We start from the raw sequence: 144179 nt of genomic DNA on the forward strand, positions 1-144179 counted from the left end.
TGTATTATTATTAAAAAAAAATGCAATATATACAGTATATTATTTTTTTCATGGAGCCCGAGGCCCTGCCTGGCCCAGGCCTACTGACTAGCATACATTTTAGGCCCGGCCCGGTCCTGGTCGGGTTCGGGCAGACTATTTACACTACTGGACCGTTCCTTCTCCTCCCACTATACAACTTCAGGTAGTGTTGATTTTGACAGCAAATTTTGATTTCAGTTTGAGTCTCTTGAATAGTTTAAATTTAGTTTCAGTCACATTTTAGTCACCTGGAATGTTTTAGTTTTAGTCGACTAAATCTACAGTTAATTTAGTCGTATTTTGGCGGACCGTCGTAATGACAAATTTTACACTTGCTGAAAATAGCCGATCTATAAGCTCACGAGTCACAACGTATGTTGGTTTGTTTCATTCACTTTGAGTGAGAAAACAGTGTTGCGTCATCATGAAGCAAATCATTTGTAAAAATAACAGATCTAGGCCTATATGCTTCTGTTATTTTCAAATTGCAGAAGTAAAATAATAATTATTATTATATTTATATTTACATACACTTTGAGAAGCACTGCACTACAACTACAGTAGTTATGGCAATATTGATGATGCCGAAAGGTCATATGGAACCCCCTGACCCGTATGGTTCTGTACGGGTCAATTGCACTCATTTGTATTGTTAAAGAGCGTGCGCGCATGTGTGCGTGTGTGTGTGTGTGTGTGTGTGTGCACGTGTGCGTGTGCCCACGTTCGTACGTAAGTGTGTGTGTGTGTGTGTGTGTGTTGGGGGGGGGGGGGGGGGGGGGGGGGTTGGGTGCGGGTCGGTCGTCAGTTAATTGAATGCCGGTTCGTATTTCACAGATGACCGAGTTTGTACCGGGCTTGATTGCTTTGCATTCATCGTACTTGTGCATACACTACAGTACAGAACAGAACAGTGTGTATACAGTACAGTGTGACCTGCTATGTCATAATGTCACAAGTCATGTACTGTCGTTGTACACTGAACATGAAAGGTCCACAGCACCTCAGGCCGAAGGCTTTGCTCTTTGCTGTGAGATACAAAGGAGGGAGAAGGCCAGTGATGGAACTGAAGTGCTTGCGTGTTTTACTTTACCCATTTAGACACAAGGTCATTTCTACATAATGTCTTCTAAATCATGACCGTTTTGTTTATGTTTCTGTAGCAGTGGTTCTCAAACTGTTTCATGTCAAGGAGCCCCAAAAGTACCGGTATCTGTATTTGGCCGCCGACCCCATTTGAGCTAAAAAAGTTATTTAATATTGATATTATATTATTGTGACATTGCTGAATGAGTTTACTGCACATCAGAACTATGTATTGTATTGAGGGGCATAAAGCTTAGTACCAGATGTGTGATGAATTTCCCCTTAATATGTTAATGTTAAAGCTAATATAATTAATCTGTATTTGCAGTAACAGTACAAAATGGTGGACATGCTGCTTGTTGCAGGACGTTGACAGTGCATAGGAAGGTAGGTTCTGGTTTTACACAATGCCCTGGTAGCTAACAAAGTACAGCTTCAGGCCACGACCTCCCAAAATATTCATCCTTTTAAAATCATATTTAAACTGCATGGGACCCTGTTGTTTTGTGGTATTGAGATATTCATATTCAAGTTCATAGTAGATTTCATAGTAGTAAAAGCTAATTGTAGCCTATAAAATATATATATAAAGTTCATGCATAAGTGTCATTTCATGAACTTTAATGTCATTTGACTCATTTGTCTTGACTAAAGTAGTCACTGTGTTCGATTCCTGCAAGATGTTTTAGTGTGTTAGTGTGTTAGTAGACTAAATATCATAACATTTTAGTCGACTATAGTTGATTTAGTCGACTAAAATGTATTTTGGGCCGGGCCTTGATGCCATGTATATATATTTTGTACTTTCTGAAAATAGCTGATCTACATGCTGCGACGCGACGCGAGCTTGTAGATCTGCTATTTTCAGCATGCAACCAAGTGTAAAATGACATGTATTTTATTTATACTGGATTTCATTTAGTCCCTTCCCTTTTAGTCATCAGAGCTTATTTTTCATTTAGTTTCCATTTAGTTTTCGTCATTGAATAAAGGTAGTCGACGAACATTTTTCGTCTTAGTATTAGTCGACAAAATCACTAGTAGTCTAGTAGTCCAGACTAGTAGTCTGGACTAATTCAGACGTTCTCAACCTTTTCAGGCCACGACCCCACAAAATCATATCTGAACTGGAGCCCCCCCCCCCCCCCCCCCCCCCCTTCCCCCCAAAAATAATGACATTTGAACGGGGAACGCCCCAAAATAAATGTAACTGGGTGGGAACACCCCAAAATAATGATATTTGAACTGGGAACCATTTTGTTTGACTCTGTTTCAATGAAACTAGCCAATCTATAAGCTCGTATACATTATATAGCCGAGTACATATATCATAATTTGTGCTGCTTTCTCATATTATTTGACAATATTAACCCGTTTTTATAGTATAGTGTGTTGATTACTCAAACCACACTGATATGGAAATAGAGGAATGGAAGCGCTGCAGGGATCTGTTAGTGGCTCTTAGATGGGTGCTCTTTGGTGATACAGTTAAACCATATAGACAAAAGGTATCCTTCCTCCAAGTTGTACTGCTTGTCAAGGTGTAAATTGCAGACTTGAAAAGAAAATAATTCAAGGCACTCCGTCTTTGGTGAAAAATGAAATAGTATATTTGATGATGAGCAAGGCAAGACACTGATACTGATATGGACTCATTAATGTGCAACACATAGGCTAGATTACAGAGAGGTAAACAGATTGGATGCGACACAATTAAAAAAAATATTCTTTCACAATATCATGCTTTTTTAATACATTTATTTCACACCTTTTAAAAAAGCTCTGTGGATGTATTATATTTCACATATTCGTCCAAATATATATAAAAAATATAGCAATAGGCCTATTAGACCCTTAATTTAACTTGAGTGTACAAGTAGAACTAAATGGACATGTCTCTAACATTGAGCATTTTACTGCGTAGAGTCCTGTCCAGTGTTGATTTTGTCGACTAATACTATGACAAAACATGTTTGGCGACTACCTTTTTTCACGGACTAAATGGAAACTAATTAAAACTAAGACTAAATATATTGACAATTTGGTCAACAAATAAAAACTAGACTTTTCACAGGATGTTATAGGAAGAGACTAGTGGACAAGAGATCCAGTATAAGTCACTGAAAATAGCAGATCTACAAGCTCATTGTGTGGTGAGCTTGTAGATCAGCTATTTTCAGCAAGTGTATCAGTCATTATGATACCTCCCGTTGTCGATCGCCTCCTGAGTGTTTTGGCTACATCAAGCCAGAGCCATCTAATAGAAGAGTTCTGATACCGAGCGTTCGAGCGCTGTTCATGCAGCCTGAACTGAGACAAGCTGGAGTTGGAAATACATCGTTTTCAACGAGGGCGGCGCAAATGAGAGCTATTTTAAGCATGTGTGCAACATGACAACTGTTTTAAAGTATTGTACAGTAACAACTAAAGTATATTATGTTTTTTTTGCGGCTTTCGCCTTTATTTAATATTTTTTATAGAGGGACAGACAGTAGGCTGACAGGAAATGGGGGCCAACGGCCAAAGTGCCTGGACCCGGGATAGCACCTGGTCCGTCGCTAAATGTGCTCCGCTGCTATAAATCGCTGGGCACTCTGATTTAATGGATTAAATAACCCTGGGCGTTCGGGGTGTTTTAATGTGTATGTCCAGACATTTAGGGCTATCTTGCACTTGACCCATTCTGACCTGAGATCAGATCCATACGAGGTTTTCACTGGACACACACTGGTCTGATTAACCCATTCTGACCTGAGATCAGATTTTAAAAATGTCAGTCGTTCTTCGAATTTTCAAAAATAGCAGACCTACAAGCTCGTATCGCGCCACTTGGTGGCGCGATATGAGCTTGTAGATCTGCTATTTTTAAATAGCTAAAGCATAACATGATGCCAACACCAAAATGGGTTCCCGGTCAGAATGGGTTAAACCTTTTAAAAGAGTTCTAGTTGAACTATTTTCAAATGTTTTTCAAAATAGTAAAAAATGGCAAATAAGTTTAGGGTTAAGGGGTAAGGGAGCTAACTGTGAGCTTGTAGATCTGTTATTATTTTTGGTTAAAGTTTTCCTCAGAATAGGAATGCTAGGATTTAACTGGTTAATGTAAAAACAGTTCCTACCACACAAAAGATTTGGCGCCCCCCCATGTAGTAACTCTGAGGACCCCTACGGGTCCTGGACCCCCTGTTGAAGACCCCTGCTCCGAAACAATCATAAAAATAAATAAATAAAAACTCCAGCACGAATACGTTTTGTCTTTACAGTCACACACATTTGTCCTAATGTAAATAAAAATGATCTAACCTAAGCATGCAGTATATAGCTTGTTGCTTAGCTGAGATTCTAAAATAATATTTTCGTGAATGAACAGCTTCCGTTGTCGGATGTAGGTGTACCGGTAGTTCCAGACTCTATATAGCATTCAAGAGGTGTAGTTCCAGACTCTATAGAACATTCAGGAGGTGTAGTTCCAGATTCTATTCAGCATTTAGGAGGTGTAGTTCCAGAGTATATTGTATAGGCAGCATTCAGGAGGTGTAGTTCCAGATTCTATTCAGCATTCAGGAGGTGTAGTTCCAGACTCTATAGCATTCAAAAGATTGTGGAATAGTTGTCTGGCTATGCGAGACTACCATACATCAGACACCAGTGGCTTCCACCATCATTTTCTCGTCCATTTCGGCGTCGCTCCTGGGCGACTTCTCCCGTCCTTTGAAGACGTTCACGTTACACAAGGTCAGGATGGGTCGGTGTGGCCACGCCTGGCGCAGGTCACTGGATGGAGTGGTCATACCGTTGGGATTCTGAAAGAAAACCCCAGTCCTGTTAAAAGGTAATATTAACAGTTTGACGCTAAACCCGTCTTTTTTCCAATTGGCTTTCCCTGCTAAACCCGCCTTTTGTTTTATATGTTTAATTTGCTGTTTTTTGATAACGTTTAAGACATAAGAGGTTTCTCTCGGACAGAGTGACGAAGATGACGCTTTGGGATGACGTAACCGAATATTGACCTATCACTGGCTTACAGGGGCTTCTGGGAAGTTGAGGCTCAATGCATTCGAACGGGCAAGGGCGGCATGCAGTGGAGCTCTCGTCCTTCGCTCTTTGTTGTTGATCTGCAGTTTAGATTATTTTTCAACACGACGACAAACGATGAGGTGAATTTTCTGTTTTTGAAACGGACGTACGTACATGCGAGACCGGGCGATGCTTCAAAGGTTAGTGTAAATCCCCGCCGTGAACCTTATATCAAGGTAATCAATTCAACGCAGTGAGAGTGAACTCGATGTCTGCCGAGGACTTAATTAACTTATTTTTTATGATCTCCCAGACTGCCAACAACGCCTTTTTTAAAACGCCTTTTTTTGTTTTAAATTTAAAAAAAAAAAAAAAAAAAATTAAAAAATTATAGAAACTGGCGGTCAGGGCCTTTTTTGCGCCCCCTAGTGGCGATGGACACACTCACTCCCCACGAAAATACACTCAAACTATAAATTGAAATTCAGCACTGGGACGGCTACCAGCATATTTTGATGCTTGCTCAGTTGTACATTTGGAGTCCGATGATATCATGCCAAAAGGATGCCCTTTCACGTACTGTATGAGGTTGACGAAGACAGAATCATAACAATGATTCCCACCCAACCTGCACTACTCTCATTTCAGTGTTTTTTAACTTTACCTTTTTTTTTTTTTTTAAGATATTTTTTGCGGCTTACGCCTTTTATTGATTTTTTAAGGGACAGATAGTAGGCTGACAGGAAACGGGAGAGAGATGGGGGGATGACATGCGGTAAAGGCCGTGTCGGGTTCGGGAGTCGAACCCGCGGCACACCGCGACTGGATCACCAGTCCGGTGCCCAGACCGTTACGCTACGGCCTGGGCCAACTTTACCTTTTTAATGGCAACATTGCCTTTTTCTTAACCCATCGAGACCTGAGTCCGATTCTACAAAAATGCCTTCTATATCAAAAAATGGCAGATGTACAGCGTGGCACAAAGTGATGCGCTGCAAGCTTGTACGTCTCCTATTTTTGTACAGCCAACGCTAAAATCTAGATTGATATGCTTTCCCGATTTGAATGGGTTTTACGTTGTGCAGTACCATCCCAAGTAGTAGTGAGGTTCACTCACCCGCACCAGTGCAACAAATATATAGACGGGGATGCACATCAACGGGACGATGATGAGGATGGAGCAGAGCGATGTGGTGAAGACACTGGGGATGTAGTCGTACACCATCAGAGGCTGTTGGACCGACAGGTCGTACATCATGGTCACCTACAGCACAGTGCAGGGAACACAGGACACTCAGAACCGCCCCAAAAGGCCTCTGCCCGGGCTCTGGACAGGGCCCTGCCCAGTGTCCATATTTGGAGCTGGCCTGTTCTGACATCATTCTGACATCTACATACTCCATATTTGGGCATGCCTGACAAAGAACTCCATATATGGGCATAAAAGGGACACAGACATAATATCTGGGTGGGGCATGCATTTCCAACTTGCATCGTTCAAGTACAGCAGTGCCCAACGGGCACCGCTGTAGAGGCTCCAACGGGCACCACTCTAGTTATATATAACAATAATATTTTATTATGTCCCAAACTATTCCCTTTCATTCGAATATATTATAATTATAATGCTTTTCTATGCACTACATACCTACTCAAAGTGCTTTTCAATGGTCCATTCATTCATACATTGGGAGGTGAAGCAGCGAACAGTCAACGGTGGCAACCACTGGAGGCAATGTGGGGTTCTGTTCAGTGTTTTGCCCAAGGACTCTTCGACATGTGGACTGGAGGAGCCGGGATTCGAACTGCCGGCCCATGGATCATTGGATGACCTGCTCTACCTCTTGAGCCACAGCCGCCCCAGATAGCAGATCAACAGGCTCAAAACATATTTGTTCGAGACGTGTTTTGCCAGCCCAGACTGATAACATGGATTCACTCACATGTGTGTGCGTGTGCGTGTGCGTGTGCGTGTGTGTGTGTGTGTGCGTGTGTGTGCCTCACCCCACAGATGAGCGGCGTGACAAACAGCCAGCAGTACTTCAGCACGGGGAACGGCCGGTACCCGATCATGTCCTCGATGTTGTCATAGAAACGGTCCGCGCCTGTGAAGTCACCGTCACAACGTTTAGAGATCACACGGTCAGCCTGTCTATTTTCATAGGGCAGTGGTCTTCAACAGCGGGCCCGGGGACTCTTGAACCCTAGAATCCCTATCCTGGGGGAGCATTCGCGAAAAATAGCAGATCTATGAGCTTGTAGTTCACCTATTTTCGGCAACAGATTTAGAGGTGGGAGAGCAAACCAAGTACACAGTCAACGGTCAAGTTTACTAAGAATTGAGGGTTTAAGTGGTTTAATGTGAAACGCCATTAATTCACACAACACTGATGATACGGCTGTCAAGTCTATGGAGCCATCTATGAAATCTATGAATAGGTTGAATCTGCAACGCAGCTTTATACAATACTATGTACTATAGTAGTGGGGGTCCCTGCTCCGTCTCATTCTCAGCTAAGGGGTCCTTGGCCTGAAAAACATTGAAGTTCCCCTAGTTCATTCTGACCTGAGATCAGATTCTAAAAATGTCTTCTACATCCTGACAGTTTTCATTCTGACCTGAGATCAGATTCTAAAAATGTCTTCTATGTCAGTCGCTCTTCAATTTTTCAAAAATAGCAGATCTACAAGATGGGCAGATGCACTGGGCTGGTGGTACAAAGGTCCTGAATTCTCTCCTGTTGCTGAGACGTGATCTCAGTGACGTGTTGTGAATTGGCAAGGAGCGTTTATCTGTTACAGTACTAATTTCCCTTAAGTGTTTGTTGTCTTGTTGTGAGTAAGTGCATGAGCCTTTTTTTATTACAAGCAAGATAATTCAATTGTGTAGTTTATCTATTTTGTTTTATTGTGACAATTTTCCTGTCATGACGTATCAGTAATAATAATAATAGCTTGAATTTATATAGCGCCTTTCATGAACCCAAGGACGCTTTACATCAAAACAATGAACAACCAAGTCACACGCAAACAAACTAACTGGCTGACTAGGAGAGACCGTCAGACCAATGGTAATTTGGAAAAATGTATGTGGGACTAATGGAATGTTGGCTGACTGACTGAAGAGTACACAAACAAACATTATTAAATTACTGTAGCGCTACTAATTCCTTGAATATTGCTCCATGATACTTAATCCCTTTTGGTATTTCCTTTGGGAATGTAAACCTGAAATTTGAGAGGAAACGGTAATCCTTTTAATACCAAACAGTACTCCTAACTAAACTAGCTCCAGCTTATCCAAGATCCACATCTGGGATCTTGGCCAATCATACTCTCCTCTAAAATGTACATAAAGTGGCTTCAAATCTTAAGAAAAGACAATTGTTTACAACTTTAGATATTTGTTTTGTTTATTATTTGTTGACTTGCCGTAATGTGCCTCTATCCTGGCTCTATATTTACCCATTAAAACTGGGAAAGCATAGCTGTGTCATTTTAAATTTTAGCCTAGTGTTGTTGACTGTTGAAAGATGTACAAGCTCACAGCTCGTCAATTCGTGGCGCGAGCTTGCACATCTGCTATTTTGGAACATTTTAGAACAATCTTGAAAGGGTAAAAAAATCTTTTAAATCATCTCTTCTGGGTACCAATTTGGGGATCCTCGTTGACACTAAAAGGTTTTGAGAACCACTGATTCAGAAGACTGGAGTTAGGTCTTATTGGGTTAAAGGAGTAGTTCACCCTAAAAAATTATATTCAATAATCAATAATCAATAATTTGATGACCGGGTCATCGGTCAATCGGTAAACTCTGAGTCTCCTCCTAACGGAACGTGACAAATAAAAATACAAAAACAAATCCATGAATTCAAGGCTTCATCTGGTGTGTGTACACAGTGATAGAACATTATGTAATTTTACCCCTTTAAAAGTCTCTTTCTAGAACGTATACATGTAGAACTGCTGAGTAACGGAAAGGAATGTCTGTCTGTCTGTCTGTCTGTCTGTCTGTCTGTTTTTTTCCCCCCCATTCTGAAATCCCATGGTAATATTAGCGTTTTCTCATCGTCGGTTAATGCTTCGTATGCATATGAGTCCATTTGTTTATTTTTGGAACACAGTTCTTATACGCCACAGTATTAAACACGTCTGTGGGAATTTAGAATGGGGAAACAAAAGCATGACCCAGGCCAGATAAGAAGACTTTGGTCCTATATTAATAGCCGCCAGTGACAGAACGTACCATACACCCAGGCAATGACGACGGTCTCAAAACAGGCTATGAAGAGCAGGCTGGTTCCACTGGGACCGTAGGTGTCAATCAGTGTGAAGATCAGAGCCCCTCCCTATAACAGACGCACGCACGCACGCGCACACACACACACACACACACACGCACACGCACACGCACACGCACACGCACACGCACACGCACACGCACACGCACACACACACACACACACACACACACACACAGAGGCATAGAACTGAAGGAACAAACCCTGTGTGGGGAATTAACTGTGTTGGTACGTACACATATGGTAGATGGAAAGTGTGGTGTAACAGTCTTAACCACTTGAATCTATTCATTGACCTACTGGGTCCCTAAGCTAACTGCTTAACTTTCAGGCTATTAGGCGTCTTAAATACGTCTAAATGGCCGTCTAAAATGAAAGTTTTTTAGCGGTCTAGGCTTAATTAGACGTTGAAACAATGTTGTTTCAACATACAGTATAGAAGGTCTATATATATGTAGACGTTTAAAAAACAGCTAATCAACGTCTTAGACTGCAACAAAACCTTCATTTTTAGACCAGTTATAACTCATTTTTAGACGGACGTCTAATAGCCGACTATTGTTCATTGGGCAGGGTCCCTTCGGATCCGCTGATTTTTTCTCAACACCCATGGGCTCTATGCACACGCACGCGCACGCACGCGCGCGCACACACACACACACACACACACACACACACACACACACACACACACACACACACACACACACACACACACACACACAGCCAGGTGTTATCGATGATACTAATGAAGGCTCTGTCCCATTCTGGTCAAACAGAGTCAGGGTGCCGTGCTGCTATAGTGCATGTTGGCTCACTGGAAACACTACGCCAGTGGGTCTAAAAGTGACTTGAGTGTATTCCAAATGGCCCTTTGGTTTGAGACTGTCACGACTATGGTCGTGTGTGGTTATGATTAATTATGAGTGTTATGATTTATGAGTGTTATTTTGGATTATAAATATATATATATGTTTATTGCTAATGTTATATATATATTTATATGGTGGTATTGTTATAGTATATATATATGTATGTGGAATTATCTTAGGCCTAGATGTCTTCTAATATATATATATATATATATCTATACCTGCGCAGCAGTTGTTATGAACCTGTATTAGACTAACTCTCCTCCCATGCAGAGTATACTAATGGGTCTTCAGACAGACTGATTGTCAACAGCTGTGTTGTCTGGGTACTCCCGTTGGCCATGACCATGGAGGCCTGATCATCCTCCCTGATTGGCTGACGGTCACGTGAGGGAGCTAACGGCCGTGGCTCTCACACTATATAGCACATTCATTCCCAGACAGGCACTGGGGAAACACTGACTTTCAAGGTCTTTCCCCCATCCGTCGTATCACTGTCGTTCCAACTTTTTTGCCTTATTTTTGTGAAGTTGAACCCTTTTGTTTAGTTTAGTTATTTCCCTTCGGAAAGGAGTAACTTTAGTTTAGTTTTGTGATCCGTTTTGTATTTATTTGCGTTAAGAGCCATTCATTTTGTAAACTATTGTTGATTCTTATAATTTATTCATCATACTCTTGAATAAATTCTTGTATTAAGACCTTGGTTTCATTTCTCCTCCATATATTACATTACCTTTACCCCTAGACATATGGTTTTGTAACATATTTGGGAGCCCGTCCGTTTCAAAAAACAAATTAAGGATTCAGTTGTTCAGTTGGTTATGTTTTTTGTTTTGCTATTATTGCTTTTGGTGGTAGACGGATTGGGGTGTGTTAATGGTGAGTACGTTGCTCGCACCAGTTTGAGTAGGAGAGTTTGTTGCGGTGTTATGGCCTCTGATGACGAGAGTGCTAGAACAGGTGTCTTGTCGCTTGAGGAGCTACAAAATTGCTCATAATGGGAATTGTACGGTATTGCCAAACAATTTAACATTCCTTTACCGCACGGTACCAAAAAGAAAGAGGCGATTTTCGCGGCTGTCTCACGGCAGTTGCTTTCACAGGGAGTCATTACGATGGCTTCAGAGAGTGAGGTCGGGGACCTATCACTCAGTACCACAGAACCGAATACCAGTGGGGCCGAGTCTGACACTACGGGTGTGTTAGGGCAGGACGAGGATCCCGCGGGGGAACCGTCTGCTCAGGTCCCACACAATGACCCACAGGGCACTGGGGGGAGTCCTCAGGACATAGGGGGGGTTCTGCGCCTCCGGGCACTTGAGCTGGAGATAGCGCAAACTACGCTGCGGAGCGAGGAGTGCAAACTAGAGCATCAGAGACGTGAGCTCGAGCTGGCACACCTGCGAGGCCAGGCCTACCCCGACGAGGCGCCCACAGGGGCGCCCGCCTCCCAGCGCCAGCGGCAACAGGAGGGTATGTCATCCCATGGTTCCAGAGGAGTGGCAGCGTTCGATATAAGCAAACAAATCGCATTGGTACCTGCGTTCAAGGAGGGTGAGTTGGATAACTACTTTTGTGCTTTTGAACGAATTGCAGGTGCTGTTAAGTGGCCCAAGGAATTCTGGAGTTTGCTACTCCAATGCAAGTTGACTGGTAGAGCACAGGATATCTGTAGCGCACTCACGGTGGAAGAGAGCCTATGTTATGATGTCGTAAAGGCGGCTATCCTTAGCGGTTTCGAAATGGTGCCTGAACATTATAGGCAAAAATATAGGGCCGCTCAAAAGTCCTCTACTCAAACGTTTGTGGAATTTGGCCGTGAAAAAGCCACATTGTTTAAGAAATGGTCTCTTCCAAATGGCTCTGTACGGGTCTGTAACTCTGAGAATTATGGGGGTCCTTGAAATTAAAAAGTTTGAGAACAACTGTACATGGAGCAGAGCCTTAATTAGTATCATCGGTAACACCTGTGAAGGAAGTACAGGGAAGGGGCCCGGAAGTAGGAAGAGTTATTCTGTGTGCATAAAGCCCATTGTCTTTGCTGAACAAAGCTGATCTACAGATTCACCCTGAATTACATTGTTCATTTATATCACTTCTGGACTACATCAAGGACTATTGAAAGAGGACGGGAAGCGAAGACCATACGGTGGACTCCATGTTGCTCCCTGGAAGGAAAGAATGCGCTATATGCAGCCAACACTTCCGGGTTCAGCTTCCTTGGCCTCAATTGCGCATGTTTCTTTCCTTCCATGGAGTCCACCGTGCGGTCTTCGCTTCCCGTCCTCTTTTAATAGTCCTTGGACTACATGTTGTCTCAGTAAGACAGCCTGTTTCTGGCCATAGGGTGCAAATTTCAAATTGTGCTACTGTTATCTACCACAAATACTATTAACTATTGAGTGACTGCAGTTTCTTCCAGCGGTGAAATGTCTAATTAAGGCACCCTCTTTGAGAAACCCCCTTTCTCCTTCCTCTCCGTCTCTACTAGGTGTATACCTGGCTGACGAGGGGCAGGCCCAGCAGGAAGCAGGACACGGCGATGGCAAGCACCAGGAGCTCCCTGCGGCCACGCAGCGCCCCCGGGAACATGTCTGTGACGGCGGTGGCAACGCTCTCCACGCACACAAACTGGTGGAAGGAAACCAACGGTCAGCGCTCGCGTTGTCCCAAACCACACCAGTAGGGACTCCTTGGGACAAAAGCGTTTTAAGGTCAACCACACCAATGCAACTCATTGAGTTGCAATGAGTTGCATTGGTGTGGTTGACCTTAAAAAACGTTTTGTCCCGACCTGTCCCTTTGGTGTAGTGTGGGCTTTATGCAGCAATAAGCAGTGGTGGGAAAAAGTACTCAAATGTTTTGCTTAAAGGACCACTTCACCACTTTTCAACCTATCTTCATATAATAGGTCCTCACTAATAATCATGAAAAAATGGCGCAATTTTTTTCTACTCTGTTTCTAGTCTGTGTCTCATATAGTGCTGTGGGCAGTTCAGAAACCGTCCTCTAGTGACATCATCGATGGGGAATACAAGCTAATAGAAACTGAAGGCTTTCTTGTCCTGAAAAGTAGCAATGCGAAAATGGAAGCCATCGTTCTCACGATAATGAAAATCTAAACATCTTTGTAAAAAAAACCTTGTTTAAAACAAAATCTGCCTAATGATGATGTCACTGGAGAACAGTTTCTAAACAGCCCACAGCCCTCCTATGAGACACAGACTGAGTAGGAAAAGAATCGTGCCATTTTATCATGATTATTAGTGAGGACATATTATATGAAGATAGATTGAAAAGTATCGATACTGCAACTTCAATGTTTGAGTTTACGCAATGTTTGTGTTTACACAAACACTCAAAGCTTGTCATTCATTGTCAATGGCATTTGGCGTTTGTGTTGGGCCAATGATGTAAAACTAGCCATTCATTATCAATGGCATCTAATGTTTGTGTTAACACAATGTGTGCACAAACCCTCAAAGCTGGACATAGGAGGGGCTAGTGCCCCTCAAAAATAGCAGATCTAAAAGCTCACAATGCGTCGCTTCAATGCGTCACTTCAACATATGTGATTTTTATTTTGTAATTGCACACTGCCTCTGATTCACATTGAAAAAAATGAGGGCCTGTGCCGCAACTGCACTACCGAGACTGAATAAATGTGATGATGTAATCATCATAACATTTCCAGATTTTTTGGGGAAAAACGTCAAGCCGTCAAAACTTCTAAACGTCAAAAGAAAATCAAAAATGTTCAAAGGTTTCAGAATAAAACAATTATAGCAGATCTATACGCTGTGAGCACGCACCTGGCTGTCCAGACCCAGCAGAAAGAGCATGAGGAAGAAGAGAACAGCCCAGAAGTTGGCTCCAGGCAGCATGGACAGAACCCTAGGATAGGAGATGAAGGCCAGCCCGTGACCTAGTGGTCACACAAGACACATTGAACTTGACCGTTGACTCTGTACTTTGTCTGCTCTCTTTCCCGCTCTACACAGCAAACCCCAAACAGTTAACCCATTAAGAACGATTCTACAAATGCCTTCTAAATCACAATGTCACAACCACCAAGATTGTACAGGCTACAAACCTGTGTTGTAGTTTTCACATTTCATGGATTAAATCTGGTGTAAATTAATGAACACATATTAACAAATATATAGGGGTAATGGTGAGAATCACGATGGCTTTCCTTTCAAATAAATAATCACTCAGAGTTAAGGGAGTGGACATACAGTATGTCTGTTCAAACAGACTATATTGACCGCTGCAGCCATTCAGCTCTAGAAAGCAAGTAAGAATATTGTGTCTCTTTAAACTGTATATGAGGTGCCATCTACTGGACATTGGTTGACATAGCAGTTCCACTTATTGTCCATACTGAATGCATGCAAGTAAAGAAAGAAAGAGAGAGGTTAATTTAATTTAGAGCACAGCACAGATGTGCTATTGTGATTCACCAGTGACCTATGAAGCCTTGCATATATCATACCACTGGCAAGTTATAATGCATTAGAAGGCTAGTTTAAAAGGTCATGGAGTCCATTGTTTTATGTACTCTTTTCATTGTAACCTCTGGGTGACGAATTACAGCAGTAAAAGTCAACATCTTGTAACATAAAAGTCTTGTGATGACCCAGGCAGGCCTTTAACCCCCCCCAAATATCACTCACACCCCTTTTAATAAACGAATCATTAAACGGATCCAATAAAAGATGAATGCCACCGACTATGGCTGTGAAAATCATTCCAAAACACAACCTCTTAGGCTCTCATACAGATTTTGACAGCAGATTTAGTTTTAGTGATAGACTTTTGAATAGGATTTCATTATTTATCATCTGAAACGTTTTAGTTTTAGTCTAGTTTCAGTTGACTAAATATAATTTGATATAAATATCATTGAGATTTTAGACGAGAAAATTGATTTCGTCAACAATTTTATTTTGTATTTATTTTTTGTCAGGACTTGATGCCGTCGTAATGACTCTTCTCCATTAGTCCCGCCCTAACATTTTTGTCTAGTTTTTATTTGTTGACAAAATTGTCAATATATTTAGACTTAGTTTTAGTCATCATAGCTTAGTTTTTATTTTGTTTTAAATGTGTTTTAATCTGTGAAAAAAGGGTACCCAACAAACTTTTGCTTTTAGTTTTAGTCAACGAAATTAACACTAGCAGAAACCTATCCCAAACTGTTACTTTGCAGGGTTCAAATTCAAAAGTAGCAAAAGTAAAACACAGCATCCATTAAAAGACACTGTAACACTGGTCTCTTTCAAAATTAAGTTTTAAGGCCAGTCCTTGCAACTGCCATTAGGGATATTGTTTGCAAGCAATTGCAAGTAGTTGCATGTATTCCCCCTTTAACGTCTACCACGTGGCATTTTACATTTCTGACTAGGTGTGCACGATTATGAAATTATGACCGATATCTGATCTCCGATTATTTGCAGGGTCATATCTGCCGATACCGATTCTGACTGATTCCAATATTATACAGAGGACCACAAAGGAAACAAGCCTATAGGCCCTCTAGGGGCTTGGCCAAAAGGTATTCAATCAATAAATATAGCCTACTCTTTTTCCAAGTGAAAGTTTATTTTTACTTACTATTTTAGATCGTATTTGATTTGGCTTTTGTTCTAGACTAGAGATACTAGACACGTCTGCCTTCAAACATCAGAAATACACAAAACAAAAGAGACAGACAGACTGGCTACAAGTACAAATTAAGCCATTGGTCACGGTCACATTATTATTGCGTCATCCCGATCCGATACAGATATGGCATTGTTATGGCCGATATGGCTGATTTTGATATGCTACCGATTATATTGTGCATCACTACTAATAAAGCATTCAACAAAAACAAAAACAGAAGTAAAGAAGGAAAGGAAAGAACTCACCAGATGATGCGACTTCGGAAACATCCACGCCCAGTTCATGAGCCATGTATCCCAGAGCCGAGAACACGGCGAAACCAGCAAAGATACTGGTGGCACTGTTCAGACAGCACAGTGCCACGCAGTCCCTGTGAAACCATCACACAGAACCACTGAGAATCCCATCAGCAAATAACGGAAAAACAGCGGCCCCTAGTTTTCAGTACATGAAAGCCTGGGTATCGAGGCTAGTCTTCAGAGACTATCCTCTCTGTTGTCCAAAATTGTCACTTTTCAAGATTAAAATTCAAAAGTAGCAGATCGACAAGCTACTGTTGATGCTTTTGTGTGTGTGTGACTGTGTGTGTGAGACGCTGTAGTATGATCAAGCAGAGCAGGGCGTTTTCATGAAATGTATGGAAAAAATACGATATACAAATGTACTGTTTCGGTGTGTGTGTGTGTGTGTGTGTGTGTGTGTGTGTGTGTGTGTGTGTGTGTGTGTGTGTGTGTGCGTGCGACCCGTGAGTGTTGCTACTGACCTATAGCAGTTGTTGTTGTATTTGTTGTAACTTCCCAGGGCAGTTAACACTCCCTGACACACCGCATAGGAGAAGAATACCTGGGTTCCTGCATCACGCCATATCTAGAGAGAGAGATGGAGTAAGAAGGGGAGGCAGAGATGGGGAGAGGCCAGGGTGAGGGACAGTTTTGATTCTGACAGCAATCACAGTCTTTAATGTATTCATTTATTTATTTGTTTGGGGGGCTTTTTATGCCTTAATTGATTATGTACACACAGTTACAGGGAAATGGGGAGAGAGATGGGGGGGGGGGGTTGACGTGTGTCAGCAAAGGTCGTCGGGGTCGGGAGTTGAACCCGCGACATGCTGCCAGGCTGGATTACCGTTAATTGGGTATGGCAAGTTATGGCAGCTGCCATATATAGTAGTTCCGGGTGGATTATATTTTTTTTACAAAAATACGAAAATATGCCCAAAAAGAGGCAAATATCTGCAAAAATAGAGGAAAATAGGCACAAAAAAAAGGCAAATAACCGCACATAATGGCGAAAATGTCATACACGTGCGCACAACATCGTGAACTTGCCCTACCTTAGCTTTTACTGAAATGACAGCCTAGTTGCAGCTACGCCAGCTGTCCAGGCCACTCATAGTCTTTTGAATAAACTTCCATTTAGTTTTAGTCACATTTTAGTCATCTGAAATGTTTAAGTGTTAGTCACCCTCAAACCACACCAAGGCCACCTTAAATTGTTTTTTATTTACTTTACCAATGTAAACGTATGTTTTCTCATACCAAAATAAAGCTTGACAATTTGCAAAATTGACAAAAGATAATAAAGGATATAATATAAGGCCATTTTAAGTTTTCAAAGCCACCCGTCCCACACTGGGAGTGTGAAACGTTTCACCCGGTGAGGAAAGATAAGCATGAGCATCTGGTTGCCATTACGTTTTTTCCTTGTAGGGTAATAAAAAGTCATTAGTCTCAGGTCAACAGCACCATTAAATAAAGCCTGCTTCATGCCAATATAAACAATCATCTGTGTACGTGTGTGTGTGTGTGTGTGTGTGTGTGTGTGTGTGTGTGTGTGTGTGTGTGTGTGTGTGTGTGTGTGTGTGTGTGTGTGTGTGTGTGTGTGTGTGTGTGTGCGCACGTGCGTGTGCACGTGTGTGCATGTGTGTGTTCGTTCAATTAATTGTCAATTGGGTAGCATTACTTGTGCGCATATTGTCACAGAATGCTCTTCTGCCCTTGGACTTTGTCTGTGTTTTGGGACTTTTACTTGTATTTGTGTTCTGTACCTTATTTTGTAGTAGTGTTCTGTTGTTTCCTGTCTGCCTTGTTTGCTGTCACCTGCCTTGTCTCACCTCCCTGCATTAGTGAAACTCTAGCCACCTGTGTTCTGTTGCCCGTTAGCCTATACCAGTGTTGATTGTGTATTTCAGTTCACCTGTGTGTAGTTAGTCTTTGTCTATTTATATGCCCCAGTGTGTTCAGTGACAGTCCCTTGTCAGTTTGTCGTCGTATATGATGTGGTCAGCTCCTTGTGTGTATTCCTAGTCCTAGTTATTTCCAAATTCCTTGTGATTTCTTTGAGATTAAAACGTCTTGAACATCTACTTCTTTGCCTGGCCTGGTCGTTCTGCATGACGCTCCGTTACCCATGCAGCTCCCAGAGCCCCTCACTCCCATTCTTATGTGAGGAACACTGGCCTCTCTGACTCATCCATCCATCCATCCATCAATCCATCCAAACAAGGACATTGTACAGACTCTGAGGCAAATTTAAAGCTTTAGATTTTGAACAGAGCTGTCCCAAATCCATCTCCGCGCAGAGCGTGGGCACACACACACGCACCGTATGCACGCGAGCAACAACGGACCCCTTTCAACTGCACTGGAGGGCCACTTCCTCTGAGGAGAGAATAAAGACGCTTGCACTCAGTCAGTCTCATTTGCCTGGGCGTTCGTTGTGTAACCTCGACCCTCTGACCCCCACAGCTGCTTTCACTGTGAACTTTTTCCCCACACGCAAAACAAGGGGGTGGGGGGGGGGGATTCTCACAACTTCCTGACTGACTGACTGTGTGCTCATCTGGCTTCTAATTGCCAGCGGAGCTGTACTCCTCGGCTCGCACAATCGTGGAGTAGGGAAACCACATTCCCAAGATGCTTCGGAGCAGTTCTTCTGACTGCCCCCCTTTGTTCAAAGACACAATGCATCTTTATTGGCTTAAAGACTGCCAGCAGCCAGAATCAATCTTCCACACTAAAATGTAAGAGTCAGATTAACAGATTCCTCTGATATTCCAGTTGAGTTGATTGAGCAGTCGCGTTCCTTGCTCTTATAAACACACAGGGAGTCCGAAAACCTACCCCCGAGGGACCCTCCTCGGGGGTACTCAGAGTTACTACAGGGGGGCCGCAACAGATTGTGTGATTATTACATTAACCACTTGAACCCTATAGCATCCCTATTCTGCGGGGAACGTTAGCCGGAAATGGACGATCAGATTTAAAGCTTTTGATGTTGAACAGAGCTGTCCCAAATCCATCTCCACACACACACACACGCACACGCACACGCACACGCACACGTGCGCTGCGCATACACGCACACGTGTACGCACACACATGTGCACGCCACACGCACACTCACAATGCATGCATGCAGACACAAATACAGACAAATTAAGGCAAGCAGTACTGCAAAATAAACACACGCACACGCACACACACACGTGCGCTGCGCATACATGCACACGTGTACGCACACACATGTGCACGCCACACGCACACACTCACAATGCATGCATGCAGACACAAATACAGACAAATTAAGGCAAGCAGTACTGCAAAATAAACAATCATGCTCATATTATAACACACATTGTTGGACGGCGGTATTTAAAACAGGAAGTGGGTGACAGTGACAGAGAGGAATTGACCCCACCTTCCTGACATTGACCTTGATCTGTGAAGACACACAATGATGTGTCTGCTGTGAGGAGACAGACAGACAGACAGACGGACGGACGGACGCTTCTATTACGGTCCAAAAATATGTTAATGAAGTTTGGGTCATGACCGAAAGAATAAGATTGTGGATACAAGCGGCCAAAATGAGTTTTCTCAGCCTGTTTTTTATTTTTTTCGTCACTCTAAATCCCCATACATGGGGAAAGGCCCCATATATTGTGCCCAGGTCTCGTGACATCACTATGACATCATCAGGGACCCAGCAGCAGAGCCCAGCAGGACCTAAGCGGTTTCCTGGAAGCATGTCACCCATAGTTTCTCCGTAGAGTCTTCTTTTTTTGGTGCAGCCGGCGAAAACTAGAGTTCTCAACAGGCCCGAAAATTAAGGCCCGGCCCTACCTGGGCCCTCATCAAACCCTGTTCACTCAAGACACGCTCCATATATGGCCACTGCCCTTTAGGGCGAGATCGCTTCCCGCCCTCAGGCATCTTACTGGTATTATATACTACTTTAGCTAGTAACTTTAGCTAGTTAAATATTTTAAAAAGCATAAGCTTTTTCACCAATGAAAGTTCAAAGATAGATGAACATTATAAAGTTTGAATGAAATTTCAAAGTGAAAGTATGACTGAGTAATAAGAGCTCAAAAAAGTTAACTGTGAAAAATGGGACCTTTCTTCCATCGACTCTCATTATAAAGAATGTAAAAAAAAGTTAAAAAGTATAAAACTTTGTAAAAATTCAAATGCAAGCATAAATAACTGCAAAGAGCTGAACAGTTTGAAGTTTGAACTAAATTTCTAGCATAAAGTATGTGGAAGTAGTTACGTGACAAAAAAAAGGGCGGAATAAATAAATATAAACTGGCAGTATCAATAGTGTGCTCGCTGTGGCGAGCCCACAAATAGCAGATCTACAAGCTCATAGCGCGCCACCGATCTTGTAGGTCTGCTATTTTTGAAAAATCGTGAAAATGCGGCACAAATCTTTGAACATATATTCTTTCAGAAGACTTTTTATTTTTGGACGTCCGGCCTAAATGGGTTAATAGAGAAGAGATACCCTTTTTGTGAATCGTGAATCATGAGTGAATTATGGTGAATCATGAATCATTATTCACCAGGAGCCTGGATGGCTTGATTCCAGGCTTAAAATAATTAACATAAATAATTTTTGGAAATCTGTATGGGAAAAACAAATTTTCTATCTGTGAAACCACAAAATGAGCGAATCTGTGAATCAACTTTACTCAACTTGACCCCATGTCGTCATGTTGTTTCAGATGTCGTGGAAAAAGCTGTTTTAATTAAGGTTATGGGCTAAGGGCATAGCTGGCTAGCTTCCTTTTATAAACTTTGTTACTGAAAAAGATACATTGGTTTCTTTTTCTTATTAAGACTGCTACCGCACACGAAACCAGCGTTGCCAGATTTTGCAAGAGAAATAAGGTGCCACGTCTATGACAACGAGCCCAAAAGGAAGCGACTATTAGGCCACATGAGCACTTTAAACCATTGTTTTCCTTAGGCTAAGTAAAAGTATCAATACCATCATCTAGCAATACTCTTGTTTCAAGTAAAAGTCCAGTGTTCAAAATGTACTCGAGTAAAAGTGCAGAAGTATTATTGGCATCACAATATATGTAGTATAGTAACTAAAGTAAAAGTACTCATTCTGCAGAATGTTCTGTTTAACAAATTTTTTTAATGCATGAAAATCCTTTGAAAATAGCTGATCTGCAAGTTCAGTCAGTGATGTGACACATTGTGAACTTGTAGATCGGCTATTTTCAAACAGTCAAAGTATATAGGGCTGTGTAATAATAAACTAGTAACTAAAGTTTTCAAATAATTGTAGCACAACATTTGCCTCTGAAATGTAGTGGGGTAGAAGTAAACGTATTGACAATTGAACACACTCCAGTAAAGTAAAAACACCTGGAATGTGTGCTAAAGTACAGTACTTGAGTACATGTATTTTCCACCACTGGTCTGGAGTTGTGCAATCATTTCCACTGGCAGAGTTGTTTACTTGGGTTACAGTTACACAATCAAACTCTCCAACTTTGAAATGGCACCAAAACATATGACTTGCCTATTGTTTATTGTTGTATTGTATATATTATATCTTTACCTCCGATCTAATTCACATTAGTATTACTTACTGAGAAGGGCCTCTTGAAGTTTACCACGCAGAACAAAAAGCAATTTCACTACCATAGGATTTATTTCACCAAATTAAGTACAAATGATCACATGAGCAATTTGTGATAATAACTCAAATAGCTTTTTGTTGATATTCCATATTGTTTGTCTGCAATTGCCTTCCGAAATTAGCGGGAGGGGCCTATTTCTTATTATTCTGTGTGTGATATAGCATGTTGTTAAATGTCATGTATCATGAACGCAAACATCAACATCAACCCCACATTGTAGTAGTTTGTTGAGGGGTCTCTATAGCAGGGGGTATATCCACAAATTATGACTGGGGGGAGTTTAATGGTCATTACATCCTAATGTAATGACCAATATTTTGCTTATGGTGGTTATGGTATTTATATGTACATCTTTTTGGTATGTCCCGTATAGGTCTGTCACATATATTTCTATGTGTATCCTATGGACAATCAAAATCAGCTGGGAATATTGGATTTGGAATCATAAAGTATGGCACGCTGACTATCACAAAAATGGCTCTTCATGTGAAAAAGATTGCACTTTCACTTCTGCTGATAGGGGGCACCGCAGCCAATAGTTGAACTGTATGTCAGAAGCTTCATTCCTCTGGTTCTGATGGCTGCATCGCTCGTCCCAGGTTAGGCTCATAGACTGTAAAAAATATGGACAAAGCGTTCTCCGGGTCTAACATGAACGTAAAATGAAGCCTGAAATCGCTTCATTGTAAATCGCCATCTTTCTAGATCCGTTTGGTACCAGCTGGCCATTGGCTGGCTCCGTTTTGGACCAGCTGGCCATTGGCTGCCCAGACAACGAGGCGGGACTTCCCCCCTTCTTCTCCGTTGGTTTTTATTTTGACTCGAGTGGGAGGGGAATCCCGATCATAGACTGTAACGGTAGCCACGCCCCTCAGAACATACGCGATGGTTTTTTTTCTTTATGGTCATTTTTTTAATTAATGGGACCATACTTTTCCAAAAAGAATATTATGACATTAGAAATGAGACTTTAAACTAGTGACTGGAAGAAGAAAGTATTCATGACCATGTTTATTAAGGTAATACAGTCTAGGTGAAGTTGGGCCAAAATACATGGGCCTCTATGGAGCTATGGGGCTTTTTGGGTCCAGCCCAGCGCCACAACAGGCCATTATATGAACTACCGATTTCAAATGAGGCTTCACGAAATATCTGGCTGACTGCCCCCCTGGTTAGGCTACCTGGCCTGGCAAAGTTCTGCTCTCCGCAGAATGTTCGTTGAATCAGTGTTGATTTTGACAGCTCATTTTGATTTTAGTTTTAGTCATAGTCTTTGGAATAGTTTTCATTATAGTTTTATTCACATTTTAGTCACCTGGAATGTTTTAGTCTTAGTCTAGTTTTAGTCTACTAAATATAAGATTTTAGTCGACTAAATCTACAGTTGATTTAGTCTAAAATGTATTTTGGCAAACCTTGATGGCATCGTAATAGCTGATTTTACCCTTGCTGAAAATAGCCGATCTACAAGCTCACAACGCGTCGCAGCGCAACATATTGTTTGAGCTTGTAGATTGGCTATTGTCAGCATGCACCAATTGTACCAAGTGTTGTCTTTTATTTATACTGGATCTCTTGCCCACTAGTCCCTTCCTAACATTTTAGTCTAGTTTCTATTTGTGGACGAAATTGTCAATACATTTACGTCTTTGTTTTTGTCATTGTAGCTTAGTCTTCATTTAGTTTCCATTTAGTTTTCGTCAGTGAAAAAAAAGGTGACGAACATTTTTCATCTTAGTGTTAGTTGACGAAATCAACACTGCGAGGTCTTACTGTGGGGTCGGCGATCTTGGAGAGGTCAGGCATGAGGTAGTATTTGATGCCCATGGCGGCGCCCGGAAGCGTAACACCACGGACGAACAGGATGAACAGCATGAGGTAAGGGAACGTCGCAGTGAAATACACCACCTAGAAACAAACGCATGCACGCACGCACACACACACACACACACACACACACACACACACACACACACACACACACACACACACACACACACACACACACACACACACACACACACACACACAAGGTTCAAGTTTATTTAGTGTCCCCGAAGGGCAAATTGGGTTGCAGCATAGACAGTACATTAAACAATGAATGAAACAGTACAGACAACAAACAGTTCACATAGCGGATACCAGAGTAAAAGGTGCACACAACCATTAAAGTGCAGGCGTTTAAAGTGCTATGCGATAGGTCATAAAAGTGCGTGTGCATAGACATAGGCACAAAATAATACAGTAAAGTGCTCATCATAAGGTTATATCCTCGATCTACGCACAGCAGCATTCAGTGTGTGAATAGAGACCGGGACAAAGGAATGTTTGTGCCTGTTTTTTGTGGCACAGGGGGCTCGCAAGCGAAGGCTGGGAGAAGGATGTACTCTCCGTATAGTGGGTGAGCAGCATCAGATCGGATACACAGGGCTTTGTTAAGTACCTGTTTCTTAAAGATCTGGTCTAGGCCGTTCATTTGTGAGCCAATGATTTTTGAGGCCACTTTTACAATTCTCCCTAGGGAATTTTTGTCTCTGATGCAGAGATTACCATACCAACAGATAATGGAGAAAGAAATGACGGACTCGATGTAGGCACTGTAAAACAGTTTCATCAGAGTCTTGTCGACATTGAACTTAGCCAATTTCCTTAGGCAGTACAGGCGTTGTTGACCTTTTTTTTGCATCACATCAGTATTTAGGTCGAATTTCAGTTTGTCATCAATAATTGTGCCTAGATACTTGTAGCTGGGCACAATATCTACAGTCTGTCCGTTGACAACACTCTTCTGGGGGGATTGTGGGGAACGTCTAAAATCTATGCATAGCTCTTTTGTTTTTTAAACATTAAGCTGCAAGAAGGCGTTGTCACACCAGGATAGAAAGTCGTCTACCACTTGCCCGTGACAGTTCTCATCATTGTCAAGCAGGCTGACGATGACCGAGTCGTCAGCGTATTTAATGATGAATCTATTTTGGAAATGGCTAACACAATCGTTGGTATAAAGAATGTAAAGAAAGGCAGATAAAACACAACCCTGGGGCGAGCCAGTAGAAGATGTCAGGAAGCTAGACAGTATTTCATTAACCCTTACACGTTGAGATCTGTTGGTTAAGAAGTCAAGAATCCAGCCCACCAGACAGGGATCTACACCAAAGGAGTTAACCAGTTTATCAACCAAGACATGGGGCTGTATGGTATTAAATGCTGAGGAAAAATCAATAAAGAGCAGCCTAGCATGGGTTTTATTACCTTCAAGGTGTTTGTGTAGGAGATTCAATAAGGTGGCAAGTGCATCTTGAACACCCCTTCCAGCCCTATACGCAGACTGGAGGGGGTCCAGTAAGCGCTCAGTTTTTGCCACAAGCTCGGACTTGATTAGTTTTTCAAATTGTTTCATGATCAGGGAAGTTAGAGCAACAGGCCTGAAATCATTGAGCGTTTGGGGCTTATTGCTCTTGGCCACCGGAACTATGGTGGACTGTTTCCAGAGGGATGGCACCTTCTGCTGGAAAAGAGATAGATTCAATATATAATAAAAGATAGGGCCTAGTTGTTCAGCGCAAGTCTTTATCAGGTGACCCCCAATATTGTCTGGGCCGGGACTTTTCCCAGGCTTACAGCCTTTAAAGGACTTGATGACACTCTGTTCATCAAAAAAGGGTTTTAAAGGGGGGGCTGACTGCAGACTGTTCCTTAACACGCAATGGTTACTGCTGAAGTCATGGACATCGAATCTGGTATAGAAATCATTGAGGCTCTGAGCCAATTGACACACACACACACACACACACACACACACACACACACACACACACACACACACACACACACACACACACACACACACACACACAACACACAACACACAACACACAACACACAACACACAACACACAACACACAACACACACACACACACACACACAGAAATTTGCATTCACTGCATGTAGGGTTCTATTGAGTGTCTGTCTGCTGATGCGATTTTACTATGGTAAAGCAACTGACAATGTGAAAAAGTTTTATTTCATAAAAAGATTTATCCCAAGTTCTGTAAGAAGTGTTCTCCAAACACGGACAATATCACAATATCAAATTAAACTCAATATCTTATAAAACAACACATCTCTTGTGTGGTTTGTGTTGAGTCATTGATTGCCAGTTATTCAGTCAGGACAACTCAAGAATGGATGGAACATATATTTATTGAATATAAGAGGAGCAATATATTTATTATGGTTTGGCGATGTATTGGATCTGCTTTCTAGGTACTCAGATCAAGCGCATCAATCCCGACCATAGGGACTCTGAATCTCCGTACCTAAACAGTAGATCCAAAACGACAGGTGGTAGCTGGGGTGGAGGAGGGTGAGCAGCAAGGTTTGCATACAGCAGCGCAGCAGAATCAGCAGCAGCAAGCAAGGAAGCAGGAGGGGGAGTGCAAACCCTTCTAGTCTAAATACCCGGTATGAAGATGGAGTGAGTGTGTGATTGGCTGAGTGAATCATGTGAATGAGAGCGTGATGCTGAGGTGGCCCAATAATGGCCGGCAGCGACGGCACTGAGGTTCCCTGACTGAACTTGCTCTGCGTCTGCGCACAAATGCTCTTTTGTCTTCCATGTTTTGGTACTATGATGCGCGGCGTTTGCACCTGTTTGAATTTAGTTATTTTACTTTGATGTACTTGTTCTGTTTAAGTCATTTTGTAATTTACTCTGATTCTAAAATGTAATGTATATGGATTTGGATTTGGATTGTGTTCTACTTCTATTGTAACTTCGGCTACATTAAGACACAAACAGGGCCTGATTGGCTGTATGAGCAGGTCCTCACCTTGCCTGTGGACTTGATTCCCTTCCAGATACAGAAGTAACATATGACCCATGCTGCGGCCAGACAGAAGGCCAGGTCCCAGTGGATGTGCCCCACAGACATGTCGTCTGACATCCTCAACACACGTAACCTGAAGAAGAGGAGGAGGAGAAGAAAGAAACTTGATAAACACCACCTTATAACACCCCCCTTCCAAATTGTCACACTGTCGGACACCTCTTATCTCCATATTCTACCCTTTTGTGTTTTTCTAACTTTTTGACCAGGACCACATGAACTGCCCTGCAGGACACATTGCTACATGCGTGTGTTGTCACTGCTGTTGTATCCTACTGACTCACCTCCCAGTGAGGAGACCCCACTCTTTACTCTTTTAATCAGAATCTAAAATGGCACCTGCTGCTAACTTTTAACTTTAGTCTGGTGAGTGGTGAGCGGAAATTGCACCGCTGCAGAACGGAAAAGACTGCAGAGAGTGGTGCGAACAGCACAGCGCAACGTGGGAGGGGAGCTTTCCCCACTCCAGGAAATACACGAGAGACGTTGTGTGGCTAAGGCTGAGAGCATTATCAGGGACATCCATCACCCCAGCCATAGCCTGTTCAAACCACTTCCACGCCCACGGCCGGGCAAACGCTACATGAGTATCAAGAGCAGCACCACCAGACTCTTGAACAGTTTCTACTTGTCCACAATTAGACTGCTGAACAAGAGCTAGGACTGGTGACGCCACACAGACTGAACGGATTGGTCTCCTTTAGTAGAGACTACTCTGTATATACACATAGGCTACATCACCTTATTTATTTTTTATATGCATACATATTGTACCATGTAGATTAGTCATGTACTATGCACTTTCTTTCTTTTAACTGCAATGATGAGCCTGCACAAACAAGAATTTCACCCATGTTACCTGTAATGTGATGTGACAATAAAGTTTGATTCTGATTCTGATTCTGGTGAGCCAAGTTCCCAAGCCAAATAATTTAGGTCCCGGTAGAGAAATTATAAAACAATCCTTTGAGTTATGGAGGCTATCAGGCAGTCAGACTATAAAAGACTGTCTGGGTTTGTTATGAAATTGAGTATCATCAGCATAACATGTGGACATTTACATTATGCTGTCTAATGATGTAATGGAAGCATATATATGTGTGTTCCAGATACATGATAGCTCCCTGACTAACAGTGAATTCTGTACAGTTATGTAGGATCTCAAAGTGTACACTTTCACAGTGTGTTTGGGGTGGATGTCAGTGAGTCACGGATACATTTTTATGGTTTGTGACTTGCGAGTAAATACCCACCATTGTGGGTATTTACTGTGGGCGAGGTCGCGTGCACACATCCGCCTCGGTGACGGCAGACTGCTGGGCGCTTTGGCATGGGTGGTCAGATCCACATACAGTATGGAATTAATTCTGTACTGGCCATATATGCAGTGTGTCTTGAAGCCAAGGTACAGGGTTCGATGAGGTCATATGAACATATGGAATGTCAGAACAGTTCAACTCCATATATGGAGATCTAAGGGTGACTGACTGACAGGTTAGGCATGACTGACAGGTTTTGCAGGTTTTCATAGTAAACTGCGACATACAGTCGCAATTATTTCAAAAGATACAAAAATAAATCATCAATTAAAACCCCAACAAATTCAAGTATTTCATAAATCCAATAAAAAATAAAAAATAATAAAAAGTAGTGAAAATAGCTCACAAACTTGTAGATGTTTCACTAGTTTGGGTCCCGGGGCAAACGTCTAATTTCTATTTTGGATGTTGGGCTAAAACGTTAGGGAAACCACTGCTCTACGCCTGTAATGATTTTCCTAAAAAGCTATTATTTTGCAACATACAGCACGGAATATTTCTAACATTCTACCAATTCATCATAGCAGGGCAGCATGGGGCGGGAGGGGGGGGATACATATTCCAAACATTTTCCCCTTTCATTGTGTCCATATGGACTCCCTCCTCAAATGCATAAAGAATCTGGAAACATCTGCAACATAAATACAGATGTTTCGGTCTGCCTACGGGGTTGGCTTTAGCCAGCACACATATTGTTCTGATCTGTACTGGGCAGCGCAGAGCAAAGTTCTCCTCTGATTTCCCAACATCTGAGCCTCAAAAGGAAGCAGGAATTCATTCATCACGTGGCGAGCATGCACCATTGCACCCACGTACGAAACCCTGACATTTTGATCCTTTGATCAAGTTCAAAACCTGTTGGAATTTGCATACCGGTATTATTGTATGTAAACAGAGATGATTGGGGACTCACTCTACTAACAGAACAACAGAATAATTTCCATGTTGTTTTGCAGGGACCGTTCCTGGTCAGTGGTGGGAAAAGGACTCACACGGTTTGCCTAATTAAAAGTATCAATGATACAATGTAGATATACTCTATTGCAAGCGGACTTCAATACAGGACTATAACTTAAGTCCTGTATAAAAAATGTGCCTGAGTAAAAGTACAAAGGTTAAAGTACCAAAAGTAAAAGTACTCATTGTGCAGAATGTTTTTAATCTACAAGCTACAAAGTAACTAGCTTTCATGTTATTGTAGTGTAGTAAAAGTACAATATTTTCGGCAGAAGTAATTATAAAACTTAGTAAGTAAGTATTGAAAACTGAAGAAAGTAGAAAATATGTACTGTTCCTGGTTCATCTCTTTGTGCGTCTGTCTGTCTGGCATGACTCCATCGTGCCAGAGATATATAAACGAGAAGAAACCCATGTTGTTGTGTGGGAAACATTACCGCAGAAGATTGCTTCCATGAACCAATGATCTGGCAGCACCAGAGGATTGAACTAGTGATTCATGAGGGGACTCCCTAAACCCTAACCCAAAATATGCCTAAACCCTAACCTTAAAGATGGAGTGCCGTGATTTTTTTCCACCCGAATCAGGTGTTAATATCATATAAGGAGGAAGACTTTTTTCATAAAGGTGTTGTTAAAATGTTGTTTTTATGTGGACACACCTATCAGTTCATTAAGGTTTGCCTGGTGGTGAGGGTGGTGATCCACCTCCATCTTTAACCCTAACCCGAACAAACACTATGCATAACCCTAACCTTTACCATAACCTCACAGAAACTGCCTAAACCCAACCTCAAAACCACGTCCACCTGGGCAAAACACCGGGAGAAGACTGAATCTAAGCCTTTTGAGAATGCGTGTAACCGTGTGTGCGTATACATGCGCGGGTGGGTGTATGTGTTGTCACTTACATCCAAAACTCCTCCTCGGGCGACTTGATTCCAAACATGGTGGTCCCATTGCTGAAAAATAATTATAATACATTGTTGTCATTATGTTGTCGGACAGAAACCTCTTATCTCCATATTGCAACTTTTAGTGTTCTTTTTGAGTGGTGCAACCACTCCTACAACCAGCAATGTCCGTGCGTATCTATGTAGCCCGTATCTATGTATCAGTGGTCTATCATGAGCACGAGTATGTGACTTATTAGTACCAGTAGGGGGCGCCAGAAACAGAGAGGGATAGTGATGTGCCTGCTGCCTGCTAATGAGAGAGAGAGAGAGAGAGAGAGAGAGAGAGAGAGAGAGAGAGGGGTGTGATTTTGTAAATCAATCTGCACCCTCTGCCGTTTGTTTCCTTTGAATTGCTCAGAATCTGTTCTTGAGAGATTATTCACTCCAATACTCTGACTGACTGTCAATGCCGAACCCTTATGTTTGGTTTGTTGGGCGACGGTGTAGGCAAGCACCCGTCTCTCAGGTTACAGTATTGGGGTTATGGTTTATATCTTTTGCTATACATATTTTCTGTGCAAATAATTCGGTCTATGTTTGTATTTAAACATTGAATGTATTACTGGTATTTTTAATGTGTATAATTTTAGCTTGTAACTTCTCTTGCACAATATCTTTCTTCTGCTTTTGACTTTTTTACGTGCTAATAAATAAAACCTAACCTAAACTTACATGTCACCGTAGTCGTCAGAGTAGTAGGAGGGCGTGGTGTTGTTGCTGAGGAAGGACCAGCTGGAGTCTGTGTTGAACATGTGGGGGTTGGCGTAGACACTCAGGCGGTTGTGACACATCTCTGGACAGAGACAGACAGACAGTCTGTATTTCAAGTATTTCATCTAACCAAAAAAGGTTAACACAAATAGACTAAACTAAACTACGGTGACTGTTAACATACATTTAACCAATGCATTACAAGTGTACACAGGGCTCGAAATTAACTGTTTTACTTGGTAGCGCTTGTGCTACCAATTTCAAAATGAAGGAGCACCAGAAAAGAATTAGGAGCTCCCACCAAAATCTAAGGAGCACCAATATGTAATCGATTTTTTACATTCATAAAAACAATAATATAACGTGTGGTTTACAAATAACATGAAATGACCAAAGTATAAAAATGCATGCCAGAATTTAAAATGTAGTGTCCAGATTTCTGTCCCTCATCCATCCATCTCTTCAAAGAGACTGAGGCATCAAACATCTCCAGATGAGGACCCTCTAGTCTATACTGATTCCGGCCAGTCACATCACCTGTTTTCTTATTCTTTGTTTTGTGTTTTTCACCTTCATAGCCTATTTAGATCATATAATTAGAATTTCTAATATAAAATAATTTTGATGTAAAACATTATATTTATAGCTATGCCTACTCACTTCTAATCAGTGGTGGATAAATTACTCTAATGTTTTACTTAAGTAAAGGTATCAATACTGCTGCTATGTAGAAACACTTACAAGTCTGCTATTCTCTCTCCCTCCCTCTCTCTCTCATTCCCTCTCTCTCTTGCATGCGTGTGCGGATGTGCGCGCACACACGCATGCACACACACACACACACACACACACACACACACAGCCGGTCCGCCTCCGGAGCTAGAGGCTCCGGTCTTTTCTGAATCTGAACGCTTGAAATAATGTACTTTCTGACACATAAGTTGCGAGCCGAGGCGCTCTGGAATGTGAGCGATGCAGCGCTCAACGTTGTCCCGTACCGTTGTGTCAAAGAGTAGAACACTACACACTTCACACGTTGGTTTGTTAGCATAAAATAAAATTCTGGCGCATTTGCGACCAAAATGGTCGCTATTTCGAGCCCTGGTACAACATTATAAGGACCTTTGAAAGAAAGTAAAAAGCCATAACAATATGTAACTTCCTGGTGTAAATCTTCGATAAAGAGAAGAGGATACGTTGTGGTTTACACATCCTACAATCCTGGGGTTTGGTCGGCTAACCGCAGCTTTTATTGCGAACACCAGAGCGGGCTCTTCATGACATGCCTTGTTGTAAATTATGTCACCTTAAATAAAATACAAAACATCTCTATGTTTTTTATTTCAAATGTAAGTTTTTAAATGTATTTTACCGGAGGCTCGAGCGACAGATGCTAAAAACAGTTCACAGGCGGTAAATAAAATACTATTAATCCCAGAGAAACCCGGGAATTTGCATGTGTGGAACATTACAAAAACAAGTAAACATAGTGCAGGGGTGCAGGGGACAGACACATTACAGTGAAATGTGATTAAGTGACACCAGTGACAAATGGAGCTGATAATTACTCATGATTACAAATTTGGTTTGCTTTTTTTAAGCCAACTCCTAAGGTTAAATTTGAAGGTCAAATAGTTGGAGGTCTCTCTTACTTCTATAGGGAGACTGTTCCAGTGATGGGAGGCTCTAACAGAGAAGACTGTTTCACCAAACACAGTACATCTGGATGGCACTTTGCAGTCCCCTCTCGCCCTCTGGTTGTTGCCAACTTGCCCTGGTTACTCCACTGTCCCTTCGATCTATGAACTGTTTCAGTGGTGGAGGTGCAAGTCTGTTTAAAATCTTAGATGTGAAGTTTTTATAGTATAATTTGTTGATTTGATGCAGTAATGGTCTTTTTATTTTATTTTAGAGGGGGGTTTAATGTTTGTTTTTCCTTGAACAAACATTAAAAACGCCATTGACAATGAAGGGACAATTACAAAGTTTTGTCCCTAACACAAACATTAAATGCCATTGACAAAGAGAGTTTAATGTTTGTTTTGTTTTACACCACCATTACATCACCTAATCATAGCAACATGAGTTAGACTTTAATATATTAGCGCCCCTCACTTCACACGGGTGTGATTTCTTTATTAAAGGTCTGTAAATTTACGTTTTATGTCCGTCGTCTCCTGTCTAAACCTGACCTCTAAATGGCTAATCCTACTCCTAAACCCAAACTGAATCTTTCCCTAATTGAACGACTAATTCCACAAACATCTTTCCATAAAACTTTTTTTATTTTATTGTTAGGACCAGGCACATGCGTTCCTCACAATATTCTATTTCTCAATTTCTAACTATTCTTGTGGGAACATTTGGCCTTCACAGGTACAGTAATACAATATGCAATGATACAAAATACAGTATACACTACCAGTGGTTCTCAAAGTGGGGTTTACACTTGTGCTATAAAAAAAGCAGATCTACCTACTGTATATGAGCTTGTCGATCTGCTATTAAAAAAAAGAAATAAAGTGCAAATATTATTCAAAAGTGAAAGTCAATCATTGCTTCTGGAGGTCCCTGGCACGTACACATTAATGTAGGGGTCATTGACCTGAAAACGTTTAAGAAGCACTACACACACACGCACACCCATGCTCGGCGCCCACCCGTGCCGTGCATCTTACCAGTGTTCCAGTAGTTGTCGCAGGAGGACCAGGGCAGAGGGTACTTGAAGGAGTTGTACAGGTAGAAGAGAGCCCAGGCCAGGATCACAATGTAGTAGATGTTCAGGTACATGACGATCACCTGGGAGGCTATCCCGATCCCTGTAGGTCAGGACGCAGACATGCACACATCCATCATGTCTATGTTTACCCTGGTTCACGGACGTTTTTCTCAATGGAGAATAACATGTGGTCATCTTAAAGTCGTCTCATAAAAGAATCGTGGTCCAAAAATAAACAAACTGTCTTGGCGATATTGTCGGGGAGATGTCTCTGAATGGTTTACGACAGTCAGTCACTTATATTTGATACAGTCTTGTTTCTAGCTGAGGTTTTACTAATTCAGCAGCAGGGTTACCTCCTCAATAGCACTAGTGTCACACAAACGTATTTGCGCTGCGCTTCGAGCTTGCAGATCTGCTATTTTTTTATACTTTTGAATTTGAATCCTGAAAAGTAAACGTTTTGGACATATGATGTTTACACCCAACAGAGACGATATAATAACATAAAAACAATATTATATTATAATTGTATAATTACAATATAATAAGTCAACATTTAGAAACAAAACAGTCAAATATAAGATCATGGGCAGAAGCAGAGATTATGATATTAGTTGTGAGTAATGAAATAATAATACATTGCATTTTTATAGCGCTTTTCTATGCACTATGTGCTTACTCAAAGTACTTTACAATGGTCCATTCATTCATACATTGTGAGGTGAAGCACCAGCGTCCTCACTTCCCACATTCACACACCAATGGTGGCAACCATTGGAGGCAAGTTGGGGTTCAGTGTCTTGCCCAAGGACACTTTGACATACTGTATGGACAGGAGGAGCCGGGATTCAAACCGCCGACCCATGGATCATTGGGCGACCTGCCCTACCTCCTGAGCCACAGCCTCCCCATAACCACTTTTATTGAAGAGAATGTTGAATATCCCACTTCAATTATTGTGTACAGTAAATTTTGATTTTAACAGATATAATTTGTGTTGTTGTTTGTTGTTCTGTATTATGTACATTCGTCGTTTCTGGCAAATCAAATCGAGCGTTTCTGATTTCTCATACTGATGTAGCTATTTTAACATGGGGTCATCTCATTTTATAATCGTCTATAAGCATTGTGGTCCAAAAATAAACAAACTGTCTCAAGTCTGTTCCGAGCTAAACTAACTAACTAATTCTGCAGCAGTAATTGAAGATTTGTTTATTTTTACAGTTCTTATATAAGGCGATCCATAATCCCCCTATGGGGATTATAATGCAAATAAAAAAGTACACAAACCCTGGGAAGACTTCGGTGCTCTATTCCTTCCACATTTCGTGATAGATGCCAGATTCAACACGCAAATGCATCCAATAGTTAATTGTATGGGACACAAAAATCACACAGCAAAGTGTTACAGAACAAACATATTATTACAGCGTCACGCTTTAAAACTCTAAGTGATGAAATGTCTTGTGTGTGTGTGTGTGTGTGTGTGTGTGTGTGTGTGTGTGTGTGTGTGTGTGTGTGTGTGCGTGCGTGCATGTGTATGTGTATGTGCATCCGTTCGTCCGTCCATCCATCCGTCCAGAGCTAATTTCGCAAACCACTGTGCCGATCATTGCCAGATTTCTTGTGCACACTGCCAGAAGGCCAAATAAGAACCTCCATGCATTTCCTTCCCACATAAATTATGTTTTACATATTTCTTCACTAACAGTTTACAATGGAAGACATTGGGTTTGTCGGATGTGCTGAAACCTCGGCCAACGATATCACAGATGCGTATTGTGGAGTCTCGCCACAGTACCACCAGAATAATGGGTGCGTTCCTATGACAACCAGACAAACGCCGACCTCGCCGACGCGCTCCGCCCACGGACGTGTCATAGACGCCATCTACTACCCCAGTGCGATCCTACACCAGCTGCGTCTAATGCGGCCACCGCCCGATTAGCAATCAGCGACAGCCGCAACCTGTCAGCCGTAGGGCTGTCGCGGTTACATAATTTAAACCGCGGTGCGATCAATTGGCTCAGAAGCGCGATATGCGATACTGTGCGATATAGTTCTCAAGCCCCCTTTAAAATGAATGAAGAAATACATTATTAATAAACGAAAGTTACACTAAGCTTTACTTTACTATGTTGCTTTATAAATGGCAGAGACGACAATGTTTATTTAAAATGTATCTTCAATTAGTCCTGGTCTTCATTAATTTAATATATTAATTTAATATATTAAATGAATGGTGTAAAACCGAAAGCAGTAATGAAAATGGAACACACCATCAACTGCCTATATAACCCGCAACGGCTTCAGAGAAGAACGCAAATTGATAATTGTTCTGTTTGCTGCTTGTTATTATGATAGTTGCTCCGTGAGTTTGGAAGTAAAGAAGAGCTTGTGAATCAGCAGACCATGAATGATACAGCTTAACACAACTCTTCTTTACTTCCAAACTCACGGAGCAACTATATCAGCCTAATAACAAGCAGCAAACAGAACAGTAACGATATTCCCCGCTTCACGGAAAACTCTCGGATGGTGCACTTATAGCACAAATAGCCTACAGCCCTACACATGTTGCAGGCAATTTTAGAAAGTTGAAGAAATCTAGCCTGGTTTTCACGCCACCAGACGAGGATCATCATTGGTAAATAATTCCTTCTGTAGATAGCGAGTGAGTTTGGTTTCTGCTCGAACTCTCTTGCACTGTTGCTCTTGAGTACATGCACTTCTAGTTACTTTACCTTCAAACATGGGGCAGATCTTCCTCCAGGCCGTCACTCCGCCCTGGCTGGTGTACTGGCCCATCGCCGTCTCCAGGAAGAAGACAGGAATACCACAGCAGAAAAGGAACACAAAGTACGGGATGAAGAAGACCCCTGTTGAACGAACACACACAGACGCACACACACACAGACGCACACATGCATGCACGTACGTACGCACGCATGCACGCACGGTCGCACGCATGCACACACGCACGCACACACACACACACAACACACGCAAAGAAGAGTGAAGGTCTTGTATACCTTCGATTCAAATGTTTTAACGCTTAAACCCCATATCGTTTTCTGTCTGGAAGAAACCTCTCATTTCCATATTCTAACTCTTATTTTTTCTCTGTGCATTTACTTGAGCATCACACAAAAGCAGAGCCGGGTGGTATTATATTTATTATTTATTATAACTACTCCCTTTTTTCTCCTTCTACACAAAATCTCTTCAGAGAATAATTATGGCTGATCTACAAGCTCACAACACATCACGTTGCAATGCATTGTGAGCTTTAGATATTAGTGTTGCGCCTGTCACAGACATGCGCAAAGCAAGTTCAGTCAGGAAACTCAGTGCCGTTGCCGGCGGCCATTCATTGGGCCGCCAAATATATATCAATTTGGGGGGTACCTTGGTACTTCACCCGCCCCTATTGCATATGCATATCCCCCGAGGCAGATAGTGCAGCGCAGTGGTATATTAGTATCGCAACGCGAGGCTAGGTCCTTGGCACGGAATGGTTGAAGGGGTAAGAAGAGTCCCAGAACTTTGAAAGGAAAGCCTTATAATGAAGTGAATACAGAGAGAGCCATTGAGATAGCCTTCTAATTCCTAAAGCCCCGCCCACTGCGTGCAGACATGAGTTACTCTCTTCTAACACTCTTCTCTTTCTCACGATCAATCTCTCGGAATCTCCCTAATCGTTACTTCTCACAAATACCCCCTCACATACATAGATACACACATGAAGCACTATAGGGAATGCACAATAAATAGTTTCAGCATCGAACATACTACACTAATGTGCAACATCTCTTTTGTACATGTAATGTTTTGAATTTGTTGATGTTGATGTGTATTACTGTGTTGATTTTGTATGCTATGTTGATGGATTGAATACATAGGACCACAATGGAAACAAGTCCCCAGGATTTTTCTTTTCTTCTTGTGTGTTATCCTATTTAACATTATTATGTCTAACTGCACATGCTGACAAATGATCCAAAACAATCCAAAACAATCCAAAAAGAAAAACAGTGACATTGCAATGGAGACAAATTGAAGCAATTTTCCCTCTTTATAGAAAAAACTAACCTGGCACATTTTCTTCACACAAATCTGAGAGAAAAACGTGCAGTCCCATCTGATAAATACGTCTTAAGTCGTCTCTGTCGGGTGGAAACCTTGTATGTTAACACATCGCTTTGTGTCACATTTCGAGCTTGTGGATCTTGCTACTTTTGATGTTTTTGTGTGCGATGAAGGAGGGCATAGGAATAAACACAAAAAGTTAGAATATGGAGATATGAGGTTTCTGCCCAACGACAAAATACTTCTTGGTTAACGGATCTTGCGCGCACATTTCTAGCGTTCAGAGCTCTCATGTCGAGTCAAACCAGAATAATTAAGGGTTAAACCTAACAACTGCCTCATTTCACCCTCTGAAATGACCATAGTCACATGGAGTGATAAATCATTTCCAAATGGAGGAATTATTTTCTGCATTGCCTTTGTTTTGTGCTCTCCTCTTTGTTTGTGGTGGAAAGTATCTAAGTACTTTTACTTAAGTATACTGTACTTAAGTACAATTTTGGGGTAAGAGTTGTCAGCTTTTCTGTAGCATATACTTTTACTTCTATTCCACAGTCTCCACTACATTTCCGAGGCAAATATTGTACATTTACTCCACTACAATTATTTCACAACTTTAGTTCAGTCAGACAACTCACGGATAGATTTAATTTATTATAGAATGAGAATACAAGTGTGCATATGATATTTATCTTGGCGTTCGGTTCTGATGCATTTTCTCCCTGCTCGGCGCGATTAAACACCATCATAAAACATTAAGAGCAGGGAGACAGATATACAATAAAACCCCCATGGGGAACATGAATAACAGAGCCCACCGGTGGTGCTGGGGTGGTGGTGGGAGCAAACATCACATAACAACCAGGAACCATATGCAGAGGAAGGCAGGAAGAGCATGCAGTCTAGTGAGCTTAAGTAGCCTGCCCAATTGGTCAGCTGACTGCCACATCAGCAAATGACGTGTGGGACTTGCACACCGGTACACCCACATAGTAATACAGGATAACACCTTGAGTATAGTATGCGCCCTTGAGCACGGCATGAACCCCCTCGAGTATATCTGACTGAACTAACTCTGCAAGCTACATATCATTTACTAGTTACTTTGTAGATTTTGATTATTATTACAAAACATACAGTAACCACTTCAGCCCTATATATGGCCATTTGAAAATAGACGATGTACAAGCTCACAATGCGTCACAGATCAGCTATAGTCTCCATAGGGAACCGCTGCTTCTTATCAAATTATTGGCTTAGGAATGTGACAAAAACACATGTATGAGTTCAAGTTTCCATGCGTTTCCACAGAATCAAAATGATTCAACATTTTCAAAACATTTTCAATATTCTTAAAAAAACTTTCAAAAGGGTTAGGATAATTCAAAAATAGCAGATGTACAAGCTCACGTGCTGTGAGTACCACACACTTCTTCTTACTTGTAATTTGAGAACCTCAGGCTGGTATACAGACAAATCATCATCACCCCCTGCATCAATCCATCACTAACATGACTGTACAACTTCTTCAAACATCACTCCATCACATCATCCTCCCTCACCTCCTCCGTTCTTGTAGCAGAGATAAGGGAAGCGCCAGACATTTCCCAGGCCGATTATCTCTCCAGCCATGGACAGCAGGAACTCCGTCTTGTTGGCCCACTTCCCCCTCGCCTCCTGGACCCCGTCATCCCCGACCTCTGGGTCCTCCGGGTCTTTGTGGGGCCCCGAGTTCTCTGCTGCGATCCCCGCAGCAGCAGGGGCCCCACTCGTTGTCTCCTCCTCAGCCATGCTCTCTCTCTCTCTCTCTCTCTCTCTCACCTCTCTCTCCGGATGGACACCCACTTCCCGTCTCTGTTGTTGGAAGACAAAATATATTGTTGCTGTCAAGCAGAAACCTCTTATCTCCATATTCTAACTTTGTTCTTTAACAGTTAACGCTGGCTACTTAATAATACTACTATAATGTCAAACAAAAACATCAAAAGTTGCATGATTGATTGATTGAAGTATTTAGCAGTTTTGCAGAATTACAGTACATTTCAAGCACAACTCCATACAAAAACTGTTGTGGGACGATACCATAAAGCATTACACTTGTTTACAATATAGGGTCCACCATTTTCAATCCATCAGAACATTTAGAGACGTACAAATATACACTTCTATATAGCTATAGTTTTGAACATGTAGATCTGCTACATTTGAATCCTGAAAAGTAAACCGTAGGCCTATTGGACATAATTATGAGGTTTCCACCCGACAGATAAAATAAGTAAATGGCCTATTGCAGTTCTTTGCATAATAGGCAATATTCACCTTCATAGGATATGAAACCACAGAGATGAACTTCAATAAAAATAAATAGTTCCCTGAAATACACAAACTATATGCTATACGCTCAATATCCACACAGATTATCCTCTGAACAGTCTTGCCAATACATTTAGGAGCTCTGTGTATAAAACCTCCCATATGCAAAAACAGTACTGTAATTGACCCGAAATCACCCCAACAGCAAAGTAACTCTGAATGATTGGTATAATGGAGTGTAGGCCTACAATCTGAAAACTAGCTGTTAATAAAGTAAGTAATCAATCAATCAATCAATCAATCAATCAATCAAACGTGCAGGAATTCTTGCCTTAGCTATAGGATATACGTTTGGTTGTGTTTATTGCAATGACAATTTATGCAATATGCATCTATTTCTAAGCATGAAGCTAAAAAACAAACAAAACAAAAAATAGGCATCAAATTGCCTAACTTTACAGATGCCAAGATTGAGCCTCAGTCAGTAGGATACAGGCTGGCTAGCTCATCATCATAATGCTCTAAAAAAAAGAAAGGAAAGAAGAATCTAATCTAAAACATATCCAATTAGCGGGGATGCAACTACTCACCAGATGGTTTGGGACAGATGTGTCAATCTAGAAGAACAGCACTCCTTGGACCGACTACTCTGACTGACTGAATGAAATAAGAAGTTAGGTTGAAAATAATATAAGTTTTATGGGGAGGGAGGGACGGGGCGGGACGGTTCTGTCTGCACGCGGCTCCTATCAGCAGACGGGTGAAAAAGCCTGAGCTACTTCGTCGCACAACGGTGTTGCGCAAAGAAAAGAGCAGACACAGATCTGCTGTTTTCTGCAAGCGATGAAGCGACACACCGTAGGCTAGAAGTACAGACTGTCTGACTGAGTATAACTTATTGTTTGTGGCAAATCAACCAAATCGGTGTGCGTATTGATTATAACTGTAGGCCAGTAAGTAGCCTTTTTTCAATTGTTGAATTTGTTGTCCAATTCCTACTTTGATTTATTTTCTTGTAAAGAAAGAATGAAATACAGAAAGAAAGAAAGAAAGAAAGAAAGAAAGAAAGAAAGAAAGAAAGAAAGAAAGAAAGAAAGAAAAGAGAAATAATTGGAAATAAGAGTTTTTTTAAATGTATTTATTTAAACAAAATAGCAATCAATGCGTTATGTAAAGCTTGGAGCAGACTATAATTTTTGTTTTGTTTTATTTATTTTTTATGTCTTCTTCTTTCGTGTGTCTTCGTCATCAGATGTCCAGCTCAGTAGCGTGCTTCCACGCCCTCGTCTGGGGGACAAGGACCAAACGCAGTGACGTCATTACCTACGTCGACAAAGCCGGAAGCAAACATAAACAACAAAGCGGCGGAGGAGCGGATTGTTATGTACAATTATAATTATATTATTATTATCATTAAACCGCCGGGTTTCTGCTAATAATCTAATCCATCCGTGATGGATGAAGACCACCGCTTCATGTTCATGTCCATCTCGTTTCTAATCAAACTGGGGATAGATTGATATACACAACAATGACAGCTGTTGTTGTGACACTAACATTTTGAAAACATTTCCTGGTTCTGACCGTGTTTTTTTTACGTTGTCATTCAACGTGAGGTAATATAGATATGTACATAATATACGTTGATTATGTATTTATTATTATTGTATGTTACTGTCTTTACGTGTCTTGATGCATTGAATGCACAGAACATATAGACCACAATGGAAACAACAAGCCCCGTGTGTGTGTGTGTGTGTGTGTGTGTGTGTGTGTGTGTGTGTGTGTGTGTGTCAACAAGGCATTTTGTGTTATTCATTGTGGTAATCATTGTAAACCTTCCTTAAGTTACCTCTGTACAATCTCAAAACTTATTTTTGATTGATTGATTTAATACTATATTAGCAGTTTGCAAAAACACAAAAAATAGGCACGTTGGCACAGATTTATACAAAAGAGTGCTAAAAGGATGATAACACCCCAAAAAAAGCCTAAAAGGGCTTATTTCCATTGAAGTCCTGCGTATTCAATTAATCGAGACATTTAAAGACCAACAGACAGTATCCAATAATAAAGTATTCAATCAGTATAATATGAAGAAAATCGACAGCGTAAGATGATGTTGTGCTGGGCGCTTATTATTATTGGTTATGAATGTTGTGGCTGTATTCTTTCAGATTGAGTCATTATGTCGGCACCGCCAGAGGAGGACCAGGCTTCCTCCCCAGAGATGGAGGAGATGGACACCTCGGAACCCAACTGGTCCTGGTTCTATCTGGCCGAGTGTGGAGTGTGGCACATGTTTGAGGTACTGTGTATGAGCTATGAGCCTGTGTGTTACTGCCCACTAAAAGCAGTGGTAAAGTAGCAAGTACATACTGCACTGCGAAGTACAGCAAATAATAAAGTGTTTTTTGTGAAGATTTACAATCCTAACTCGGTTTAATTTCATCCACGGTTTTTCCATTGCAGGAGGGGACATTGATGGGAAAATGTGAAAGCTGAATTAATAATAAATAGAGTACCGGAGCGCAGGAGGCAGGTTCCGGAGCTAAGCTCATTTTATAAGCCTTAAAGGTCCTACGTTTACATTACAATGCCCACCATTGTTGATTTTCCTTTGTGGGATGCAGTAATATCATATATATAGATATCATATAATGACTGAAATAAAAGCCTAACCAAAACGTTGTGGTGGATAAATAGCGATACCAGCCACATCAGAACATTGTGGTACTGCAGCTGAAACTGCTTTAGAAGCCAGACAGAAATGACTTGGACTGGTTATATCAGCGTGGTGATTTAGGCTCGAACCACTAGAAATACGTTTGAGGGACATAAACCATGTGATGTTAAATATTAAATACAGTTTTAAAATGTGTGGTGTAGTTCCTTTAAGTAAGACCTTAATAGTGCATCCTTCCATTCTATTGTTTATACATCCTGCCATCCACCTATTATTCCAACAATTGATACAGTAGGCCTATGTAAATCTCATTAAAGGCCACTTCACCCCTTTTGCAACCAGATCTTATTTTAATGATGTTTAGGACACAATAAACATGCACTTTCCTGGGGTTTTAATGTGTATTGTGTAATATGTAGATATTTTAGTAATTCAGTGTCTGTGATGTCGCAGGCAATGGTCTCACTGCCTTCCTGGACCTCATATGTTGTTTCAGTAAGACCAAAGAGATTTAGCAAGAGTCGCAATCTTCGGTTTACTTCCCGTATCTGCGTGAAGTGGGTGGACAATTTTTTTGGAGACAGGAAGCAGGTTGGAGTCTATTCATTTCCAATGGGAGAATGAACGTGAACACGGCTTATGAACCATTCCTTAACTCCATGGTCACTGAACTAAATACTGGACCCAATCAACACAAGGCACACAATATTTCCAAGATATTCATACCAAAATGGCCTTTTTTTTGCAAGACAAATCAGGAGAATATAACATTGTTATCGACCTTTCTAGCAACAAACTCGCGAGATTTGAGAGGAGTCCGGAAGAGTCTCTGTCCATCTGCAGTCTGACAGACTCTTAAAGGGCTCTGGCCCCATATGAGATTAATATTATAACGTGAAATGAATGGATTAAAAGTGAAATAAAATGTGTGTTCCAATGCTTAATAATATAATTTTCCATAACTGTTTGGTTGATAGGAGCTGATTTGCCATATAATGCTCTCAATGCGCAGTCATCCACATGACGTTGTCAGTGTTGTTGTCAGCCTGGGACAGGGAGGGTGGTGGGAAGGTCGGGAGAGAAGCAAACCATGCTTTACTTTGGAGACCATTTGTAGGCTTTGTGTACCATTTCGCCTCTAGTGGCTCCATCATCGACCATCTTTATATAGAAAAAGTCTTTGGTAAGACAGCCATCCCCGTCTCCACAAGGAGGAGCAGTGCACCAAAGCATTATGGTTATTGTAGGAATTCATCAAACCCTAGTCAAACACAGACTACATTATTGTTCTGGTCATAGGGTGCAAATTTCAAATTTGTGCTGCTGTTATCTACTACAAATACTATTAACATTGAGTGACTGCAGTTTCTTCCAGCGGTGAAATGTCCCTTTAATGTCCAACCGGTCCATCACGATGTTTGCTCATAAGCTAAACATTGTTCCTTCGTCGTCTTCCTGCAGATTGACCCCAGTGCCGCGTGCTCCGTGACCAGCGCTCAGATTGAACAGTTCTACAGCAGGAACCAACACGGTGTCATGGATTTCTACACGGCCAAGTACACCTACAAGTTGGACTTCTCAGGTATTGGGAGTACCAGTACCATACACTATTCGCCCCGGGTCAAAACATATAAATATTTTTGAAATTCACTACGGGGAAACACGAATGGGCTTTTTATCTGTGTAACCACAAAATGACCACCACTGTTATGCTCTCTATAACATTTGACTTGATGCATTTCCTGCCTAGTCATGAAACAGATCAACGTGACGACAGGGAAGCAGCGGCCAATCAAGCGCTCCTTGCATTCTGCAACTGGCTTCAGGTACATTTGAGGAACTTGTGTGAACGCCGGTTCAAAGGTCAAATATCGTGCTTTAATAAGCAACGCGGCTGCCATTGTTTCTTCACTCTCGTGGTGTAGCATTTGAATGTGTCATTGTAATATACAGAAAGTACTTCTGATGTCCTTGAAAATGTGCTATATTCCAAGTGTTCACTGACATCTTCCTTTCCCAGGTTCATCTGTGATAATCTCGCGTTGCCTGTTCCCTGTCATTGGGAAAGAATTAATACAGACGAACCCTATCAGGTTAGTAAACCTCCATGTGCAAAAATAGCCAAAGTCAAAATGTGTCGCAGTGCGATGCGTTTTGAGTTTGTAGATCAGCTATCTTTTGCTATATTCAAATTACAATCCTGAATTCTTATTTTGCTATTTTTGAATTGGAATCCTGAAAAGTAACCCTTTGTATTTAATTTCAAATGCATTTAGTTATAGTTATGTTAAGTTGTTAACTAGCAGATCTACAAGCTCACCACGTGGCGGAAAGCGACACGTTGTGAGCTTGTAGATCAGCTATTTGACCTACTTCCCATAAACCCACTGGAAAGTCTCCATAGTACTTTGACAACGACTCCTGATCCTGACAACCTGTTGCGGCATGTCACTCCCCTTAATTCTCTCTCTCCCCAGTCTACTATCTTTCAAATACGACAACGTATATCCCGGTATCTTTAAAAACAATAAAAATAGATTTAGTCATAGTTTTAGTCATCGTAGATTAGTTTTGATTTAGGAAAATTGATTTTGTGGAAAAAAAGCTAGTTGATGGATACTCATCATAGTTTTAGTTGATAAAATGAACACTGCTTTCTTTACTCCCATCCCCTCTTTTCAGCTCGTTCAGCTGGGCAGAGAAACCTACGAGTTCAAAGAAGTGGCCAGACTGTATGACAGGACCATGGGACACCCCATCAAGTCCATCCAGAGGATCCAGAACCTAGACTTATGGGAGTTCTTTTGCAGGCAGGCAGAAGTAAAGTATATTAGAATGTTGACGTGTTGGTGGATCGAGGGTCGTTTTTAACAGAAAAGAACAAAGGAAAACAACAACAACAACAACAAAACGTTCCGTGTTTTGTTGCGGGGTCAGAGCTTCGTAACGAGGATGATTTGTTTGGGTTTTGGAATTCAGTTGCACTGGTTAAAAGAAAAAGAAATCACACCCGTGTGAGCTATGCTGAGGTGTGTGCGTGTGTGCTCTGTACTGTACTGTGCTATTGTTATAGGTCACTGTGAAGCTCAACAGCTGTACTACTTAGCCCTGTACTGCCGTACTCAAACAGACATACATACACATACACTTCCAATTTCACTTGTTTAATCTGTCTGACTTCTCTATCCTGATTGGATCAAATTGGTTTCATTACCTGAAAATGCTTTTTCTGAGAGCTGGAGACTGAGACATGGAGACAGCTGTTACTGAACAAACACTATAGCAATGAGTACTATCAGTATATAGTACCGGTACTATATAATACTATACTTTTAAACAGAATTACTTTCCAATTACCATTAACTTTGGTTAACAATTATTTGTCATGTTTGAGTGCATTGATGCCTTAGTCGGTGATTCACCTGTTTTATGGTTGATGACCTCTTGACAATAAAAACTATGCTTTGTTGTGTTCTCGTTCGCCGGTTCTCCCTAAAAGGAAGAAGACACAGTTGAGAAAAATCAAGCGCACGCTGGACATCGATGAGCGAATGCTGTTCCATGGCACCGGCCACAGCAACGTACAGGCTATATGCACGTATAACTTTGACTGGCGCCTGACAGGGAGTCACGGCGATGTCTACGGAAAAGGTAGTACCACGTTGGGACACTACATACGATTTCTACATACCTGGGTCACGTATTCTCACCCATTCTGAATTACCAAATTTCCCACTCCACATCGGCTGCCGGACTATATTATAGTCCGGCAGCCGATGTGGAGTGGGAAATTTGGTATATAGTATTTTTTATTGATCTAAAATATTTCCCATTTGTTTTATAGGGGTTTATATGTGACCATACCATTAAAGGTATATTCAGTGATTTCACCTAATTCAAATATCACTTATTTTTTTGTTTTGTTGTGATAATCCTCCCTACTATAGAGTGTGCTGGCCATATAAGGAGTTCATCCCTGTCCCCAGTTAACCCCTGGGGGTCAAAAAACCTTAGGTTTCGTTTTTGACTCTATCCTGATTGGACAAAGGCTGGGTCCCACAGCCAAAAACGAAACCTAAGGTTTTTTGAGTGAAATCACTGAATATACCTTTAACAGGCAAAACTGTCTAAAGTTCATCATGCTTTAAGTAGCATGTGACATGTCAAACTAGGGGATTTTCATGATTCTCAATCCATTCCAAGCATTGGTTCAGCACAAAAAACACTCCTTGGGCGAGAAACGCCATAGCGCACATTTTGTACATTTGTTTTCATACATTGCATAGATTATTATGCTGCTATATCGCTCAAATCTAAAATGACACTTTTTCTCTGTTAATATTTCGGAAACCCCTTTTTGTTCAGATGCTAACGTCAATTCTTCCTTCCGCTTCTTGCTTCTCTAACCAGGGAGCTATTTCGCTAGAGACGCCAAATACTCGAGCAAGTTCTGTCTGATGACGGGGAAGCACAACACCACCTTGCAGAGACACGGGCTCGCACCGCCAATCTTCGCCACAGAGCCTCCTTACAAGACCATGTTCCTGGCCAGAGTGCTGGTGGGGGAGTACACCGCGGGCCATCCTCAGTACTGCAGACCGCCCTCCAAGGACGCCGGCTTCACGCACTTCTACGACAGCTGTGTGGATGACGCGGGAAACCCAAAGATCTATGTCATCTTCGACAGCAACCAGATTTACCCCGAGTACCTGATCGAATTTTACTGATGTCTTGTAGGGATGGGACGATAATCATGGAGATTTTCAGATTTTCGTGAAATTGTCCACAGTCATACACTTGGAATTAGCTTTTGTTGAGCTGCAAATGCAGTACCACTTAAACCCTCTATACTTACGGACCTGTAAAGAGTGCATTTGGTATGCTCTCATTTCACTCTACACAAATCGATTCACCACAAATAGCAGATCTATAATCAACACGTTGTGAGCTTGCAGATCGGCTATTTTTGGCGAACGTTATCCTCAGAATAGGGATGCTAGGGGTATTGCAGTAATATTGTTAATCGCAATTATTTTTGCGACAATAATCGTGACATTTTCACAATGTCCCATCCCTAAAGACCTGGACATGCCCTAATGTCTTGACAAGAAGAGTGCATTGATGTTTTTGCACATCTCTTCAAAAGATATATAAACTAACACACATCTCCAATCTGGATTAGATTTAGGTTATAAAGGGGGCACGGTTATAAAAAGCAAATGATCGGTAGAAAAGTATTTGTGGGGGACCATGGGTGTTTCGTTAGTTAGATTCAGCACCTAACTGGGCAAAGGGGTGATCTAAAGCAGTGGTTCTCAACCTTTTCCGCGACCCCCCCAAAATAATCATATTTGACTTGGGGATCCCCCAAAATAGTCACATTTGACCTGGGGAGTCGGTTCCACAGATAAATATTGTGAAAATAGTCGATCTTCAACGCAAGACATTGTGATCAACTCTTTTCAAAGGTTTTGATAGTATAGTTTGTTCATTACATTTGATGCTCTAATGATTTAATATAATTTAATTTCTTTCCTTTGTTTTTTTCTCCCCCCCCCCCCCCAACAGTTATGTGGGGTCCTGACCCACAGGTTGAGAACCACTGATCTAAAGTGCCTTTATGGGATTTTTTGGATGAAAACAAGAAGACAATGCAGCAATGTATGTAATTGTGTTGTGTTTTGTATAGGTTTTGTACTACTATATAATGTATAACTTAAACTTACCATTATGTGCAAAAGAAAGCCCCAAAATCGGAGAACAGCCACACATTGCCTGAGGCGTCTTGCAATGAAAAAGTATTGTAAGTATGTATTTTATACAGTAGCCTACATGTTGTTGCCTGTGTGTCGAGTATCTTGTGCGCAGTTGTTTTAAAATAGGTGACACATGCACACCTGGAGCATCTTTAAGCCCAATCCACACCAACGGGACGGCGTTCTTCCCAGCGGTGTGATGTGTCCTGTCCTGTTGCACGTCGACCCAAGTGATTCAACTGGTTCAATTCAATGCCCCAAACAACACCAATAGGTCGACTCGCCATGCAACTCCTTGCAACCGTTTGGTTGCATGGCGACCCATTGGTGTTGATTGGGCTTAAGGATGTGTTATACTGTAGGTGTCACTCACTACCTGCATTCGAACCTGTCTCGTGCCCCATACGGGAAGCCAAACAGCAAAACGCTCAGGCAAAGGGTAAACGTTTCCTTGTCCTAGGGCAAGGAAAAGAGGAACCCTTAGCCTAGGCCCTATAGCAGGAGTGTGTTCTAGTTTATTACGGAGGGCATACGATAATCATCCCATGCATGACATCCACGCGTATAGTGGCTCGTGGTCAATAAATGGAAAAATAATGTTTAGTGGCCGGTATACGCTTAAACAAATCAGACCTGTCTGAAGTGAAAGGTGCAACAGCGCCCCCTGTTGGTACCCTAAACATACATACGGACACGGAAACAGCCAGGGACGGACAAAGCTGGGCTCCCTATGATTGCAGCCACTCAAAAATATATATGTCTGCAGGGCATACTACTTACTGTATATAGCGTAACACGGTAGAACACACCACTTCCCTATAGGGAGATATCAGGTGTCTACTGCTCCGCTATGTGCAGTAGAAAATACACCACTGCATCCAAATCCACCTCATCAAGCATGAGCTACTATGGTTGTGTAGGGATCGTTGTAGAGTTCAGAACATCTTTGGCCAACTGTCTACTAGTGTTCTGAGCTTCCTGTTGCCTGAGATTACCGCCTTTAAACAAAACAACACTGCTTTTTCTTGCTTACTCATTGGAACTGTGACCTTGTTAGTTGTCATCACACGGCGCAAATATATTATGTATGCATGGGAAGCCTTTTTTATGTTTGTTGGCGAAACCTACCTCTGAACTCGGAACATTTTGGCCCAAACCCAATATTTAGTTTTCCTTTCCATGAAAGGGTTTTTTTTAATCGTATCAGTATCACAATGTGAAATCAAACATTTCACATGAACTCATATGCTATGGGCAATACTTTAATGGATGTGCAAAACACTGAGATGTGAGATGATTCATTTATTGTGGCTGCGTTATGAGAACTTTCTGTGCCATTTTTTGATCTGCTGATGAGGCAAAGGCAAGTTTAAAAAGGTTTTATGTAAACTTGCGTAAAATGGCCAAGTGTAACTACTACTGTAAATAAAACGTGAACCATGCATTATTGTGTTGATTATGACTGATGATCTTTGATCTAACCTTTTAACACTTTATTTGGACAGCAATGCAATTAATTTGCATTATGACAAAATCAGTACGATTCTATTAGACTATTACTGATCTAACTAATATAAATGTCAAGGTACGTTTATCCCTGTCAGAATGTGTTCACCCTCCAAAAGAAAGTTGATAGGCTATGTGTTATGATCAGTGAAGGCAGTTAACTAATGTGTTTAATGTAGATTTAACTTGATTATTTATTTCAGATAGGCCTATGTATTCTGAGTCATCAAACTGTAAATATTGCAGTAATCACATATTTGGCCATGCACTTTATTTTATCTTTTCCTTTTCTGAATACTATGCACTTGAGAGATTAGTGCCTGCCCACAGTGCCCATGCAGTCGTCTGAAGTGCCCACTCGACTTCAGTTCTCCTCCTGACACTTCCTATAGGCTATTGGTGACTATTTTACTTTACACCATAACATTACATGCATAATAATGCATATTCTGTTTCTAAATAATCATACTGTACACTCAAAGGGGTAAATGGTGACACTGTGTGGACAGAAGTTACAATAGCAGGCAGCAACTGTGTACGTGCGTGTGTCAACCCCCGCCTAAAATATGATTTACCAAAAATATGATTTACCATTAATTAAAAAATAACAAATGAGTACAAATAGGTCCTGTATTCAAATATGATGATGATACCCATGATTGAATGAGAGAACGAATTGATTGAAGTATTATATTAACAGTATGCATAATGGCACAACTCAAAATCTGTTACTGCATGACACACTGTGACACTGGTAAAGCAATGAAAGCATTACACTCGTTTACACTAGGGACCACCATTTTCAATTCATCAGAACACTTAGTACAAATATACACAGCTATATATATAAAAAAAATCACACCCATGTGAAGTGAGGGGCGCTAATATATTAAAGTCTAACGCATGTTTCTATGATGTGATGTAATGGTGATGTAAAACAAACGGTGACAAAACAAATTAAATTCTCAATATTGTTAATGGCATTTAATGTTTTGTGTTAGGGACAAGATTACGTAAATTTTCCCTTCATTTTCAATGGCGTTTTTAAAACAAACATTAAACAAACAGCTGGAAATCATCATATAAGGAGGTAAAAGGGGAGAAAGAAACATACAGTAAAGACATTAGGCTAATTAAACCGTCACACCAGACACCACTCGCTTGATTGTGATTGGCACACACACAGACAGACAGACAGACAGACAGACAGACAGACAGACAGACAGACAGACAGACAGACAGACAGACAGACAGACAGACAGACAGACAGACAGACAGACAGAAAGCTAATTAAACCGTCACACCACGCTTCACATGTGTGATTGGCTAAAGGGCTATGGGTACGCCCACTGCTCCAGGAAGTAACTGCCTGTTGGGATATTTAAAAACCCAGCTGCGACAGAGTGAGGCAACTGGAATACTGGATGGATTGGCTGCGGAGTTAACGTCTTCCGAGGCTATTATGTGTTTGAGACGCCGTTTCGCCTTCTCCTCCGCGATATTGGTTTACTTTTACAGTTCCAAGAGTTTATATTTCTCTCATCAACGACATTGATTTGTATCGGTTGTATGTCTTTAAATGTTTTGATGAATTGAACAATGTGGACCCTGTTGTAAACAAGTGTAATGCTTAATTGGTTCGTCCACTCACAGTTGACAGTCTTTGTATTGAGTTGTGCTTAAAATGTACTGTAAATTCTACAAACTGTTAATAAATATTTCAATCAATCAATCAGGTTTGTAGGCCTACTTGTTTCAAATGTGGTCGATCGTGACATTTTGTGTAAAACGCTTTCGGGACCCTTGTTTACCGTTTCTGTATGGGGACATCTAGTTACCGACGTCCTAAATATAGAAAAGGTAAACTAGGGTCCCGACTCACGACGATTTCAGAGTCTAGCCACGAGGCTACTTGTGGTGTGTGTGTGACCCCACTTTAGCAGACAGTGGCGGTTGTAGCCCAAACATTTAGACTCTCGTAGAGGTTTTTTTCCACGTTTCTGACGAATCTCGAAACACCACTAAAAATCCGAAAAACGCGCTGTGTGCAGACAGTTTCCTGTAGGCCTACTAAGGTCAATTTAGCTAAACTTGTAATTCAACTTAAACTTGGTCGTTTTGACCACCTTTGATTTATTTTGACCTTTTAGCGTCATGCCGCTCACGGAGACATCGCATACTGGGAGATTGTCTTCAACTACAGAGAGGCGGCAAACCTTAACTACCGCTTATAAAATCAAGAAGAAACTCTTAAGTTGGTTACACGTAAAAATCACAAGCGGTGTGTGTGTGTGTGTGTGTGTGACTAATCAACACAAGTGCAGACTTGAATGCAAGTAGTGAGTGTTGATTGAAATTGATTTCACAGTATGTAGACTAGAATTAAGCAATATTACACGAGAGGGTGTTGTTTAACGTGGTTATTGCCACGACAGTGATGCGGTCAGGAACGAGACGAAGTCGAGTTCCGCAAGCATCACTGAAGTGGCAATAATCACGTTAAACAACACCCTCGAGTGTAATATTGCTATTCTACAACAGTTACCCTTAAAACAAAGAGAATCGCTGAAAAAATATATTTTTTTAATGACAGATGTAGTCACTACGACCACAAATGTCCAAAGAAACTAGCTAGCCTAGCCACCGAGTTTGCTAGCGCTCTGGGAGAACAGAGCAGCTGAATTCTTTGTTTTGATTAGGTGGTGGTGTGTGCTGGTTAAACCACCGGCTAGAAGGCTGTTTCAACCAATCAGATTGCTTCCTCTTAACGACCTGTTGTAGAATATTTATTAACAGTGTGCAGTACATTTCAAGCAAACTCAATACAAATACTGTTAACTGAGTGGACGGCCCAATGCTTAAGCATTACACTTATGTTTACAAGAGGGTCCACCATGTTAAATTCATAAAAGTCAATGCAAAAACTGCTACTTTGAGGACGAAACCATGACGAGCACAATTCAATTCATCAGAACATTTAAAGACTTGCACAAAATATACACTTATATGAAACACAGGTTATCATAAAGTACTGTAAAACAAGGGGAAAAAACACTAACGTTTCGACCTTGCAGTCTTCAAAGGTCGAAACGTTAGTCTTTCTGTATATTTGGCACCTAATAAAAGGCTCTAAATGTCCGTGCTGCTCCAGTGTCCTCTCCTCCTAAAAGTATTGCACATTGTAATACTGAAGAAAGCAAAAAATCCTGAATGTTGTACAGAGTACGGTACTTAAGTAAATATGATTAGTTACTTTCCAGTGCCGAATGTGAAATGATGAACATGGCCGCTCAGTTGTTTTTTTACTGTGACTACACCAACAGACTGCTCCAGTTTCTTCAAGTTGTCACTGCAGAGCCAGAACCGAGCCTTGGCTCAGGAAGTGACACTGCTGAAGAACAACAACAGAGGACTGCAGGTGCAGAACACGGCCCTGCTGAAAGACATACAGGCTTACAAGTTTGACCTGGCCACCAGCAGGGGCAACGAGAGGAGGCTGGTTAGTGTTGTAGTGCACTCTTTCCCAAACAGTGGGCTGTGGACCCATTTCTATGGGTCACGACTCGTGCAATCTGCTAGTCTAACCCAGGGGGGCAGTCAGACAGATATTTTGTGAAGCCACTAAGGAAATCGTAGTTCATATAATGGCCTGTTGTGGTGCTGTCATTGGGCCCAAAAAAACCCATAGCCCCATAGAAGTCCATGTATTTGGGCCCAACTTCACCTAGACTGTATTACCTTAATAAACATGGTCATGAATACTTTCTGCTTCCAGTCACTAGTTTAAAGTCTCATTTCTAATGTCATAATATTCTTTTTGGAAAATTATGGTCCCATTTATAAAAAAAATGACCATAAAGTTGCGTATGTTCTGAGGGGCGTGGCTACCGTTACAGTCTATGATCAGGATTCCCCTCCCACTCGAGTCAAAATAAAAACCAACAGAGAAGAAGGGGGGGAAGTCCCGCCTCGTTGTCTGGGCCAGCCAATGGCCAGCTGGGCCCAAACGGATCTAGAAAGATGGCGACTTACAGTGCAAGGAATAACGGGCTTCATTTTACGTCCATGTTAGACCCGGGGCACGCTTTGTCCATATTTTTTACAGTCTATGGTCTAACCCAAACATTTAATCCCTAATACATTTTGTAGTTCACCGAATGCCGCAAAAGGTTAAACGCTCGTCCAGGGCCACATGTATGATGTGAGACTTCTCCTTCCCTTCGGGGCAGGGCTTCTTTCTTTTTGTTGGGTGTTGTCATTCTAACACAGCCTGAAAACCCATTTTGGCAGCCAGCTCAGTAGCATGCCTCGCTAGTCATTAGACTCCCAATCCATACCTCCCGGATTCGAATTCAAATTGTGGTCAAACTAGCAATATGTTTCTGAAGCGTCTTCCGCAAAATAACATCGTAATAGTTGGGATATTTTATGTAAGGGAAAACAAATTGTTTTTCCCCCTTGTGCTAGGCAGCATGTAGAATGGCAGGGACATTATTCCTAAAACATAATTTTATTCTTTTTTTTTTTTAAGGAAATTACGCATTAGTACTTGGTCATACAAAATAATTCAGTCATAAGATTCTATTTCGCTTTCATCTGTGGGATATATATAATATAGGGCACACAGTGTTGAACAAAAAGGCATGATTTGTTGTCTCACTGTCAAATGCAAGTGACAAATTTATGACTGTTCTTTTTTTCCCCCACCCCACAGTTGGACATCCTTAATGGTCTAAAAGCCCACGTGAGCAAGGCAACGGTCCTGTCCTCGGATCTCCAAGCCCATGTAGAAATGATGATTGGCTGGGTCTCTCCTGACGACGTAAGGACATTTCTATCACACTGTGCATTATTGATTCTATTTATATGTATTGCTTTTTTTTAACTTCTATGTATTGTTTGTTCATATCTACATGTTTTTGTTTAACTTCTAAACTCTTAAACCCCCCCCCCCCCCCCCCAATTTGAATTGGGGACCCCTCACCCTGAATTTAGAGTCTACATATGCACTGTCCTGTGATTTTGGGGGAGGATTCTTCAGAATATACTGTAGGCTATGCCTGCTATTACTGGGAATGATGTGATTGTGTTGATTTTTCAGGACACTCCAGATAAATCTGATGGCTTCACTAGTGATGACCATATACAGACGGAGAGGTGAGACATTTAGTAAGCTATAGGTTGCATTAGAAACGTGTGTCTGTTTCAGTGTGTTCTGTTTTGAAGGCCGTTATCAGACTGGGAGCAAGTGACCCGCCTCAGTAATTCATTTTCAATGGTAGCCAGGGGCGTGATTTTTTCCGGATGCACACCGCGGTAACAAGAAGACTTGCCCCGTTTCTGTTTTCCTCCCAGAATATTCCCCAGTGAGGGGTGGGAGAGGCTGGACAGCAGACGGCTGGATTTTGAATTTATCTAACTATAAACTTTCATGACAGCAGACAGCCTAAGTACAAATATAATTTATGAAAAGCTATACTACAGTGAAGTCTGTTCACAGAAGTTGTTGTAGGATACGTGGGGATTATCTGACGAGGTACCATTTGAGGGGGCAAAACCTTACATATACTAAATAATACTAAATTGTTTATAGGGTCAATATAAGTAAAATAATATAGCCTTTCCACAGGATTATCTTTTTATATTTTTCCAAAAAGAATACAAACAGCCAATATCATATACAAAGTTATCCCCCTCACTGGGGAAAATTCCGGGAGGAAAAATGGGCAAGCACCGGGTCGAGTCTTCCGGTATTCCACACCGCACTGCGATGTTGAGGGGAAACCATCGTCCAAGAACTGGAATGTGGTCAGCTTTTTTGGCGTGATCCCAGCTGCTGATCCAAGCAAGAGCGCCACTCGCTCTGCGTCTGAAACAGCCTTTACTAATATCTCAAGACAGATTCTGTTAGTACTGAGTACTGACCCCCTCATTCCCATCTCCCCCTCACTCAGTGGGAAACACCCAGTCCAGTTTCCTTCCGTGCCAGGTCTCTCAACAAATGACCGGCACAGACCCACCAACTCTACTGGTACTGGTATAGTATAATAACTGCAATTTTCAGTGGTGCTTGAAAATTTGGGAACCAGTTAATACTTTCTATATTTCTGCATAAATATGACCCAACTCCTACTAACTAATTCATTGAGGAAAATCTTTCCAGTGTTTCTCACTGAAAATATGCCATCTACAAGCTTGCAATGCGTCTGTGATGTGCTGTAAGCTTGTAGACGGCCTATTTTTGGTTATTAGTTAAGATTTATTTTTAATGTTTTATATAATTGCAAAATGTCAAATATATTAAAGAAATGCACGTTCAATCTTCCAGAAACCCCTAATCTCATATTTCATTATATTACATATTTTGCTTGTTTATGAAACGCCTTCAAATAACTAGCTAATCCAAAGGTTCACAGACTTTTGCCATTCATAGATGTGTAATATTGGTCCATTTTCCATTGTGAAAATCTGTGTTTTATACAAATTATAGACTATTCTAAAGGCTCCACAATTGGTATATTTAGTTTTCTTTATTTCTGTTTGTGAAAGTCAAATTACACTCATTGATAATGTCAGATTTGTGTACTGTTTTAACTGTATAAAAAAAACAAAAAAAACACTGGGTTTATATATATATATGCGTATGGGGTGCATACTTAGTTTAGACTGCCCCGTGGGAGGTTAGGTTTAGGGTGAGGGTTGTGGAGGAGGTGCAGGCTGGCCGCAGAGGTGAACTCAAGTCTTGCAGCCTATAGGTGACTGACAGGAGGAGGTCACAGCTGTTCCCTCAGTATACTTCCTGTATCTTTTTTTTTCTTATATTTATTTTTATCCCACGATTTTGTAACTCATTTTTCACCCCTGTGTCACTTCCTGTGTCTTCAGAAGGTTTCTATGACAAGGTGTATTTTATCTAAGGGTGGGGGGTATGCATTCCTGATTTTCATTGTTCCCAACCTGAATCATTCCCAATAGGGCACAGGCATGGTATAAAAACCTGAAATGGCTACTTCAGTGTAAAATAATTAACTCTGATCTGTCGCTAGTTACATTTGCTTTCATCAGAAGCGATGATCACCCCATTCAACTCAACTGTTAGTAACCGAGTTAGCGCAGATTGTTTTATTGGGCTCCTAAATCTGAGCCTCAATTCCAAGAGACTCCCCTAAGATCGCAGCCATTACAGCAGCGGCCATCTTGGTGAGGGCAAACTCTACTATATGGAAGAGGCTATTCTGGATTTGTAAAGCCCCAAAAATGGAGATCTCCACCCATGGTAGACAATGTGTTAAATATGTCAGTCATTTCTACGAAGCCTAAATACTAAATGGATTTTTTTTATTTATTCCAATGGGCAAATTATTAACAATTTATTCGTTAATTGTACATTTGTACATTGTAATTTACAGCCCTGCACACTTCCCCAGTCGTCATCAGATGTGAGGAGTTGCCATCACTTGCCTCGGCTCGGGTCATTGACCCTCCCAGTACCTTGGCTGTTGGAAATCCAAGCACAAGCAGCACCATGCTTCTAAACGCGGAGGTGGAGCCGACTGCTTCTGATGAGACGGAGACGGTCACCGCCGCAAACGCTGTCAAGAAGACAACACACTCTGTGAAAAATAAGGAAAAGACGCGGGTCGGGGGAAAAGCAGTGCGTCTGAAGGCTGGAAAAGAAAACAAAACATTGACAGATCCTCAAGGTGCTGGTGCAGCTGGTGACTGTGAGGCTGAGAAGTCAGAGGCGACGTTGCAGAGTAAGCCCATTAGCACTTTGTTGCAGTTATGCAACCGTAGACTATTCAGGATGAATGACTCCAAAAAAACAGAGATCTCTGACCATGAATGTCAATATGTTAAATGTGTCATTTCTAGGAAGCCTAAATGGAAATGTAATTTTTATTCCAATGGACAAAACCCCCCCAAATTGAGTCATAAATTTGCATTTATTTTGTCAATTAATCTACTTTAAATTTTGTAATCGTTGACAGCTCTGCACACTTCCCCAGTCGCCATCAGATGCGAGGATTTGCCATCACTTGCCTCAGCTCTTGTCATTGACCCTCCCAGTACCTTGGCTGTTGGAAATCCAAGCACAAGCAGCACCATGCTTCTAAACGCGGAGGTGGAGCCGACTGCTTCTGATGAGACGGAGACGGTCACCGCAGCAAACGCTGTCAAGAAGACAACGCACTCTGTGAAAAATAAGGAAAAGACGCGGGTCGGGGGAAAAGCAGTGCGTTTTGCATTGACGATCCTCAAGGAGCTGGTGGTGACTGTGAGGCTGAGAAGTCAGAGGCGACGATGCAGAGTAAGCCCATTAGCACTTTGTTGCAGATATGCAACTATACGGCAGAGGTCCAGCCTTCTGGTACGCAACATCACATCGCCTCTCGTATTCCCAAGTTAAGGCAGTGTCACGCTTGTGACCCGAACTCTGAACCGAAGAGCTCCAGAGCCAAAGAAAGTTCAGAAAGCGACATTCCAGAGGACTTCCAGAGGTTTGATACACGACAGCTCCAGTCGGATGATGGCGATAATGCGCAAGAACATGAAACGGATCACAATGATATGCAAGACAGCCTTTCTCTCACATTCCCGTTATCAGAACCTAGTCGCAGTCCTCCCATGACCTTGACCAGAAAGCGAAAGATGACTCCAGGACCTTCTAGTGATAACGAAACCCCTTTGCGGGTCAAGAAGAGACAGAATAATGAAAGGATTCTGGAATCCATGTCGGTAGACTCGTCACTGGACGACGGCCCTGCTGACCTCGACCTGGACTCTGTGGTCTCTACCTCTGCTGTGCCTGTTGTAATTCCACCTGAAGCATCTACAGGTGGGTAACATCACTATTGTCAGGCAGAAAGCTTATCTCAAAATGTCTTTCTCCTAAATGATCCATAATTGGATCATACTACAGGCAGACACACTCCACATGCACATTGGAGATTTGAACAGTCAGAATGTTCAAATGTGTTTATGTCCCCCACAGACCTAGTGGAATAATACAATATTTTTGTAAATATTGTATTTTTATATACAATTTTTTGGGGCAATAATTTAAAAAGAAATTGCTCAGTCGACTATTAATCGACTAACAGCTAATTTGTTCATCTATCAGTCGACTATACAAATCCTTAGTCGGGGACAGCCCTATTATATCGTAGTTCTTATTTAATTTCACGTCTGTGAAAACTAAATCAGACATGTCTTTTTCATCATGGCTTTCGTCGATGGAATCAACACTGGTGTCATGGCAGAAATCGTAATAACATGACTGTCTAACACCATTGTGGCCACAGATAATGGAGATACTGTTCGACTTTCAAGAAGAAACTACAGACCAGCAACATGTGTAGACTCCAGAGAGACATTTGCTGTCCCAGATGAAAGTCCAGCCATTGAAACCTATGAAGACCCTGTTGTTCCCGATGAAGCATCTCCAGGTGGGATATGATGCATGCTTTACTTCTCCTTTTTAGATTTTGTTTATGATATTATGTTTTTGCCTGTCAATTTGCAGCTGATATTTGATGTAAGAGTGCTGTGCAGTCCAGCTCAGTGCTTCCCAAAGGTTTTAGCTCACAACCCAAACAAACTAATTGGAGTTTGCCCGAAAAAGTCTGACCGCGGAAACGATCGGACATGTGGTCGAACATGCGCTGCTCCCGTGCTTGTGGTTATGGTTAGGTTAGGGTTTGAGGTAGGTTGTCGTTCTAGTGATAGTTGGACCAATAGTATGTCTGAACTAAAGCCTGTACCCTGCCTGGCACCCAAACTAGTGAAATTAAAGTCTGGGGGAAAAGTGTGGCAATTCCAAATGTGTAGGAACCATGCCATGACTGTCTTAGCAGAAATGACTACACTGCAGTAGGCTCCACCTGCAGGAAATAACTGGGCAGCTGATGCCCAGGGAACCGCTCCGTGGATTAGTCTACATGTTAATGTGTATTTTGAGAGATTTAACCACTTAAACCGTCAATACTTGGAAAAAGTGAGTGAAAGTTTACTGTCTACACCTCTTTGCTGACGATAGCCGATCTACAAGCTCTAAAGCCTTGCATCACGAGGCATTGAGCTTATAGAGCGGCTGTTTTTGGCTAAATTCTCAGAATCTAGGGATTTTAGGCTTCAGTGGTTAAAGTAAAACCATTAACTGTGGGGGACACCAAATTAGTTCAAATGATCATGTTACTCATGTGGCAAATGTCTCTCAAACAGGGTTTTGATATTCCATCCCCGTTTATTACATTCTTTAGCCACATTTGTGTTTCATGTGATTACAGTCACGTGAATTTGATTATTCTTTGCTACAACAGGGAGGGTGGTAATGGCGAGCGAGGAGGATAACATGGTCTCAGAAGAAGCTACAACAGGGAGGGTGGTAATGGCGAGCGAGGAGGATAACATGGTCTCAGAAGAAGCAACGGGAGCCTTGAGGCCACGGAGGAGACGCCATGCCGCCATTAGTTACAAGGAACCAAATATCAATTGGTGAGTGTTTACGTGATGGGTGCCTACACTTTTTTTTTGACTTGAGAACTACTTTTAAAGTTACAAGCTCAACATCTACCCACCCAAAAATGTATTCTCCATTTCTCCCATTGCTGAAAATATGTACCTTAGCTTTGGAATAGTGAGTATAAGACAAACTCACTCGCAACGTTCTGAATTGTTTATTATCACGATTTAAATTTAAAACCATCAGTGCTCTGTACTTGGTCTGCTTTTTTTTTTTTCCTGTACACAACCTCTTCGTCAAAAATTGCTGATCTACAAATTTCTGCCCCCAGGCTGGAGATGACAGGGTTCAAGTGATTAATATAGATATAAAGTCCCTATCACACAAAGATTTGAAATAATTCCCCATTCATTTTTCCCATAGACATTTCAAAAATATTTATTTAAAGCCTCAGACAAATCCAACTCGGATTGTGACAAATCATGACAACACAATATTTGAACCCACAGTGCATTTATTCATACTGATAATTTTCTCACTATGGTGACATAATTTACCAAAACACCTCTGAATCACACCTTCACTCTTTAAATGTTGTCTTTAATACTATTTGTAGGTTTGTTCTGAGGTGTCCTTACCATACTCGCCATTGTGTAATGTATGCGTCAGACTGGAATGCCCTGCCCTCGTCTCTCAGATCAAGCACTTCCTTTATTGCTTTCAAAAATGCATTATTGGTTCATCTTATATCTTTTGTGTTATCTGAGACTATCCTATTGGCATCATACTTATTTGTATATTGAATGACTCATTTCTAGCATTGTATATTCTTTTCAATGAAACTCTGGGTTTACGAGTATACTGATGTAGTGGGTTTGTGATGGGGAAGAGCTTTTGTATGTCATTGTTTGTTGCTGTGTTGTTGTTCGTTGTATGTTGTGCCTTGAGGACAACTCAAGGGAGTATCCTCTAGTGAAATTTCAAAATAAAAGTCCTAAATTGTGAATGTCTCTTTGGTTTTTAGCAAACTGAGGCGTGGAGACAAATGGACGGACACGCAGTTCCTGAGATCCCCAACATTCAAAGCCAAGAAGAAACCAAAGAAGCCTTCACGTAGGCCTACTACTGATGACTAGTTGAGTTTCTCTCAAAGAAATATTAACAAATGTGCTTGATGGCTGTTCTGCAGTGATTTTAAGTGACTTAAACTTGGCTATTTTTTTGTTTTTATACATTGTCACTGGTTTATTAAACAACATTATTATTATTATCACAGCCTCATTAATCTCAAGGCAGATTCAGAGCTGCAGCTGAATCTGTCAACAACTCCCGTTCCGTGTATAGATAGTGGGATTGAAAACAAAGATTCATCACTGGAAGAGGGCTGAAGTAGAGTGAATGGACAGACATCCATCTTCACACTGGGACGTGTGGGTTCCCAGGTTGCAGCCTCACACTATACTCCGTACATTTTTTCAACTGCCATCCAATACCATGGACTTCCATTATAGATGGGATGGATAGTCTTCTAGTCCAGTGGTTTCCAAAGTGGGTCTTTGAGGGAGTTCCAGGGGGTCCCCTAACCTGACGCTGCCAGATGAGGGCGGTATTGGGTATCATGTATCCCAACACAGCATTCATCTGGGATCTCTCAGACAGTTGAGCTGACAAAAATCCGTTCCGTACCGGACCAATCAGCGTGAGCTAAGGGCGGGACATGGGCGAAACCGGATGTGAAGCTATATAGACACGTCAATATGATTGGTTGTGTTTGCACGCCCACACGGTGATAGACAGACGGTCCCATCCAATCATCTACCAAGTATCTTGAAAAAAAGGAACAGCCCCGTCATCGAATTTGCTTCCGCGATCCCAGATCCCAATAAGCTGTGAAACAAATTTGTGTAGCAAGCTTCTTGGATCTGGCAGCGTCAGGTTAGGGGTCCCCAGCTAAATTATGGGAAACAAATGGACGAACGTTATGGTTCGTTTGGTTCCATTTATGCACTCAGTAAATTAACAAACATCTGTAGACTAATGCATGTCAAACTGGGGGTGCTTGAAATTAAACGGTTTGAGAATCACTGCTAGATCCATGGAAATATTCTCTTATGGAGGGGTCCCTGCCGGCATATCTTTTCAAATGAGTGTCTGTGGGCTAATTGGTGTCAATTTTGTGGTCCTTGACATGAAGTTTTGGAAACTACTGTTCTAGGCCTAGTGCACTTGACCAAGTCCATACTAGTTGACGTGTTTGGATAGGATCAGCTATAGGAATGGATAGTCAACATTTATATATGCAGTGTCACTAGGCTTTCTGCTTTATACAGTGAGCACTGAGTAGGCCTATTTAGAAAATACTGCATATTATAGCAATATGGTCAACCATTGATACTGGTTGATGATATGCTATTGCATAGACTAAAACATGGATGTGTGAGTGAATATTAAGTCTGATAAACTGCAAAACTGGGGTTCCCCAAAGGATTAGCTCAAAGTGCAATTGTTTTCTCACTCATTAAACAAACCAACATACTGTATATTCAGGGTATCTGCACATTTCTACACTGTCAATTTAAGGGCTTTTAAGACCGTTTTGAATAGTTCTAAAATTATATGAGACCATTGCTGTGTCAAAAGTAACTAAACGATCTATAAATGCACCAAGTCTCTGTACGTACGTCTGTAATCCACATCACTCGAGAACCGTTCGCCCCACCGACTTCAAATTCGACACACTCGTTCCACCCCACCACAGTGGGTGCAGTGCCCGGTGTCGAGTTGGTCGGACCCACAGTTGTCCAGAACCGCCCCAAAAAAAGGCCTCTGTACAGGGCCCATGATCCATATATGGAGCTAGCCTGTTCTGACATCACACCACTCCATATTTGGGCATGCCTGACGAACTCCATAAGCTGGCCTGTTCTGACGTCGCAACACGGGCACCGATCTAGTACTATACAAATGGTCAAACCTTGAATTGTCATTACAAGAAAGGGGCAAAAACGGAAAATAGCAGATCTACAAGCTCTCAGTGTCTTGCATTGTGAGCTTGTAGTATGGCTGCCTCACTGTGGAACCGTAGTGCCTCCTACATTGTCCATGCACAACTCTTGTGTTTTAAATGTGTAATGTCTACTCTAGAAACCGCATTGTAATGTTACTATGCTGCCATATAGTTTCTACAGTAACTATGTATGACAAATACAAGACGGGTAGGCTACATTATGCAACACAATATTCTGTTTAAAATACAGGAGTAATAAGATTCATATTGAAAAGGTTTTGTTGATCAATTGCCAATCTTTTATCCAGCATCACATTTTATTTTATTGTGGCACATGGTTCTCCATAGTTGGACAAGAGGCAAGAAAGCTGGGGTGTGATGTTTGAATGCAAAGAAAACAACCCTGTAGCACAGTAAGTACGGTAACCAAATGACCAACAAATATGACTTATTTGTATATTACGGTAAGTTATTGTGGAGCTGGATACCTGCTCATGTGGGCATAGAAGGAAATGGAAAAAAAAGAAGAGTCTACAAATTTTCAATGACCTGATTAACGGGCAAGGGTGCCCCTGGGTCAATCTTTTAGGGAGCCTGACCCCAGATGGTCTGAATTGGTGCTGGCACACAAATGGAGTGATGAGGCATGTGTGTGTTTAAGAAAACACCTGTAGAGTGTGTTGTACAACATCTACAGTCGACCCTATACAGTATTTACTTTAAATTTGCATGTTTAAAATCCCTATCAGCTCTGGTCGGATGGCTATAGTTTACAAGAGGGTACTGGTACTCCTGTAGGCTTTTAAGGCACCCACTACCCACATAATCGAGCCCCCAAGACTAAGAGGGGATCTCTGTCCCCTCTAAAGTTTCTGTGTGCTGGGGCACCAGCCCTGAGCTAAGTTATTGCCTCTTGATTGTAGCCTACTTTGATTAAAAGTTTAAATAATATCGGACTCACTTTCTTTGTTTGGCTCATGGTGTGAATTACTTTAAACTTTGTGGATCTTCCTGTCACAAGGTGGGTTAGGATTTCAACAAAATGCATTGGTGTTTTGTTTCCTCTGGACCAGAGGCTGACCATGGTTGGACAAAAATAGCCAACATGTCCCTCTAGTGGTGACTCAGAGTTATGGCAGCCTTACTTCACTGCCCATAATACATTTTATTTTATTTAAGGCAGAACAAATTAATCTCAGAAGTTTTCAAATAATTGTAGAGGAGTAATAAGTACAATATATTTGTCTCTGAGGTGTCCTGCACAGAGCATATCAGCCTGGATTTCCAGGCTAGAGATCTATTGAAGTAGAAGTAAAATTGGTTTATTTTATTTTATTGAGCTACCTGCTTGCCAGGGGATAAAATTGAATCTTGACAATCAGGTCAAAACTCATGTCAGATCCTGTGAGACATGACCTTTGACACAATCTAAATGTCTCAAAAGAAGAGAAGGGAGACAACATACAACCACTACTTTTGTTCACAATATGTTTTTAGATCTTACATGCAAATCCTGCCTGGTCCAATGGTCCTTGCATAGGCACCCACCTCAAATCTCCTTTGTGCCTTATTTCTATTTACTTCTATGTCATGTACAGACATGACACATTCGATTGAGTACTTTATTAACAGTTCACCAAAAAAGGTGGCACAGATTAATAAAGTAATGCTAAAAGTATAACCCAAATAAGCCCTCTGGGCTTGTTTCCAGCTGTATTCAATTAATTGAGGCATTTCTAGACAAAAACTATAAACAAGTATCTGTTTACTTATTTCTTATTTTTTTCAACTATGCTATTTTTAATTTACCGGGTAGGTGTATCTTTTCCCTTTATTCATTCTTTATGGGTAAAGATACACCGTGACCTACATACATACATACAAGTATTTAGATTTTTTTTTTTATCGAGAAAGGATTGGTACAATAACGTTTCCAGCCGTGGTGAGACTGTATGCGGTTATCAGGTGCTGTTCGGTAGATTCAGATGTGAGTGTCCTGTTTCACATTCATACTGTGGTGATTGATTTTCCTTCCATTGATCAGATCAATAAAGGTCTATCAATCAATCACCAGGCTCTAATGATTGAATACATAATACATGAGCTGACCATTGCACTCAGCTTGGCCAACAACCGGTTTGAAAGCAGGATTGAAAGAATGTTGCACCCCTCACCCACTCCAAACTCACTCATCTCAGTTTACAAACAACTATTCCAAGAACACGTGGCCATTACTTGTGCCATCAGGCCATGGGGGAGGGTCCCTGGATGTTTAGAACCTACCTGAGATGTTAGCAAATTTTAGTTTGAAAGCTTCCTTTTCTACAAAATGTATTGTTACTGCCATTTCATTGGGCTTACTTTTTTTTATCCGCCTCTCATTCTGGTTGTTTTATGTGCACTGGTTCTCAGAAAAGTGGGATCTTCTGAGAACCCCAGGGGTCCTTGATGGGGTTCCAGAGGTCCCAAGCATTTAGTTCATTCATTGACAATAGTCTATGTATAAGATCAGAACTGCCCTGGGCAGGACTAAGGTTCCAGGGGTCACCATCTAAATAAATAATGTGATACGAATTTACCCTTAAGCCATTAATACAGGGAAAGCATGATCTGTGACAGGATATACAGTAGTATAATATCAATTTGGGGGTCCTTGGCACAAACATGTTTGAGAACTACTGATGTAGAAGACATTTGTGGAAGGCCTCAGGTCTGGGTTAAGAATTAAAACAAAAATACAATGGTTTTATTTGTCACTCACTCAGGTACAAACAGCGGAATGCTGGTAAAGCATGTCCGAACAACAGCAGCAGCACAAAAATACAAGATAATACTGGGTTTCAAAGAACCAACTGAAAAATAACAATACAAGATAAACAGGTTAAACAAAAATGGGGCAAACAAAAGTACAGTCAAAGACCCCCCACCACACAGTACACTACACACACACACACACACACACACACACACACACACACACACACACACACACACACACACACACACACACACACACACACACACACACACACACACACACACACACACACACACACACACACACACACACACACACAGGAATGCAGCAGTGGGGGGATGTGCATACCCCCTGTTGCTGACAACTATAGTGTTGCCATGGGCTTCTTTTTCTGTGAAGAGTGTGTGTGTGTGTGTGTGTTGCTGTGATAGGAGAAGGATATCAAACGGAACACAACCACCCTAAAGACTAATCATTGTGTATATTCCTGCACTATACCTGCATCTGGTGATCTTGGTACATAGAAATTGATCTATTGAAGATTCTGACTTTCAAATGTACATAATTTTTGTTTTGATTGTATTGCTGTATTGTTGTATTGTGCTTTCTGCTTTGGCAATGTAAACGTATGTTTGCTCATGCCAATAAAGCCCTTTGAATTGAAAATTTAATTGAAATTGAATTGTGTGTGTGTGGGGGCGGGCGGTTAAGCTGGTGTAAAAGGGTAAAACTTTCTTTTGGGCTTGTTTTCATAGACCATTATAGTGTAGATTGGGGTGGGATCCAACCACCAGACATCTTATGAATTTGGGGTCCATGACGAATGTAGGTCCTTGGAATTAAAAAGGTTGCGAATAAATGTTTAAGGGGCCTTGCTAGTGCTACCCAACCTCTAATCGTAGCTCCTTCGCTCCCCTCAAAGGAGCTTATCGGCACTAGGAAGACTGCATTCACTTCGCCAAGTGGAACAAGCGATTAAAACAAAACTCTCTCTCCTCCCCAGGTTCCTGCTGGGGGGTGATCGTCCATGCACACCGAACGCCTTACGACAAACGCCATACGACCTCCCCAAAGACTCCAGGGTCAGCGACCCCCCCTGGAACCTACACACCCGAACTCCTTCATTCATCCCTCCATTTCCTTTAATACTGTAAATAAATCCTTAAACCTCCCCAATGGTGTGTTTTCTCCAACTAGTGAATAGAGAGATTTTCCGTGAAAATAATCCATGGAATTTACTGTGAATATGTTTGCACTTTTATTAGTCAGAAATGTAAACAGCACGAGGGTACAGTAAGACTAAAAGAATCACCCCCCAAAAGTCCTGTGTTCACTTAAAAATGCAGGGCTCCAAATCTTTCAATTATAAGATAGAACATTAACAAGTGGTGAACTTTGCACTTTTAATTTACTTCCTACAAAATCGTTAATTCAGCATCAAACATGTTTGTAACAACATGTTACAAAAACTATGTTTTCTCACACACACACACACACTCCTCGCCGCTAGGGACAGCAGAATAGCACCCTGTACCCCGCCCTCTCACCCGGACGCAGACAGAAAGAGACTCCATTCATGATGAGTCATTGATAAAACTTGACGTGCTTCAGACGTTCGTTACTTCGTTCAGTTGTGTTATAACTTATAACAAGTTCGGGACCTGAGAGGGAAGCAGCTCATTTTACACGCGCTACACCGTCGTCTTAAATAAGTCAATTAAAAAGTAGGAATATATATAGCCTACCTACACCTATTTTCTTTATTGGTGTTTTTAGTTTTGTTTATTTTTTCTTAACTAACAGCGTGAGTCATCTTTTTTTTTCTCCATTTGTTCTACTTCCTCTCAATATTTATTCCCGACAGGAATTACTGAATATGTGTTTTGATATGACCATGGACGACAAGAAGAACGTGAAACTGAACTGTTGTGTGCGCAGTAGAAGAGCAGCCAAGTGCGTGTCCGCCGCAGGTTTGAGAATGAGATCGAAGAATCCCGTCGACGAGGAGGCGGCCTCGGCGAAGAGGGGCCTGAGAGCCACCACCGTCCGGGGCAAAGCTCTCCGTTCCTCTAAAAAAGCCACCGTCCGCAAACAACAGAGGAGACGGCAGGTTATGATGTGCCTCGTCGAAGTGGAAAACGTCGCCTTTACGCGCCACCACCAGGAGGATTTTACGCGTTTTACGCACAGTCCGCCGCGAGTGCCATCCGCCATGGCGCCCGCAAACACCACCCAGTATCTGATGGCCGACGTGGCCGACGACCAGTTCAACTTCCAGCCCGGTTCTACTACTGCATCTACGGCCTCTCTGTCTCCAGGTCTCTATGGCGAAGGTCACCTGTCCCCCAGCAGTGTGTATGTGTCGTTGGACAACGCGGCTGATTATGAAACGTGTCTTGCCTTTCAGCAGAGGAGCTTTGAGGCGGAACTCGCGCTGTGCGGCGCATACAGCTGCTCCTGAAACCGGACCCCGGCACTGCAGCAGGCCCGAAGCGGTCTCTTCTACATGCGTGGACTAGAGAAACTGGTCTAACCCACCCTCAAAAACGGGTCTGACCCTGGTCTGAAAGAAAGACAAGGTGTGAATAACTTGTAAATACTGTTTGATTATGTGTGAATGATATAAACAGGTATTGCTGTTTGGTTAAGTGTGAATACGTGGTAAATGCCGCTTGGGTTATTTTTGTAAATAGCCTACTGTTTGATTCAGTGTGAATAACATGGTAAAATACCGCTTGGGTTATTTTTTATTTAGTTTTGAGTTTTTTTGTTTTGTTTTAAATAACATATAGCCTACGTTATGTAAAACTATATTATTGTGTTAGCCCTGGTCGCAAATGGTTAAAGGTCATGTCGCATGATTCATGGTTGGGCTTTCTTTGTCTCACAGCAAAGCGACGCACCGGCCGCTCCGTTGCCGTCCCGCTAGGCGGCGCTGCTCCTGCTCGCAGCCTCGGCCTGCCCAGAGCAAAAGGAGGCCACAAACGCACCTCTCTCATCCTCCTGGCGGCCACTTTGTGTACTCCAGGTAAAAACCCCGTTTGGCCAGCGGGCAGATGGGGGCAGGTATCGGTTGGTTGTGTTCTACTGGCTGCGTTGCATAGTAAAAGGTTTCAGTTCTGTTCCTGTTGCCACAGTCACTGTTGTCTGAGCCCTTTTCCAGGTTCCACTCTCTAAACAGGGACCCCGCGGCCTGGCTGTGGCTGTTCAGGTGCAAAAGGCGGAGAGGGAGACCATGCGGTCAGTCTTCACTCAGCATGCTGGTGGAACAAAATGGATCAACTGGTATTCAATTAAATTCAAAGGAGCTTTATTGGCATGAGAAGAAAAAACAAAACATTTACGTTGCCAAAGCATAATAAACAATTTAAGTAGGCTAATGGGGGGAAAAGTATGTACAGTTGAAGGGGTTACAGTATTGTGTTAATTTTTTGTGTATTCTTAACACTAAACAAATATTGTCACCCACTCTTTTTACACCCCTAAAACTTGTGAAGTTGTCGGTTGTCTCATTGTAAAGTGGTGCATAAATAAAGTGCTTTAAATGTACACCAAGGACTAAGGACACATGGCTTGAAATGCATGCAGCCAGAAGGAGCGGGGAATCTAACCGAGAACCTCTCCATTCCACACCAAGACGACCTACCACTACGCCCCAGCTTCCAATGACTCGGTACAATTTGAAATATTTCATAAAATCAGACTGCATTTGATGTGATATTGTACCATGAACTGAGTGAGTTTTAAGATGATAAAATACTTGTGACGGGTAAGCATTTGTTTAATAAAAAGCTCTTGGTTGAATTGAAACATTGTATATAAGTAGTTCATTATAATCCAGATCATTTGAGTACAGCCCAAGGGAAATTTAAGAGATTCATGGAGATGCTAAATTACGTGTTTCCTGTTTGAACAAAATTAATTCAATGAGTTCTTTCAAATCATTGCTGTCGGGAGAAAACTGTAAACCTGCATGTATCAAATCAAATTAAAGAAATCACACCAGTGTGAAGTGAGGGGTGCTAATATATTATATCTAGATTTTAATATATTTATATAATCATGTTGATTAGGTGATATAAAACAAACGGTGCAGAGTGCAGACACAAACATTAAACGCCATTAACAATAAACAGACAATATGACACATGAAGTAAATTTTCCCTTCATTGTCAATGTGTTTACAAAACAATTAAATTAAACCTGTGTATAGGAGTGGCTGGCGCTGCTGCCGCTCAAAATTGGCAAAAGTAGCAGATCTGCTGCTACTATAAATAGAATGATCAAGTAGGGCAGTGTTTTTTAACCCTTTTTTTTGTATCAAAGATCCATTATTTATTCGACATTTGAGCCATGCACCATTTGATGAGATTTAGCGTCAGAACAGAACAGGCAAACGATCAACAATTATTCCACATTATCTAATTGCAAATTAAATCTAACGTCATAGCATAAAATGAAACCAGATGGACCGTTTGGTTTCATTTTACATTAATTAAAGGGTGTATTTGGTAAGGTTGCAACTCCATTTAGCTGGGGACCACCTCGAATCCCCTCAAGGACCACTTGAATGAAAAACATTGAATTAGTGTATTAATTCATGAAATGTATATGGACGGGGGTTTTTTTTCTCAAGTTCCTGACGGCAACAAAATACTGCATGACAAAATAGTGTCCTATCCAGAATTAAGAGCAGTATGAGAGGGTATAATTGGCAGCTACCATTGTATTGAAGGTAAGTAAAGGCTTTCAGAGCAAAACTGTTGCTGTCTATAGCTAGGTACGGTACAATGTTAAAGGTCTACATGTATTGCTGCTGCTTGAGTCCTTTTAAAATATTAAAGTGGTCTTTGTACTCGTCCTGTCAAATAATTGATTTCAAAATACTACTGCTGACAATCAGCTTTATTTATATAGCACATGTTTGCTACAACAATTGACCAACGTGCTGTAGGCCTACTACATAGAAGGCACCATCAGAACAGGACTGTCCAACTAATATGGTCATCACAGGACCGGTGTTCAGCCTGTGGCAATGTTGAGGGTGTTATGGAATCCCAGGTTTGCTTTGATAACAGCCATAAATTAATTTATATTCAGTCTTATGTCTCACACCTTCCTCTTGACAATACAACCTAGATTCTCTGTGGGGGTTGCCAGTTGGCTGGTCAGTTAAGCACAGTAATGCAGAATGCTGGCTGGTCAGTTAAGCACTTAATGCAGAATGCTGGTTGTACACCAGATTCTGGTTTCCGAGGCTAGTACACCAGTTAGTAGTTTTGGCTCTGTGAGCAGGTGACTAGTCCTGCTGGAAAAGGAATAATACGCATCAACATACAGAAGCACACAGACGAGTTGAATAAAGAAGTCATATAACTTCTCGTTTGCTTAACTTGGGACAGCTTTTGAACCACATCGTTCATAACTTCATATTACAGCTGAGCTGTAACGGTTTCATATTCATTACACTGGTTTCAGCGGTATTGGTGCCATCTTGTGGCCTGGATGTGTAATGTCAAAATGTCTAATCCCCGATTATAGGATGACCTGTTTTTTTCTTAGGCTATTTTCATAATTGTTTTCAACATCGAAAACCATGACAACTTCTACTGTATGGTAGTTGGTAGCCCAACTTTCAACGCCTTAATTTACCATGACCAACTAATTATTTCATTCACAATTTTAAGGGCACTAGCCCCAACTATGTCCAGCTTTTAGTGTGCATGTATTAAACACAAACTTTGTCCTAACACAAACATTAAATATCATTGAAAATGAATGGCCAGTTTTACTCATAGTAACATTAACAGCTGGACGTATATCAGGATGTGATTGGCCGGAATGATAATAATCATACATCAGTATGATAAAAATAGCGCCCCTCACACAGTTGTGATTTTATTGATATGTTATTTGGATGACCCTAAGGATCATTAAAAAAAAACTTTAACAATTGCTATTGCAATTTCTTTTGGGTCAAAACCTTAGATTGACTGGCCTACAGCTAAACAACTGCCGGCACACTGCTTTTAGGGGAATACCACTCATTTTCAACATTGAGCTACCAGGCTGTCTGTGTTCTGTCATGGTTTCTCCTCTGTATTTCATGTATGTGATTAAAATACATGATAACACTTAAAGGGACACTTCACCCTTTTTGCAAAAATATATATATGTTAATGATGTGTAGAAGCTTTAGAACACTTTCCTGGGGGTCTTTATGTATATGTCTTTATGTAATATGTGGTTTTAGCTATTTTAGATTGTAGCAGTGAGCACAGTGTCTCTGATGTCATGGACACTGGTCTCACTACCTTCCTGGACTACAATTCCCATAATTCTTTGGTGCTCTGCTCCTCCTTGTGGATAGGGGGAGATCTGTCTTACTGAGACAACATGTAGTCCAGGAAGGAAGTGATCCCAGTGTCCATGACATCAGAGACACCGGGCTCACTGCTACAATCTAAAATATCTAAAACCACATATTACACACATAAAGACCCCCATGAAAGTGTTCTAAAGCTTCTTAACGTCATTAACATATATGTTTTTGCAAAAAGGGTGAAGTGTCCCTTTAAAAGCATTAAAAGATACCTTTGATGCACAACAAACACCATTAAAATGCTCTGTACATGATCCCAAGGCTCCATTTGAAAAGTGAGACCAAGAAGAACAACTTACAATAACTTACAGTAGGCCTATTGTAAGTTGTTCTTCTTGGTCCTACTAGTGCTACTAGTCCTACATACTTACAGGTATGTAGGACTAGTAGCATGCCAAATATTGTGCTATTGCTATTGAGAATGCATTGGGTGTTTATTTGTTTAAGTTAAATAACTCAGAAACTACAAAACATTTAGTTCCGGCATGTGTCTCGACAGTCCACAGTAAGCTGAGAATGGGGTTTCTAGGTGAAAGTGATTTTTTTATGTAAGGTGTAAGTATGCAGACACACACAAAGCTGTGCATAGGAGTGGCCAGTACCCCTCAAAAACACACAACCTCTTTTAGACGGCTAGCCTACCCCTATCCCAGCAAGTGAATTTTATTTCTGTTACCGACAACTGTGATATCATCATTTCTGTCCAATCAGTGTGTAGCTGATGTGACGTATACCAATTTCGGAGAGTTTGTGGTATAAATAGTGGTTATAATTGTACAACTTCTTAATAAAGGATACACACTGACAGAATTCAGCTAAACATTTAAGAGGTTACCAAATCTGTGCCCCCAGATATTCAGATAAGATTTGCAAAGACTTTACACACGTCCTCCGCATCTTCCTCCTTGACCAATAAGTACATGCGTTGATTCCCTGTATGAACACTTAGATCGGTTTATGTAATGTACAATGGCATACCGTTTTGGGAAGATTGTTGCTGGTAGTTATGTGGATATAAGGCTCAGTGTGATGGTGACCTCACTGAACGAGGATAATCACAGTGTCACAGTGGACTTGATTGAGAACGGAGAAACAAAAGGGAAAGAGATTGACCTGGAGAGTATATTTGCTCTAAACCCAAATGTCGCCCCAAATGACCACATTTTCCCAAGCCCTGATACCCCACCACCTCCTCCCACTCCTGCTTCTGTAAGATCTGTTAAAATCAATAAAGTTGCAAAGAACCACAGCGCCATTCTGTTGTCCAAGAATGACGCCCCATCCAGAGACAACAGAGCGTCGTTGGCCAGCACCAGGCCGCCAACTCCAGCCACCACTACCTCCGGCACACAACTCCAGAAGAGGAGGAAGAGGAGGAATTCCAACTGTGTGAAGGAGGTGGAGAAAATCCACGAGAAGAGAGAAAGCCGTCGACAACAGCAGCAGGCGCTGAAAGAGAAGCGAGCACAGGAGATCGACACCACCATTCCTAACTATGAGATCATGTACATGATCAGGGATTTCCGAGCAAGTCTAGACTACAGACCTCTGACCTCAGCAGACCTGATTGAAGAACACAGAATATGTGTTTGTGTGAGGAAGCGTCCACTGAACAAGAAGGAAATGGCCATGAAGGACCTGGATGTGATCACCATTCCCAGTAAAGATGTGGTGATGGTCCATGAACCCAAGCAGAAGGTGGATCTGACCCGCTACCTAGAGAACCAGACCTTCAGATTCGACTACGCATTTGACGACTCCACAACCAATGAGATGGTGTACAGGTTCACAGCCAGGCCTCTAGTGGAGACCATCTTTGAGAGGGGAATGGCAACCTGCTTCGCCTATGGACAGACAGGAAGTGGAAAAACACATACTATGGGTGGAGATTTGTCTGGAAAGACCCAGGATTGTTCCAAGGGCATCTACGCATTAACTGCTAGGGATGTATTTCTCATGTTGAAGAAACCCAACTATAAGGAGTTAGACCTACAAGTATACTCAACCTTCTTTGAAATCTATGGTGGAAATGTGTTCGACCTGCTGAATGGTAAATCTAAGTTAAGGGTGTTGGAGGATGCTAAACAGCAGGTTCAGGTGGTAGGACTTCAGGAGAAACAGGTCAGATGTATGGAGGATGTTCTCAAATTCATAGAAGAGGGAAACACCCGCAGAACGTCAGGTCAGACGTCAGCCAACAGCCACTCGTCGCGGAGCCACGCTGTGTTCCAGATCATTCTGCGGAAGAAGGGGAGTATGCATGGGAAGTTTTCACTCATCGACCTGGCTGGGAGCGAGAGAGGAGCTGACACATCCAGTTCGGACCGCAAGACTCGCCAGGAGGGAGCTGAGATTAACAAGAGTCTGCTAGCACTAAAGGAGTGCATCAGGGCCCTGGGACGTAATAAGCCTTATACTCCTTTCAGGGACAGCAAACTCACTCAGGTCCTCAGAGACTCCTTCATCGGGGAGAACTCCCGTACGTGCATGATTGCAACAATATCCCCTGGTATGACGTCATGTGAAAATACCCTCAACACACTACGCTATGCTAACAGGGTGAAGGAGCTGGCAATTGACCCCAACAATGCAATGGAAGGGGGTCAACCCAACATATATGCAATCAATCAGCTGGAACTTCTGGACGAGGACTGGCTGAGCAGCTCGCCAAACAGAGATGACCTCAAAATGCTCTGTGAAGAGAACGAGGAAGAAGTGTCTCCTCAGGTGAGTACCTTCCATGAGGCAGTGTCTCAGATGGGGGAGATGGTGGAAGTTATAGAAGGCCACCGAGCTGTCTTCCAGGAGTCCATCCGCTGGCTGGAGGATGAAAAAGTCTTGTTGGAGATGACAGCGGTAGTGGATTATGATGCAGACGCATATGCCAACCAGCTTGATCAGATCATATACCAGAAGTTAGAGTCTTTGACTGAATTTCAAAGTAAAGTTAAGTCGTTCCGTTCTACACTCCAGGCAGAGGAACAGGCCAGTAAGCAGATCAACTCCAAGAGGCCCCAGGCCCCTACACTGGTAACAGTTTAGGGAGACCCCAACAAAAATGGGACACATTTACATAATCGGCTGAGCCACCGGGAACCCAATTTATTCATTCATTGCATGTTAGGCTTTATTTAGATAGACAGGAAACCGAGCTCAAGTGAGAGTTGGTCCTACCGACCCACACAGAGCTTGTGGTCAGTCGACCAACCGGCTGAGCCATCAGGCTCCCCATCCAATAGTTTTGCTGCTGTTGTTGTTTTTTGCATTTTACGCTTTATTTTGATCGAGTGTAGGGGAGACAGGAAACTCAGAGGAGTCCCATAATACGTAATTGTACATGATGGGAGTCATTTGAGTCCTTGCAACTCACAAGGAGCATTATATATATGGTCAGTGCACAAACTGGCTGAATCACCAGGCATCCTACCCACGTTGTGGCTCTGTAGCATGCAGGTACTGTCTGCAAAAGGGTCCGTATGTCTGTCTGACACTAGTCTGGCGCTAATCTCAAAGTAATCATTGGCACATGTTTGTGCACACTGCCAGTGGGCCAAGGAAAGTAACTTACTACTTTATATATATATTTTTTAACATATTTAACTTTAATTTTATAATGTAAGTCAATGGTGGAACCTTGCCCAAATATGTAGATGCCTCACTTAGTTAGCACTGTCCCTTTTTTTTTTTCTTCTTAAAATGTTTGTGGGTATTTGTCACTGTACTGTGTATTTGCCGACTGCATGTAACCTGTCCCAACTATGTATGCTATGCATACAGTAGGCCTATACCCTCTGTCTGTACAGTCACGCCAATGATTTGCAACGCAACAAGTTGCAACTGCAACAACTCAATTCAGGCTGCTTCAACTGGCTGCAAGTTGCAAAATGCGTTGCAATGTGGACCAGGCTTTTGTTCTGTTACAGGCTGTAACATGACTGATTTCAGTCAGTCATGTTATGATGCACCGATTTGGGAGTGCACTGGGATCATAGGTTGACATGGACATGTACAAGACAGACCGAGATATGGATTTATATAAATTAGAAGATATGAGTGGAGTATAGAGAGAAAGGAAACTGAGAATAGTGAGACAAAGATTTAAACAGTTCTACAGTATGGTACTGGCTGAGCCACCAAAGCACCCCGTATCCAATAGTTTTTGTTATCTCCAAAGGGGGAGAATGGGAGATTATATATTTGCATGTTTTTAGAAGTAGAAGTCATTGGAAGTAGAATTGGGGTTAAACATGTGCCCAAATATACACTGAGCATGTAGAGGTCCGGCCGCTACACGGCCCTCACATCTTGTGACCTAGGCCTTCTCATCGAGTAGGCTACAATATCCCCTATATACTATTATTCATCAAAGACAAATTACCCCTCAGGTGCGTACAATGAAATATCCGTGGTGTGTTGTCTCATCTTTTAACACTGTTACACAAAGTAACAAAGTCTGTAGCCAATCATAGCGCTGATATCCATGGGTCTGGAATTCAGCAGAGGAGATCTTGTATAAACAAGAAGGTGGCCGCACACACCAATAGCTAGAGTACCAATATTTATTAGGACAGCAGGTAAGACAGGAATATCCAACGTTTGGCGGTTAAGCCTTCATCAGGGAATACAGGGCACATAATGGTTCACACTTAAATATGGTGCCAGAGAGTCATGCAACCAATCAGAAGGGGGTAGGGGAACACAGGTTAAATAAGACCTGTCCCTGTGATATGAGAGGTAGGGATCATGGTCATGTGGTGTCTCAAGTTCACATACAAGAGTTTATCTCAAGAGTTTATCTCAAAAATGACTATAAGGCCTCCTAAGAGGCTCTGGAATAAATATTCCTTGTCATGGAGACACTACAATGTATATAAAAGTTACAGCAGAAAAGCAAATGTGAAATAAAGAACCATATAACAGCGATATCTATACAAAAATAAAAATAAAATACATAATTAAATACATTCAATGCAAACTCGTGAAGTGAGGGGCGCTCTTATAAACATTCATCCCGTGCTCAACAAATCAAATAATTTCCGTGATACAAAAACACAAAGCAGGGCATTGTAAATTATATATATATATATATATATATTCAATTTATTATCAATATATTACATTTAATAATATATTAAATGTAATAGTTTTTAGGATGAGCTTTACCCAAAATATGGAGTTACACATAAAGAATACAGCATAGGTGTCCTCACACCTATGTTGGGTGGCTAAGGCTTCCCGGCTTGATGGAGATTATAGTATGTTCATCAGTGACTGAACCGCTGTATAGTTATCTCTGCCGGGTTGAGGTAAAAACAAAAAGGTACAGTATTATAATTTTTCTCCCGTTTGTTTAAAATCTGGGCTAAAATAAGGAATGCATATGCCCCCTAGTCAGAGTGTCTGTCTATCACTTTGGTCAGGGGTGCCCATATGGAGATCTCTGTCTGTCTGCCTGTGTGCCCGTCTGAAGGAGATACAAGTATATTGGCAGAAGTGTTTACAATGGGAGTCACGTGGACTCATTCATCATAGATACGTCCTAGCCTAGGCCTAGGTGACAATGAAATCGCACGGCCCTGCTCATGCCACTGCTTAACAGCACTTTCTCCACTGAGCACATTTATCTATTAATAAATAGAAAAACATGCCAAACCGGTACTGTGTGTGTGTGTGTGTGTGTGTGTGTGTGTGTGTGTGTGTGTGTGTGTGTGTGCGTGCGTGTGCGTGTGTGTGCATGCGTGCGTGTATGCGTGCGTGTATGCATGCATAGTGTATAACTGTATACCCTGTATGCACGAGGAAGGTAGAGCAATCACAATCAACTACACAGCTAGACATCAGTCTTACCCAAATCTGGTATAAATCCACACTTCTCCAGACAGTCTGGCCTCTAAGTAGTTATCAGGACCTGACTTCCAACCACCAACCACGTGAATGTTATATCTTAGGAACGCTATGGAGGAAATGTCTTTAGGACACAAATTTGTTTCTTTGTTTGTTTGTTTGTCATGTTTATTTCGAATATGCCAATAAAACAGAAACAATTCCTTGCATTTCACATCACAAGGAAAAACAATTAAAATAAATAGTTAAAATATAACAAGAAGAAATACAAGGAAAAATTAAAAATAAATAAATCTATAAGCATATCCGAAAAGGAGTGAGAAGAAGTAAAAACGTATAAACTCCCACCCCTCTATAACTGAAATTACTCGCTGGATTCTGTGATATGCAGAAACTTTTCAATGTGGTATTATGACTTAACGTTTTGAAATTAAATTCTCCCCTCAGATTGTAACCCCCCTCCCGATCCTGAAACAGATTTTGAATATTTGCTGGTAATTTATGGTTCTTGGCTTTGTACATTATTATTGCTGTCTGGTACGCTACAATGTCTGTGAATTTGAGCAATTTTGACTGTGAAAAAAAGTGGATTTGTGTGTTCCAGGTAACCAACCGTGTGAATGGTCCTTATTGCTCTCTTGTGCAAAATGACATGTGAATGAATTGATGTTTTATAGTTGTTACCCCATACCTCAGCACAGTAATGGAAATATGGCAAGACTAAGGAACAGTAGAGGGTTTGAAGTGACTTAAGATCTAGAACCTGTTTTGCTTTATTTATGACTGTTATACTTCTAGCTACTTTATATTTTACGTTTGTGATGTGTGTTTTCCAGCTAAGCCTGTCATCAATTGTCACACCTAGAAGTTTGTTTGCACCCGTTCAACCCCATCTATTTGAATATGTACCTGAGTGTTTGTCCTGCATTTACCAAATAGCATGAACTTAGTCTTGCTCACATTTAAAGATAATTTATTTCCGATCAAACCATAATTTTAATTTACGTAATTCATCATTGATGTCACCCTGTAATTTGGCCAAATTATCCCCGGAGCAGAAAACATTTGTGATGGGCTATATATAGCCCATGGTCTCGGAGTGATTTTCGTCTTTTTTTCAAATCCTCGTTTTTCATCATTTTTGACCATGGGCTATAGCCATCGAACGGCATACTATAGCATGCCGTTTTTCATCATTTTTGAGGATTTGAAAATAAGAAAATCACTCCTAGACGATAGACTATAGCCCATGGTCTCGGAGTGATTTCTTTTTTTCTTTCAAATCCTTGTTTTTCCTCATTTTCGAGGATTTGAAAAAAAGACGAAAACCACTCCGAGACGATAGACTATAGCCCATGGTCTCTGAGTGATTTTCGTCTTTTTTTCAAATCCTCGGTTTTCATCATTTTTGACCGTGGGCTATAGGCCTACCCCATATCGAACGGCATGCTATAGCACGCCGTTTATCTACATTCTTGAGGATTTGAAAAAAAGACGAAAATCACTCGAGATGATGGGCTATAGCCCATGGTCTTGGAGTGAGTTTTTCATAATGTCATTAAATGACCTTCACCATTATAAATAACCTTGACCAGTATAAATGACCTTGACCAGTATGCGGTCTGTGACCATGGACTATAGCCTTTCGCTTTTCTGAGATTTTCACCTTTTTTTCAAATCCTCCGAAATCGTAAAAAACGACACCATGGACTATATATAGCCTTTTGCTTTTCCTTGATTTTCACCTTTTTTCAAATCCTCAACAATGATGAAGAATCACGCATAGCAGCAGCGCGCCGCTCAATGACCTTGACCAATATCAATGACCTTGAGGAGTATAAATTACCTTCATGAGACTAGTAAATGACCTTGATCAGTATAAATGACCTTGAATTTCAAACTTTGGCATGCTACTAGTCCTACAACTTAAACCTACCAACCCCATTCTAGCCTACTTAGGTTCATCTTACGGTGGACATGTTTGCCTGAAAAGGAATCTTTGAAAGGTGTCATAGTTTTAGAAATATAGTGCTTTCAAATTTGAAACTTTTAACATGGGGCTCAATGGCAGATTTTGGCACGTCAAAAAATCACTTTCACCTAGAAACCATTCACACTTTTTATTATTCAGCGTACTGTGGAGACACATGCTGGAACGTTTTACTTTAAAATGTTTGGTAGTTTCTGAGTTATTTAACTTAAACGCCCAATGCATTCTCTATGGCAATAGCACAAACTTTGGCATGCTACTAGTCCTACATACTTAAACCTACCAACCCCATTCTAGCCTACTTAGGTTCATCTTACGGTGGAGATGTTTGCCTGAATTTCTTTTTCATTTTTTTCAAATCCTCAAAAATGATGAAAAACGGCGTGCTATAGTATGCCGTATGTTATGGGCTATAGCCCATGGTCCAAAATGATGAAAAACAAGGATATTTTTTTTTCTCCAAAAATTCAAAAAACGATGGTCGATATGGGCTATAGCCCATGGTCTAAAATGATGAAAAACGAGGATAAAAAAAATAATCAAAAATTCAAAAAACGATGGGCTATAACCCATCTTTATTTCATTTTTTCATTTTTTTCCAAATCCTCAAAAATGATGAAAAACGGCGTGCTATAGTATGCCGTACGATATGGGCTATAGCCCATGGTCTAAAATGATTAAAAACGAGGATAAAAGAAATAATCACAAATTCAAAAAACGATGGGCTATAACCCATCTTTTTTTCATTTTTTCATTTTTTCAAAATCCTCAAAAATGATGAAAAACGGCGTGCTATTGTATGCCGTACGATATGGGCTATAGCCCATGGTCTAAAATGATGAAAAACGAGGATAATTTTTTTTATCAAAAATTCAAAAAACGATGGGCTATAACCCATCTTTTTTTCATTTTTTCATTTTTTTCAAATCCTCAAAAATGATGAAAAACGGCGTGCTATAGTATGCCGTACGATATGGGCTATAGCCCATGGTCTAAAATGATGAAAAACGAGGATAAAAAAAATAATCAAAAATTCAAAAAACGATGGGCTATAACCCATCTTTATTTCATTTTTTCATTTTTTTTAAATCCTCAAAAAGGATAAAAAATGGCGTGCTATAGTATGCCGTACGATATGGGCTATAGCCCATGGTCTAAAATGATGAAAAACGAGGATAAAAAAAAGAATAAAAAATTCAAAAAACGATGGGCTATAACCCATCTTTTTTTCTTTTTTTCATTTTTTTCAAATCCTCAAAAATGATGAAAAACGGCGTGCTATAGTATGCCTTACGATATGGGCTATAGCCCATGGTCAAAAATTATTAAAAACGAGGACTTTCTTTTTCTACAAAAATAAAAAAAACGATGGGCTATAACCAATAGTTTTTTTCATTTTTTCATTTTTTTCAAATCCTCAAAAATGATGAAAAACGGTGTGCTATAGTATGCCGTACGATATGGGCTATAGCCCATGGTCAAAAATGAATAAAAACGAGGATTTTCTTTTTCTACAAAAATTCAAAAAACGATGGGCTATAACCCATAGTTTTTTTCCATTTTTTCATTTTTTTCATATCCTCAAAAATTATGAAAAACGGCGTGCTATAGTATGCCGTACGATATGTGCTATAGCCCATGGTCAAAAATGATGAAAAACGAGGATTAAAAAAAGAAATCAAAAATTCAAAAAACCATGGGCTATAATAACCCATCTTTTTTTTCATTTTTTCATTTTTTTTCAAATCCTCAAAAATGATGAAAAACGGCGTGCTATAGTATGCCGTACGATATGGGCTATAGCCCATGGTCAAAAATGATGAAAAACGAGGATATTTTCTTTTCTACAAAAATTCAGAAACGATGGGCTATATATAACCCATCGTTTTTTTCAGTTTTTCATTATTTTTTTTCAAATACTCAAAATGATGAAAAACGGCGTGCTATAGTATGCCGTACGATATGGGCTATAGCCCATGGTCTAACATGATGAAAAACGAGGATAAAAATAATAATCCAAAATTCAAAAAACGATGGGCTATAACCCATTTTTTTTTCATTTTTTCATTTTTTTCAAATCCTCAAAAATGATGAAAAACGGCGTGCTATAGTATGCCGTACGATATGGGCTACAGCCCATGGTCCAAAATGATGAAAAACGAGGATATTTCTTTTTGAAAAATTAAAAAAACCATGGGCTATAATAACCCATCGGTTTTTTCATTTTTTCATTTTTTTTTTCTTCCAAATACTCAAAATGATGAAAAACGGCGTGCTATAGTATGCCGTACGATATGGGCTATAGCCCATGGTTAAACATGATGAAAAACGAGGATTAAAAAAATAATCAAAAATTCAAAAAACGATGGGCTATAACCCATCTTTTTTTAATTTTTTCATTTTTTTCAAATCCTCAAAAATGATGAAAAACGGCGTGCTATAGTATGCCGTACGATATGGGCTATAGCCCATGGTCTAAAATGATGAAAAACGAGGATAAAAAAAAAATTCCAAAATTCAAAAAACGATGGGCTATAACCCATCTTTTTTCATTTTTTCATTTTTTTCAAATCCTCAAAAATGATGAAAAACGGCGTGCTATAGTATGCCGTACGATATGGGCTATAGCCCATGGTCTAAAATAATGAAAAACGAGGATTAAAAGAAAATCAAAAATTCAAAAAACGATGGGCTATAACCCATCTTTTTTTTTCATTTTTTCATTTTTTTCAAATCCTCAAAAATGATGAAAAACGGCGTGCTATAGTATGCCGTACGATATGGGCTATAGCCCATGGTCTAAAATGATAAAAAAACGAGGATAAAAAAAAATTCAAAAATTCAAAAAACGATGGGCTATAACCCATCTTTATTTCATTTTTTCAAAATCCTCAAAAAGGATGAAAAATGGCGTGCTATAGTATGCCGTACGATATGGGCTATAGCCCATGGTCTAAAATGATGAAAAACGAGGATAAAAAAAAGAATAAAAATTTCAAAAAACGATGGGCTATAACCCATCTTTTTTTCATTTTTTTCAAATCCTCAAAAATGATGAAAAACGGCGTGCTATAGTATGCCTTACGATATGGGCTATAGCCCATGGTCAAATTTTTTTTAAAACGAGGACTTTCTTTTTCTACAAAAATTCAAAAAACGATGAGCTATAACCCATAGTTTTTTTCATTTTTTCATTTTTTTCAAATCCTCAAAAATGATGAAAAACGGCGTGCTATAGTATGCCGTACGATATGGGCTATAGCCCATGGTCAAAAATGATGAAAAACGAGGATATTTTCTTTTCTACAAAAATTCAAAAAACGATGGGCTATATATAACCCATCGTTTTTTTCAGTTTTTCATTTTTTTTTTCAAATACTCAAAATGATGAAAAACGTCGTGCTATAGTATGCCGTACGATATGGGCTATAGCCCATGGTTAAACATGATGAAAAACGAGGATTAAAAAAATAATCAAAAATTCAAAAAACGATGGGCTATAACCCATCTTTTTTTAATTTTTTAATTTTTTTCAAATCCTCAGAAATGATGAAAAACGGCGTGCTATAGTATGCCGTACGATATGGGCTATAGCCCATGGTCTAAAATGATGAAAAACGAGGATAAAAAAAAATCAAAAATTCAAAAAACGATGGGCTATAACCCATCTTTTTTCATTTTTTCATTTTTTTCAAATCCTCAAAAATGATGAAAAACGGCGTGCTATAGTATGCCGTACGATATGGGCTATAGCCCATGGTCTAAAATAATGAAAAACGAGGATTAAAAGAAAATCAAAAATTCAAAAAACAATGGGCTATAACCCATCTTTTTTTCATTTTTTCATTTTTTTCAAATCCTCAAAAATGATGAAAAACGGCGTGCTATAGTATGCCGTACGATATGGGCTATAGCCCATGGTCTAAAATAATGAAAAACGAGGATAAAAAAAATAATCAAAAATTCAAAAAACGATGGGCTATAACCCATCTTTTTTTTATTTTTTCATTTTTTTCAAATCCTCAAAAATGATGAAAAACGGCGTGCTATAGTATGCCGTACGATATGGGCTATAGCCCATGGTCTAAAATGATGAAAAACGAGGATAAAAAAAAAATCAAAAATTCAAAAAACGATGGGCTATAACCCATCTTTTTTTCATTTTTTCATTTTTTTCAAATCCTCAAAAATGATGAAAAACGGCGTGCTATAGTATGCCGTACGATATGGGCTATAGCCCATGGTCTAAAATAATGAAAAACGAGGATTAAAAGAAAATCAAAAATTAAAAAAACGATGGGCTATAACCCATCTTTTTTTTCATTTTTTTCAAATCCTCAAAAATTATGAAAAACGGCGTGCTATAGTATGCCGTACGACATGGGCTATAGCCCATGGTCTAAAATTATGAAAAACGAGGATAAAAAAAAGAATAGAAAATTCAAAAAACGATGGGCTATAACCCATCTTTATTTCATTTTTTCATTTTTTTCAAATCCTCAAAAATGATGAAAAACGGCGTGCTATAGTATGCCGTACGATATGGGCTATAGCCCATGGTCTAAAATGGTGAAAAACGAGGATTAAAAAAAAAAATCAAAAATTAAAAAAACGATGGGCTATAACCCATCTTTTTTTCATTTTTTCATTTTTTTCAAATCCTCAAAAATTATGAAAAACGGCGTGCTATAGTATGCCGTACGATATGGGCTATAGTCCATGGTCTAAAATGATGAAAAACGAGGATAAAAAAAAAATCTAAAATTCCAAAAACGATGGGCTATAACCCATCTTTTTTTTTCATTTTTTCATTTTTTTCAAATCCTCTAAAATGATGAAAAACGGCGTGCTATAGTATGCCGTACGATATGGGCTATAGCCCATGGTCTAAAATAATGAAAAACGAGGATAATTTTTTTTCTAAAATTCTAAAAACGATGGGCTATAACCCATCTTTTTTTAATTTTTTAATTTTTTTCAAATCCTCAAAAATGATGAAAAACGGCATGCTATAGTATGCCGTACGATATGGGCTATAGCCCATGGTCTAAAATGATGAAAAACGAGGATAAAAAAATTAAATAAAAACATGGGCCATGGGATATTTTGTTTTCTACAAAAATTCAAAAAACGATGGGCTATATATAACCCATCGTTTTTTGAAATTTTGAAAAAATAAAATACCTCGTTTTTCATCATTTTTGAACATGGGCTATATAGCCCATACCGTACGGCATACTATAGCAAGCGGTTTTTCATCATTTTTGAGGATTTGAAAAAACAAAAAACATGGGTTATAGCCCATCATTTTTTGGAATTTTGAAAAAAAAAATGTACCTCGTTTTTCATCATTTTTGACCATGGGCTAGCCCATACCGTACGGCATACTATAGCACGCCGTTTTTCATCATTTTTGAGGATTTGAAAAAAAAAAAAAAAAAAAAAAAAACATGGGTTATAATAGCCCATCGTTTTTTGAAAATTTGATTTTGTTTTTTAACCTCGTTTTTCATCATTTTTGATCATGGGCTATAGCCTATAGCCCATACCGTACGGCATACTATAGCACGCCGTTTTTCATCATTTTTGAGGATTTGAAAAAAAAGAAAAAAAAAAGAAAAACATGGGTTATAGCCCATCGTTTTTTGAAATTTTGAAAAAACAAAATAACCTCGTTTTTCATCATTTTTGAACATGGGATATAGCCCATACCGTACGGCATACTATAGTACGCCGTTTTTCATCGTTTTTGAGGATTTGAAAAAAATGAAAAAAATGAAAAACATGGGTTATAGCACGCCGTTTTTCATCATTTTTGAGGATTTGAAAAAAAAGAAAAAAAGAAAAAAACATGGGTTATAGCCCATCGTTTTTTGAAATTTTGAAAAAAAAAAGACCTCGTTTTTCATCATTTTTGAACATGGGCTATAGCCCATACCGTATGGCATAGTATAGCACGCCGTTTTTCATCATTTTTGAGGATTTGAAAAAAAAGAAAAAAAAAAGAAAAACATGGGTTATAGCCCATCGTTTTTTGAAATTTTGAAAAAAGAAAGATGAACCTCGTTTTTCATCATTTTTGAACATGGGCTATAGCCCATACCGTACGGCATACTATAGCACGCAGTTTTTCATCATTTTTGAGGATTTGAAAAAAATGAAAAACAAAAAAAAACATGGGTTATAGCCCATCGTTTTTTTAAATTTTGAAAAAACAAAATAACCTCGTTTTTCATCATTTTTGAACATGGGCTATAGCCCATACCGTACGGCATACTATAGCACGCCGTTTTTCATCATTTTTGAGGATTTGAAAAAAATGGAAAAAAAAACAAAACATGGCTTATAGCCCATCGTTTTTTTAAATTTTGAAAAAAGAAATTAACCTCGTTTTTCATCATTTTTGAACATGGGCTATAGCCCATACCGTACGGCATACTATAGCACGCCGTTTTTCATCGTTTTTGAGGATTTGAAAAAAATGAAAAAAAAAACAAAAAAACATGGGTTATAGCCAGGGGGGCAGTCAGCCAGATATTTCGTGAAGCCTCATTTGAAATCGGTAGTTCATATAATGGCCTGTTGTGGCGCTGGACTGGACCCAAAAAGCCCCATAGCTCCATAGAGGCCCATGTATTTTGGCCCAACTTCACCTAGACTGTATTACCTTAATAAACATGGTCATGAATACTTTCTTCTTCCAGTCACTAGTTTAAAGTCTAATTTCTAATGTCATAATATTCTTTTTGGAAAATTATGGTCCCATTAATTAAAAAAATTACCATAAAGAAAAAAAAACATCGCGTATGTTCTGAGGGGCGTGGCTACCGTTACAGTCTATGATCGGGATTCCCCTCCCACTCGAGTCAAAATAAAAACCAACGGAGAAGAAGGGGGGGAAGTCCCGCCTCGTTGTCTGGGCAGCCAATGGCCAGCTGGTCCAAAACGGAGCCAGCCAATGGCCAGCTGGTACCAAACGGATCTAGAAAGATGGCGACTTACAGTGCAGGAATAACAGGCTTCATTTTACGTCCATGTTAAACCCGGCGAACGCTTTGTCCATATTTTTTACAGTCTATGGTTATAGCCCATCGTTTTTTGAAATTTTGAAAAAAAAGACCTCGTTTTTCATCATTTTTGAACATGGGCTATAGCCCATACCGTACGGCATACTATAGCACGCCGTTTTTCATCATTTTTGAGGATTTGAAAAAAAAGAAAAAAAAAAGAAAAACATGGGTTATAGCCCATCGTTTTTTGAAATTTTGAAAAAAGAAAGATGAACCTCGTTTTTCATCATTTTTGAACATGGGCTATAGCCCATACCGTACGGCATACTATAGCACGCCGTTTTTCATCATTTTTGAGGATTTGAAAAAAATGAAAAAAAAAAAAACATGGGTTATAGCCCATCGTTTTTTTTAATTTTGAAAAAACAAAATAACCTCGTTTTTCATCATTTTTGAACATGGGCTATAGCCCATACCGTACGGCATACTATAGCACGCCGTTTTTCATCATTTTTGAGGATTTGAAAAAAATGGAAAAAAAACAAAACATGGGTTATAGCCCATCGTTTTTTTTAATTTTGAAAAAAGAAATTAACCTCGTTTTTCATCATTTTTGAACATGGGCTATAGCCCATACCGTACGGCATACTATAGCACGCCGTTTTTCATCGTTTTTGAGGATTTAAAAAAAATGAAAAAAAAAAAACATGGGTTATACTATAGCACGCCGTTTTTCATCATTTTTGAGGATTTGAAAAAAAAAAAAAAAAAAAAAAAACATGGGTTATAGCCCATTGTTTTTTGAAATTTTGAAAAAAAAATTAACCTTGTTTTTCATCATTTTTGAACATGGGCTATAGCCCATACCGTACGGCATACTATAGCACGCCGTTTTTCACCATTTTTGAGGATTTGAAAAAAATAAAAAAATATATATATATGGGTTATAGCCCATCGTTTTTTTTTTATTTTGATAAAGAAATTAACCTCGTTTTTCATCATTTTTGATCATGGGCTATAGCCCATACCGTACGGCATACTATAGCACGCCGTTTTTCATCATTTGTCATTTGCCCATGTATTTTGGCCCAACTTCACCTAGACTGTATTACCTTAATAAACATGGTCATGAATACTTTCTTCTTCCAGTCACTAGTTTAAAGTCTCATTTCTAATGTCATAATATTCTTTTTGGAAAATTATGGTCCCATTAATTAAAAAAATTACCATAAAGAAAAAAAAACATCGCGTATGTTCTGAGGGGCGTGGCTACCGTTACAGTCTATGATCGGGATTCCCCTCCCACTCGAGTCAAAATAAAAACCAACGGAGAAGAAGGGGGGAAGTCCCGCCTCGTTGTCTGGGCAGCCAATGGCCAGCTGGTCCAAAACGGAGCCAGCCAATGGCCAGCTGGTACCAAACGGATCTAGAAAGATGGCGACTTACAGTGCAGGAATAACAGGCTTCATTTTACGTCCATGTTAAACCCGGCGAACGCTTTGTCCATATTTTTTACAGTCTATGGTTATAGCCCATCGTTTTTTGAAATTTTGAAAAAAAAAAGACCTCGTTTTTCATCATTTTTGAACATGGGCTATAGCCCATACCGTACGGCATACTATAGCACGCCGTTTTTCATCATTTTTGAGGATTTGAAAAAAAAGAAAAAAAAAGAAAAACATGGGTTATAGCCCATCGTTTTTTGAAATTTTGAAAAAAGAAAGATGAACCTCGTTTTTCATCATTTTTGAACATGGGCTATAGCCCATACCGTACGGCATACTATAGCACGCCGTTTTTCATCATTTTTGAGGATTTGAAAAAAATGAAAAAAAAACAAAACATGGGTTATAGCCCATCGTTTTTTTTAATTTTGAAAAAAGAAATTAACCTCGTTTTTCATCATTTTTGAACATGGGCTATAGCCCATACCGTACGGCATACTATAGCACGCCGTTTTTCATCGTTTTTGAGGATTTAAAAAAAATGAAAAAAAAAAAACATGGGTTATAGCCCATCGTTTTTTGAAAATTTGAAAAAAAACATTAACCTCGTTTTTCATCATTTTTGAACATGGGCTATAGCCCATACCGTACGGCATACTATAGCACGCCGTTTTTCATCATTTTTGAGGATTTGAAAAAAAAAAAAAAAAAAAAAAAAACATGGGTTATAGCCCATTGTTTTTTGAAATTTTGAAAAAAAAATTAACCTTGTTTTTCATCATTTTTGAACATGGGCTATAGCCCATACCGTACGGCATACTATAGCACGCCGTTTTTCACCATTTTTGAGGATTTGAAAAAAATAAAAGAAAAAAAAAATATGGGTTATAGCCCATCGTTTTTTTTTTAATTTTGATAAAGAAATTAACCTCGTTTTTCATCATTTTTGATCATGGGCTATAGCCCATACCGTACGGCATACTATAGCACGCCGTTTTTCATCATTTTTGAGGATTTGAAAAAAATGGAAAAAAAACAAAACATGGGTTATAGCCCATCGTTTTTTTTAATTTTGAAAAAATAAATTAACCTCGTTTTTCATCATTTTTGAACATGGGCTATAGCCCATACCGTACGGCATACTATAGCACGCCGTTTTTCATCGTTTTTGAGGATTTTAAAAAAATGAAAAAAAAAAAAACATGGGTTATAGCCCATCGTTTTTTGAAAATTTGAAAAAAAACATTAACCTCGTTTTTCATCATTTTTGAACATGGGCTATAGCCCATACCGTACGGCATACTATAGCACGCCGTTTTTCATCATTTTTGAGGATTTGAAAAAAAAAAAAAAACAAAAAAAACATGGGTTATAGCCCATTGTTTTTTGAAATTTTGAAAAAAAAATTAACCTTGTTTTTCATCATTTTTGAACATGGGCTATAGCCCATACCGTACGGCATACTATAGCACGCCGTTTTTCACCATTTTTGAGGATTTGAAAAAAATTAAAAAATATAAAAATATGGGTTATAGCCCATCGTTTTTTTTTTAATTTTGATAAAGAAATTAACCTCGTTTTTCATCATTTTTGATCATGGGCTATAGCCCATACCGTACGGCATACTATAGCACGCCGTTTTCCAAGATTTTTGAGGATTTGAAAAAAAAAAACAAAAAAAAAACATGGGTTATAGCCCATCGTTTTTTTTAATTTGATTTTCTTTTTTAACCTCGTTTTTCATCATTTTTGATCATGGGCTATAGCCCATACCGTACGGCATACTATAGCACGCCGTTTTTCATCATTTTTGAGGATTTGAAAAAAAAGAAAAAAAAAAAAAAACATGGGTTATAGCCCATCGTTTTTTTTAAATTTTGAAAAAAAAATTTTACCTCGTTTTCATCATTTTTGAACATGGGCTATAGCCCATACCGTACGGCATACTATAGCAAGCCGTTTTTCATCATTTTTGAGGATTTGAAAAAAACAAAACAAAAAAAAACATGGGTTATAGCCCATCGTTTTTTTTTAATTTGATTTTCTTTTTTAACCTCGTTTTTCATCATTTTTGATCATGGGCTATAGCCAGAGTTGGGCAAAATACATTGAAAAAGTATTTTGATACAAAATACAAATACTGGGTCAAAAAATGTATCTAAATACAAAATACATCTAATTTCTTCCATCACAGCGAAATACAAATTACAAAATACAAAAAAGTATTTCAAATACGTATTTCAAATACATGTATTTCAAATACTGCCCATCTCTGGCTATAGCCCATACCGTACGGCATACTATAGCACGCCGTTTTTCATCATTTTTGAGAATTTGAAAAAAAAAAAAAAAAAACATGGGTTATAGCCCATCGTTTTTTGAAATTTTGAAAAAAAGAATTAACCTCGTTTTTCATCATTTTTGAAGATGGGCTATAGCCCATACCGTACGGCATACTATAGCACGCCGTTTTTCATCATTTTTGAGGATTTGAAAAAAATGAAAAAAAATAAAAAAAACATGGGTTATAGCCCATCGTTTTTTGAATTTTTTTAAAAAACATTAACCTCGTTTTTCATCATTTTTGAACATGGGCTATAGCCCATACCGTACGGCATACTATAGCACGCCGTTTTTCATCATTTTTGAGGATTTGAAAAAAATGGAAAAAAAACAAAACATGGGTTATAGCCCATTGTTTTTTGAAATTTTGAAAAAAAAAATTAACCTTGTTTTTCATCATTTTTGAACATGGGCTATAGCCCATACCGTACGGCATACTATAGCACGCCGTTTTTCATCATTTTTGAGGATTTGAAAAAAATGAAAAAAAAAAAAAAACATGGGTTATAGCCCATCGTTTTTTTTAATTTTGAAAAAAAAAATTAACCTCGTTTTCATCATTTTTGAACATGGGCTATAGCCCATACCGTACGGCATACTATAGCAAGCCGTTTTTCATCATTTTTGAGGATTTGAAAAAAAAGAAAAAAAAAAAAAAACATGGGTTATAGCCCATCGTTTTTTTAAATTTTGAAAAAAAAAATTAACCTCGTTCTCATCATTTTTGAACATGGGCTATAGCCCATACCGTACGGCATACTATAGCACACCGTTTTTCATCGTTTTTGAGGATTTGAAAAAAATGAAAAAAATGAAAAACATGGGTTATAGCCCATTGTTTTTTGAAATTTTGAAAAAAACATTAACCTCGTTTTTCATCATTTTTGAACATGGGCTATAGCCCATACCGTACGGCATACTATAGCACGCCGTTTTTCATCATTTTTGAGGATTTGAAAAAAATGGAAAAAAAACAAAACATGGGTTATAGCCCATTGTTTTTTGAAATTTTGAAAAAAAAAATTAACCTTGTTTTTCATCATTTTTGAACATGGGCTATAGCCCATACCGTACGGCATACTATAGCAAGCCGTTTTTCATCATTTTTGAGGATTTGAAAAAAAAGAAAAAAAACAAAAAACATGGGTTATAGCCCATCGTTTTTTTAAATTTTGAAAAAAAAAAATTACCTCGTTCTCATCATTTTTGAACATGGGCTATAGCCCATACCGTACGGCATACTATAGCACACCGTTTTTCATCGTTTTTGAGGATTTGAAAAAAATGAAAAAAATGAAAAACATGGGTTATAGCCCATTGTTTTTTGAAATTTTGAAAAAAACATTAACCTCGTTTTTCATCATTTTTGAACATGGGCTATAGCCCATACCGTACGGCATACTATAGCACGCCGTTTTTCATCATTTTTGAGGATTTGAAAAAAATGGAAAAAAAACAAAACATGGGTTATAGCCCATTGTTTTTTGAAATTTTGAAAAAAAAAATTAACCTTGTTTTTCATCATTTTTGAACATGGGCTATAGCCCATACCGTACGGCATACTATAGCACGCCGTTTTTCACCATTTTTGAGGATTTGAAAAAAATAAATAAATATGGGTTATAGCCCATCGTTTTTTTTTTAATTTTGATAAAAAAATTAACCTCGTTTTTCATCATTTTTGATCATGGGCTATAGCCCATACCGTACGGCATACTATAGCACGCCGTTTTCCAACATTTTTGAGGATTTGAAAAAAAAAAACAAAAAAAAAACATGGGTTATAGCCCATCGTTTTTTGAAATTTTGAAAAAAGAAATGACCTTGTTTTTCATCATTTTTGAACATGGGCTATAGCCCATACCGTACGGCATACTATAGCACGCCGTTTTTCATCATTTTTGAGGATTTGAAAAAAATGAAAAAATAAATAAAAAAAACATGGGTTATAGCCCATTGTTTTTTGAAATTTTGAAAAAAGAAATTACCTTGTTTTTCATCATTTTTGAACATGGGCTATAGCCCATACCGTACGGCATACTATAGCACGCCGTTTTTCATCATTTTTGAGGATTTGAAAAAAAAAAAAAAAACAAAAAAAACATGGGTTATATAGCCCATCGTTTTTTTAAATTTTGAAAAAAAAAATTAACCTCGTTTTCATCATTTTTGAACATGGGCTATAGCCCATACCGCACGGCATACTATAGCAAGCCGTTTTTCATCATTTTTGAGGATTTGAAAAAAAAGAAAAAAAAACATGGGTTATAGCCCATCGTTTTTTTTAATTTTGAAAAAAAAAATTAACCTCGTTCTCATCATTTTTGAACATGGGCTATAGCCCATACCGTACGGCATACTATAGCAAGCCGTTTTTCATCATTTTTGAGGATTTGAAAAAAATGAAAAAAAAAAAAAAACATGGGTTATAGCCCATCGTTTTTTTAAATTTTGAAAAAAAAAATTAACCTCGTTCTCATCATTTTTGAACATGGGCTATAGCCCATACCGTACGGCATACTATAGCACACCGTTTTTCATCGTTTTTGAGGATTTGAAAAAAATGAAAAAAATGAAAAACATGGGTTATAGCCCATTGTTTTTTGAAATTTTGAAAAAAACATTAACCTCGTTTTTCATCATTTTTGAACATGGGCTATAGCCCATACCGTACGGCATACTATAGCACGCCGTTTTTCATCATTTTTGAGGATTTGAAAAAAATGGAAAAAAAACAAAACATGGGTTATAGCCCATTGTTTTTTGAAATTTTGAAAAAAAAAATTAACCTTGTTTTTCATCATTTTTGAACATGGGCTATAGCCCATACCGTACGGCATACTATAGCACGCCGTTTTTCACCATTTTTGAGGATTTGAAAAAAATAAATAAATATGGGTTATAGCCCATCGTTTTTTTTTTAATTTTGATAAAAAAATTAACCTCGTTTTTCATCATTTTTGATCATGGGCTATAGCCCATACCGTACGGCATACTATAGCACGCCGTTTTCCAACATTTTTGAGGATTTGAAAAAAAAAAAACAAAAAAAAACATGGGTTATAGCCCATCGTTTTTTGAAATTTTGAAAAAAGAAATGACCTTGTTTTTCATCATTTTTGAACATGGGCTATAGCCCATACCGTACGGCATACTATAGCACGCCGTTTTTCATCATTTTTGAGGATTTGAAAAAAATGAAAAAATAAATAAAAAAAACATGGGTTATAGCCCATTGTTTTTTGAAATTTTGAAAAAAGAAATGACCTTGTTTTTCATCATTTTTGAACATGGGCTATAGCCCATACCGTACGGCATACTATAGCACGCCGTTTTTCACCATTTTTGAGGATTTGAAAAAAAAATATATATATATGGGTTATAGCCCATCGTTTTTTTTTTAATTTTGATAAAAAAATTAACCTCGTTTTTCATCATTTTTGATCATGGGCTATAGCCCATACCGTACGGCATACTATAGCACGCCGTTTTCCAACATTTTTGAGGATTTGAAAAAAAAAAAAAAAAAAAAAACATGGGTTATAGCCCATCGTTTTTTGAAATTTTGAAAAAAGAAATTACCTTGTTTTTCATCATTTTTGAACATGGGCTATAGCCCATACCGTACGGCATACTATAGCACGCCGTTTTTCATCATTTTTGAGGATTTGAAAAAAATGAAAAAAAAATAAAAAAAACATGGGTTATAGCCCATCGTTTTTTTAAATTTTGAAAAAAAAAATTAACCTCGTTTTCATCATTTTTGAACATGGGCTATAGACCGATTCACAGAGGGTTTCCTGGGTGCGGCCATTACTGAGGTGTACCATTGAGTGCAGCAGCACTGATTAGCTACACCTGGCCTACGGAGCACCTGCTCCATGGATTACCCCTCAGTAATGGCCGCGCCCAGGGCACCCCTCTGTGAATCGGTCTATAGCCCATACCGCACGGCATACTATAGCAAGCCGTTTTTCATCATTTTTGAGGATTTGAAAAAAATTAAAAAAGAAAAAAAAACATGGGTTATAGCCCATCGTTTTTTTTTATTTTGAAAAAAGAAATTAACCTAGTTTTTCATCATTTTTGAACATGGGCTATAGCCCATACCGTACGGCATACTATAGCACGCCGTTTTTCATCATTTTTGAGGATTAAAAAAATAAATGAAAAAAATAAAAACATGGGTTATAGCCCATCGTTTTTTTTAAATTTGATTTTCTTTTTTAACCTCATTTTCATCATTTTTGATCATGGGCTATAGCCCATACCGTACGGCATACTATAGCACGCCGTTTTTCATCATTTTTGAGGATTTGAAAAACATGAAAAAAAAATAAAAAAACATGGGTTATAGCCCATCGTTTTTTGAAATTTTGAAAAAAGAAATGACCTTGTTTTTCATCATTTTTGAACATGGGCTATAGCCCATACCGTACGGCATACTATAGCAAGCCGTCTTTCATCATTTTTGAGGATTTGAAAAAAATTAAAAAAAAACAAAACATGGGTTATAGCCCATCGTTTTTTGAAATTTTGAAAAAAGAAATTAACCTCGTTTTTCATCATTTTTGAACATGGGCTATAGCCCATACCGTACGGCATACTATAGCACGCCGTTTTTCATCATTCTTGAGTATTTGAAAAAAAATGAAAAAATGAAAAAAGATGGGTTATAGCCCATCGTTTTTTTATTTTTTTTATTGTATAGCAGTGGCTCACAGCCTCAGCCTGAGGCTGATACGATGTTGGCTTTCCACGTGGGAGACCAGGGTTCGATTCCCAGCTGTTACACTATCATATAAAAGAAGACCTCAACAGCGCTAAGAAACATCTGATTAATATGATTCTGTGTTATTTAAACTTTACTAACTGAAGGCTAACGCACAAAAGATCACTTCAAAATGACCAGGAGACTTTGCCTGAGAGTGTCTGACTGATGGTGCAATGGTCTAATCATCAGGCTTTCAGTACAGACATTCCATGTTCAAGTCCTGTTCCTCCTACAGCTCAATGCTGCAGTAATTTGAACTTTTCAAGGCTTGAATAAAAAATAAAAACTCAAAAGCACCAGGAGACATCTGCTGAATGCCCAAAGGTGCCTTGGCGTAATGGTGTGGAGCGCTTGACCCGTTGCCTCTGCTACAGGCAGTTGGCAGGTTCAAGTCCCATGTCATGACATCAAGGTGCTGGAGGACCATCGGGAGAGGGTGCTCTCTCCCCCTGTTTCCTGAGATGTAACGGTTGGGGCTTATGTCTGAAAGAACCCTGTCCAGCTAACCTTTTACCATGAAAATGTCCAATTTAACATACTCTTACCACCTCTCAGTGTGCCCTTTTCCAACTGGCCTGGAAGCCAGACATAAAAGAGGGACTTTCCAACCAAGTTTTGGGCCACCAATCAGGGCCCAGTATGCAAATACACAGACTGTCATCTGTCAGATGATGGGCCAAATTGCTATTTTATTTTTAAACGTTTGACCTAATTCTTATCTGTAAAATTTTAGGTGGACAGGGTTCTTTCAAACATAACCCCCAACTGCTACTTTTCAGGAAACAGGGGGAGAGAGCACCGTCTCCCGATGGTCCTCACTAGTACCTTGCATGGGACTTGAACCTGCCAGAGGCAGGAGGTAGCAGAGGCAACCGATCAAGCACACCATTGAGCTAAGGCACCTTGGGGCAATCAGCACATGTCTCCTGGTGCTTATGAGTTTTTATTTTTTATTCTAGCCTTGAAAAGTTCAAATTATTGCAGCATTGGTTGAGTATTAGTTTTGAACCAGTAACCTTTGGATTATGAACCTCAGATTTATCTTTTGAGCCACATTGGCATGTAAGGTACAATCGGGAACTTATATTTAACCATCCGTTTAGAATTTAGATGGACAGTGAAAATGTTCTCAGGAGACTAGAACCCTGAATGTTCTGTTCATAAACGTCTAAAACAAGTCTAAAAATAGACGTGTTTTAGACGTCTATTTTTAGAAGTTTTTTAGACGTCTATTTTTAGACGTTTTTTATCCCATTTTTAGACGCACGTCTAATAGCCGGCTATTGCTCAGTGGGATGGTAAAAAAATGATGTAAAACGAGGATTAAAAAAAAAAACAAAAAAACAAAAAAACAATGGGCTATAATCCATCGTTTTTTTCTTCTTTTTCATTTCTTTCAAATCCTCAAAAATGATGAAAAACGGCATGCTATAGTATGCCGTACGGTATGGGCTATAGCCCATGGTCAAAAATGATGAAAAACGAGGATAATTTTTTTTCATCATTTTTGACCATGGGCTATAGCCCATACCGTACGGCATACTATAGCACGCCGTTTTTCATCATTTTTGAGGATTTGAAAAAAAAAACAAAAAAAAAACATGGGTTATAGCCCATCGTTTTTTGAAATTTTGAAAAAAAGAATTAACCTCGTTTTTCATCATTTTTGAACATGGGCTATAGCCCATACCGTAGGGCATACTATAGCACGCCGTTTTTCATCATTTTTGAGGATTTGAAAAAAATGAAAAAAAAAAAAAAACATGGGTTATAGCCCATTGTTTTTTGAAATTTTGAAAAAAAAAATTAACTTTGTTTTTCATCATTTTTGAACATGGGCTATAGCCCATACCGTACGGCATACTATAGCACGCCGTTTTTCACCATTTTTGAGGATTTGAAAAAAAAAAAAAAATGGGTTATAGCCCATCGTTTTTTTATTTTATTTTGATAAAAAAATTAACCTCGTTTTTCATCATTTTTGATCATGGGCTATAGCCCATACCGTACGGCATACTATAGCACGCCGTTTTCCATCATTTTTGAGGATTTGAAAAAAAAAAACAAAAAAAAAAACATGGGTTATAGCCCATCGTTTTTTTTTAATTTGATTTTCTTTTTTAACCTCGTTTTTCATCATTTTTGATCATGGGCTATAGCCCATACCGTACGGCATACTATAGCACGCCGTTTTTCATCATTTTTGAGGATTTGAAAAAAATGAAAAAAAAAAAAAAACATGGGTTATAGCCCATTGTTTTTTGAAATTTTGAAAAAAAAAATTAACTTTGTTTTTCATCATTTTTGAACATGGGCTATAGCCCATACCGTACGGCATACTATAGCACGCCGTTTTTCACCATTTTTGAGGATTTAAAAAAAATGGAAAAAAAAAAAAAATGGGTTATAGCCCATCGTTTTTTTATTTTATTTTGATAAAAAAATTAACCTCGTTTTTCATCATTTTTGATCATGGGCTATAGCCCATACCGTACGGCATACTATAGCACGCCGTTTTCCATCATTTTTGAGGATTTGAAAAAAAAAAACAAAAAAAAAAACATGGGTTATAGCCCATCGTTTTTTTTTAATTTGATTTTCTTTTTTAACCTCGTTTTTCATCATTTTTGATCATGGGCTATAGCCCATACCGTACGGCATACTATAGCACGCCGTTTTTCATCATTTTTGAGGATTTGAAAAAAATGAAAAAAAAAAAAAAACATGGGTTATAGCCCATCGTTTTTTTTAATTTTGAAAAAAAAAGATTAACCTCGTTTTCATCATTTTTGAACATGGGCTATAGCCCATACCGTACGGCATACTATAGCAAGCCGTTTTTCATCATTTTTGAGGATTTGAAAAAAATGAAAAAAACAACAAAAAACATGGGTTATAGCCCATCGTTTTTTTTAATTTTGAAAAAAGAAATTAACCTCGTTTTTCATCATTTTTGAACATGGGCTATAGCCCATACCGTACGGCATACTATAGCACGCCGTTTTTCACCATTTTTGAGGATTTGAAAAAAATGGGAAAAAAAAAAAAATGGGTTATAGCCCATCGTTTTTTTATTTTATTTTGATAAAAAAATTAACCTCGTTTTTCATCATTTTTGATCATGGGCTATAGCCCATACCGTACGGCATACTATAGCACGCCGTTTTCCATCATTTTTGAGGATTTGAAAAAAAAAAACAAAAAAAAAAACATGGGTTATAGCCCATCGTTTTTTTTTAATTTGATTTTCTTTTTTAACCTCGTTTTTCATCATTTTTGATCATGGGCTATAGCCCATACCGTACGGCATACTATAGCACGCCGTTTTTCATCATTTTTGAGGATTTGAAAAAAATGAAAAAAAAAAAAAAACATGGGTTATAGCCCATCGTTTTTTTTAATTTTGAAAAAAAAAGATTAACCTCGTTTTCATCATTTTTGAACATGGGCTATAGCCCATACCGTACGGCATACTATAGCAAGCCGTTTTTCATCATTTTTGAGGATTTGAAAAAAATGAAAAAAACAACAAAAAACATGGGTTATAGCCCATCGTTTTTTTTAATTTTGAAAAAAGAAATTAACCTCGTTTTTCATCATTTTTGAACATGGGCTATAGCCCATACCGTACGGCATACTATAGCACGCCGTTTTTCATCATTTTTGAGGATTAAAAAATAAATAAAAAAAATAAAAACATGGGTTATAGCCCATCGTTTTTTTTTAATTTGATTTTCTTTTTTAACCTCGTTTTTCATCATTTTTGATCATGGGCTATAGCCCATACCGTACGGCATACTATAGCACGCCGTTTTTCATCATTTTTGAGGATTTGAAAAAAATGAAAAAAATAAATAAAAAAAACATGGGTTATAGCCCATTGTTTTTTGAAATTTTGAAAAAAAAAATTAACTTTGTTTTTCATCATTTTTGAACATGGGCTATAGCCCATACCGTACGGCATACTATAGCACGCCGTTTTTCACAATTTTTGAGGATTTGAAAAAAATGAAAAAAAAAAAAAAATGGGTTATAGCCCATCGTTTTTTTATTTTATTTTGATAAAAAAATTAACCTCGTTTTTCATCATTTTTGATCATGGGCTATAGCCCATACCGTACGGCATACTATAGCACGCCGTTTTCCATCATTTTTGAGGATTTGAAAAAAAAAAACAAAAAAAAAAACATGGGTTATAGCCCATCGTTTTTTTTTAATTTGATTTTCTTTTTTAACCTCGTTTTTCATCATTTTTGATCATGGGCTATAGCCCATACCGTACGGCATACTATAGCACGCCGTTTTTCATCATTTTTGAGGATTTAAAAAAAATGAAAAAAAAAAAAAAACATGGGTTATAGCCCATCGTTTTTTTATTTTATTTTGATAAAAAAATTAACCTCGTTTTTCATCATTTTTGATCATGGGCTATAGCCCATACCGTACGGCATACTATAGCACGCCGTTTTCCATCATTTTTGAGGATTTGAAAAAAAAAAAAAAAAAAAAAAACATGGGTTATAGCCCATCGTTTTTTTTTAATTTGATTTTCTTTTTTAACCTCGTTTTTCATCATTTTTGATCATGGGCTATAGCCCATACCGTACGGCATACTATAGCACGCCGTTTTTCATCATTTTTGAGGATTTGAAAAAAATGAAAAAAAAAAAAAAACATGGGTTATAGCCCATTGTTTTTTGAAATTTTGAAAAAAAAAATTAACTTTGTTTTTCATCATTTTTGAACATGGGCTATAGCCCATACCGTACGGCATACTATAGCACGCCGTTTTTCACCATTTTTGAGGATTTGAAAAAAATGGAAAAAAAAAAAAAATGGGTTATAGCCCATCGTTTTTTTATTTTATTTTGATAAAAAAATTAACCTCGTTTTTCATCATTTTTGATCATGGGCTATAGCCCATACCGTACGGCATACTATAGCACGCCGTTTTCCATCATTTTTGAGGATTTGAAAAAAAAAAACAAAAAAAAAAACATGGGTTATAGCCCATCGTTTTTTTTTAATTTGATTTTCTTTTTTAACCTCGTTTTTCATCATTTTTGATCATGGGCTATAGCCCATACCGTACGGCATACTATAGCACGCCGTTTTTCATCATTTTTGAGGATTTGAAAAAAATGAAAAAAAAAAAAAAACATGGGTTATAGCCCATCGTCTTTTTTAATTTTGAAAAAAAAAGATTAACCTCGTTTTCATCATTTTTGAACATGGGCTATAGCCCATACCGTACGGCATACTATAGCAAGCCGTTTTTCATCATTTTTGAGGATTTGAAAAAAATGAAAAAAACAACAAAAAACATGGGTTATAGCCCATCGTTTTTTTTAATTTTGAAAAAAGAAATTAACCTCGTTTTTCATCATTTTTGAACATGGGCTATAGCCCATACCGTACGGCATACTATAGCACGCCGTTTTTCACCATTTTTGAGGATTTGAAAAAAATGGAAAAAAAAAAAAAATGGGTTATAGCCCATCGTTTTTTTATTTTATTTTGATAAAAAAATTAACCTCGTTTTTCATCATTTTTGATCATGGGCTATAGCCCATACCGTACGGCATACTATAGCACGCCGTTTTCCATCATTTTTGAGGATTTGAAAAAAAAAAACAAAAAAAAAAACATGGGTTATAGCCCATCGTTTTTTTTTTATTTGATTTTCTTTTTTAACCTCGTTTTTCATCATTTTTGATCATGGGCTATAGCCCATACCGTACGGCATACTATAGCACGCCGTTTTTCATCATTTTTGAGGATTTGAAAAAAATGAAAAAAAAAAAAAAACATGGGTTATAGCCCATCGTTTTTTTTAATTTTGAAAAAAAAAGATTAACCTCGTTTTCATCATTTTTGAACATGGGCTATAGCCCATACCGTACGGCATACTATAGCAAGCCGTTTTTCATCATTTTTGAGGATTTGAAAAAAATGAAAAAAACAACAAAAAACATGGGTTATAGCCCATCGTTTTTTTTAATTTTGAAAAAAGAAATTAACCTCGTTTTTCATCATTTTTGAACATGGGCTATAGCCCATACCGTACGGCATACTATAGCACGCCGTTTTTCATCATTTTTGAGGATTAAAAAATAAATAAAAAAAATAAAAACATGGGTTATAGCCCATCGTTTTTTTTTAATTTGATTTTCTTTTTTAACCTCGTTTTTCATCATTTTTGATCATGGGCTATAGCCCATACCGTACGGCATACTATAGCACGCCGTTTTTCATCATTTTTGAGGATTTGAAAAAAATGAAAAAAATAAATAAAAAAAACATGGGTTATAGCCCATCGTTTTTTGAAATTTTGAAAAAAGAAATGACCTTGTTTTTCATCATTTTTGAACATGGGCTATAGCCCATACCGTACGGCATACTATAGCACGCCGTTATTCATCATTTTTGAGGATTTGAAAAAAAAACAAAACAAAAAAAACATGGGTTATAGCCCATCGTTTTTTTAAATTTTGAAAAAAAAAATTAACCTCGTTTTCATCATTTTTGAACATGGGCTTTAGCCCATACCGTACGGCATACTATAGCACGCCGTTTTTCATCATTCTTGAGTATTTGAAAAAAAATGAAAAAATGAAAAAAGATGGGTTATAGCCTGTTACGGATGTCGGGGCGCGGGTCTGCTATATGTCTGTTTGTCTGTGCGCGCGCCCTGTTTGTCGTCCCTGCAGATCCGTCCTGCGCCGCCAGTGGTGGGGAGCGTTCCCTACACTCCACCCTTGGCCGCCTCCTCCCATCCTGCGCGTCCAACCAGCGCCTCCACCCTGTCTCGCCTGATGGCATAAAGCCAAACTGAAGACAGCGTTCCGGGCCGCTGTCAGACTGTCATTTTTGTTCCTAGAGTAGGGAAGTGACAGCGCGCCCTCCGTGTAGGGAAGAGAAGTCCTGAATCTGGTTCTGTACAACAGTATATATTAAGCAACCTCGTAAGAGAGAGAACACTGAAAGTTACTTAAAGTGCTTTCATATAACTGTGAGTCATTCACGAACAGGTAGTAATTTCTTATATTAGTATTTCACCATTGTCACCTTATAGCTCGTTAGGCAGGCACCTTCACCTGTACTTTTGTTTGATGGTAGGCATAAGAATAGAGTAGTCAGTTAGCGTTTTCTTTTGTGTACCAGTCAGATAGTCAGTATTGGGAGGGGGTCTAGTATAGGGTGCAGTGTTAGGGTATTTTGCTTCTTTCTTTGCTTTATGGTCCTGCGTAGCCTGCTCACCCTGTTCACCTGTATTATATATGTTATCGTTTCACTCTGTATGCCACAGAAAGTCAAGTAATAAAACAACTTTGGCTTATTCCATCTTGCCTTCTTCCTCATAACCAACCTAGACTCAGTGAGTCGTAACATAGCCCATCGTTTTTTGATTTTTTTTATTGTATAGCAGTGGCTCACAGCCTCAGCCTGAGGCTGATACGATGTTGGCTTTCCACGTGGGAGACCAGGGTTCGATTCCCGGCTGTTACACTATCATATAAAATAAGACCTCAACAGCGCTAAGAAACATCTGATTAATATGATTCTGTGTTATTTAAACTTTACTAACTGAAGGCTAACGCACAAAAGATCACTTCAAAATGACCAGGAGACTTTGCCTGAGAGTGTCTGACTGATGGTGCAATGGTCTAATCATCAGGCTTTCAGTACAGACATTCCATGTTCAAGTCCTGTTCCTCCTACAGCTCAATGCTGCAGTAATTTGAACTTTTCAAGGCTTGAATAAAAAATAAAAACTCAAAAGCACCAGGAGACATCTGCTGAATGCCCAAAGGTGCCTTGGCGTAATGGTGTGGAGCGCTTGACCCGTTGCCTCTGCTACAGGCAGTTGGCAGGTTCAAGTCCCATGTCATGACATCAAGGTGCTGGAGGACCATTGGGAGAGGGTGCTCTCTCCCCCTGTTTCCTGAGATGTAACGGTTGGGGCTTATGTCTGAAAGAACCCTGTCCAGCTAACCTTTTACCATGAAAATGTCCAATTTAACATACTCTTACCACCTCTCAGTGTGCCCTTTTCCAACTGGCCTGGAAGCCAGACATAAAAGAGGGACTTTCCAAAAGTTTTGGGCCACCAATCAGGGCCCAGTATGCAAATACACAGACTATTCTGTCTGTCAGATGATGGGCCAAATTGCTATTTTATTTTTAAACGTTTGACCTAATTCTTATCTGTAAAATTTTAGGTGGACAGGGTTCTTTCAAACATAACCCCCAACTGCTACTTTTCAGGAAACAGGGGGAGAGAGCACCGTCTCCCGATGGTCCTCACTAGTACCTTGCATGGGACTTGAACCTGCCAGAGGCAGAAGGTAGCAGAGGCAACCGATCAAGCACACCACACCATTGAGCTAAGGCACCTTGGGGCAATCAGCACATGTCTCCTGGTGCTTATGAGTTTTTATTTTTTATTCTAGCCTTGAAAAGTTCAAATTACTGCAGCATTGGTTGAGTATTAGTTTTGAACCAGTAACCTTTGGATTATGAACCTCAGATTTATCTTTTGAGCCACATTGGCATGTAAGGTACAATCGGGAACTTATATTTAACCATCCGTTTAGAATTTAGATGGACAGTGAAAATGTTCTCAGGAGACTAGAACCCTGAATGTTCTGTTCATAAACGTCTAAAACAAGTCTAAAAATAGACGTGTTTTAGACGTCTATTTTTAGACGTTTTTTAGACGTCTATTTTTAGACGTTTTTTATCCCATTTTTAGACGCACGTCTAATAGCCGGCTATTGCTCAGTGGGATGGTAAAAAAATGATGTAAAACGAGGATTAAAAAAAAAATCAAAAAATCAAAAAAACAATGGGCTATAATCCATCGTTTTTTTCTTCTTTTTCATTTCTTTCAAATCCTCAAAAATGATGAAAAACGGCATGCTATAGTATGCCGTACGGTATGGGCTATAGCCCATGGTCAAAAATGATGAAAAACGAGGATAATTTTTTTTCATCATTTTTGACCATGGGCTATAGCCCATACCGTACGGCATACTATAGCACGCCGTTTTTCATCATTTTTGAGGATTTGAAAAAAAAAAAAAAAAAAAAAAAACATGGGTTATAGCCCATTGTTTTTTGAAATTTTGAAAAAAAAATTAACCTTGTTTTTCATCATTTTTGAACATGGGCTATAGCCCATACCGTACGGCATACTATAGCACGCCGTTTTTCACCATTTTTGAGGATTTGAAAAAAATTAAAAAAAAAAAAATATGGGTTATAGCCCATCGTTTTCTTTTTAATTTTGATAAAGAAATTAACCTCGTTTTTCATCATTTTTGATCATGGGCTATAGCCCATACCGTACGGCATACTATAGCACGCCGTTTTTCATCATTTTTGAGGATTTGAAAAAAATGGAAAAAAAACAAAACATGGGTTATAGCCCATCGTTTTTTTTAATTTTGAAAAAAGAAATTAACCTCGTTTTTCATCATTTTTGAACATGGGCTATAGCCCATACCGTACGGCATACTATAGCACGCCGTTTTTCATCATTTTTGAGGATTTGAAAAAAATGAAAAAAATAAATAAAAAAAACATGGGTTATAGCCCATCGTTTTTTGAAATTTTGAAAAAAGAAATGACATTGTTTTTCATCATTTTTGAACATGGGCTATAGCCCATACCGTACGGCATACTATAGCACGCCGTTTTTCATCATTTTTGAGGATTTGAAAAAAAAAAAAAAAAAAAAAAAACATGGGTTATAGCCCATCGTTTTTTTAAATTTTGAAAAAAAAAATTAACCTCGTTTTCATCATTTTTGAACATGGGCTATAGCCCATACCGTACGGCATACTATAGCAAGCCGTTTTTCATCATTTTTGAGGATTTGAAAAAAATGAAAAAAAAAAAAAAAACATGGGTTATAGCCCATCGTTTTTTGAAATTTTGAAAAAAGAAATTAACCTCGTTTTTCATCATTTTTGAACATGGGCTTTAGCCCATACCGTACGGCATACTATAGCACGCCGTTTTTCATCATTCTTGAGTATTTGAAAAAAAATGAAAAAATGAAAAAAGATGGGTTATAGCCTGTTACGGATGTCGGGGCGCGGGTCTGCTATATGTCTGTTTGTCTGTGCGCGCGCCCTGTTTGTCGTCCCTGCAGATCCGTCCTGCGCCGCCAGTGGTGGGGAGCGTTCCCTACACTCCACCCTTGGCCGCCTCCTCCCATCCTGCGCGTCCAACCAGCGCCTCCACCCTGTCTCGCCTGATGGCATAAAGCCAAACTGAAGACAGCGTTCCGGGCCGCTGTCAGACTGTCATTTTTGTTCCTAGAGTAGGGAAGTGACAGCGCGCCCTCCGTGTAGGGAAGAGAAGTCCTGAATCTGGTTCTGTACAACAGTATATATTAAGCAACCTCGTAAGAGAGAGAACACTGAAAGTTACTTAAAGTGCTTTCATATAACTGTGAGTCATTCACGAACAGGTAGTAATTTCTTATATTAGTATTTCACCATTGTCACCTTATAGCTCGTTAGGCAGGCACCTTCACCTGTACTTTTGTTTGATGGTAGGCATAAGAATAGAGTAGTCAGTTAGCGTTTTCTTTTGTGTACCAGTCAGATAGTCAGTATTGGGAGGGGGTCTAGTATAGGGTGCAGTGTTAGGGTATTTTGCTTCTTTCTTTGCTTTATGGTCCTGCGTAGCCTGCTCACCCTGTTCACCTGTATTATATATGTTATCGTTTCACTCTGTATGCCACAGAAAGTCAAGTAATAAAACAACTTTGGCTTATTCCATCTTGCCTTCTTCCTCATAACCAACCTAGACTCAGTGAGTCGTAACATAGCCCATCGTTTTTTGATTTTTTTTATTGTATAGCAGTGGCTCACAGCCTCAGCCTGAGGCTGATACGATGTTGGCTTTCCACGTGGGAGACCAGGGTTCGATTCCCGGCTGTTACACTATCATATAAAATAAGACCTCAACAGCGCTAAGAAACATCTGATTAATATGATTCTGTGTTATTTAAACTTTACTAACTGAAGGCTAACGCACAAAAGATCACTTCAAAATGACCAGGAGACTTTGCCTGAGAGTGTCTGACTGATGGTGCAATGGTCTAATCATCAGGCTTTCAGTACAGACATTCCATGTTCAAGTCCTGTTCCTCCTACAGCTCAATGCTGCAGTAATTTGAACTTTTCAAGGCTTGAATAAAAAATAAAAACTCAAAAGCACCAGGAGACATCTGCTGAATGCCCAAAGGTGCCTTGGCGTAATGGTGTGGAGCGCTTTACCCGTTGCCTCTGCTACAGGCAGTTGGCAGGTTCAAGTCCCATGTCATGACATCAAGGTGCTGGAGGACCATTGGGAGAGGGTGCTCTCTCCCCCTGTTTCCTGAGATGTAACGGTTGGGGCTTATGTCTGAAAGAACCCTGTCCAGCTAACCTTTTACCATGAAAATGTCCAATTTAACATACTCTTACCACCTCTCAGTGTGCCCTTTTCCAACTGGCCTGGAAGCCAGACATAAAAGAGGGACTTTCCAAAAGTTTTGGGCCACCAATCAGGGCCCAGTATGCAAATACACAGACTATTCTGTCTGTCAGATGATGGGCCAAATTGCTATTTTATTTTTAAACGTTTGACCTAATTCTTATCTGTAAAATTTTAGGTGGACAGGGTTCTTTCAAACATAACCCCCAACTGCTACTTTTCAGGAAACAGGGGGAGAGAGCACCGTCTCCCGATGGTCCTCACTAGTACCTTGCATGGGACTTGAACCTGCCAGAGGCAGAAGGTAGCAGAGGCAACCGATCAAGCACACCACACCATTGAGCTAAGGCACCTTGGGGCAATCAGCACATGTCTCCTGGTGCTTATGAGTTTTTATTTTTTATTCTAGCCTTGAAAAGTTCAAATTACTGCAGCATTGGTTGAGTATTAGTTTTGAACCAGTAACCTTTGGATTATGAACCTCAGATTTATCTTTTGAGCCACATTGGCATGTAAGGTACAATCGGGAACTTATATTTAACCATCCGTTTAGAATTTAGATGGACAGTGAAAATGTTCTCAGGAGACTAGAACCCTGAATGTTCTGTTCATAAACGTCTAAAACAAGTCTAAAAATAGACGTGTTTTAGACGTCTATTTTTAGACGTTTTTTAGACGTCTATTTTTAGACGTTTTTTATCCCATTTTTAGACGCACGTCTAATAGCCGGCTATTGCTCAGTGGGATGGTAAAAAAATGATGTAAAACGAGGATTAAAAAAAAAATCAAAAAATCAAAAAAACAATGGGCTATAATCCATCGTTTTTTTCTTCTTTTTCATTTCTTTCAAATCCTCAAAAATGATGAAAAACGGCATGCTATAGTATGCCGTACGGTATGGGCTATAGCCCATGGTCAAAAATGATGAAAAACGAGGATAATTTTTTTTCATCATTTTTGACCATGGGCTATAGCCCATACCGTACGGCATACTATAGCACGCCGTTTTTCATCATTTTTGAGGATTTGAAAAAAAAAAAAAAAAAAAAAAAACATGGGTTATAGCCCATTGTTTTTTGAAATTTTGAAAAAAAAATTAACCTTGTTTTTCATCATTTTTGAACATGGGCTATAGCCCATACCGTACGGCATACTATAGCACGCCGTTTTTCACCATTTTTGAGGATTTGAAAAAAATTAAAAAAAAAAAAAATATGGGTTATAGCCCATCGTTTTTTTTTTAATTTTGATAAAGAAATTAACCTCGTTTTTCATCATTTTTGATCATGGGCTATAGCCCATACCGTACGGCATACTATAGCACGCCGTTTTTCATCATTTTTGAGGATTTGAAAAAAATGGAAAAAAAACAAAACATGGGTTATAGCCCATCGTTTTTTTTAATTTTGAAAAAAGAAATTAACCTCGTTTTTCATCATTTTTGAACATGGGCTATAGCCCATACCGTACGGCATACTATAGCACGCCGTTTTTCATCATTTTTGAGGATTTGAAAAAAATGAAAAAAATAAATAAAAAAAACATGGGTTATAGCCCATCGTTTTTTGAAATTTTGAAAAAAGAAATGACCTTGTTTTTCATCATTTTTGAACATGGGCTATAGCCCATACCGTACGGCATACTATAGCACGCCGTTTTTCATCGTTTTTGAGGATTTTAAAAAAATGAAAAAAAAAAAAACATGGGTTATAGCCCATAGTTTTTTGAAAATTTGAAAAAAAACATTAACCTCGTTTTTCATCATTTTTGAACATGGGCTATAGCCCATACCGTACGGCATACTATAGCACGCCGTTTTTCATCATTTTTGAGGATTTGAAAAAAAAGAAAAAAAAAAAAAAACATGGGTTATAGCCCATTGTTTTTTGAAATTTTGAAAAAACAAATAACCTTGTTTTTCATCATTTTTGAACATGGGCTATAGCCCATACCGTACGGCATACTATAGCACGCCGTTTTTCACCATTTTTGAGGATTTGAAAAAAATTAAAAAAAATTAAAATATGGGTTATAGCCCATCGTTTTTTTTTTAATTTTGATAAAGAAATTAACCTCGTTTTTCATCATTTTTGATCATGGGCTATAGCCCATACCGTACGGCATACTATAGCACGCCGTTTTTCATCATTTTTGAGGATTTGAAAAAAATGGAAAAAAAACAAAACATGGGTTATAGCCCATCGTTTTTTTTAATTTTGAAAAAAGAAATTAACCTAGTTTTTCATCATTTTTGAACATGGGCTATAGCCCATACCGTACGGCATACTATAGCACGCCGTTTTTCATCGTTTTTGAGGATTTAAAAAAAATGAAAAAAAAAAAAACATGGGTTATAGCCCATCGTTTTTTGAAAATTTGAAAAAAAACATTAACCTCGTTTTTCATCATTTTTGAACATGGGCTATAGCCCATACCGTACGGCATACTATAGCACGCCGTTTTTCATCATTTTTGAGGATTTGAAAAAAAAAAAAAAAAAAAAAAAACATGGGTTATAGCCCATTGTTTTTTGAAATTTTGAAAAAAAAATTAACCTTGTTTTTCATCATTTTTGAACATGGGCTATAGCCCATACCGTACGGCATACTATAGCACGCCGTTTTTCACCATTTTTGAGGATTTGAAAAAAATTAAAAAAAATTAAAATATGGGTTATAGCCCATCGTTTTTTTTTTAATTTTGATAAAGAAATTAACCTCGTTTTTCATCATTTTTGAACATGGGCTATAGCCCATACCGTACGGCATACTATAGCACGCCGTTTTTCATCGTTTTTGAGGATTTAAAAAAAATGAAAAAAAAAAAAACATGGGTTATAGCCCATCGTTTTTTGAAAATTTGAAAAAAAACATTAACCTCGTTTTTCATCATTTTTGAACATGGGCTATAGCCCATACCGTACGGCATACTATAGCACGCCGTTTTTCATCATTTTTGAGGATTTGAAAAAAAAAAAAAAAAAAAAAAAACATGGGTTATAGCCCATTGTTTTTTGAAATTTTGAAAAAAAAATTAACCTTGTTTTTCATCATTTTTGAACATGGGCTATAGCCCATACCGTACGGCATACTATAGCACGCCGTTTTTCACCATTTTTGAGGATTTGAAAAAAATTAAAAAAAATTAAAATATGGGTTATAGCCCATCGTTTTTTTTTAATTTTGATAAAGAAATTAACCTCGTTTTTCATCATTTTTGATCATGGGCTATAGCCCATACCGTACGGCATACTATAGCAAGCCGTTTTTCATCATTTTTGAGGATTTGAAAAAAACAAAACAAAAAAAAACATGGGTTATAGCCCATCGTTTTTTTTTAATTTGATTTTCTTTTTTAACCTCGTTTTTCATCATTTTTGATCATGGGCTATAGCCAGAGATGGGCAAAATACATTGAAAAAGTATTTTGATACAAAATACAAATACTGGGTCAAAAAATGTATCTAAATACAAAATACATCTCATTTCTTCCATCACAGCGAAATACAAATTACAAAATACAAAAAAGTATTTCAAATACGTATTTCAAATACATGTATTTCAAATACTGCCCATCTCTGGCTATAGCCCATACCGTACGGCATACTATAGCACGCCGTTTTTCATCATTTTTGAGAATTTGAAAAAAAAAAAACAAAAAAAAAACATGGGTTATAGCCCATCGTTTTTTGAAATTTTGAAAAAAAGAATTAACCTCGTTTTTCATCATTTTTGAACATGGGCTATAGCCCATACCGTACGGCATACTATAGCACGCCGTTTTTCATCATTTTTGAGGATTTGAAAAAAATGAAAAAAAAAAAAAAAAACATGGGTTATAGCCCATCGTTTTTTGAAATTTTGAAAAAAAAAATGACCTCGTTTTTCATCATTTTTGAACATGGGCTATAGCCCATACCGTACGGCATACTATAGCAAGCCGTTTTTCATCATTTTTGAGGATTTGAAAAAAATGAAAAAAAAAAAAAAACATGGGTTATAGCCCATCGTTTTTTTAAATTTTGAAAAAAAAAATTAACCTCGTTCTCATCATTTTTGAACATGGGCTATAGCCCATACCGTACGGCATACTATAGCACACCGTTTTTCATCGTTTTTGAGGATTTGAAAAAAATGAAAAAAATGGAAAACATGGGTTATAGCCCATTGTTTTTTGAAATTTTGAAAAAAACATTAACCTCGTTTTTCATCATTTTTGAACATGGGCTATAGCCCATACCGTACGGCATACTATAGCACGCCGTTTTTCATCATTTTTGAGGATTTGAAAAAAATGGAAAAAAAACAAAACATGGGTTATAGCCCATTGTTTTTTGAAATTTTGAAAAAAAAAATTAACCTTGTTTTTCATCATTTTTGAACATGGGCTATAGCCCATACCGTACGGCATACTATAGCACGCCGTTTTTCACCATTTTTGAGGATTTGAAAAAAATAAATAAATATGGGTTATAGCCCATCGTTTTTTTTTTAATTTTGATAAAAAAATTAACCTCGTTTTTCATCATTTTTGATCATGGGCTATAGCCCATACCGTACGGCATACTATAGCACGCCGTTTTCCAACATTTTTGAGGATTTGAAAAAAAAAAAAAAAAAAAAACATGGGTTATAGCCCATCGTTTTTTGAAATTTTGAAAAAAGAAATGACCTTGTTTTTCATCATTTTTGAACATGGGCTATAGCCCATACCGTACGGCATACTATAGCACGCCGTTTTTCATCGTTTTTGAGGATTTTAAAAAAATGAAAAAAAAAAAAACATGGGTTATAGCCCATAGTTTTTTGAAAATTTGAAAAAAAACATTAACCTCGTTTTTCATCATTTTTGAACATGGGCTATAGCCCATACCGTACGGCATACTATAGCACGCCGTTTTTCATCATTTTTGAGGATTTGAAAAAAAAGAAAAAAAAAAAAAAAACATGGGTTATAGCCCATTGTTTTTTGAAATTTTGAAAAAACAAATAACCTTGTTTTTCATCATTTTTGAACATGGGCTATAGCCCATACCGTACGGCATACTATAGCACGCCGTTTTTCACCATTTTTGAGGATTTGAAAAAAATTAAAAAAAATAAAAATATGGGTTATAGCCCATCGTTTTTTTTTTAATTTTGATAAAGAAATTAACCTCGTTTTTCATCATTTTTGATCATGGGCTATAGCCCATACCGTACGGCATACTATAGCACGCCGTTTTTCATCATTTTTGAGGATTTGAAAAAAATGGAAAAAAAACAAAACATGGGTTATAGCCCATCGTTTTTTTTTATTTTGAAAAAAGAAATTAACCTCGTTTTTCATCATTTTTGAACATGGGCTATAGCCCATACCGTACGGCATACTATAGCACGCCGTTTTTCATCGTTTTTGAGGATTTAAAAAAAATGAAAAAAAAAAAAACATGGGTTATAGCCCATCGTTTTTTGAAAATTTGAAAAAAAACATTAACCTCGTTTTTCATCATTTTTGAACATGGGCTATAGCCCATACCGTACGGCATACTATAGCACGCCGTTTTTCATCATTTTTGAGGATTTGAAAAAAAAAAAAAAAAAAAAAAAACATGGGTTATAGCCCATTGTTTTTTGAAATTTTGAAAAAAAAATTAACCTTGTTTTTCATCATTTTTGAACATGGGCTATAGCCCATACCGTACGGCATACTATAGCACGCCGTTTTTCACCATTTTTGAGGATTTGAAAAAAATTTAAAAAAATTAAAATATGGGTTATAGCCCATCGTTTTTTTTTTAATTTTGATAAAGAAATTAACCTCGTTTTTCATCATTTTTGAACATGGGCTATAGCCCATACCGTACGGCATACTATAGCACGCCGTTTTTCATCGTTTTTGAGGATTTAAAAAAAATGAAAAAAAAAAAAACATGGGTTATAGCCCATCGTTTTTTGAAAATTTGAAAAAAAACATTAACCTCGTTTTTCATCATTTTTGAACATGGGCTATAGCCCATACCGTACGGCATACTATAGCACGCCGTTTTTCATCATTTTTGAGGATTTGAAAAAAAAAAAAAAAAAAAAAAAACATGGGTTATAGCCCATTGTTTTTTGAAATTTTGAAAAAAAAATTAACCTTGTTTTTCATCATTTTTGAACATGGGCTATAGCCCATACCGTACGGCATACTATAGCACGCCGTTTTTCACCATTTTTGAGGATTTGAAAAAAATTAAAAAAAATTAAAATATGGGTTATAGCCCATCGTTTTTTTTTTAATTTTGATAAAGAAATTAACCTCGTTTTTCATCATTTTTGATCATGGGCTATAGCCCATACCGTACGGCATACTATAGCAAGCCGTTTTTCATCATTTTTGAGGATTTAAAAAAAAAAAAAAAAAAAAAACATGGGTTATAGCCCATTGTTTTTTGAAATTTTGAAAAAACAAATAACCTTGTTTTTCATCATTTTTGAACATGGGCTATAGCCCATACCGTACGGCATACTATAGCACGCCGTTTTTCACCATTTTTGAGGATTTGAAAAAAATTAAAAAAAAATAAAAATATGGGTTATAGCCCATCGTTTTTTTTTTTAATTTTGATAAAGAAATTAACCTCGTTTTTCATCATTTTTGATCATGGGCTATAGCCCATACCGTACGGCATACTATAGCACGCCGTTTTTCATCATTTTTGAGGATTTGAAAAAAATGGAAAAAAAACAAAACATGGGTTATCGTTTTTTTTAATTTTGAAAAAAAAAAATTAACCTCGTTTTTCATCATTTTTGAACATGGGCTATAGCCCATACCGTACGGCATACTATAGCACGCCGTTTTTCATCGTTTTTGAGGATTTTAAAAAAATGAAAAAAAAAAAAACATGGGTTATAGCCCATCGTTTTTTGAAAATTTGAAAAAAAACATTAACCTCGTTTTTCATCATTTTTGAACATGGGCTATAGCCCATACCGTACGGCATACTATAGCACGCCGTTTTTCATCATTTTTGAGGATTTGAAAAAAAAAAAAAAAAAAAAAAAACATGGGTTATAGCCCATTGTTTTTTGAAATTTTGAAAAAAAAATTAACCTTGTTTTTCATCATTTTTGAACATGGGCTATAGCCCATACCGTACGGCATACTATAGCACGCCGTTTTTCACCATTTTTGAGGATTTGAAAAAAATTAAAAAAAATTAAAATATGGGTTATAGCCCATCGTTTTTTTTTTAATTTTGATAAAGAAATTAACCTCGTTTTTCATCATTTTTGATCATGGGCTATAGCCCATACCGTACGGCATACTATAGCAAGCCGTTTTTCATCATTTTTGAGGATTTGAAAAAAACAAAACAAAAAAAAACATGGGTTATAGCCCATCGTTTTTTTTTAATTTGATTTTCTTTTTTAACCTCGTTTTTCATCATTTTTGATCATGGGCTATAGCCAGAGATGGGCAAAATACATTGAAAAAGTATTTTGATACAAAATACAAATACTGGGTCAAAAAATGTATCTAAATACAAAATACATCTCATTTCTTCCATCACAGCGAAATACAAATTACAAAATACAAAAAAGTATTTCAAATACGTATTTCAAATACATGTATTTCAAATACTGCCCATCTCTGGCTATAGCCCATACCGTACGGCATACTATAGCACGCCGTTTTTCATCATTTTTGAGAATTTGAAAAAAAAAAAACAAAAAAAAAACATGGGTTATAGCCCATCGTTTTTTGAAATTTTGAAAAAAAGAATTAACCTCGTTTTTCATCATTTTTGAACATGGGCTATAGCCCATACCGTACGGCATACTATAGCACGCCGTTTTTCATCATTTTTGAGGATTTGAAAAAAATGAAAAAAAATGAAAAAAAACATGGGTTATAGCCCATCGTTTTTTGAAATTTTGAAAAAAAAAATGACCTCGTTTTTCATCATTTTTGAACATGGGCTATAGCCCATACCGTACGGCATACTATAGCACGCCGTTTTTCATCATTTTTGAGGATTTGAAAAAAATGAAAAAAAAAAAAAAAACATGGGTTATAGCCCATCGTTTTTTTTAATTTTGAAAAAAAAAATTAACCTCGTTTTCATCATTTTTGAACATGGGCTATAGCCCATACCGTACGGCATACTATAGCAAGCCATCATTTTTGAGGATTTGAAAAAAATGAAAAAAAAAAAAAAACATGGGTTATAGCCCATCGTTTTTTTAAATTTTGAAAAAAAAAATTAACCTCGTTCTCATCATTTTTGAACATGGGCTATAGCCCATACCGTACGGCATACTATAGCACACCGTTTTTCATCGTTTTTGAGGATTTGAAAAAAATGAAAAAAATGGAAAACATGGGTTATAGCCCATTGTTTTTTGAAATTTTGAAAAAAACATTAACCTCGTTTTTCATCATTTTTGAACATGGGCTATAGCCCATACCGTACGGCATACTATAGCACGCCGTTTTTCATCATTTTTGAGGATTTGAAAAAAATGGAAAAAAAACAAAACATGGGTTATAGCCCATTGTTTTTTGAAATTTTGAAAAAAAAAATTAACCTTGTTTTTCATCATTTTTGAACATGGGCTATAGCCCATACCGTACGGCATACTATAGCACGCCGTTTTTCACCATTTTTGAGGATTTGAAAAAAATAAATAAATATGGGTTATAGCCCATCGTTTTATTTTTAATTTTGATAAAAAAATTAACCTCGTTTTTCATCATTTTTGATCATGGGCTATAGCCCATACCGTACGGCATACTATAGCACGCCGTTTTCCAACATTTTTGAGGATTTGAAAAAAAAAAAAAAAAAAAAACATGGGTTATAGCCCATCGTTTTTTGAAATTTTGAAAAAAGAAATGACCTTGTTTTTCATCATTTTTGAACATGGGCTATAGCCCATACCGTACGGCATACTATAGCACGCCGTTTTTCATCATTTTTGAGGATTTGAAAAAAATGAAAAAATAAATAAAAAAAACATGGGTTATAGCCCATTGTTTTTTGAAATTTTGAAAAAAGAAATGACCTTGTTTTTCATCATTTTTGAACATGGGCTATAGCCCATACCGTACGGCATACTATAGCACGCCGTTTTTCATCATTTTTGAGGATTTGAAAAAAAAAAAAAAAAGAAAAAAAACATGGGTTATAGCCCATCGTTTTTTGAAATTTTGAAAAAAAAAATGACCTCGTTTTTCATCATTTTTGAACATGGGCTATAGCCCATACCGTACGGCATACTATAGCACACCGTTTTTCATCATTTTTGAGGATTTGAAAAAAATGAAAAAATAAATAAAAAAAACATGGGTTATAGCCCATTGTTTTTTGAAATTTTGAAAAAAGAAATGACCTTGTTTTTCATCATTTTTGAACATGGGCTATAGCCCATACCGTACGGCATACTATAGCACGCCGTTTTTCATCATTTTTGAGGATTTGAAAAAAAAAAAAAAAAGAAAAAAAACATGGGTTATAGCCCATCGTTTTTTGAAATTTTGAAAAAAAAAATGACCTCGTTTTTCATCATTTTTGAACATGGGCTATAGCCCATACCGTACGGCATACTATAGCACGCCGTTTTTCATCATTTTTGAGGATTTGAAAAAAATGAAAAAAAAAAAAAAACATGGGTTATAGCCCATCGTTTTTTTTAATTTTGAAAAAAAAAATTAACCTCGTTTTCATCATTTTTGAACATGGGCTATAGCCCATACCGTACGGCATACTATAGCAAGCCGTTTTTCATCATTTTTGAGGATTTGAAAAAAATGAAAAAAAAAAAAAAACATGGGTTATAGCCCATCGTTTTTTTAAATTTTGAAAAAAAAAATTAACCTCGTTCTCATCATTTTTGAACATGGGCTATAGCCCATACCGTACGGCATACTATAGCACACCGTTTTTCATCGTTTTTGAGGATTTGAAAAAAATGAAAAAAATGAAAAACATGGGTTATAGCCCATTGTTTTTTGAAATTTTGAAAAAAACATTAACCTCGTTTTTCATCATTTTTGAACATGGGCTATAGCCCATACCGTACGGCATACTATAGCACGCAGTTTTTCATCATTTTTGAGGATTTGAAAAAAATGGAAAAAAAACAAAACATGGGTTATAGCCCATTGTTTTTTGAAATTTTGAAAAAAGAAATTAACCTTGTTTTTCATCATTTTTGAACATGGGCTATAGCCCATACCGTACGGCATACTATAGCACGCCGTTTTTCACCATTTTTGAGGATTTGAAATAAATAAATAAATATGGGTTATAGCCCATCGTTTTTTTTTTAATTTTGATAAAAAAATTAACCTCGTTTTTCATCATTTTTGATCATGGGCTATAGCCCATACCGTACGGCATACTATAGCACGCCGTTTTCCAACATTTTTGAGGATTTGAAAAAAGAAAAAAAAAAAAAAACATGGGTTATAGCCCATCGTTTTTTGAAATTTTGAAAAAAGAAATGACCTTGTTTTTCATCATTTTTGAACATGGGCTATAGCCCATACCGTACGGCATACTATAGCACGCCGTTTTTCATCATTTTTGAGGATTTGAAAAAAATGAAAAAAAAAATAAAAAAAACATGGGTTATAGCCCATTGTTTTTTGAAATTTTGAAAAAAGAAATGACCTTGTTTTTCATCATTTTTGAACATGGGCTATAGCCCATACCGTACGGCATACTATAGCACGCAGTTTTTCATCATTTTTGAGGATTTGAAAAAAAAAAAAAAAAAAAAAAAAAACATGGGTTATAGCCCATCGTTTTTTTAAATTTTGAAAAAAAAAATTAACCTCGTTTTTATCATTTTTGAACATGGGCTATAGCCCATACCGCACGGCATACTATAGCAAGCCGTTTTTCATCATTTTTGAGGATTTGAAAAAAATGAAAAAAAAACATGGGTTATAGCCCATCGTTTTTTTAAATTTTGAAAAAAAAAATTAACCTCGTTCTCATCATTTTTGAACATGGGCTATAGCCCATACCGTACGGCATACTATAGCAAGCCGTTTTTCATCATTTTTGAGGATTTGAAAAAAATGAAAAAAAAAAAAAAACATGGGTTATAGCCCATCGTTTTTTTAAATTTTGAAAAAATAAATTAACCTCGTTCTCATCATTTTTGAACATGGGCTATAGCCCATACCGTACGGCATACTATAGCACACCGTTTTTCATCGTTTTTGAGGATTTGAAAAAAATGAAAAAAATGAAAAACATGGGTTATAGCCCATCGTTTTTTGAAATTTTGAAAAAAACATTAACCTCGTTTTTCATCATTTTTGAACATGGGCTATAGCCCATACCGTACGGCATACTATAGCACGCCGTTTTTCATCATTTTTGAGGATTTGAAAAAAATGGAAAAAAAACAAAACATGGGTTATAGCCCATTGTTTTTTGAAATTTTGAAAAAAAAAATTTACCTTGTTTTTCATCATTTTTGAACATGGGCTATAGCCCATACCGTACGGCATACTATAGCACGCCGTTTTTCACCATTTTTGAGGATTTGAAAAAAATAAATAAATATGGGTTATAGCCCATCGTTTTTTTTTTTATTTTGATAAAAAAATTAACCTCGTTTTTCATCATTTTTGATCATGGGCTATAGCCCATACCGTACGGCATACTATAGCACGCCGTTTTCCAACATTTTTGAGGATTTGAAAAACAAAAACAAAAAAAAAACATGGGTTATAGCCCATCGTTTTTTGAAATTTTGAAAAAAGAAATGACCTTGTTTTTCATCATTTTTGAACATGGGCTATAGCCCATACCGTACGGCATACTATAGCACGCCGTTTTTCATCATTTTTGAGGATTTGAAAAAAATGAAAAAATAAATAAAAAAAACATGGGTTATAGCCCATTGTTTTTTGAAATTTTGAAAAAAGAAATGACCTTGTTTTTCATCATTTTTGAACATGGGCTATAGCCCATACCGTACGGCATACTATAGCACGCCGTTTTTCACCATTTTTGAGGATTTGAAAAAAAAAAAAAAATATGGGTTATAGCCCATCGTTTTTTTTTTTTTTTTGATAAAAAAATTAACCTCGTTTTTCATCATTTTTGATCATGGGCTATAGCCCATACCGTACGGCATACTATAGCACGCCGTTTTCCAACATTTTTGAGGATTAAAAAAAAAAAAAAAAAAAAAAAACATGGGTTATAGCCCATCGTTTTTTGAAATTTTGAAAAAAGAAATGACCTTGTTTTTCATCATTTTTGAACATGGGCTATAGCCCATACCGTACGGCATACTATAGCACGCCGTTTTTCATCATTTTTGAGGATTTGAAAAAAATGAAAAAAAAAAAAAAAACATGGGTTATAGCCCATCGTTTTTTTAAATTTTGAAAAAAAAAATTAACCTCGTTTTCATCATTTTTGAACATGGGCTATAGCCCATACCGCACGGCATACTATAGCAAGCCGTTTTTCATCATTTTTGAGGATTTGAAAAAAATGAAAAAAGAAAAAAAAACATGGGTTATAGCCCATCGTTTTTTTTAATTTTGAAAAAAGAAATTAACCTCGTTTTTCATCATTTTTGAACATGGGCTATAGCCCATACCGTACGGCATACTATAGCACGCCGTTTTTCATCATTTTTGAGGATTAAAAAAATAAATGAAAAAAATAAAAACATGGGTTATAGCCCATCGTTTTTTTTAAATTAGATTTTCTTTTTTAACCTCATTTTCATCATTTTTGATCATGGGCTATAGCCCATACCGTACGGCATACTATAGCACGCCGTTTTTCATCATTTTTGAGGATTTGAAAAACATGAAAAAAAAATAAAAAACATGGGTTATAGCCCATCGTTTTTTGAAATTTTGAAAAAAGAAATGACCTTGTTTTTCATCATTTTTGAACATGGGCTATAGCCCATACCGTACGGCATACTATAGCACGCCGTTTTTCATCATTTTTGAGGATTTGAAAAAAATGAAAAAAAAAAAAAACATGGGTTATAGCCCATCGTTTTTTTAAATTTTGAAAAAAGAAATGACCTTGTTTTTCATCATTTTTGAACATGGGCTATAGCCCATACCGTACGGCATACTATAGCACGCCGTTTTTCATCATTTTTGAGGATTTGAAAAAAAAAAAAAAAAAGAAAAAAAACATGTGTTATAGCCCATCGTTTTTTGAAATTTTGAAAAAAAAAATGACCTCGTTTTTCATCATTTTTGAACATGGGCTATAGCCCATACCGTACGGCATACTATAGCAAGCCGTTTTTCATCATTTTTGAGGATTTGAAAAAAATGAAAAAAAAACATGGGTTATAGCCCATCGTTTTTTTAAATTTTGAAAAAAAAAATTAACCTCGTTCTCATCATTTTTGAACATGGGCTATAGCCCATACCGTACGGCATACTATAGCAAGCCGTTTTTCATCATTTTTGAGGATTTGAAAAAAATGAAAAAAAAAAAAAAACATGGGTTATAGCCCATCGTTTTTTTAAATTTTGAAAAAAAAAATTAACCTCGTTCTCATCATTTTTGAACATGGGCTATAGCCCATACCGTACGGCATACTATAGCACACCGTTTTTCATCGTTTTTGAGGATTTGAAAAAAATGAAAAAAATGAAAAACATGGGTTATAGCCCATCGTTTTTTGAAATTTTGAAAAAAACATTAACCTCGTTTTTCATCATTTTTGAACATGGGCTATAGCCCATACCGTACGGCATACTATAGCACGCCGTTTTTCATCATTTTTGAGGATTTGAAAAAAATGAAAAAAAAAAAAAAAACATGGGTTATAGCCCATCGTTTTTTTAAATTTTGAAAAAAAAAATTAACCTCGTTTTCATCATTTTTGAACATGGGCTATAGCCCATACCGCACGGCATACTATAGCAAGCCGTTTTTCATCATTTTTGAGGATTTGAAAAAAATGAAAAAAGAAAAAAAAACATGGGTTATAGCCCATCGTTTTTTTTAATTTTGAAAAAAGAAATTAACCTCGTTTTTCATCATTTTTGAACATGGGCTATAGCCCATACCGTACGGCATACTATAGCACGCCGTTTTTCATCATTTTTGAGGATTAAAAAAATAAATGAAAAAAATAAAAACATGGGTTATAGCCCATCGTTTTTTTTAAATTAGATTTTCTTTTTTAACCTCATTTTCATCATTTTTGATCATGGGCTATAGCCCATACCGTACGGCATACTATAGCACGCCGTTTTTCATCATTTTTGAGGATTTGAAAAACATGAAAAAAAAATAAAAAACATGGGTTATAGCCCATCGTTTTTTGAAATTTTGAAAAAAGAAATGACCTTGTTTTTCATCATTTTTGAACATGGGCTATAGCCCATACCGTACGGCATACTATAGCACGCCGTTTTTCATCATTTTTGAGGATTTGAAAAAAATGAAAAAATAAATAAAAAAAACATGGGTTATAGCCCATTGTTTTTTGAAATTTTGAAAAAAGAAATGACCTTGTTTTTCATCATTTTTGAACATGGGCTATAGCCCATACCGTACGGCATACTATAGCACGCCGTTTTTCACCATTTTTGAGGATTTGAAAAAAAAAAAAAAATATGGGTTATAGCCCATCGTTTTTTTTTTTTTTTTGATAAAAAAATTAACCTCGTTTTTCATCATTTTTGATCATGGGCTATAGCCCATACCGTACGGCATACTATAGCACGCCGTTTTCCAACATTTTTGAGGATTAAAAAAAAAAAAAAAAAAAAAAAACATGGGTTATAGCCCATCGTTTTTTGAAATTTTGAAAAAAGAAATGACCTTGTTTTTCATCATTTTTGAACATGGGCTATAGCCCATACCGTACGGCATACTATAGCACGCCGTTTTTCATCATTTTTGAGGATTTGAAAAAAATGAAAAAAAAAAAAAAAACATGGGTTATAGCCCATCGTTTTTTTAAATTTTGAAAAAAAAAATTAACCTCGTTTTCATCATTTTTGAACATGGGCTATAGCCCATACCGCACGGCATACTATAGCAAGCCGTTTTTCATAATTTTTGAGGATTTGAAAAAAATGAAAAAAGAAAAAAAAACATGGGTTATAGCCCATCGTTTTTTTTAATTTTGAAAAAAGAAATTAACCTCGTTTTTCATCATTTTTGAACATGGGCTATAGCCCATACCGTACGGCATACTATAGCACGCCGTTTTTCATCATTTTTGAGGATTAAAAAAATAAATGAAAAAAATAAAAACATGGGTTATAGCCCATCGTTTTTTTTAAATTAGATTTTCTTTTTTAACCTCATTTTCATCATTTTTGATCATGGGCTATAGCCCATACCGTACGGCATACTATAGCACGCCGTTTTTCATCATTTTTGAGGATTTGAAAAACATGAAAAAAAAATAAAAAACATGGGTTATAGCCCATCGTTTTTTGAAATTTTGAAAAAAGAAATGACCTTGTTTTTCATCATTTTTGAACATGGGCTATAGCCCATACCGTACGGCATACTATAGCACGCCGTTTTTCATCATTTTTGAGGATTTGAAAAAAATGAAAAAAAAAAAAAACATGGGTTATAGCCCATCGTTTTTTTAAATTTTGAAAAAAGAAATGACCTTGTTTTTCATCATTTTTGAACATGGGCTATAGCCCATACCGTACGGCATACTATAGCACGCCGTTTTTCATCATTTTTGAGGATTTGAAAAAAAAAAAAAAAAAGAAAAAAAACATGTGTTATAGCCCATCGTTTTTTGAAATTTTGAAAAAAAAAATGACCTCGTTTTTCATCATTTTTGAACATGGGCTATAGCCCATACCGTACGGCATACTATAGCAAGCCGTTTTTCATCATTTTTGAGGATTTGAAAAAAATGAAAAAAAAACATGGGTTATAGCCCATCGTTTTTTTAAATTTTGAAAAAAAAAATTAACCTCGTTCTCATCATTTTTGAACATGGGCTATAGCCCATACCGTACGGCATACTATAGCAAGCCGTTTTTCATCATTTTTGAGGATTTGAAAAAAATGAAAAAAAAAAAAAAACATGGGTTATAGCCCATCGTTTTTTTAAATTTTGAAAAAAAAAATTAACCTCGTTCTCATCATTTTTGAACATGGGCTATAGCCCATACCGTACGGCATACTATAGCACACCGTTTTTCATCGTTTTTGAGGATTTGAAAAAAATGAAAAAAATGAAAAACATGGGTTATAGCCCATCGTTTTTTGAAATTTTGAAAAAAACATTAACCTCGTTTTTCATCATTTTTGAACATGGGCTATAGCCCATACCGTACGGCATACTATAGCACGCCGTTTTTCATCATTTTTGAGGATTTGAAAAAAATGGAAAAAAAACAAAACATGGGTTATAGCCCATTGTTTTTTGAAATTTTGAAAAAAAAAATTTACCTTGTTTTTCATCATTTTTGAACATGGGCTATAGCCCATACCGTACGGCATACTATAGCACGCCGTTTTTCACCATTTTTGAGGATTTGAAAAAAATAAATAAATATGGGTTATAGCCCATCGTTTTTTTTTTAATTTTGATAAAAAAATTAACCTCGTTTTTCATCATTTTTGATCATGGGCTATAGCCCATACCGTACGGCATACTATAGCACGCCGTTTTCCAACATTTTTGAGGATTTGAAAAAAAAAAAAAAAAAAAAACATGGGTTATAGCCCATCGTTTTTTGAAATTTTGAAAAAAGAAATGACCTTGTTTTTCATCATTTTTGAACATGGGCTATAGCCCATACCGTACGGCATACTATAGCACGCCGTTTTTCATCATTTTTGAGGATTTGAAAAAAATGAAAAAATAAATAAAAAAAACATGGGTTATAGCCCATTGTTTTTTGAAATTTTGAAAAAAGAAATGACCTTGTTTTTCATCATTTTTGAACATGGGCTATAGCCCATACCGTACGGCATACTATAGCACGCCGTTTTTCACCATTTTTGAGGATTTGAAAAAAAAAAAAAAATATGGGTTATAGCCCATCGTTTTTTTTTTTTTTTTGATAAAAAAATTAACCTCGTTTTTCATCATTTTTGATCATGGGCTATAGCCCATACCGTACGGCATACTATAGCACGCCGTTTTCCAACATTTTTGAGGATTAAAAAAAAAAAAAAAAAAAAAAAACATGGGTTATAGCCCATCGTTTTTTGAAATTTTGAAAAAAGAAATGACCTTGTTTTTCATCATTTTTGAACATGGGCTATAGCCCATACCGTACGGCATACTATAGCACGCCGTTTTTCATCATTTTTGAGGATTTGAAAAAAATGAAAAAAAAAAAAAAAACATGGGTTATAGCCCATCGTTTTTTTAAATTTTGAAAAAAAAAATTAACCTCGTTTTCATCATTTTTGAACATGGGCTATAGCCCATACCGCACGGCATACTATAGCAAGCCGTTTTTCATCATTTTTGAGGATTTGAAAAAAATGAAAAAAGAAAAAAAAACATGGGTTATAGCCCATCGTTTTTTTTAATTTTGAAAAAAGAAATTAACCTCGTTTTTCATCATTTTTGAACATGGGCTATAGCCCATACCGTACGGCATACTATAGCACGCCGTTTTTCATCATTTTTGAGGATTAAAAAAATAAATGAAAAAAATAAAAACATGGGTTATAGCCCATCGTTTTTTTTAAATTAGATTTTCTTTTTTAACCTCATTTTCATCATTTTTGATCATGGGCTATAGCCCATACCGTACGGCATACTATAGCACGCCGTTTTTCATCATTTTTGAGGATTTGAAAAACATGAAAAAAAAATAAAAAACATGGGTTATAGCCCATCGTTTTTTGAAATTTTGAAAAAAGAAATGACCTTGTTTTTCATCATTTTTGAACATGGGCTATAGCCCATACCGTACGGCATACTATAGCACGCCGTTTTTCATCATTTTTGAGGATTTGAAAAAAATGAAAAAAAAAAAAAACATGGGTTATAGCCCATCGTTTTTTTAAATTTTGAAAAAAGAAATGACCTTGTTTTTCATCATTTTTGAACATGGGCTATAGCCCATACCGTACGGCATACTATAGCACGCCGTTTTTCATCATTTTTGAGGATTTGAAAAAAAAAAAAAAAAGAAAAAAAACATGGGTTATAGCCCATCGTTTTTTGAAAATTTGAAAAAAAAAATGACCTCGTTTTTCATCATTTTTGAACATGGGCTATAGCCCATACCGTACGGCATACTATAGCACGCCGTTTTTCATCATTTTTGAGGATTTGAAAAAAATGAAAAAAAAAAAAAAACATGGGTTATAGCCCATCGTTTTTTTTAATTTTGAAAAAAAAAATTAACCTCGTTTTCATCATTTTTGAACATGGGCTATAGCCCATACCGTACGGCATACTATAGCAAGCCGTTTTTCATCATTTTTGAGGATTTGAAAAAAATGAAAAAAAAAAAAAAACATGGGTTATAGCCCATCGTTTTTTTAAATTTTGAAAAAAAAAATTAACCTCGTTCTCATCATTTTTGAACATGGGCTATAGCCCATACCGTACGGCATACTATAGCACACCGTTTTTCATCGTTTTTGAGGATTTGAAAAAAATGAAAAAAATGAAAAACATGGGTTATAGCCCATTGTTTTTTGAAATTTTGAAAAAAACATTAACCTCGTTTTTCATCATTTTTGAACATGGGCTATAGCCCATACCGTACGGCATACTATAGCACGCAGTTTTTCATCATTTTTGAGGATTTGAAAAAAATGGAAAAAAAACAAAACATGGGTTATAGCCCATTGTTTTTTGAAATTTTGAAAAAAAAAATTTACCTTGTTTTTCATCATTTTTGAACATGGGCTATAGCCCATACCGTACGGCATACTATAGCACGCCGTTTTTCACCATTTTTGAGGATTTGAAATAAATAAATAAATATGGGTTATAGCCCATCGTTTTTTTTTTAATTTTGATAAAAAAATTAACCTCGTTTTTCATCATTTTTGATCATGGGCTATAGCCCATACCGTACGGCATACTATAGCACGCCGTTTTCCAACATTTTTGAGGATTTGAAAAAAGAAAAAAAAAAAAAAACATGGGTTATAGCCCATCGTTTTTTGAAATTTTGAAAAAAGAAATGACCTTGTTTTTCATCATTTTTGAACATGGGCTATAGCCCATACCGTACGGCATACTATAGCACGCCGTTTTTCATCATTTTTGAGGATTTGAAAAAAATGAAAAAATAAATAAAAAAAACATGGGTTATAGCCCATTGTTTTTTGAAATTTTGAAAAAAGAAATGACCTTGTTTTTCATCATTTTTGAACATGGGCTATAGCCCATACCGTACGGCATACTATAGCACGCCGTTTTTCATCATTTTTGAGGATTTGAAAAAAAAAAAAAAAAAAAAAAAAACATGGGTTATAGCCCATCGTTTTTTTAAATTTTGAAAAAAGAAATTAACCTCGTTTTTATCATTTTTGAACATGGGCTATAGCCCATACCGCACGGCATACTATAGCAAGCCGTTTTTCATCATTTTTGAGGATTTGAAAAAAATGAAAAAAAAACATGGGTTATAGCCCATCGTTTTTTTAAATTTTGAAAAAAAAAATTAACCTCGTTCTCATCATTTTTGAACATGGGCTATAGCCCATACCGTACGGCATACTATAGCAAGCCGTTTTTCATCATTTTTGAGGATTTGAAAAAAATGAAAAAAAAAAAAAAACATGGGTTATAGCCCATCGTTTTTTTAAATTTTGAAAAAAAAAATTAACCTCGTTCTCATCATTTTTGAACATGGGCTATAGCCCATACCGTACGGCATACTATAGCACACCGTTTTTCATCGTTTTTGAGGATTTGAAAAAAATGAAAAAAATGAAAAACATGGGTTATAGCCCATCGTTTTTTGAAATTTTGAAAAAAACATTAACCTCGTTTTTCATCATTTTTGAACATGGGCTATAGCCCATACCGTACGGCATACTATAGCACGCCGTTTTTCATCATTTTTGAGGATTTGAAAAAAATGGAAAAAAAAACAAAACATGGGTTATAGCCCATTGTTTTTTGAAATTTTGAAAAAAAAAATTTACCTTGTTTTTCATCATTTTTGAACATGGGCTATAGCCCATACCGTACGGCATACTATAGCACGCCGTTTTTCACCATTTTTGAGGATTTGAAAAAAATAAATAAATATGGGTTATAGCCCATCGTTTTTTTTTTAATTTTGATAAAAAAATTAACCTCGTTTTTCATCATTTTTGATCATGGGCTATAGCCCATACCGTACGGCATACTATAGCACGCCGTTTTCCAACATTTTTGAGGATTTGAAAAACAAAAACAAAAAAAAAACATGGGTTATAGCCCATCGTTTTTTGAAATTTTGAAAAAAGAAATGACCTTGTTTTTCATCATTTTTGAACATGGGCTATAGCCCATACCGTACGGCATACTATAGCACGCCGTTTTTCATCATTTTTGAGGATTTGAAAAAAATGAAAAAATAAATAAAAAAAACATGGGTTATAGCCCATTGTTTTTTGAAATTTTGAAAAAAGAAATGACCTTGTTTTTCATCATTTTTGAACATGGGCTATAGCCCATACCGTACGGCATACTATAGCACGCCGTTTTTCACCATTTTTGAGGATTTGAAAAAAATAAATAAATATGGGTTATAGCCCATCGTTTTTTTTTTTTTTTGATAAAAAAATTAACCTCGTTTTTCATCATTTTTGATCATGGGCTATAGCCCATACCGTACGGCATACTATAGCACGCCGTTTTCCAACATTTTTGAGGATTAAAAAAAAAAAAAAAAAAAAAAAACATGGGTTATAGCCCATCGTTTTTTGAAATTTTGAAAAAAGAAATGACCTTGTTTTTCATCATTTTTGAACATGGGCTATAGCCCATACCGTACGGCATACTATAGCACGCCGTTTTTCATCATTTTTGAGGATTTGAAAAAAATGAAAAAAAAAAAAAAAACATGGGTTATAGCCCATCGTTTTTTTAAATTTTGAAAAAAAAAATTAACCTCGTTTTCATCATTTTTGAACATGGGCTATAGCCCATACCGCACGGCATACTATAGCAAGCCGTTTTTCATCATTTTTGAGGATTTGAAAAAAATGAAAAAAGAAAAAAAAACATGGGTTATAGCCCATCGTTTTTTTTTATTTTGAAAAAAGAAATTAACCTCGTTTTTCATCATTTTTGAACATGGGCTATAGCCCATACCGTACGGCATACTATAGCACGCCGTTTTTCATCATTTTTGAGGATTAAAAAAATAAATGAAAAAAATAAAAACATGGGTTATAGCCCATCGTTTTTTTTAAATTAGATTTTCTTTTTTAACCTCATTTTCATCATTTTTGATCATGGGCTATAGCCCATACCGTACGGCATACTATAGCACGCCGTTTTTCATCATTTTTGAGGATTTGAAAAACATGAAAAAAAAATAAAAAACATGGGTTATAGCCCATCGTTTTTTGAAATTTTGAAAAAAGAAATGACCTTGTTTTTCATCATTTTTGAACATGGGCTATAGCCCATACCGTACGGCATACTATAGCAAGCCGTTTTTCATCATTTTTGAGGATTTGAAAAAAATGAAAAAAAAAAAAAAACATGGGTTATAGCCCATCGTTTTTTTAAATTTTGAAAAAAAAATTAACCTCGTTCTCATCATTTTTGAACATGGGCTATAGCCCATACCGTACGGCATACTATAGCACACCGTTTTTCATCGTTTTTGAGGATTTGAAAAAAATGAAAAAAATGAAAAACATGGGTTATAGCCCATTGTTTTTTGAAATTTTGAAAAAAACATTAACCTCGTTTTTCATCATTTTTGAACATGGGCTATAGCCCATACCGTACGGCATACTATAGCACGCAGTTTTTCATCATTTTTGAGGATTTGAAAAAAATGGAAAAAAAACAAAACATGGGTTATAGCCCATTGTTTTTTGAAATTTTGAAAAAAAAAATTAACCTTGTTTTTCATCATTTTTGAACATGGGCTATAGCCCATACCGTACGGCATACTATAGCACGCCGTTTTTCACCATTTTTGAGGATTTGAAATAAATAAATAAATATGGGTTATAGCCCATCGTTTTTTTTTTAATTTTGATAAAAAAATTAACCTCGTTTTTCATCATTTTTGATCATGGGCTATAGCCCATACCGTACGGCATACTATAGCACGCCGTTTTCCAACATTTTTGAGGATTTGAAAAAAGAAAAAAAAAAAAAAACATGGGTTATAGCCCATCGTTTTTTGAAATTTTGAAAAAAGAAATGACCTTGTTTTTCATCATTTTTGAACATGGGCTATAGCCCATACCGTACGGCATACTATAGCACGCCGTTTTTCATCATTTTTGAGGATTTGAAAAAAATGAAAAAATAAATAAAAAAAACATGGGTTATAGCCCATTGTTTTTTGAAATTTTGAAAAAAGAAATGACCTTGTTTTTCATCATTTTTGAACATGGGCTATAGCCCATACCGTACGGCATACTATAGCACGCCGTTTTTCATCATTTTTGAGGATTTGAAAAAAAAAAAAAAAAAAAAAAAAAACATGGGTTATAGCCCATCGTTTTTTTAAATTTTGAAAAAAGAAATTAACCTCGTTTTTATCATTTTTGAACATGGGCTATAGCCCATACCGCACGGCATACTATAGCAAGCCGTTTTTCATCATTTTTGAGGATTTGAAAAAAATGAAAAAAAAACATGGGTTATAGCCCATCGTTTTTTTAAATTTTGAAAAAAAAAATTAACCTCGTTCTCATCATTTTTGAACATGGGCTATAGCCCATACCGTACGGCATACTATAGCAAGCCGTTTTTCATCATTTTTGAGGATTTGAAAAAAATGAAAAAAAAAAAAAAACATGGGTTATAGCCCATCGTTTTTTTAAATTTTGAAAAAAAAAATTAACCTCGTTCTCATCATTTTTGAACATGGGCTATAGCCCATACCGTACGGCATACTATAGCACACCGTTTTTCATCGTTTTTGAGGATTTGAAAAAAATGAAAAAAATGAAAAACATGGGTTATAGCCCATCGTTTTTTGAAATTTTGAAAAAAACATTAACCTCGTTTTTCATCATTTTTGAACATGGGCTATAGCCCATACCGTACGGCATACTATAGCACGCCGTTTTTCATCATTTTTGAGGATTTGAAAAAAATGGAAAAAAAACAAAACATGGGTTATAGCCCATTGTTTTTTGAAATTTTGAAAAAAAAAATTTACCTTGTTTTTCATCATTTTTGAACATGGGCTATAGCCCATACCGTACGGCATACTATAGCACGCCGTTTTTCACCATTTTTGAGGATTTGAAAAAAATAAATAAATATGGGTTATAGCCCATCGTTTTTTTTTTAATTTTGATAAAAAAATTAACCTCGTTTTTCATCATTTTTGATCATGGGCTATAGCCCATACCGTACGGCATACTATAGCACGCCGTTTTCCAACATTTTTGAGGATTTGAAAAACAAAAACAAAAAAAAAACATGGGTTATAGCCCATCGTTTTTTGAAATTTTGAAAAAAGAAATTACCTTGTTTTTCATCATTTTTGAACATGGGCTATAGCCCATACCGTACGGCATACTATAGCACGCCGTTTTTCATCATTTTTGAGGATTTGAAAAAAATGAAAAAATAAATAAAAAAAACATGGGTTATAGCCCATTGTTTTTTGAAATTTTGAAAAAAGAAATGACCTTGTTTTTCATCATTTTTGAACATGGGATATAGCCCATACCGTACGGCATACTATAGCACGCCGTTTTTCACCATTTTTGAGGATTTGAAAAAAATAAATAAATATGGGTTATAGCCCATCGTTTTTTTTTTTTTTTGATAAAAAAATTAACCTCGTTTTTCATCATTTTTGATCATGGGCTATAGCCCATACCGTACGGCATACTATAGCACGCCGTTTTCCAACATTTTTGAGGATTAAAAAAAAAAAAAAAAAAAAAAAACATGGGTTATAGCCCATCGTTTTTTGAAATTTTGAAAAAAGAAATGACCTTGTTTTTCATCATTTTTGAACATGGGCTATAGCCCATACCGTACGGCATACTATAGCACGCCGTTTTTCATCATTTTTGAGGATTTGAAAAAAATGAAAAAAAAAAAACAAACATGGGTTATAGCCCATCGTTTTTTTAAATTTGGAAAAAAAAAATTAACCTCGTTTTCATCATTTTTGAACATGGGCTATAGCCCATACCGCACGGCATACTATAGCAAGCCGTTTTTCATCATTTTTGAGGATTTGAAAAAAATGAAAAAAGAAAAAAAAACATGGGTTATAGCCCATCGTTTTTTTTTATTTTGAAAAAAGAAATTAACCTCGTTTTTCATCATTTTTGAACATGGGCTATAGCCCATACCGTACGGCATACTATAGCACGCCGTTTTTCATCATTTTTGAGGATTTGAAAAAAATGGAAAAAATACAAAACATGGGTTATAGCCCATTGTTTTTTGAAATTTTGAAAAAAAAAATTTACCTTGTTTTTCATCATTTTTGAACATGGGCTATAGCCCATACCGTACGGCATACTATAGCACGCCGTTTTTCACCATTTTTGAGGATTTGAAAAAAATAAATAAATATGGGTTATAGCCCATCGTTTTTTTTTTAATTTTGATAAAAAAATTAACCTCGTTTTTCATCATTTTTGATCATGGGCTATAGCCCATACCGTACGGCATACTATAGCACGCCGTTTTCCAACATTTTTGAGGATTTGAAAAACAAAAACAAAAAAAAAACATGGGTTATAGCCCATCGTTTTTTGAAATTTTGAAAAAAGAAATGACCTTGTTTTTCATCATTTTTGAACATGGGCTATAGCCCATACCGTACGGCATACTATAGCACGCCGTTTTTCATCATTTTTGAGGATTTGAAAAAAATGAAAAAATAAATAAAAAAAACATGGGTTATAGCCCATTGTTTTTTGAAATTTTGAAAAAAGAAATGACCTTGTTTTTCATCATTTTTGAACATGGGCTATAGCCCATACCGTACGGCATACTATAGCACGCCGTTTTTCACCATTTTTGAGGATTTGAAAAAAATAAATAAATATGGGTTATAGCCCATCGTTTTTTTTTTTTTTTGATAAAAAAATTAACCTCGTTTTTCATCATTTTTGATCATGGGCTATAGCCCATACCGTACGGCATACTATAGCACGCCGTTTTCCAACATTTTTGAGGATTAAAAAAAAAAAAAAAAAAAAAAAAACATGGGTTATAGCCCATCGTTTTTTGAAATTTTGAAAAAAGAAATGACCTTGTTTTTCATCATTTTTGAACATGGGCTATAGCCCATACCGTACGGCATACTATAGCACGCCGTTTTTCATCATTTTTGAGGATTTGAAAAAAATGAAAAAAAAAAAAAAAACATGGGTTATAGCCCATCGTTTTTTTAAATTTGGAAAAAAAAAATTAACCTCGTTTTTCATCATTTTTGAACATGGGCTATAGCCCATACCGTACGGCATACTATAGCACGCCGTTTTTCATCATTTTTGAGGATTAAAAAAATAAATGAAAAAAATAAAAACATGGGTTATAGCCCATCGTTTTTTTTAAATTAGATTTTCTTTTTTAACCTCATTTTCATCATTTTTGATCATGGGCTATAGCCCATACCGTACGGCATACTATAGCACGCCGTTTTTCATCATTTTTGAGGATTTGAAAAACATGAAAAAAAAATAAAAAACATGGGTTATAGCCCATCGTTTTTTGAAATTTTGAAAAAAGAAATGACCTTGTTTTTCATCATTTTTGAACATGGGCTATAGCCCATACCGTACGGCATACTATAGCACGCCGTTTTTCATCATTTTTGAGGATTTGAAAAAAATGAAAAAAAAAAAAAACATGGGTTATAGCCCATCGTTTTTTTAAATTTTGAAAAAAAAAAATTAACCTTGTTTTCATCATTTTTGAACATGGGCTATAGCCCATACCGTACGGCATACTATAGCAAGCCGTTTTTCATCATTTTTGAGGATTTGAAAAAAAAAAAAACAAAAAAAAACATGGGTTATAGCCCATCGTTTTTTGAAATTTTGAAAAAAGAAATTAACCTCGTTTTTCATCATTTTTGAACATGGGCTATAGCCCATACCGTACGGCATACTATAGCACGCCGTTTTTCACCATTTTTGAGGATTTGAAAAAAATAAATAAATATGGGTTATAGCCCATCGTTTTTTTTTTTTTTTTGATAAAAAAATTAACCTCGTTTTTCATCATTTTTGATCATGGGCTATAGCCCATACCGTACGGCATACTATAGCACGCCGTTTTCCAACATTTTTGAGGATTAAAAAAAAAAAAAAAAAAAAGAAACATGGGTTATAGCCCATCGTTTTTTGAAATTTTGAAAAAAGAAATGACCTTGTTTTTCATCATTTTTGAACATGGGCTATAGCCCATACCGTACGGCATACTATAGCACGCCGTTTTTCATCATTTTTGAGGATTTGAAAAAAATGAAAAAAAAAAAAAAAACATGGGTTATAGCCCATCGTTTTTTTAAATTTTGAAAAAAAAAATTAACCTCGTTTTCATCATTTTTGAACATGGGCTATAGCCCATACCGCACGGCATACTATAGCAAGCCGTTTTTCATCATTTTTGAGGATTTGAAAAAAATTAAAAAAGAAAAAAAAACATGGGTTATAGCCCATCGTTTTTTTTAATTTTGAAAAAAGAAATTAACCTCGTTTTTCATCATTTTTGAACATGGGCTATAGCCCATACCGTACGGCATACTATAGCACGCCGTTTTTCATCATTTTTGAGGATTAAAAAAATAAATGAAAAAAATAAAAACATGGGTTATAGCCCATCGTTTTTTTTAAATTAGATTTTCTTTTTTAACCTCATTTTCATCATTTTTGATCATGGGCTATAGCCCATACCGTACGGCATACTATAGCACGCCGTTTTTCATCATTTTTGAGGATTTGAAAAACATGAAAAAAAAATAAAAAACATGGGTTATAGCCCATCGTTTTTTGAAATTTTGAAAAAAGAAATGACCTTGTTTTTCATCATTTTTGAACATGGGCTATAGCCCATACCGTACGGCATACTATAGCACGCCGTTTTTCATCATTTTTGAGGATTTGAAAAAAATGAAAAAAAAAAAAAACATGGGTTATAGCCCATCGTTTTTTTAAATTTTGAAAAAAAAAAATTAACCTTGTTTTCATCATTTTTGAACATGGGCTATAGCCCATACCGTACGGCATACTATAGCAAGCCGTTTTTCATCATTTTTGAGGATTTGAAAAAAAAAAAAAAAAAAAAAAACATGGGTTATAGCCCATCGTTTTTTGAAATTTTGAAAAAAGAAATTAACCTCGTTTTTCATCATTTTTGAACATGGGCTATAGCCCATACCGTACGGCATACTATAGCACGCCGTTTTTCATCATTCTTGAGTATTTGAAAAAAAATGAAAAAATGAAAAAAGATGGGTTATAGCCCATCGTTTTTTTATTTTTTTTATTGTATAGCAGTGGCTCACAGCCTCAGCCTGAGGCTGATACGATGTTGGCTTTCCACGTGGGAGACCAGGGTTCGATTCCCAGCTGTTACACTATCATATAAAAGAAGACCTCAACAGCGCTAAGAAACATCTGATTAATATGATTCTGTGTTATTTAAACTTTACTAACTGAAGGCTAACGCACAAAAGATCACTTCAAAATGACCAGGAGACTTTGCCTGAGAGTGTCTGACTGATGGTGCAATGGTCTAATCATCAGGCTTTCAGTACAGACATTCCATGTTCAAGTCCTGTTCCTCCTACAGCTCAATGCTGCAGTAATTTGAACTTTTCAAGGCTTGAATAAAAAATAAAAACTCAAAAGCACCAGGAGACATCTGCTGAATGCCCAAAGGTGCCTTGGCGTAATGGTGTGGAGCGCTTGACCCGTTGCCTCTGCTACAGGCAGTTGGCAGGTTCAAGTCCCATGTCATGACATCAAGGTGCTGGAGGACCATCGGGAGAGGGTGCTCTCTCCCCCTGTTTCCTGAGATGTAACGGTTGGGGCTTATGTCTGAAAGAACCCTGTCCAGCTAACCTTTTACCATGAAAATGTCCAATTTAACATACTCTTACCACCTCTCAGTGTGCCCTTTTCCAACTGGCCTGGAAGCCAGACATAAAAGAGGGACTTTCCAACCAAGTTTTGGGCCACCAATCAGGGCCCAGTATGCAAATACACAGACTGTCATCTGTCAGATGATGGGCCAAATTGCTATTTTATTTTTAAACGTTTGACCTAATTCTTATCTGTAAAATTTTAGGTGGACAGGGTTCTTTCAAACATAACCCCCAACTGCTACTTTTCAGGAAACAGGGGGAGAGAGCACCGTCTCCCGATGGTCCTCACTAGTACCTTGCATGGGACTTGAACCTGCCAGAGGCAGGAGGTAGCAGAGGCAACCGATCAAGCACACCACACCATTGAGCTAAGGCACCTTGGGGCAATCAGCACATGTCTCCTGGTGCTTATGAGTTTTTATTTTTTATTCTAGCCTTGAAAAGTTCAAATTACTGCAGCATTGGTTGAGTATTAGTTTTGAACCAGTAACCTTTGGATTATGAACCTCAGATTTATCTTTTGAGCCACATTGGCATGTAAGGTACAATCGGGAACTTATATTTAACCATCCGTTTAGAATTTAGATGGACAGTGAAAATGTTCTCAGGAGACTAGAACCCTGAATGTTCTGTTCATAAACGTCTAAAACAAGTCTAAAAATAGACGTGTTTTAGACGTCTATTTTTAGACGTTTTTTAGATGTCTATTTTTAGACGTTTTTTATCCCATTTTTAGACGCACGTCTAATAGCCGGCTATTGCTCAGTGGGATGGTAAAAAAATGATGTAAAACGAGGATTAAAAAAAAAATCAAAAAATCAAAAAAACAATGGGCTATAATCCATCGTTTTTTTCTTCTTTTTCATTTCTTTCAAATCCTCAAAAATGATGAAAAACGGCATGCTATAGTATGCCGTACGGTATGGGCTATAGCCCATGGTCAAAAATGATGAAAAACGAGGATAATTTTTTTTCATCATTTTTGACCATGGGCTATAGCCCATACCGTACGGCATACTATAGCACGCCGTTTTTCATCATTTTTGAGGATTTGAAAAAAAAAAAAAAAGAAAAAAAAACATGGGTTATAGCCCATCGTTTTTTTTAATTTTGAAAAAAGAAATTAACCTCGTTTTTCATCATTTTTGAACATGGGCTATAGCCCATACCGTACGGCATACTATAGCACGCCGTTTTTCATCATTTTTGAGGATTAAAAAAATAAATGAAAAAAATAAAAACATGGGTTATAGCCCATCGTTTTTTTTAAATTAGATTTTCTTTTTTAACCTCATTTTCATCATTTTTGATCATGGGCTATAGCCCATACCGTACGGCATACTATAGCACGCCGTTTTTCATCATTTTTGAGGATTTGAAAAACATGAAAAAAAAATAAAAAACATGGGTTATAGCCCATCGTTTTTTGAAATTTTGAAAAAAGAAATGACCTTGTTTTTCATCATTTTTGAACATGGGCTATAGCCCATACCGTACGGCATACTATAGCACGCCGTTTTTCATCATTTTTGAGGATTTGAAAAAAATGAAAAAAAAAAAAAACATGGGTTATAGCCCATCGTTTTTTTAAATTTTGAAAAAAAAAAATTAACCTTGTTTTCATCATTTTTGAACATGGGCTATAGCCCATACCGTACGGCATACTATAGCAAGCCGTTTTTCATCATTTTTGAGGATTTGAAAAAAATTAAAAAAAAAAAAAACATGGGTTATAGCCCATCGTTTTTTGAAATTTTGAAAAAAGAAATTAACCTCGTTTTTCATCATTTTTGAACATGGGCTATAGCCCATACCGTACGGCATACTATAGCACGCCGTTTTTCACCATTTTTGAGGATTTGAAAAAAATAAATAAATATGGGTTATAGCCCATCGTTTTTTTTTTTATTTTGATAAAAAAATTAACCTCGTTTTTCATCATTTTTGATCATGGGCTATAGCCCATACCGTACGGCATACTATAGCACGCCGTTTTCCAACATTTTTGAGGATTAAAAAAAAAAAAAAAAAAAAAAAAACATGGGTTATAGCCCATCGTTTTTTGAAATTTTGAAAAAAGAAATGACCTTGTTTTTCATCATTTTTGAACATGGGCTATAGCCCATACCGTACGGCATACTATAGCACGCCGTTTTTCATCATTTTTGAGGATTTGAAAAAAATGAAAAAAAAAAAAAAAACATGGGTTATAGCCCATCGTTTTTTTAAATTTTGAAAAAAAAAATTAACCTCGTTTTCATCATTTTTGAACATGGGCTATAGCCCATACCGCACGGCATACTATAGCAAGCCGTTTTTCATCATTTTTGAGGATTTGAAAAAAATGAAAAAAGAAAAAAAAACATGGGTTATAGCCCATCGTTTTTTTTAATTTTGAAAAAAGAAATTAACCTCGTTTTTCATCATTTTTGAACATGGGCTATAGCCCATACCGTACGGCATACTATAGCACGCCGTTTTTCATCATTTTTGAGGATTAAAAAAATAAATGAAAAAAATAAAAACATGGGTTATAGCCCATCGTTTTTTTTAAATTAGATTTTCTTTTTTAACCTCATTTTCATCATTTTTGATCATGGGCTATAGCCCATACCGTACGGCATACTATAGCACGCCGTTTTTCATCATTTTTGAGGATTTGAAAAACATGAAAAAAAAATAAAAAACATGGGTTATAGCCCATCGTTTTTTGAAATTTTGAAAAAAGAAATGACCTTGTTTTTCATCATTTTTGAACATGGGCTATAGCCCATACCGTACGGCATACTATAGCACGCCGTTTTTCATCATTTTTGAGGATTTGAAAAAAATGAAAAAAAAAAAAAACATGGGTTATAGCCCATCGTTTTTTTAAATTTTGAAAAAAAAACATTAACCTTGTTTTCATCATTTTTGAACATGGGCTATAGCCCATACCGTACGGCATACTATAGCAAGCCGTTTTTCATCATTTTTGAGGATTTGAAAAAAAAAAAACAAAAAAAAAACATGGGTTATAGCCCATCGTTTTTTGAAATTTTGAAAAAAGAAATTAACCTCGTTTTTCATCATTTTTGAACATGGGCTATAGCCCATACCGTACGGCATACTATAGCACGCCGTTTTTCATCATTCTTGAGTATTTGAAAAAAAATGAAAAAATGAAAAAAGATGGGTTATAGCCCATCGTTTTTTTATTTTTTTTATTGTATAGCAGTGGCTCACAGCCTCAGCCTGAGGCTGATACGATGTTGGCTTTCCACGTGGGAGACCAGGGTTCGATTCCCAGCTGTTACACTATCATATAAAAGAAGACCTCAACAGCGCTAAGAAACATCTGATTAATATGATTCTGTGTTATTTAAACTTTACTAACTGAAGGCTAACGCACAAAAGATCACTTCAAAATGACCAGGAGACTTTGCCTGAGAGTGTCTGACTGATGGTGCAATGGTCTAATCATCAGGCTTTCAGTACAGACATTCCATGTTCAAGTCCTGTTCCTCCTACAGCTCAATGCTGCAGTAATTTGAACTTTTCAAGGCTTGAATAAAAAATAAAAACTCAAAAGCACCAGGAGACATCTGCTGAATGCCCAAAGGTGCCTTGGCGTAATGGTGTGGAGCGCTTGACCCGTTGCCTCTGCTACAGGCAGTTGGCAGGTTCAAGTCCCATGTCATGACATCAAGGTGCTGGAGGACCATCGGGAGAGGGTGCTCTCTCCCCCTGTTTCCTGAGATGTAACGGTTGGGGCTTATGTCTGAAAGAACCCTGTCCAGCTAACCTTTTACCATGAAAATGTCCAATTTAACATACTCTTACCACCTCTCAGTGTGCCCTTTTCCAACTGGCCTGGAAGCCAGACATAAAAGAGGGACTTTCCAACCAAGTTTTGGGCCACCAATCAGGGCCCAGTATGCAAATACACAGACTGTCATCTGTCAGATGATGGGCCAAATTGCTATTTTATTTTTAAACGTTTGACCTAATTCTTATCTGTAAAATTTTAGGTGGACAGGGTTCTTTCAAACATAACCCCCAACTGCTACTTTTCAGGAAACAGGGGGAGAGAGCACCGTCTCCCGATGGTCCTCACTAGTACCTTGCATGGGACTTGAACCTGCCAGAGGCAGGAGGTAGCAGAGGCAACCGATCAAGCACACCATTGAGCTAAGGCACCTTGGGGCAATCAGCACATGTCTCCTGGTGCTTATGAGTTTTTATTTTTTATTCTAGCCTTGAAAAGTTCAAATTATTGCAGCATTGGTTGAGTATTAGTTTTGAACCAGTAACCTTTGGATTATGAACCTCAGATTTATCTTTTGAGCCACATTGGCATGTAAGGTACAATCGGGAACTTATATTTAACCATCCGTTTAGAATTTAGATGGACAGTGAAAATGTTCTCAGGAGACTAGAACCCTGAATGTTCTGTTCATAAACGTCTAAAACAAGTCTAAAAATAGACGTGTTTTAGACGTCTATTTTTAGAAGTTTTTTAGACGTCTATTTTTAGACGTTTTTTATCCCATTTTTAGACGCACGTCTAATAGCCGGCTATTGCTCAGTGGGATGGTAAAAAAATGATGTAAAACGAGGATTAAAAAAAAAATCAAAAAAACAAAAAAACAATGGGCTATAATCCATCGTTTTTTTCTTCTTTTTCATTTCTTTCAAATCCTCAAAAATGATGAAAAACGGCATGCTATAGTATGCCGTACGGTATGGGCTATAGCCCATGGTCAAAAATGATGAAAAACGAGGATAATTTTTTTTCATCATTTTTGACCATGGGCTATAGCCCATACCGTACGGCATACTATAGCACGCCGTTTTTCATCATTTTTGAGGATTTGAAAAAAAAAACAAAAAAAAAACATGGGTTATAGCCCATCGTTTTTTGAAATTTTGAAAAAAAGAATTAACCTCGTTTTTCATCATTTTTGAACATGGGCTATAGCCCATACCGTAGGGCATACTATAGCACGCCGTTTTTCACCATTTTTGAGGATTTGAAAAAAAAAAAAAAATGGGTTATAGCCCATCGTTTTTTTATTTTATTTTGATAAAAAAATTAACCTCGTTTTTCATCATTTTTGATCATGGGCTATAGCCCATACCGTACGGCATACTATAGCACGCCGTTTTCCATCATTTTTGAGGATTTGAAAAAAAAAAACAAAAAAAAAAACATGGGTTATAGCCCATCGTTTTTTTTTAATTTGATTTTCTTTTTTAACCTCGTTTTTCATCATTTTTGATCATGGGCTATAGCCCATACCGTACGGCATACTATAGCACGCCGTTTTTCATCATTTTTGAGGATTTGAAAAAAATGAAAAAAAAAAAAAAACATGGGTTATAGCCCATTGTTTTTTGAAATTTTGAAAAAAAAAATTAACTTTGTTTTTCATCATTTTTGAACATGGGCTATAGCCCATACCGTACGGCATACTATAGCACGCCGTTTTTCACCATTTTTGAGGATTTGAAAAAAATGGAAAAAAAAAAAAAATGGGTTATAGCCCATCGTTTTTTTATTTTATTTTGATAAAAAAATTAACCTCGTTTTTCATCATTTTTGATCATGGGCTATAGCCCATACCGTACGGCATACTATAGCACGCCGTTTTCCATCATTTTTGAGGATTTGAAAAAAAAAAACAAAAAAAAAAACATGGGTTATAGCCCATCGTTTTTTTTTAATTTGATTTTCTTTTTTAACCTCGTTTTTCATCATTTTTGATCATGGGCTATAGCCCATACCGTACGGCATACTATAGCACGCCGTTTTTCATCATTTTTGAGGATTTGAAAAAAATGAAAAAAAAAAAAAAACATGGGTTATAGCCCATCGTTTTTTTTAATTTTGAAAAAAAAGGATTAACCTCGTTTTCATCATTTTTGAACATGGGCTATAGCCCATACCGTACGGCATACTATAGCAAGCCGTTTTTCATCATTTTTGAGGATTTGAAAAAAATGAAAAAAACAACAAAAAACATGGGTTATAGCCCATCGTTTTTTTTAATTTTGAAAAAAGAAATTAACCTCGTTTTTCATCATTTTTGAACATGGGCTATAGCCCATACCGTACGGCATACTATAGCACGCCGTTTTTCACCATTTTTGAGGATTTGAAAAAAATGGAAAAAAAAAAAAAATGGGTTATAGCCCATCGTTTTTTTATTTTATTTTGATAAAAAAATTAACCTCGTTTTTCATCATTTTTGATCATGGGCTATAGCCCATACCGTACGGCATACTATAGCACGCCGTTTTCCATCATTTTTGAGGATTTGAAAAAAAAAAACAAAAAAAAAAACATGGGTTATAGCCCATCGTTTTTTTTTAATTTGATTTTCTTTTTTAACCTCGTTTTTCATCATTTTTGATCATGGGCTATAGCCCATACCGTACGGCATACTATAGCACGCCGTTTTTCATCATTTTTGAGGATTTGAAAAAAATGAAAAAAAAAAAAAAACATGGGTTATAGCCCATTGTTTTTTGAAATTTTGAAAAAAACATTAACCTCGTTTTTCATCATTTTTGAACATGGGCTATAGCCCATACCGTACGGCATACTATAGCACGCCGTTTTTCATCATTTTTGAGGATTTGAAAAAAATGGAAAAAAAACAAAACATGGGTTATAGCCCATTGTTTTTTGAAATTTTGAAAAAAAAAATTAACCTTGTTTTTCATCATTTTTGAACATGGGCTATAGCCCATACCGTACGGCATACTATAGCACGCCGTTTTTCACCATTTTTGAGGATTTGAAAAAAATAAATAAATATGGGTTATAGCCCATCGTTTTTTTTTTAATTTTGATAAAAAAATTAACCTCGTTTTTCATCATTTTTGATCATGGGCTATAGCCCATACCGTACGGCATACTATAGCACGCCGTTTTCCAACATTTTTGAGGATTTGAAAAAAAAAAAAAAAAAAAAAACATGGGTTATAGCCCATCGTTTTTTGAAATTTTGAAAAAAGAAATGACCTTGTTTTTCATCATTTTTGAACATGGGCTATAGCCCATACCGTACGGCATACTATAGCACGCCGTTTTTCATCATTTTTGAGGATTTGAAAAAAATGAAAAAATAAATAAAAAAAACATGGGTTATAGCCCATTGTTTTTTGAAATTTTGAAAAAAGAAATGACCTTGTTTTTCATCATTTTTGAACATGGGCTATAGCCCATACCGTACGGCATACTATAGCACGCCGTTTTTCACCATTTTTGAGGATTTGAAAAGAAAAAAATATATATATGGGTTATAGCCCATCGTTTTTTTTTTAATTTTGATAAAAAAATTAACCTCGTTTTTCATCATTTTTGATCATGGGCTATAGCCCATACCGTACGGCATACTATAGCACGCCGTTTTCCAACATTTTTGAGGATTTGAAAAAAAAAAAAAAAAAAAAAACATGGGTTATAGCCCATCGTTTTTTGAAATTTTGAAAAAAGAAATGACCTTGTTTTTCATCATTTTTGAACATGGGCTATAGCCCATACCGTACGGCATACTATAGCACGCCGTTTTTCATCATTTTTGAGGATTTGAAAAAAATGAAAAAAAAATAAAAAAAACATGGGTTATAGCCCATCGTTTTTTTAAATTTTGAAAAAAAAAATTAACCTCGTTTTCATCATTTTTGAACATGGGCTATAGCCCATACCGCACGGCATACTATAGCAAGCCGTTTTTCATCATTTTTGAGGATTTGAAAAAAATTAAAAAAGAAAAAAAAACATGGGTTATAGCCCATCGTTTTTTTTTATTTTGAAAAAAGAAATTAACCTAGTTTTTCATCATTTTTGAACATGGGCTATAGCCCATACCGTACGGCATACTATAGCACGCCGTTTTTCATCATTTTTGAGGATTAAAAAAATAAATGAAAAAAATAAAAACATGGGTTATAGCCCATCGTTTTTTTTAAATTTGATTTTCTTTTTTAACCTCATTTTCATCATTTTTGATCATGGGCTATAGCCCATACCGTACGGCATACTATAGCACGCCGTTTTTCATCATTTTTGAGGATTTGAAAAACATGAAAAAAAAATAAAAAAACATGGGTTATAGCCCATCGTTTTTTGAAATTTTGAAAAAAGAAATGACCTTGTTTTTCATCATTTTTGAACATGGGCTATAGCCCATACCGTACGGCATACTATAGCAAGCCGTCTTTCATCATTTTTGAGGATTTGAAAAAAATTAAAAAAAACAAAACATGGGTTATAGCCCATCGTTTTTTGAAATTTTGAAAAAAGAAATTAACCTCGTTTTTCATCATTTTTGAACATGGGCTATAGCCCATACCGTACGGCATACTATAGCACGCCGTTTTTCATCATTCTTGAGTATTTGAAAAAAAATGAAAAAATGAAAAAAGATGGGTTATAGCCCATCGTTTTTTTATTTTTTTTATTGTATAGCAGTGGCTCACAGCCTCAGCCTGAGGCTGATACGATGTTGGCTTTCCACGTGGGAGACCAGGGTTCGATTCCCAGCTGTTACACTATCATATAAAAGAAGACCTCAACAGCGCTAAGAAACATCTGATTAATATGATTCTGTGTTATTTAAACTTTACTAACTGAAGGCTAACGCACAAAAGATCACTTCAAAAT

General features: G+C 37.8%; 5 protein-coding genes across 7 annotated transcripts; 4 read left to right on the plus strand and 1 right to left on the minus strand.

The window, feature by feature from the left end:
- Window positions 1-4587: 4587 nt before the first annotated feature.
- On the minus strand, window positions 4588-40549 carry LOC310879681 (sodium- and chloride-dependent GABA transporter 2-like). Its single transcript, XM_083794487.1, has 16 exons — window positions 40455-40549; window positions 39114-39405; window positions 36207-36341; window positions 33419-33559; window positions 30702-30822; window positions 29985-30035; window positions 26741-26870; window positions 23680-23814; window positions 16726-16829; window positions 16208-16332; window positions 14108-14220; window positions 12795-12926; window positions 9369-9471; window positions 7126-7226; window positions 6239-6385; window positions 4588-4907 (listed from the first exon to the last, which is right to left on the minus strand). Exons 2-16 carry the CDS (start codon window positions 39340-39342, stop codon window positions 4743-4745), a joined length of 1932 nt encoding a protein of 643 aa, XP_083650613.1. The 5' UTR covers window positions 39343-39405; window positions 40455-40549; the 3' UTR covers window positions 4588-4742.
- A 165-nt stretch (window positions 40550-40714) lies between these two features.
- On the plus strand, window positions 40715-49025 carry LOC310853422 (protein mono-ADP-ribosyltransferase PARP11-like). The gene is made up of 9 exons (XM_083757755.1): window positions 40715-40817; window positions 41117-41480; window positions 42042-42172; window positions 44012-44132; window positions 44301-44376; window positions 44571-44643; window positions 45233-45360; window positions 46050-46201; window positions 46961-49025. Exons 3-9 carry the CDS (start codon window positions 42053-42055, stop codon window positions 47275-47277), a joined length of 987 nt encoding a protein of 328 aa, XP_083613881.1. The 5' UTR covers window positions 40715-40817; window positions 41117-41480; window positions 42042-42052; the 3' UTR covers window positions 47278-49025.
- A 2938-nt stretch (window positions 49026-51963) lies between these two features.
- On the plus strand, window positions 51964-60044 carry LOC310853608 (uncharacterized protein; the record flags this gene model as incomplete). Its single annotated transcript, XM_083758000.1, has 9 exons — window positions 51964-52066; window positions 53136-53311; window positions 54527-54634; window positions 54914-54969; window positions 55767-55843; window positions 57222-57569; window positions 58022-58651; window positions 59118-59261; window positions 60037-60044. The coding sequence occupies exons 1-9, from the start codon at window positions 51967-51969 to the stop codon at window positions 60042-60044; spliced, it is 1647 nt and encodes a 548-aa protein (XP_083614126.1). The 5' UTR covers window positions 51964-51966.
- Window positions 60045-67646: 7602 nt separating this feature from the next.
- Window positions 67647-69852, plus strand: LOC310853799 (uncharacterized protein). Of its 3 annotated transcripts, none has more exons than XM_083758261.1 (3): window positions 67647-68360; window positions 68453-68621; window positions 68933-69852. In XM_083758261.1, exons 1-2 carry the CDS (start codon window positions 67919-67921, stop codon window positions 68461-68463), a joined length of 453 nt encoding a protein of 150 aa, XP_083614387.1. In that variant the 5' UTR covers window positions 67647-67918; the 3' UTR covers window positions 68464-68621; window positions 68933-69852. The 3 variants fall into 3 exon arrangements, with proteins under 3 accessions (XP_083614387.1, XP_083614386.1, XP_083614385.1); XM_083758260.1 differs by having other exon boundaries at window positions 67649-68360; window positions 68450-68621; XM_083758259.1 differs by having other exon boundaries at window positions 67649-68621.
- Window positions 69853-73453: 3601 nt separating this feature from the next.
- LOC310853609 (kinesin-like protein KIF2A) lies at window positions 73454-106103 on the plus strand (the record flags this gene model as incomplete). The annotated part of the gene is made up of 3 exons (XM_083758001.1): window positions 73454-75454; window positions 102541-102648; window positions 105990-106103. 3 exons carry the CDS (start codon window positions 73454-73456, stop codon window positions 106101-106103), a joined length of 2223 nt encoding a protein of 740 aa, XP_083614127.1.
- Window positions 106104-144179: the final 38076 nt, after the last annotated feature.

This window comes from Protomyctophum parallelum, assembly GCF_964188405.1.
Source record: "Protomyctophum parallelum genome assembly, chromosome: 22".
NCBI classification, from domain to species: Eukaryota; Metazoa; Chordata; class Actinopteri; order Myctophiformes; family Myctophidae; genus Protomyctophum; species Protomyctophum parallelum.

Excerpts from the sequence above, each read along its gene's own strand:
- LOC310879681 (XM_083794487.1), bottom strand. The coding sequence starts at position 39,342 with ATGGCTGAGGAGGAGACAACGAGTGGGGCCCCTGCTGCTGCGGGGATC. Across the intron at positions 23,815-26,740 it reads GAATCAAGTCCACAGGCAAG|GTGGTGTATTTCACTGCGAC; the intron begins GTGAGGACCTGC and ends GTTTGTTTCTAG. Across the intron at positions 16,333-16,725 it reads TACAACAACAACTGCTATAG|GGACTGCGTGGCACTGTGCT; the intron begins GTCAGTAGCAAC and ends ATGGTTTCACAG.
- LOC310853422 (XM_083757755.1), top strand. The coding sequence starts at position 42,053 with ATGTCGGCACCGCCAGAGGAGGACCAGGCTTCCTCCCCAGAGATGGAG. Across the intron at positions 44,377-44,570 it reads CATTCTGCAACTGGCTTCAG|GTTCATCTGTGATAATCTCG; the intron begins GTACATTTGAGG and ends TTCCTTTCCCAG. Across the intron at positions 46,202-46,960 it reads CGGCGATGTCTACGGAAAAG|GGAGCTATTTCGCTAGAGAC; the intron begins GTAGTACCACGT and ends TTCTCTAACCAG.
- LOC310853799 (XM_083758259.1), top strand. The coding sequence starts at position 67,919 with ATGTGTTTTGATATGACCATGGACGACAAGAAGAACGTGAAACTGAAC.